This window comes from Pinus tabuliformis, chromosome 8 (genome assembly GCF_031772625.1).
Source record: "Pinus tabuliformis cultivar Carrire ecotype Pingquan chromosome 8, CPIR1, whole genome shotgun sequence".
Lineage (NCBI taxonomy): Eukaryota > Viridiplantae > Streptophyta > Pinopsida > Pinales > Pinaceae > Pinus > Pinus tabuliformis.
In genome coordinates this window covers 468,224,311-468,368,489 of record NC_142294.1, presented here as the reverse complement: position 1 = coordinate 468,368,489, position 144,179 = coordinate 468,224,311, and the positions used below count along the sequence as shown (strand labels likewise).

The window sequence follows — 144,179 nt, the reverse complement described above, 5'->3', positions numbered from 1 at the left end:
GGTTCCTAATCAAGCATCGACAGGGACCCTGAAAAGAAAAAAAAAAACAAAATATATATATATATATATATAGATGAAAAATAAAAATGAAAACAAAAATTCAAACAACGAAAAAAAAACAAAACAAAAAAAAACACAAAAAGTTTTAAAAAATAATAATAAGTAATAAAACATAATAAACAAACAAAAAATTGAAGCATGACAAAAAAAATCAAATATAAAAATATATATGGAGAAAAAGGACAAAAAAACAAAATTAGCTTATAAAAACTACAAATTTAAACAAACAATATATATATATATATATATATATATATAGATATATATATATATATATCATAACACACATAATTTAAGAAAAAAAAAGGTTAAAAATTAACCCAAAAAAAACATTAAAAATACCTTTTTTAAGTTTAATAACAATTAAAAATAAATAAATATATATATATATATATATATATATATATATTGACCCTCAGACTGCACAGCCCCGCCCCCACCTAGGTTCGATGCCCCACGTCCCTGGGTGGCCATGGCAGCCCAGGGCTACAGGTCCTTATACCTAGGTGGCAGGTCGATTCCCGGAATCGACCTAATTGCCTAGCATCACGCACAGCCAAGTCAATTCCGAGAATCCACCTAAGCCGCCTAGGCCTAATTTTTTTAATTTTTTCTTTTAATTATTATTTTTTCTAGTTTTTTTTCTTTTTTTTAGTCTTTTTCTTTTATATTTATGTGGTTTTTTTGAAATTTTTTTTTTTTTAATTGTTTTTTGAAAAAAAAAAATTTATATATATATATATATTAAATTTTTTGTTTTTACAAGTTAATTTTGGTTTTTTTTTACATTTTTATGTTTGATTTTTTGGTCTTTTTTATATTTGATTTTTTTGGGGTCATGTTTTTTAATTTATTTTTATGTTTTATTACCAACATGAAAATCACCAACATTTAAAAAAATGTATCCACGCTTAATACATTTGAAAATTTAAAGTGTAAAAAAATAAGCCCTCAAACAAAAAGGGTTGATGCTACTTTAGCAGTTTTCAAAATTAGCGTGTAAATCACTAACATTTAAAAAAAATGTTCATACTTGATACATAAAAAAAATTGTGTCAAAAATAAACTCTCTAAAAAAAATGGGTTGATGCTGCATCAACACTTTCCAAAATCAACATGAAAATCACTAACATTTAAAAAAAAAATGTTCATACTTGATACATAAGAGAATTTAAAGTTTCAAAAATATGCTCCAAAAAAAATGTGTATTCTGAATAAGCATTTTTCAAAATTGGGTGATTTTTTTGCTACATCAAAAAAATAGGTAATCGGTAAAGTTCTTGTTTGATTAGTAACTAGGTTTTCATCAAACAGCTACCAAATCATAAACAGTAATGAGACAAGAGACACGAGATGTAGGCAATCAGCGAGGGCCAAAACCTCTCCAACTTGATAGGAAAACCCAAAACAAATTATTCTTTTTATAAAGACTTCAATTGATGAATACCAAGACCTAGATCAAGACCCTTGACACAACAACCTCTCCAAGACCAAGTCACAATACCCTTATTCACAACTTCTTTTGGCCCAAGTCAAATCTAGTCAAATTGACTTTTAACCCTGCAAATTTCAGCTACTCTACTACTTCGGCCTTCCTCAAAAAATCTAGAACTTTCAATTACCTGAGGACTAAATTATGGACCTATATGATGTGTTTCTCCTTCACTTGGCTTGAGGGATTCTTTTTGTAATCTCAGCTAGCAATAATGACGGTGTGGTGACCCTTTACTTGACTTTTGTAAGGATTGATGTAACCATACTGCAGAAACCCTAGTTTATATCACATATGCGAGGAGACTGACCCAAAAACAATGCCAAAGATCTTTGTTCTTCCTCTCTTTCTTCTTGTTGGTTATGAAGTTGTTATCCTTGTGAATTTCATGCTCCTTCTCTTGTCTTGGATGCTTGACCAAATTGTTCTTCAAGTGATGTCGAGTTGCCCTATATATAGTGGTATTTCCATGAGATATAGGCTGACTTGTCCTTTTGGCTAGGACAACATGCCTTTCTAGAATCATCCTTATTCCTTTTTGTAGGTCGACTTCAAGGGGTGCTTGTGACAAGGTCTTGGAGGGTTGATGACTTGAACAAATTCTCTTTTTATAATGTATAACATTCCCAAATAGGCCTTAAATATTTGACATTAACTCAATAGACTTTATGACTTGATGACCAACCCTAAAATATCACAAAGGGAGCCTTAACTAAAAATAAAATTCCTTGAGCATGAAACCCATGACTCAAGCATTACAAAATAATTTTATTTTTCTTCTTTACATTAATCACATAAAATTATGATTACACATCATTATGAACACCAAACCTAGTTACATTTTTCAACACTCCCTCTTAACTTGAGAGGTATTCATAACTTATACAAGGTATTTGGACATTCTCAATTTGAAGAATTCTCATAAGAAAAGTCAGATTGGTAACCCATCTGTTTAGCATCATATCATCTAGCATTGTCACATAGAAAGGCCTTGACTAACAGCTCTATCTCTCCAGAAGACTAGAGCTCAGTGTTGGCCACGTCCATGATGTATAGACACCCTCATCATTGTCTCTTTTGTAACATAACCTGCCCAAGTTCTCAGAGTGTGTCCCACTAGGAATGTTCTTATCTTGGATTCCCAGTCCTCAAAGAATATATGTCCTCTACGACTACTCTTATCTTGGATTCCCCATCTCATCCTCAAAGAGTATCGGATTCCAGATGTTTACCCAATCCTCCATTATTTCTTCCCAAGTGAAGACAAGAATGATGTGTCTATATCTCCCTCTTAACTTAGGGAGGAATTATCCATTCAATTGAAGGAATGTACCGAAGCTCCCTCTTAACTAGGGACTTGCTTCTAGCAGTTCTTCAAGTGGATATTATGGGACAACCAGCTACTTGTAGATATCCTTCCTTTGATGTCATGAATTTCTTCTCTGTCATAGAGTCCACATCTTTTGGGACTTCTTTGTGGGCACACACCATCCATCACTTTCATCCATGATTTAGTCATGTCGTCATTCCTTTCATTGGAAAGTGATCCATTAGTCCATATCTGCTCTTCCTTCATGCTAGGTTGCCTTCTTAATGCCATGTTTCCTTAAGGATCTTTCATCTTGCTACATGGTCATCAATGGTGGAAGGCATACACAACTATTCCCTTGGAAGCCCTACATAATCCCATCTAGATATAAAAATAAGAAATGAACACTAGATCAAAATTACCTTTGTGATGGTATTTCATCATGACATCTTCTTGTTTGCATCAACGTCCTGCATACATGTTGACACATCTCCAAAAGATATATACTTTTAAGGGTCTCTTTCATCAAGGTCTTCATATCTTTCATGGAGATATCATAGTCAAGTCTTCCAGACCTTGGATGTTGATTGCCTTCTCCATAGTTTCATATTTCATGATCTCTCTTTCTTTCTCCACACATTTCTTTCAGGAACTTCCAGTCAATTAAGGGAATTTTGAGGTCTAAAATGGGCCTCCTAAGAAAAACGTACAACTAAAATAAACTTTATAAGGACCAATAGGGTTCAAGATGATGATGTCAACCATGGGGGATGATTCACCATTTTTGGAGTAAAAAAGTAAAAAGATTAAAAAATAATAAAATAATAAAACTATTTTTCAACTCGTATTTTCAACTTATCTCCCTAAGGTTTTACTCGAATTTCGAGGGGGGATACTTGTTGGATGAAAAATTTAATTCCTCGTCCAAGGAGTATCCATGTTGCATACTTTTGATGGACCCTGCTACACGAAAAATAAGAAATACATTAAAAAACGTTATTGCAATCACATTTTTTCATGTATTTCTCATTTTTCGTGGAGCAGGGTCCATCAAAAGTATGAAACATGGGTACTCCTTCGATGAGGAATCAAATTCTACATCCAACAAGTGTTTCCACTCGAAATTTGAGTAAACCCATTGGGAGATAAGTTGAAATGCGAGTTGAAAAAATAGTTTTTTTCTTTTTTCCTTCTAAAATTTGATGATGTAATCTAATCTTATTTTATTATTTCCACTATTATTTTATAATTTCCTTAGGAGGCCCATTTTAGATCTCAAAACTTCCCTAATGCAGAGTTATTCCAATTTTTTCAACCACCTCATATTTCATATGAGGACATATTATGTTGATTTCATCTATTCAATGTGTGAACCATGCCTTCTTGCATCCTTTCAAAGGAGGAGACCCTTTCTTTTGACCATGCTCTCGAGATAAATCATTTATCCATGTTACCTGCAACCATATGATGACTTTATTTTATCTAATACAAGCATACATACCTCGTTTTTGTAAGTTTTAACCCCGTACAGAAATTACCTGCATACGAATTCTAAAACACATAAAATAAACAATGCGAGAGCATAACACATAAAATACATATACATAGAGATTTTCCCCTGGATCCCAAAACCGAGACTACCAACTTGATTTTTCATTGTTTTTCTTTCAAGGTTATAATACATATTTATACATGCTGAAGCATCCAATACCATGGACCGAAAACCATCGTGTCCAAAAACATGTGCGAAAATCATGCACAAAACCATAGGTGGGTCCACCCAACCTAACACAGGTTCCAAAACCAAAATTTTCCGGGGCGGTTACCTACACCCCTCAAACCCCCTGTGACTCCCCTCACTACGCAATTGGCACAACGAAGGGGGGGCTCCGCCCCACTTCTAACCCTCCGGTTAACTACGTGGGCTAGTTGTGGAAAGAATATAACACAACCCAACATTCTCCCACTTGTTGTTTTCTTTCCACAGAGGGCCACAAGAGAGCTTAATCACTTATCCAGCCCTACAACGTCCATTGTTTCTCTACACCAAGAGAAATTCTCAGAGCTCACAGATTTTGTCAATGCATATGCAGTATTCTTCAAAATGTCCTCCTTTAACAACAACACCTTTTTGTCTTCTATCATATCCCTCACAAAGTGATACTAAACATCAATGTGCTTTGTCTTTGAATGATATGCAGGGTTCTTTGCCAAGAAAATTGCACTTTGGCTATCACAGTCTATCCTTATACCTCCCTGTACTAACCCCATACTTGAACACAATCTCTGCAACCAAACTGCTTCCTTGCTTGCATGAGTGGCTGCCATGTATTCTGCCTTTGTAGTTGATAGTGCCACTACAGATTGTTTCTTACTCATCCAACTAACTGCACCTCCAAATAGGTTAAACACTTACCCACTTGTAGATCTTCTCTTATCCAGATCTCTAGCCCAGTCTGCATCAAAAAAGCCACGAATATCCAACACTATGTCCAATCCTAGTCTTCCTTGGTAGCACAAACCATAATCACTAGTGCCATGCAAATACCTGAAAACCCGCTTCACTATTGTCCAGTGCTCCTTCCCTGGTTTTAACATAAACCTGCTCAATACTCCCACTGCATGTGCAATGTCTGGTCTAGTACAAACTATCGCATACATCAGGATACCAACTGCACTTGCATATGGAACATGGGACATGTCCTCTTCCTCTTCTTGTGTCTTGGGACATTGTTCAACAGATAATTTTACACCTACAGTAATAGGAACCTTCACCGATTTACTATCCTACATATTAAACCTCTGCAATATTGTCTCGACATACTTCCTCTGGTTTAACCAGAGCTTCCTCTTTGTTCGATCTCTTTTAATTTCCATGCCCAAAATATAGTTTGCAGCACCAAGATCTTTCATGTTGAATTTGGAGTACAAATGGATCTTCAAATCCTAGATAATTTCTTTGTCATTTCCAACCAGCAACATATCACCCACATACAAGACAAGATAAATAACACGGTCACCAATTAATTTAAAATACACACAGTGATCTGCTTTGCTTCTAGTGAAGCCAAGTCCCCGTATAAATGTATCAAATTTCTAATACCACATCCTTGGTGACTGTTTTAACCCATAGAGAGACTTATTTAACTTGCAAACCAGTTCTTTCTTACCATTCACCGCAAAGCCTTCAGGTTTCTTCATTTAGATCTCCTCTTCTAGATCCCCATGAAGAAATGTTGTCTTCACATCCATCTGTTCTACCTCAAAATAAAAAGCAGTAGCAACAGATAAAATTAATCTAATAGAAGTTACCTTGGCAACAGGGGAAAAAATATCACCAAAATCAATTCTCGGCACCTGGTAATAACCTTTTTCTACCAACCGAGCTTTATATTTCTCCACCTTTCCTTCTGCATTTGTCTTCTTCTTGAACACCCATTTGTTGCCGATGGGTTTCCTTCCAACCGGCAACTCCACCAGATCCCAAGCCTCATTTTTTTGCAAAGATGCCATTTCATCAACCATGGCCTCTTTCCAGAGTTTTCCATCCTCTGAATTTACTAATTCCTTCACAGTTCTGGGATCATCATCAGTAATATATAAAACAAAATGTGAACAGAAAGCATATGGACTCTACCTTTCTGGCTACCTTCTTTATCGAACTGATCTTCCCACACTCGGAATTTGTGGCTCTTCATCTTATGATTCCTCCTCTACTGTAGAGTCTGATTCTTCCTCCTTTAGCTCAAACTCTATTTTCTCAAGTTCCTTTGGTTGGACTTCATGTTTAATAACATCTTTCACCTCTCTGAACACCACATCTCGGCTGTACACAACCTTCCTTGTTACTGGGTTCCAAAGCTTATAACCCTTTAAACCATCCTTATACCCAATAAAGATGCACTTTTCATATTTACTATCCAACTTGGTTCATTTCTCCTTTGGAACATGTACATATGCATCACATCCAAATACCCTCAGATCTGAAAGAGAGGGTTTCTTACCAGTCCATACCTCTTGTGGAGTCTTATCATCCAACGCTGATGAAGGTGATCTGTTGACCAGGTAACATGTTGCTTCCACCGCCTCTGCCCAAAATTCTTGTCCTAACCCGACACCACTGAGCATGCTTCTTGCCCTTTCCATCAACGTCTTGTTCATTCTTTTTGCAACTGCATTTTGCTGAGGTGTATATGGAGTAGTCTTCTGCCATGCTATACCACACTTCTTACAGAATTCTTCAAATTCCTTACTGTAAAACTCTCCACCATTATCTGTTCTCAACACCTTCATCTTCTTCTCTGTCTAGTTTTCTACCAAAGCCTTAAATTCTTTAAACCTGTCAAAGACTTCATATTTCTTCTTAAGTAAATATATTCATGTATTTCTTGAGAAGTCATCTATAAATGATACATAGTACACAGACTTACCCAATGATGGAACCTTCACAGGTCCAAACACATCAATGTGCACAAGTTCTAATATATGTTTCACCCTCTTACCACCAGAGGGGAAACTCACCCGATTCTACTTCCCATATACACAATTTTCATAGAAATCAAAATCCAAAGAGCTATTACTCATACCTTCTACCATACCTTTACCATGAAGTATTCAAAGGCTCTTCTCTCCAATATGTCCAAGCCTTTGATGCCACAGCATGGTCTTCTCTCCAGAGACCACTAGATTTTTTGCTCCACTTTCAAGAACCACAGAACTGTTGCACGCATCAACAACAGTGCTACCTTGCAGCTTGTACAGAGTTCCAATCCGAACTCCCCGCATCAATACCAATGCTCCCTGAACCATCTTGCAAATATCCTTCTCGAAAGACTGTTTTTACACCTACATCATCTAGCTTTCTTACAGAAATCAGATTTCTGGCCAATGCAGGAATATGTAGAACACCCGGAAGTGTTCTAACCCTTTCACCTTGCAACTTCAACTTTACTTTTCCACGACCAACGATTCTAGCCTTCCTATCATCCCCTAAGAAGACATCACCACCATCGTATTTCTCATACTTGCAGAACCACTCTCTATGGGGAGTGAAGTGAAAGGATGCACCTGAGTCAATCAACCATGCCTCATGATCTACATGTGTACTTGAAGAAGCCAAGTACACATCCCCACCTTCATTTGAGGTGGTTTTCACCTTTGCAAAAGGATCATCATCAGATCCATTTCCTTTGTCAGGAGCTTTAGATTTACAGTCCCTTTTGTAGTGCCCTTGTTTTCCACATTTCTAGCACACCACCTTTACAAGTTTTCCTGGAAATTTAGATCTCCCTCTAGATTTAGATCTCCCACTCGATGACTTATTTTTGTTTCTATTCTAGGACCGTCCTCGTACAGACAAGGCATCACCATTCCAGCTCTCCATATTTTTCCGTCTCATCTCCTTCGTCAACAAGGATGAGACTATTTCATCAAACTGCAAGGCAGTTGCATTGCTACCTATTACAATAACCAGACTATCTCACGAATCTGGTAGAGAACACAACAAACGGATGCACTTGTCTTCATATGAAATTTAATATCAACAGATGCTAACTGACATACCACAGTATTAAATGCGTTCAGATGCTTTGTCACTGAGTCTCCATCTTTCATCCTCAGGTTATACAGCTTTTTCCGCAGGAACAGTTTATTCACCAGAGACTTAGATTAGTACAAAACCCCTAACTTGTCCCACAAAGCCTTCATCGTAGCTTCCCCTAATACATTCAGCAATATTGAATCTGAGACACACAATCGTATTGTGCTCTTTGCCTTCCGATCCAACTTCTTCCATTCTTCATCGGAGACTCCCGTTGGTTTAGTACCCAGATCTACGGCGATCCACTGATCTCTATCCACCAACAGATCCTCCATCTTGAGTATCCACAACTCAAAACTTTGACCATTAGTTTTCTCGATCTCTATCTTTCCACTGCTCGCCATCTTATTTCACTACCAGAATCTATCTTGCAGATCTCCCACTGAACAGGGTCTACCACAGGCCCGAGCGAAACCCCTCAGCAACAAAGGCGTCCCCTTGAAGCCAAAACAGCTCCGATACCAAATGTAAGTTTTAACCCCATACATAAATTACCTACATACGAATTCTAAAATACATAAAATAAACAATGTGAGAGCATAACACATAAAACACATATACACAAAGATTTTCCCGTGGATCCCAAAAGTAGGACTACCAGCTTGATTTTTCACTATTTTCCTTTCAATGTTATAATACATATTTATACATGTTGAAGCATCCAATACCATGGACCGTAAACCATTGCGTCCAAAACCATGGACCGAAAACCATCGCATCCAAAATCATGTGCGAAAATCATGCACAAAACCATAGGTGGGTCTGCCCAACCTAACTTAGGTTCCAAAACCAAAATTTTCTGGGCCGCTTCCCCGAACCCCATAGAGTGGGGTTACCTACACCGCTCAAACCCCCTGTGACTCCCCCCGCTACGCAATCAGCACAACAAAGGGGGGGCTCTGCCCCCTTCTAACCCCCCGGTTAACTACATGGGCTAGTCATGGAAAGAATATAACACGACCCAACAATTTTCCTTTAGGTCATCTAGACTTCCTTCAGTAGCTTACTTGATTGAAATAACTTCAATTCCTTGACCTGCTTCACTTATTTCGACATCACATCACCATCCCATGAATTCCTACAAGTTGGAATTCTTGATGAAACTCTTGCTTCCTTTTACAAGTTGGAATTCTTGATGAAGCCCTTTCTTCCTTTTAAACGGTGAATCTCCCAATGAAGATTCCAACAGATGATCTTGAGTATCCTCATTCAACAAACGTTTCCTTTTAACTAACGTATGATGATCTTTGTACTAGATGAAATTTTCTTCTTCTCACATAAGTACCACCTATTCTTCTAATGAGGTTACCAAGAGATATATCCTCTCTTAGGTGACTGCCATAGACATTTATTTCAGCTATCTTTCATGCTTCTATATGATGATGTCACGAGATCTTTTTTTCAATGCTTCTATGATGTCATGATGTATCCTATCATGCTCCTTAGATAATCATGATGGCCATATCTTACAACAGAAAACTTGAAAGACATAAACTTGAAAAGATCTAGGTGAGGAAGACTATCTCAATCATAGTAGAGATTTTTTACTTCTTCTTGGATTTCTTCTTTTCACCTTCCTCCACTTCTTCGGTAATATGGGCCTCTTCTCTTCCCATTTTGTTATTTTCCTTCTTGAGATTAGGACAATATCTCTTGTAATTCCCATATTCTTGACATCCATAGCATTGAACTTTAGCCATATTCTTCTTCTTTTTCTGAGGACCAAATTTTCCAAATTTTCCGTTTCTTTTCATCATTATAGCATATGCTTGATTTTTCTCACTTGATCCTACATCATTTTTTGCCTTCATCCTAGTTTCTTCAATATTTCATGGTGACCATATATCCTTGAATGAAGTAGCTTCCTTCTTCCCATAAATGCTTGATGTAAATTTACTCCATTCCTTTGTTAGTGCATTTAGTACTACGATGGTCGTCTCTTTGTCATACATTATTTCTCCCAGATCTTGAAGTTGATTCCTTATTTCAGATATCCTCATGAAGTATCAGGCTATTCCTTATTCTTTTGATACCCTTAGCTTGTAGATTCATTTCCTTAATGAGATAACTTCTCCTGCAGTGCTTATGAAAAACAACTCTACTAGTTTGTCATATATTTCTTTTGAAGTATTGTGTTTGGATACATATGGAATGAGGGGATCTTTGATGGATTCTATGAGAATCCTTTGAGCCCTTACTTTCCCTTTCATAAACCTTGTTAGTGCTTGTGCATATTCTTTTGGAGGTTTGGTGATTAAGCCTTTCACATGTTCCATGACCTCATTTTCAATGAGATTAAAATTTTTCCTTTTCTTCCATGCAAGAAAGTTTGAAGCTTGCAAAAAGACATTTTGACATATTCAGAAGTAGACATAAATATACTTACTTGTGAAGATGCTTCTTCCACTTTTTTCTTCCTTGAGTTTGATGATGATATAGATAATAGAAAACTACTCCTTGATGAAGATAGTTTTCTTCAAGAGTGATCCTTGGCTCCACAGGGAGGGAGATCACCTTAGAACTTTTGATGATGATGAAATTATCCTTGTTTATGTTGATGAAAACGCCCTTGATATTTCTTCTCTTGGTTGAGTAGACTTCAAGTTACTTATATCTATTCAACTTGAGTAGAAGTAGGGTCTTTGAGGTCCTTTTTCTTTGATGATGACTTCAGCAAGGATCCCAAGACTTCTCCAGGTGTAGACATCCTCTTCAATCTAGGGTTTTGAAACTTCCTTGTAGATCTTGACTTTAATGTTCTTATAGATTTCCGCCCCTCTAATTCTTGAGTGTATCTTGATGAGTTTCCCTTCCTTGACTTGTCACCTTAGCTCTGATACCATGTTGAGAAATCTAGGGCATTAGGATTAGGTTATTTCTCTTATAATGATAATTGCTTATGAATGTTTTTTACTTCTTTAGGTTAGATTATTTTAGATTATTATAGTGTTCTTCTTCATCAAACAGATGCCAAATCATAAACAATAATGAGACAAGAGACAAGGGATGTAGGTGATCATCTAGGTCCAAAACCTCTCCAACTTGAGAGGAAAATAAAAAACGAATTCTTCTTCTTATAAAGACTTCAATTGATGAATACAAGGAACTAGATCAATAATATTGACACAACAACCTCTCCAAGACCAAGTCACAATACCCTGATTCACAAATTCTTATTTTAGCCCAAGTAAACTCTAGTCAAATTTACTTTTAACACTACAAATTTCGACTACTCTAGTACTTCGGCCTTCCTCCATAGATCTGCAACTTTCGGTTCCCTAGAACTTTTGCCAAATCACATGTGAGGGCTGAATTATCGACCTTTATGATGTGTTTCTCCTTCGCTTGGCTTGAGGGCTTCTCCTTGTAATCTTAGCTAGAAATAATGATGGTGTGGCGACCCTTTACTTGACTTCTATAATGGTTGAAAAAACCCTAGTTTTTGTCACACGTGTAAGGAGACTAACCCAAAAATAATGCCAAAGATATCCATTCTTCCTCTCTTTCTTCTCGTTGGTTATGAGGTTGCTCTCCTTATGATTTTCGCGCTTCTTCTCTTGTCTTGGATGCTTTACTAAATTGTTCTTCAAGTGATGTCGAGTTGCCCTATATATAGTGGTATGTTGATGAGATATAGGCTAACTTTTCCTTGTGCCTAGGTCGACATGCCTTTCTAGAATCATCCTTATTCCTATTTGTAGGCTGACTTCAAGGGGTGCTTATGACAAGGCCTTGGAGGGTTAATGGCTTGAAAAAATTCTCTTTTTACAATGTATAACATGCCCAAATAGGTTTTTAATCTTTGGCATTGACTCAATAGACTTTATGACTTGATGACCAACCCTAAAAGCTCATAATGGGAACCTTAACTAAAAATAACATACCTTGAGCATGAAACACATGACTCAAGCATTAAAAAATAATTTTCTTTTTCTTTTTTACATTAATTACATAAAATCATGATTACACATGTCATTATGAAGACCGAACCTAGTTACATTTTTCAACAAAATTTTAATTTAGACTATATAAATGAGTTCCTTTAATATTGCATCAATGTTGGAAGCACTATTTGTAACACAATAAGACTGAAATTTTAAAAATCATTAAAATATTGATTATTTTCTAGTTATTCCCACGCTCCAAGTGATCTTTATATATTTGAATGGAAAAGCGGAGTGCATAAAATTAGTTAAAATCTATTTCTAAAATATCTCAAAACTTGATTAACTATTAGCAATGAACCCATTGTGTAAAGTAGTTAAAGGAATGTGGAATGCATGTGCTTTAATTGAATTTGAGCTTCAAACTCTTAGAATTATTTTTCCATTTTTAACATGGCTTGGTATCCATTAGGAAATTCATATATATATATATATATAGAGCAAAAGAATATACATAAAAAAAACTCATATTCTAATAATGGATGAGCCTCCCCTTATGTATATTCTTTTGCTATATATATATATATAGCAAAAGAATATACATAAAATAAACTCATATTCTAATAATGGATGAGCCTCCCCTTATGTATATTCTTTTGCTATATATATATATATATATATATATATATATATATATATATATAGCAAAATAATATACATAAAATAAACTCATATTCTAATAATGGATGAGCCTCCCCTTACGATTAAGGAAAGGGTGTCAACAAACCATCTGGACTAGCCTTAAGCACAACCACCTATAGCCATGAATGAGCCTACACTTAATGAATGCTTTTGTTTCATTCCCTTTCCATTCTCATCACTTCACGTGAGGATGCCAAAATCCCAGTTTGATGGGGTGTTCATCAATATTTGAACTACAAACTCTATCAAGAATAATATTAACAATGCTGGGTTGACCAAATTTGTCATGTATACTTTCTAAAATACCAAATTGATAGAAAGATAATTTAAACTCAAACTACAAACTATGTAAAGACTAATATCATTAGAGTTGAACAACCAAATGCCTCGTATCATTGGCCATGCAAGCCATTTCCTTGACTAGCTATCATACAAGTCATTTGTCAAGACAAAATTTTTCCTGTTGAACCTTGAATTAAGAACTTTGGAACCTCAACCAAGCTCTCACCAGCCTACCTATTTCAAAAGTGTCCACCATGTACAACGTTCACTAAAGGATATCATGACACTTAAAGAAAGATTCCTATAAAGACATGAGTTTAATGGCTTCCCACACCTACTATATCCATTGATCCACACAAGAACATTTAATATTTACCAAAGCTTGAGTAGTTATAAGAATCAGGAATGCTACATCATTCCCAAGATATTTTTCCCAAGGCCTCAACAATGTCTTCTAGGTCTCTTTGCAACTCATGGCCAAAATCACTTATTTTTTCTTCCATTGTTTAAATCATTTATTCGATGCATATACCTTACTCATTCATGTAAAACTTCAACATACCCAAACCCTTCTAATTCCTCAAGGTGGAATGCATAACTTAGTTTAACATGTGGAAGCCTTTGGCACCAAGGCTTTGTTGAATAACAAAATGTTTCGTGGAGCCACTATTCTATTAAAAAAATAATTTTCATAATTTATATAAATATTCCAAGGGAAAGTTTCTCCAAGCACCTCAATTGAGTTCACACATCAAAAAAGGAAAAATTCTAATCTATCCTTTTTTTCTATATAAAACTTGAAGATTTAATTAAGACTTAATTATATAAAACTTGAAGATTTAATTAAGACTTAATTATATAAAACTTGAAGATCTAATTAAGACTTAATATTGCTTGTAATCCATGTGAAATCGTTGAAACTCGAGAGATTTTAGCTCAAATCCCCCGTTGCAACTCGGGTTACAGGGAGGAGGACACATCGTAGCACCCCAAAGGTTTACTGATAGTTACGTGTCATGCAAGCTACCAAGTTCCTGTAAATCAAAAAAACAAAATAAAACCTTACTTGTAATCAAAGTAAAGAAGTAATAAAGGAGTAATGGAATGTTCACAAGATATTTTGAAGGACACTACACATTTTGAAATTGTGTTCACACCTATCACTAAAAGTAGAGGTTCTAATCTATATTTCTTTCATTCCAAACAATAAATGATTTAATTGAGCCTTGAGTTTGCACCTCTCACAAAATGTCTTTAGGTTTTAATATTTCTTTCGGCTTAACAAAGGAGATGAATAAATCATTTCATGATGAGTTTTTTTTAGAAGTTGATAATGAATTCACACCTCTCACAAAATGTAAATGGAATAATCTTGTTCTAATAATGAATGATTTCATTGAAACTTAATATGGTTGTAATCGAATCAAATAAGAGGAAGTAAATAATCTATTTTTTGTTTGTTCTAATAATGAATGATTTCATTGAAACTTAATATGTTTGTAATCGAATCAAATAAGAGGAAGTAATTGATTCATTCAAGAAATATAGAACTTACACACGTTGAGAATAACAAATGTGTCTTCATAAAAATATATTTATATTTACTGTGTGAATTCCAAATGTCTTAGTTGAGATAAAATGCTTTGCAATTGATGTGTGATAAATTGGCATTTAAGTAGTCCTCATTATAACATTGTGGAAATCCCTTCTCCTCTAAAATGACTCGGTAAATTGGCATTCAACTAGTCCTCATTATAACATTATGGAAAGCCCTTCTACTCAATAATATGTTGGGCTTTGAAAGCAAAAAAGCGATACTAAGATCAAACCTTGGTTGTTCATATAATGCATTTGGGTTTATGAAAGAAAAATAGTGATATTGAGGATGTTATATTATCTTTATAAAAACTTGGTAATTTTTGGAAAAATTGAAGCACTTGTGTGTAAATCTATTTGTAGCCTTGTTGAATATGTCAAACCAGTCACAATATCCACTTGGTGCTCATTATTGTCAACTTTGAGAACAAGGTTCAAAAAATAGAAAACCTAGTCATCAAATATTACATGATAGTTGTCATTAGCAACATGAAACTTAAAAGTTCTCTGACAAATTTTATCATCTTTTTATCACAAGCTCATGCCTTGAAATTATTCTTAATTTTCAAAAAATATTAAATCCATTTTGAGAGATCTTAAGCTAAATAGTAATTATTTGTAAGAAAATATATATGTGTAATGTTTCATCAATGATATTCAATATAATAGAAATGTGAAATTATATAGTACAATATGGGAAATGGTTATGACCTTTCAATTATACCAAGTATATGTGAATTACGATAACAATATTATATTATTATTATTATCATAATAAGACCTAAGACAATCAACAAAAAGAACTAAGACGGGTTGGGAATATGACTTTCTAATGACTTTCATATCTATAGGTTCATATAGATTGTGCTATAAAATTGACGCATAGGGAGGATGTCATGTATTAGTCCAAAAACCCTTTTATATGAATGTGCATAGTCGACCATGGTCATGCCTCCCTATTTGTGAAAGACATCAGAGTTGTGAGTGAATGGTGGTGGAAAAATATGTGGAAGTTAGTGAGGACTGTGAAGGCAAATATCTTCCTTGTGTTGACCCTATCAAACAAGACATTAACATGGAATGTATTACAAAATGGAAAGGAATGGCCAAAGAAAATGAGTGTATTTTACATTCCTGGTAAAATGTCGCTTCCCAAAGGAGGTGTGGTCAACATCTAAGAATTTACTAGGTCAAGTGGCTATGCATTTAAAGATGCATATGAGGACAGCGAGGTAGAAGATTTCAAAGAATCCCTGAAAGTTGTTAGTTGAGCCATTTGAAATTCCTTTTCCCCTCAACAAGTTTTTGATCGCATTCAATTATATTATAAAGAGTGTTGGAATAAGGAATTACTAGGGGGGTAATCAATAATCAGTGAGATTTTTAACTATTACACATAATTCTTAATTTCCTTTCAATTTAGTAATTACTTATGTTAGAACTTATAGCATAATACATAAACAAAATTATAAATTATTCACATGAATACACACACCATCAATATGGACATCACACACATATGGACACGGGAATTTAACATGGAAACCCAAATGGGAAAACCACCAATCTGTTTTCTATTGTTGTTTGTGAGCACCTACTCATAGAAGGCCCCAACCCCGTTTAAAAATAGCAAGCCACAACTTGCCAAGAGGCACCAACCTCTTATAGGTGCAGGCCACAACTTGCTTCAGCGAACTATCCTACTTTTCATACAATTTTCAAAATGAGAAACAGAGGCTTACTACTATTACATAGAAATATAAAGAACCTAGTATGTTTTCACACATAGTGCCTTCCTCTCTGCTCTGTAGCCCCACTCTGCACTGCACACTTCATTTCTCCATTGGCTCTACGATTTGGCCCTTGATTAGTCTAAACAATTATCAACTCTAGCCACCATTCTCCTTATTGTCGCTCCCAGAGACAGCCTCAGATTGCTTACAAGACCAGTGCCTGGGCACATCTAGATTTTGTGTGTCTCATATGATTCTCAGGAAACTGGAGACATCACATATATTTTATATATATATATATATATATAATAAACAGCATGGGTTGGTTCATTCATCTAAAGGCGTAAGCCATGTATTTCTGGTACTTCTTCACATATACAACTCACATAAATATATGCATAAAATAGTGGAGGCCGAGTAGTTCAAGGACCTACAGTTTAATAAGCTTTGACAGAGCAATGAGAGAGGATAAGGAGAAGGAATAACTCATCCCATAGAGTTTGAAGCGTCAAGAATTCTACACTTATCACATAGAGCTTGAAGCATCAAGAATATATATACTTATCTGAGTTACAGGTAGACATAATGGATGAAAGAGAGATTGGGTGTGATGATTCATGGGGTGCAATTTTAAAGATATAATCTCAATAATCCATACTGGCACATGCATTAACAAGTCAATACAAATGAATATGTAAGAAAGTATGAAACCTATCTAGCAACTACGATTACATGAATTCGGAGAGGAAACATGAACATAATGGAATTTAACAGAGAGATAACATATTGTAGTACTCGAAGGAGGAATCACCACCATTTCCTTAATATTCTGAAAGATCCATATCATAAAGTCATACAGTCTGAAAATAACATGTAGTTCTTTCTTTAGGATTTTGAACCCTTGTGAAGTGTTGCTTCCCACTATTTTTCTATGGAGGGGAGCATTGAACAACAATTACAACAAAATATCTCAGTTAAGCCTCTGTTGTCAGATCGACTAACTGTCTCAGCCTGGGATGGCTCTGTGGCCCAAAAAACCACTACAAAAGATTAATTGCGCTATTAAATGACAACACATTATAGTACAACAAAACAAGCCAATAATCAGATAAAAATTCCAAAAATATCTCCATGCCCATCCCTGTGATCACCTTTGCTTCAGGTTGTTTCTTGCCCACGATCTAGCCTCTTGCGTCGCCCAGCCAATTCCCATTGCTTCTACCTTTACTAATCAGATTGTTCGTTCTTCAAAACTAGGAGCGGTCAGCTTATCAGTTTAATGCCACAGTACAGAATCATAGGATGCCTGGGCAGTAATTCATCTTCCCTCTATATGGATCACCATGTTGGGTCATCAAGTCCTTCCGAGCTTCCAATCTTCATTTATTGTTAGGTCCCTATACTACTAGTGTAACCCCTTATTGTTATTGGTACAACCCCCTTATTATATTGTTGTGCCCATGTAGTCCCCATATTGTTATTATTGTGCCCCATAGAAGCCCACTATTGTTATTATTGTTCCCTTACATTATTATTGTTATATCGGCTCTGGTTATATTATGACCCCTTAGACTCCTATATATAGAAAGGAGGCTTTGTCAATTGTATCATCCAAGAATTGTTCATTTATGTAATGTAAAGGAGGTTGCCCCCTCGAAGAGGCTTATTTCTAAGGTGTTCATCTATCTTTTCTATCTTTTTGTGAGCTGGTTTCCTAACATTTGGTATCAGAGCTTTGGATTCTAGGGTTTCGCTGCTCCAAATAGGTCATCGTGGCATTTTCGCTATAACTTTTTTTCTGTGAAGTTTCAGAAGAAAAAAAAACCCATTTGAGATAAAATCGTGCTGAACCTCGGGTCCAAATTTCAAAGCTTATTTCACTATATTTGCGGAGATATGATCTGAGGAAGTTAGGGTTTTTGCAAACTCCAAAATTTCAACTAAAACAAGTCATTGTGGGATTTTCGCTATAACTCTTTCGCTACAAAGTTTCAGAAGCTAAACAAAAACCCATTTGAGAAGAAATAGGTCTAAACTGCAGCTCAAAATTTTAGATCTTGTATCACTATATTTTCAGAGATATAATCTGAGGAAGTTAGGGTTTTTGCAGACCCCCGAATTACATTCCAAACAGGTCACCTTGGGAAAATCATCATAACCTTTGTTCTGAGAATCAGATTAAAATTTCGTAAGAAGTTTCAGAAAGAGTACTTCCTATAGTTTTCTGTATATCAGTTTTTGGTACTAAGGTCTAAACAGTGAGATGTGGCATGTCGTACAAGTTCGCTCTACTGAGTTAGTCTATAATCAGGCCACTGTGGGAGCTTTGGCATCACTTTTTCTTGGAGAATCAAATTCTAATCAGACTTGCGAGTTTAGAAAGAGAACTCAGAGATCTACCGTGGGAAGAAATTTCAGAACTTGGAGATTTGAAATTACAGAGTTACAGTCGTTTCAATTTCGAGCTCCTAAAATCAAGAAAAATCGAGATGAGGGAGTTTGATGGCAAGGATCCGGTAAATTGGATACTACATATGGAGAAATGTTTTGATATACATGGTGTACCACTGTTATAAAAGGTATGTATTGCATCTTCATATTTAGAACAAGATCAATTTTTATGGTATAAAGGGCTTTGTTCTCGTAAACCACTTGTTACGTGGTCAATTTTCACGGAGGAAATTATAGCACATTATGAGAATACAAAGAGCAACACCACAACAATTAGAAGAAAAAAAGAGGAAAAGGGCTTTGTTACAAAGTGGAAAGAAAAATTATGGCAACAAGGAAGTCTACCCCTCACAACTATAAAGATGGAATTGTTGTTCCTCCTAGCCTTCCACAACCTACAAGGGTTACACCACAAAAATTTGAAGAAAAAAGAGAAAAAGGGCTTTGTTACAATTGTGATAAAAATACATTAAAGGTGATAAGTGTGCTGAGAAGAAATTATTTTACATTGATTGTGGAGAGGAGGAAGAAAAGGATCAAGAAACATCAAAATAAAAGTATATAAAACAAGAACCCAAAAGCTATGAAATCAATCAATTTCAGAGTATCTCATCAAGTGGAAGAACTTACCTGCTGAAGATTCCAGATGGGAGGACAAGAATTTTATACAGAAGCATCAAAAACTACTCAAGCGTTGAGGACAACACTTTTTGAAGGAGAGGGGCATGTTAGGTCCCTATAGTACTAGTGTAACCCCTTATTGTTATTAGTACAACCCGCTTATTATATTGTTGTGCACATGTAGTCCCCATATTGTTATTATTGTGCCCCATAGAAGCCCACTATTGTTATTATTGTGCCCTTACATTATTATTGTTATGTCGGCTCTGATTATATTATGACCCCTTAGACTCCTATATATAGAAAGGAGGTCTTGTCAATTGTATCATCCAATAATTGTTCATTTATGCAATGTAAAGGAGGTTGCCCCCTCGAAGAGGCTTATTTCTAAGGCGTTCATCTATCTTTTCTATCTTTTTGTGAGCTGGCTTCCTAACATTTACTCTATCAGCGTCGACCCTGGTTTCATGTCACAAGGGGCCTTTTTGGGTCAACCCATGCCAATTTTGAATGTTGCACCTCCTTTTTTAAATGCCTCAACTGTCAACCCACCATGCCTTTAAATCTTTGTGTTACTTCATCATAGAGCTATCGCATCTCGGTTTTTCATTAAATGTCCTTACGAGACGGGAGTGCCTTCCCTTGACAATTGTGATCGTTGATATGCGGGATTGGGCCTACCTTGGATATTGCAATCGGCCATTACATAGTATTACCTATGTTTTCCATGTTTGTTGGTTGTGCTACTGTATATATGCTGAAAAATACCCTCATCGTCCCACTGAGCGGAAGCGAAATAGACATCTTAATGCTCGTTGGCCTGGGCCATTGATCTGGACCAATTCAATCTGGTTCGTTGATCTGGGCATGTTGGTATCCCAATCGCAATACGGGAGAGAGGGCCTTTTTACCAAATTTCATAGTGCTTCCCGATTTTCTGGATGTGAAACTTCCATAAGGCATGATACATAAAATATTGCATCCAAAACCAGGACATCACATATCGCCATCGGAAAGGGAAAAGGGGATTTAACAAGGATTTAAGGTGATTTGCGATGTTTCGGATGCAACAATTTATAGAATGTATCACATAAAATATTGCATCTGGAAGGGTTCTCGCACATCGCAATTGCGAGTTGGAAGGGACTTTGGTGGAGGAGGGACTTTGACATGTTCGATCCCCGATTGTGATATCACAATCGGGGGAAAGAATTATCGCAATCAGCGAGAAGAAGTGGTGATGGGATTTGGATATGGAAATCAGCGGGAAGCTTTGCGATATGCAATATCGCAATCACAAAAGTTAAAAAGGGAGAAGGGTGGATATGTGTCACAAAAGGGAAGGGGCCAATAGCGATTACGGTTTTGTGGGTCCCGACGCTTAAAATGGGTTTCTGAATGATTTCTGAATGTTTTAAAACATTTCAAAGGGGAATGGAAAACACGGTTAGACTTGAAAATGGGTCACTATTCTTCCTCCTCTCTATTCTTTTGCCCCCTTCATACAACTGGAAATCTATTTCAGAAGGTGACAACACTCCTTATGCACACACACACACACAGTGTCTTACAAAAATTCACACTCTCATACACAACATACAATAATGCTCCCCTTATATGCAATATGTCAGCGCATCAACTATTTCATTAAACATACAGTATGGCACATTGATCTTCAATTAAGAACATGCGTATGGGATCAGTTTACTCAAGAAACTAACATTAGTATGGTCCCATTGCAGATATGTAAGGCTCTTTAAGTCTAGTTGCAAACCATCAAATATTTAATTGCTTTGTTTTGCAGATATAATAGATTTGAGAGCGGGCTCTGGAGTTTTTTCCATGCCTAGAATTAATTCTCATACCTCCTACACAATTAAATAATTCAACCATTCAACACTCAAGATATACTTTTGTATGGGATACAGAGCTCTCGGTCTAACATCCATTAATAATATCAACTTGTGCATTCACATCGTGCACGTCAAGTGGTTGTTGACCCGTCCATTTCCTGCATAATCCAACTGCATATAGCTCTAGATATGGCATAGGTGCCAATTATAACACATAATCCACACTAGTTTCCAACTCATTCAAGTTTTGTTGACCACAAATGTGGCACAATTCCACAGATGAATATAGTACAAATAGTTGTCAACTCATTTCATGCTTTAACTCCTTAACATAGCTCCAAGTGCTTTGCTTTAGTTGCCACATATAACTCCACTAGCTCGAGCACTTTATGAAAACCATTGTACATAACCTTTAGTGGGTCCCTTTCATGCTTTAGCCCTATGGGTTTATTTTACCATTCACAATAGCCTTCGTACCCTCAGTCATCCCCTCTACACATAAACAAGTCTTTTCCTTTAATCTTGGCCCTTAGATTTATTTCCCGAGAGTGCATTTGAAACACCTTCGGGATTACGTCTCTTATGGGTCCGCACTATGCCTTCACCATTGGTCCTTGAGCATTGACTATATATGTCGTCATGTCCAAGAGCCTCATCATCTCAGAGCTTCCTCCTTTACACCTTTTATTTCCTTCTGGGGAGGCGCATCCGGGGTGACATATCCCCGACTCTTTCTTATTGGTTTTTAGCTATATTGTCAACTACCACCATTTCTCGTCACTTAGTCAGCTCGAAGATACATGCTATGTGCTCTTTCAAAACCTTATGAGGTCATCGTTTTGGGATGATGTGTCCCTGTGAGCCCTCCACTTAGTGCTTGGACCAATCACATACCAACAGGGGTGAGTTGTTGTGCCATGTTGTTGGGTGTGGAATCCATCCAAGGCATGTTTTGGTGCTTAAAGCCCAAGTTTTGACTAAGTCCATTGTAAAGACTCCAAAATTTGTGGGCACAGAGCGTGAAGTCATAATAGAGTCACAGGGTTGTCTGCCCTTGTTTTTGTAATATAATGTCAGTTTGAAAGATCTACCCATGGTCCACAGACCATGGGATTGTATAAATAGAGCGAGGCTCTAAGTGTAGAAAACAGCGAGAGAAGAAAAGGAAGCATGATGAATAAAAGGAATTGATTGAGTCGAAGTGTAAGTCATGTCTTTGGGTCGTAGAGTAGGAGAAGGCTCTACAGCTGAGTGCGCAGAGGCCTAGTAGTTCGCAACTGAGTGCGCAAGGTAGGTTGAGTCTGTAACCATTAGAAGCATTAATAAAGAGAAGTTTTACCATATTTTTGTGTATCTTTTCTTATTTTATGTATTATTGGGTATGAATAGCAAGTTTACTGTTTATTTACTGCGCGAACTCATATGAATGTGTTGAATGAGTAAATATAATATAAGACATTTGTTTATGCAAAAATAACTAACTGTTGTAAGAAGATAAGTAAGATCGCAGGCGTGACTTAGAGGAATAGTGCAAATCATTGCTCCAACAGCACGAAAGCCCCCCAGCCCCCGGTTAGAGCTGCGCGAAGGCGATTTTGTCAGGGCGCGAAGGCCAGGGAAGTACGCGAAGTAACTTGCGCAAAGAGACTCACAGTTGGACCAGGTCAACCCCTCAGACATCTCAAGGGTGCAGAAACCTAGTTCCAACACCCCCCCATACTACTTCGAGTGAGACCTCAGTCCGCGCTCCGAGGACTGTTGCCGAAAGGGCTAGTAGTACAAGGATTTTTTTGGATAATTAACTCTGAACCTTGGTCAGGGCCCAACAAGCCTACAAATGGTCTCGTTGCCGGGACCGAGATCTACATAGAGATGTCTGATGTCGTATCACTGGAATCCAACTAAGAAAGGAATTGAAGATTGGTTGGATAGGAAGATTCACAAGTTCGCGGCGCAGGAGAAAAACAATCCGTGAATATCAAAAGAAGAGTAGTCAGACTGCTACATGTACAAGAAATCCACAAAATTTTCTTTGCATCCTTCCCTACTGAGCTATACGAGTGGATCACAAAGATAGCAGATAGCCAAGGAAGGTGCAAACTCGACAGTCCTATTGTGTGGACTCCAGAATTGGTGCGCAAATTGGAAGCGTCGGAGGATAAGATCGCGCACGTTGTTGATCACTGGCTCGATCGAATTATAAGAGGATTCATCACTGAGTTCGCGGTAGATACTTCAGTCAACTATAGCGAGGCAGAGTGACGCTTCCTCAAAGGACCGCAAGGTAAGTACGTTAAGTCTTTGAACACTTGGATTAAAATGCTACTGTGTGAAAAGCGGGTTATGCAAATACACTGATGTTTGGGGCTACACAAAGTGGAAGGATTTACAGAAACAAAGGTAGTGCAGAACTAGAAACTAGCCCCTTGATTTCACCTCCGCGAGGAAATGAAGAAGATCTTGCGAAGGTCTCACTAAGAAGTGTGATCAATATGATAAGGCAGAGGATTCCACGCATACCACCCCCACCCACACCACTGCCAGTTTCACCGTCTTCACCCCCATATTCACCCATACCACCTCTACCACCACCGCGAGTTAATATGGCAAGCGCGATAAAATTTTTGGTATTCAAGGGAGTAGGAAATGAAGATCCGAACCAGTTTTGGTTCATGATAAAAGTTGTGTGGGGAGTACAGAGAGTTACAGGTAACAATATAAAGAAAGCAATGTTGGTCAGTGCTCTGCAGGATTCCGCGCTGAGCTGGTACATTAAGCATTCCAATGACAATCCGAATGCGGGGATCGCAGATATCCAAACTGCGCTGAACAAAGAATTTAGCAGGCTGAAGACAAAGGCGTAGTAGATCAGTGGGTTCAAGGAGATCATGATGCTACCAGGCGAGACTTCTTGGGAGTTAGATAAGAGAGTGAATTTTACAATTCACGAAGCTAATATGACTTTGACGGATGGACAACACCGCGAATGGTTTGTAGCATCGCTAACACCGCATTTAAGGAACACGTTTTCACAACAAAGGCTAACAAATCAGAACTATGCCTTGGAGATCGCGATGAGGCTGCATGAGACCCCAATACAAGGTCGTAACCTGGGAGTTCAGCAGATCCACGCGTAGTTGAAAAACTTGTGCCTTGAGATGTAGAGTCTGAAACAGGAGAGGACAGTTCGCCCAGAGGTGCGCGATGAGATATGGTGTGTTATATGAAAGGGTCGGGGACATGACAAGGACCAATGCCTGGTGTCCACAAAGTAACTTGCGAGAGGAGGAACAATGTCATTGAGACCAAAGGCACAAGCAAGACCTAGCGCGGCACATGCATTGTGGTGTGTGATTTGTCAAATAGGAGGAAAGCATGCTACAGACAGTTGCCATCTATTGCAGAAGTACACGCAGGATTCACAACATCCGTAATTTTTGTAGATCAGTGGGACATGATGAGCGCGCCTGTAGAAGTTATGAGTTGATGATGGATAGGACTCCAACCTACAGAGTTTAGGCCAAAACGCGACCCCACCAGAACGCAGAGATGCCACAAACCAGATTTCATGGGCACGGACGAGGCTGAGGTGGAGGAGGACCTGGAAGAGGTCACAGACAGCTGATATGTTACTATTACGAAGGGCCAGGACATTATGCCCGTGATTGTACGAATCCAACCTGTCTATCATGTCTGTATTGTACATTGTTTGATCACGAGACGGAGGACTGCCTCACACTAATAGCAAGGTTGCGTGACAAGGGAGCGCTCCAACCTCCCCCGACTCAGAACCTACAAATGATGAGTTCTGAGCCACATGAGGAAGACCCTGATGTGAACATTATGCTCTGAAGTGGAACTACAACGGGAGATGACAAATGCAAGCAACCTGAAGATAGTACTTGGGTTCGCAAGGCTCCGACAAAAGAACTAGAGTTTTATTTGGAGCGCACTAAGGAAACCTTCATGGAAGCTAGGAAGAGCTTTGCTGATGCCTCCAGTTTAGGAAGCAAAGATAGACTAGAGCTGGAAATGGACCCCTCAATGCTCATGATGTTCCTGGAAACATGCATGAAGCTGTTGCGTGACAACAAGGCTGTAAAGGGACTGCAAGAACTCATAAATAGATGTGCTGGGATCATGCCAGGAGAACCGCGCATAGTTAGGAAGGTTGGAAAGCATGTGACGAGGACGGGAAGAGAAATGAGACTAACCATGCAGATTAGGGAATATGAGATGTGCCAAGTAATTCTGGACCTAGGATCGGACACGAACGTTCTGCAAAAGTATACATGGGAGCGCATGGGAAGGCCTACGCTGCAATGCTCTCCTATTCAACTGTGAATGGCGAACCAGAAAAAGATCCTACCTATGGGAATATTGTAGGGAATCACCGTGGACATTCAAGGAGCAAGCGCACTGGCAGATTTTGAAGTGATAGAGATTGTTGATGACAGAAACCCCTACCCTGTGTTGTTAGGGATAGATTGGGCCACTGATATGAACGGGGTGATAAATCTGAAGAAATGCAAGATGATTTTTTAGAAAAGGTCTTTGCGCGTAGTAATACCTTTCGACCCTGCAGAAGGATCGCGCTACACGGAGTGAGTGCGCGACTATGAAAGTGACGATGACTTAGATTGCATCTAGAAGATCACCGCGCGGGAGAAAGACTGGGTAAATCCCACCACGGATGGATGAATCTCATGGGAGCGCGAAAGCTCTTGTACATCAAATTTTGATGAGGATATAGAGCGATGGCAAAACCAGTTACACGAGGTAACCACGCTAAACTATAACATGATGACGAGATCATTGTGCTGCATATCAACAGAGGTAAGGGATCTGCCAACATATGATGGGTTAAGCAAGGTAGATGCCTTCCTGAACAGATTCAAAAGGGAGGTTCCAAAAAAGCAACGCTTCGAGGCTCTGAAATGGGTACTGCACGCTACGCCCACGAGGTGGTGAGGCACGCACCAAGGAAGCTTTGAGGATCGGTGCGAATGCAAGAGAATGATGTGCATGCATTTTGGGAAGTCTCAGATGTGATTAATATACAAGATTTCTGGACGAAACGATCCGTGCGTGCACCTGTCCAGATGGATACTGGCATGTGTTACAAAACCTACGCGGATGCACATAGACTTCGCATTCAGAGCCACGATCAATAAACAGGTGCGGGCGAGGCAATGGCGCGAACGACCCCTCCGGTTGGAACAACAAAGTATGGGAAGAACGAGTGTGCAGAAGTTTATCCACGCAGCAGCCTTTAACGAAGTATGTGAAGTACTGAACAAGGTATATGATGCACAGTGGACTCATTGGGACCTGTGCATGCCAGTGGTTCTGTGGGCTTATAGGAAAATGTGCAAGAAACTGATAGAGAAGACGCCTCCAAGGCTAGAGTATGGAGCAAACGCTGTAATCCCCATAGAGTACGATATGCCTAGTCCGCACGTAGCAGCGTTGGTAGAGATGACGGCTCGCGAAGCTTTGGAAGGAGGGATAGCGCAGTTGAACAAAGAAGAACGCTTGGGAACTGAAGAAGAATTATGACAAGGTGATCTTAGGCTCCAAGAACTTATGAAAGAAAGGGTGTGATTAAGGGAGAAAAGTGCTCTAGTGGAAGCAGAAGTCAAGAAGAGGGAGCACGAAATACAGAAGGATTTTCTCGATAAGAAAACCAGGGTGATAAAAAAGGGTGTGCAAGATTACGTTGACAAATTTGGGGACTACTGCCAAGGGTTGATCAGCCTGATGCCTTGGAATGGACCGCATATTACTAAAGGGATCACCCATGGTGGCACACTGTAGATGATAAAGTGCGTGATGCAGCCAGTAACAATCGAAGGTGGATGTTTTCCAGGGAAAATGATGGATGACCAGTTGACTCCCTATACAGGTGGCACGGCCACCTAACTAATTGTGGGAAGTACAGTCTTAGCACTCCAGGTAGTTGAAAGGAGGCGCAAGACTATAAACTACTCTACCCAGGAGCTGTGCGATTTTGGAACTACGCGCAGGAGCACAATGTCACAAGGTCTGCGACCGTGCAAGGGGGGCTGCGCTGCCGCGCAGGCTAGCTAGAAAGTGACCATTGGAGTCACTATTCACGATGTGATGCTCAACTTGAGACCAAATGGAGTGGGCGGCAGGAAATTAAGACACACTTTATGGGCAAGATTTGGGAAAATCTGCTGCCAAGGGAGCATTAATGAATCGGATTTGGGGGCAGCGATCACATTCAAATTCAAAAGGCGCTATAAATTACAGAGGGCTACCCAGCAAACAACACTTGGTCATTTGCGAATTGAGCTATCGTATGCCCTACGTATTCTTAGCCGAGATCTGTTTGCCCTGTGTCGAGCATTGATTAAGCCCCTGATTGAGCGATTGAGAGATTTTTGGACGAGCAAGATGGAAGCGTCTGAAGAAGCTAGGAAAATTGCAGAGATGACAGTCGAAGAGGCCGCACAGGCCCTAATCGTAGAAGATGCCCCCGAAGGCATCGGGATTGTGGTAGAAATCCCTAAATCATCGCGCATGCCAAGGCCGAAGAAAGACAAACAGCCGATGATTCTAGTGCGTGTGTCCCTTCACAACCTGTTGTGCACCAAATTAACGATGGAAGAAAAAGGGAAAAAAGTTAATCTGGAAACCAACGAGGAGGAAGAAGAACTGGAAGACCTCATAATTGACGAAGATGAGGACGAGGGCATGGAGAAAGAAATTGAACCTGCGCACCCTCCAACCAAGCTGCCCGCGTATATTCCCCCATGGAAGGGGAAGGCAAAAGTGCCCAAGGACATCCCTCATCTAGAGGCCATGCAGCTCATGAATACCAAGCAGAACATCGCGGCGAGGGTTATAGAATTGGAGTCGTGAAAGTGGTTACGCGGAGTGGAAAAGGCAGGGTTATTAAACCTGCTCTGGGTGTCGCATTTCCACCGCACCCCTGTGATGATCTTCTTCATCAGGCAATTTCTCTGCCTACTGCATGGTGGGTGTTTATGGCTGGAGGAGCCCATCCCCATCACGGACCACTTAATCCATCACATTACCTGGATCTCGTGTAAAGGAGACGACCCCACAGACATCTCAGAGGGGAAGAGAAGCGATTTGGCCATCGCAGAGGCCATGAAGAAGAAATACAAGCTGGAAAAGAAGAAGAGCGGCTACGCGATCTCTATTATCAACAACAAAGTACTGAGGGTGGCGACTCAAATATTGGCCGGTAAGGTCATGCAGAAGTGCCACGCAGACGAGGTACCTGCGCCGGTGGTGGCACTTGCTGAGCAGTGCGTAGAGGGGTCTAGCTTAACTAGTCCGAGTTCTTTTGTAAGGAGTTCCTGGAAAATTGATGTGAGGCACAGGAACAAGGAAAAACGTTCCACTATGCATGGCTTCTGCTGTCCATAGTGCTGGTGGTGGGGGAATTGTCAGAGGACAGCCAATTCCCCATAATTTCAAGGGATCTATCGGAGGCCACGAAGTACGCTTTGCTTTGGGCCACTAAGGACGTGAACCGGATCCACGACTGTAAAATATTCTGGGTGTTCATGGAGATGAACATCAGAATGGGGATTAACCGCAAGTCGTGGTTATCACCCACTGTCTACAGCAGCCTGCAAACTTTTACGGAATTTAAAGCGGACTTCCACAATATATATCTCAGAGCCGCAAGGACCCGACCAAGAAATGGAGCGATCTACCCTTCATAGCCACCGATGATGTGATTTTTGATGTACTTGAGACATGGCTACCGGAGTGGCGTGCCCCAGACATCGCTGCGGTGGAGAAGTCTATTGCACAGAAGAAGAAAGAGGAGGCCAAACTGTGCATGGCGCAATTGGCAGAAAAGAGAAGGCAAGAAGTAGCGATAGCAAACGCACATGAGACACGGGACACTGTGCAGGCAGCAGCAGAACACAAAAAGGTCGTAGCAGCAGCATCACAGGAAGCAGCCGAGAAGGTGCGCGAGAGCCAGAAGTCGCCTTCGCATGGGCAGGAGAAATAGATGGAAAGAGAAGAAGAGGAGGGTAGCGCAGACCCACAAACAGCATCAACACAACTGAAGCGCCAGCGCCCGAGTGAGCGAACGAGGACGCGCAAGAAAGTCAAAGCATCGAAACTATCTACCGACCCAATCACCCTTACGAGGGGGATCTGCATGACATAGGCGAGACGGTGCGCGACATCACCACTGAGGCCCTCTACAAATTTGCAGAGGAGAATTAGATTGTGTTAAGGGCCCTCCGAGCACAGATTCAGGAGTTGTAGGTGCGCACCCTCAGGTTGGTACTCTTTTGACCAGCCTCGCAGTAGGGACAGCTACAGCCAAGAAAATACTACGCGCTCAGACTACCAACACAACATTGCTACCAGAGGGGGCACTGGTTACAACAAATGAGGTCGACAAGCCTACGGTTAGCGCACTAAAAGGCATCAACATCAACATGGTTGTGCTCCCGCGGGAGACACTCTATGTGCTGCAGGATGGGATTACTACAAAATTGCGGGCTAGGGAGAGCCGCGCGTTGCAGGTGCTGAGTGAGCAGAAGATCAACATGGAACAATTGAGCTTGCAACATGACGAGGTTTTATTGCAGAACAAGAAAATGGTATAGGTACTAGAATAATCCTACCAAATGGTCCCTGAGTTGGCCATCCCATCAGATGCACCAGCAGAGGCGGGCATCCACAGATTAGCAGCAGGGGTGCCCGAGGCACGAGAAGAAATGGACAAGGTTCAACTGGAGTTGAACCTTCAGAGATCAGAGCTATGGTTGAAGGTGCGTCCATACACAACTCAGAAGTTAGAGAAAAGTGCGCCAACGCTATTGCATCGAGGATGGAAGAGATCAGCAGTGTAGTAAGGGACTGCACCAGAATGTTGGAAGAGTCATTCGAGGTCCTCACCAATCTGTAGGGGGACGCCAACATCCAGTGCTTAGAGACATAGGCGCGTGAGCTCATGCAGCAGTATGACAGCATCAAAGGGACCACGCAGACGATGGCCCTCACTCAAAGGCTCGGGCAGATGCAGCAGGCCAAAGCGCTGAAAGAGCAAGTGAACGTAGCACGACACCGAGAGGTAGTTTTGAAGGCACGTGTTCAACCCTGGATTGATGAAGCCTTTGTCATTACAGCAGCAATTGGAGGCAAGCTCGCGCAAATGCAGGGGATGCAGGAATAGATGCGGGGAAGCAGTTCTGACATCGCGTCTCGAAGCAACGTGTACAGGAGATTCAGCAGGCAGCCACTCAGTGCGTTGCCGACCTTGCAGCCATTCGAGCAGAGTTGGAGGGTCTCTGTGCAAAGATCTCCACATCGAAAAACTGACTTGATGGCGAGTCACGATGTTTGTGTTGGGGGACTGTTGGGCGTGGAATCCCCCCAAGGCATGTTTTGGGGCTTAAAGCCCAAGTTTTGACTAAGTCCATTGTAAAGACTCCACGATTTGTGGGCGCGGAGCGCGAAGTCATAATAGAGACACGGGGTTGTCCACCCTTGTTTTTGTAATATAATTTCGGTTTGAAAGATCTACCTGTAGAGCCTCTAACTTGCACCTAATTATCCATCATTACCTACAGCTTTTCCTCACTTATCCCTCTCTTTTGCCCTATTTTCCTCATAAACCTACCCAAATCATTACATTTGATGTCTTTAAGCATGATTGGTTAAATTTGCTAATGTTTGACTGTTTGTCTAGATTTTTGACATATGCGCAGAGATTCCGCAGCTGTCTGGCAAATCCTCAGCCATTCAGCAATTCCGCAGCTATCTAGTCATTCCGCAGCCTTTTCATTGATCTCTATGTTCCACGTGTCATTTTGCAAAACGAATCACATGGGCACGTGGGAATGAAGGTGTTAAAGGTTCCTATGCTATTGGTTCAGTCAGCAATGCCACGCACACCTCCGGTCAACGTGGATCAAACTTCGGTCAACAAAGCCAGCTCAAACGGTGCTGCGTGAGCTGAAAGGTCACGTCACTCCAGATGGCGATTCCTCCACGCTACGCAGGTTATGGGAGAAAGGATCCAACCTTGGATTCAACCTCCATGACGACCGTACCCTCCAGATAAAACATGGACCTATTTACGTGTTGTTGTGCCTTTAATTAGCATGATTGTTAGTTAATTTCTCGTTTCATGTTTTACGCAGTAGTCAGTTGTTCATACGCCTATAAATCCAGCGTCTGCGTATGCTTAAGGATTAGTTTTTAGTTGCTGTGTTTATGTAATTGCTGCAATTTTAGTGTATACAGAAACTCTGTTTTAAAGCTGTTGTTTCAGCACTTTTTATTGTAATTTCTGCATATGAGTTAATAGAAGACTGTGCTGTTTTGACTTCAAGTAGCTGATCTTTCCTTGGGTTTTGTGGATGGAGGGCCCCCATTCATAACAGCCTTTGTACAGTAACTTTATCTTCATGTTCTTTCCATTTCCTTCTTTTGAATTCAGCAATTTTCCTTTTCTTTAAAACATGTACAGTTTTGATTTACTTTCACTGTCATTTCATTTCCAGCATTTACTTTAAATGATCAGGATTGTTTTCTGCAGGTGTTAGCCCGGGATTGTGTGTCTTTGTTGTATTTTCTTTATCTCTGATGGTATTTTCAGTTGTCATATTCATAGTTGTTGCCTTTACTCTGTTTTTCTAGCTTGATTTCTAGTTTAGTTTCTCAAGTTGTATGCTAACATATTGATAGTCTCCTTATCATAAATTGTTCATATTTAAGAGATCATAATACTAATAGATTACAGCTTTCTTTGAGTATTTTTTAACTTATATCACTAACTCTTTCTTCACTTGTTACACATTACAATGTATGTTGGAAGCAGAATGTTGGAGAAAGGCACAGTGGTGTTATAATTTGTCATCTTAGAGCTTGATTACTTTTTAGACTTATTTCTAACTACTTCTTAATCGTGTTTCACATAGTACTATATGTTGGAAGCAGAGTGTTAGGAAGAGATGAACATTATAACTGGTCTTTAAAGTGGTTTTTCTTATCTTTTTATTGCAGCAGCATGAGTAGTGACTAGTGCCATTAGAAAGTGGTTCTTTGCTTTCAGTTTCATTTCAAGTTATTTCTTTCAAGCTCTTTCTTTGCAAGTTTAGAAGGTAGTTAGAAACCACCAGCAACACACACTCACTCATTTAGAAATCACCTTACACACACTATCACTCATATGTTTCTAAAACCTCCATTCCATCTTAGGAAGATAAATTGACCACAAACAACACCCCCAAACGACAAAAAGATCTAAGAGGTTGCTTAAGTACATATAGTACACCTTCACTTCATCAGCTTACGAGCCCCGGGTTGACAATTTATGATAGAAATTTAGACAACACTAAATTGACTAAACATTTTGGCGCCGTTGCCGGGGAAGTGAAATTAAGTAGCCATATTCTTAGAAAAAAAAACATAAAATTTCAAGGAAAGAAGTTGATAACCTATCAAAGTATGCTCTCCTCTTGCACTTCAAAGTGATCTGGAGGATCAGAAAAGAGAAAGTTATTGATTTAGTAATTTCTTGAGTATGCTCTCTTCTTGCACCTAGAGTGACCTGGAAGATCAGAAAAAGAACTATTAACTTGACTTGAAGAAAAATAATAAAAAATGACATGCATAGAGCTAAAGATTCTAGGGGAAGGTTTTTAGCTAGAGCTCGAAGTTCAATTTTTACAAGTCCATCTGCTTCAAGGGATAGATAAGAGACACCTCCCTCATCTCCAACCGACACTCCTAGCCCTAGAATTCCTGGAATTCAAGAGCCAAGAATTGACTCTCCCACACCTTCTATTGAATTTGAACCAGGAAGAGACTCTTCTCTTTCTCCTACAGAAAGACCAATTGTAATTGAGGAAGTAGAATCACCTGAAGAAGAAGGAGAAATCTCTTCTCATTCACCCTTTGTAGAGGAACCAGAAGATTTTGAAATCTCTAGGGGAACCATCATGGCAGAGGAAGAAGGAGGTGGTAGAGGTAGAGGTAGAGGTAGAGGAGGAGGAGGAAACAACAACAATGGAGGAGGTAGAGGTCCCCTTGGAGGAGGAAATAGAGATGGGGATAACTCATTTGGGTTTCCCATTGTTAATGAGGATTCCCGAGCTACTATGAAAAACATATCGCCATCTGTCCTCCCAAATTTCCATGGGTTAAGGACTGAGGACCCTGAAACATTTTTATTTGAGTTTGAATTTGTGTGTCGAACTTATGACTATCTGGATGACTCTCAGAAACTCAAATTGTTCCCTTCAACATTGAAGGATCAAGCTTTGAAATGGTTCATGGGGTTACTCACTCAATCCATTAGGTCTTGGGATGAGATGAAACAAACATTTTTGGATAGGTATCTGGATTATTGTATGCCTACTAATCACAAAGACGAGGTATTTAAAATGATACAAAGAGAAGATGAGAGCTTAGAAGATTTACTTGAAAGATTTCAATATAACTTGAAAAGAGAAAAAATGAGTAACTTGGATGAAGAGACCTTAAAAGCCCTCCTATTAAAAGCCATTAGAGATGAATGGATAGATATCTTGAACATGATGGGGAAAGGGGATATATCTCAACTTTCACTCAATGATATAGCAGAACTATGTATCCATCTCTCAAGGGGCAAATCAAAAACTCAAAAAGGGCCTAGAGATCCTTCTCTCCTTAGAGCAAATAAATCTGCAACGGGATCAGTAAGTAGGGTTGAAATCGGCAATATGCTTGATGAATTCAAAACTGACATCTTAGGGAGTCTTAGTGAACAATTAGATACCCTTAAGATTCACAATAAACAAAAAGCAGAAGCTGAGGCTTTAGCCATCTTTTGCCCGAAATGTAGAAAGAAACATGCTTTAAGGGAATGTCCCTTGGATGCACACGTTGTAGAAACATGCGTAATTTGCTCAGAAACTCATGAGACCAAGGATTGTCCTTCAATTCCTGGCCTCAAAGTAGTCTTTCAAGAGGATCCAAATACACTTGAATCTCTCTGTTTTGTTACAAGGAGACCTTGGCAAGGGCAACAGAATCAAGGGTTTAACAACTCTATGAATTTTCAAACCCAACCAAATTGGAATCCTTGGCAACAACCTCAAAATCCTTTTCAAGCATGGATGCAAAGCATGCAAAATCCTTATGGGAGATTTGCTCAATTCTATCAATATCCTCCATCTTTTCAGAACCAGCAAGCTCCACAACTTCCAAATCAAGGTCAACAACTATCATTACCATACCCTCAACAACAACAACCTCCTCCACAAAATCAAAATTCTCAACTCTTGCTTCAATCCCAACAGAAGTCAAATCAACTTCCCTCTCAGCCATTACCAAATCCCAATAATAGGAACCCTCAAAATGCTTACATGATGGAAGGTCAACCATTCCCTACCTATATGGTTGTTCCTCTCAATGAAGTATAATCAGATCAGGTAGAATCCTAGATCAACCTTCTACAAGTGGTCAACATCCAAGCATTTCTGAGGAAGAATCTCTTAAAGTCAATAAAGGTTCTGAAGTATCACTTCAAAACCAAAATATCCAAAAAGAAAAAGAAAAAGAATCAACCCCCACAACTCCCATAGTGGAGCAACCAACATCTTTAGCTACACCGCCTTTTCCTGAAAGATTACAAATTGACAAAGGAGTGGAAAAGCAAACTTGGTTGCCTGACTATAGTTTTCTAGATGAATTGAAGAATGTTTGTATCAAGATTCCCTTGTTACAAGCCATTAAGGAAATTCCCATTCTAGCAAAGACAATAAAGGAGTTGAGTTTGAAGAAAACAGGAAAGAGAACCAGAGATACCAAAAAGATACATCTGGTTGGAAAAATTGCAGACATTGTGATGGGTAAGATTGCCATGCAAAAGTATGTGGATCCCGGTAGCCCTATTGTCAAAACTCATATTAATGGGGTTGAAATCCCAAATACTTTGATTGACTTAGGAGCCGCTATCAACATCATGAGTAGACAGACCATGGATCAGTTAAAGCTTCCTAACCTTCTCTTCACACCTACTTTACTGCAACTTGCAGATCGACCAATCATTAAACCTGATGGTGTATTAGAAGACATTCCAGTCTCCCTATATTCTTGGGAATATCCAGTTGATTTTATGATTTTAACTCCCAAGAACAATCTAGGAGGACATCCTCTTATCTTAGGAAGACCTTGGCTAGCAACAACTGATGCTTTTATCAGTTGTAGGTCTGGAGACATGTATATATCAGATGGTAATTCTACCAAGAAATTCAACTTGTATCCTCCAGCAAAGGCAATAACAGAAATAGGAGAAGATGACTGGGTCAATGATGAGGATACTATACAACCTGTTCTAACCATCTCTGAAATCAGTGAAGATAGTCAAATTCTAAATACATTGGAAAATTTTGAAATATCTTTAGAATATGACTCTACACAGTTTCAGTTAGATGCAGACATTGAATATCTCTCCTCTAGACAGATGTCTCTCTTCTCAATGGAAGAGTTTGGTAGTTCTACAATTGAAATCCTTCCAGGAAAAACATTGAACATTAACAAAAACTTGGAAAGACCACAACAAGAAGAATTAACCAAACTTTTGCAAAAACATTCCACTGCCTTTGCATGGGAATACACTGACATGAAAGGAATCGATCCTAAGACTTGTATTCATCACATCTATATTGAATAAAACAGCAGACCTATTAGGCAACCACAAAGAAGGATGAATCCAAACCTTAGGGAAATCGTGAAAGAAGAACTCCAGAAATTACTCAAGGTAAACTTCATTTACCCCATTTCAGATAGCCAATGGGTTTCTCCCTTGGTTATAGTGCCCAAAAAGAATGGTAAATGGAGAGTTTGCATTGATTATCGAGAATTGAACAAGGCAACCTTAAAGGATCATTTCCCTCTACCTTTTATTGATCAGGTACTAGACACTTTAGCAGGTAAAAAGTATTTCTCATTCTTGTATGGTTTTAGTGGATATAATCAAATTCAGGTAGCACCTGAAGATCAAGACAAAACCACATTTACTTGTCCTTGGGGAACTTTTGCCTACCGAGTACTCCCTTTTGGATTATGCAATGCACCTGCTACTTTTCAAAGGGTTGTATTAGGTATCTTTTCAGATCTAATCCATGATTGTGTAGAGGTCTATATGGATGATTTTACAGTTTACGGTAATACATTTGAAGAAGCTTTGGAAAATTTGGAAAAAGTACTGATAAGATGTAAGGAAACAAATCTTTCTTTAATTCATGAAAAGTGTTTTATGATGTTTACTGAAGGGATTGTTTTAGGACATCATGTTTCAGGAGATGGGATTAAGGTTGATAGATCCAAAGTAGAAGTCATCTCCAAGTTACCTGTTCCAAATTGCCAGAAAGATGTTAGAAGTTTTCTTGGGTTTACTGGATATTACAGAAGATTTATTGAAAACTTCACTAAGATAGCATCTCCTCTTTTCAAATTTCTTACCAAAGACTGTGAGTTCAAATGGGATCCTGAGTGTCAGTCTGCCTTTGAAACTTTAAAGACTAGAATATCTGAAGCACCCATCTTAAGGGGGCCAAATTGGAAACTCCCTTTCCACATTTCTACTGATGCTTCAGATACAGCTCTAGGAGTTGTTTTGGGACAAAAGGATTTGATCCCTTATGCCATTTATTACATCAGTAAAAATTTGACTCCCACTGAGTTAAATTATACTGTTACAGAAAAAGAGTTCTTAGTTGTGGTACATGCGATCAGTAAGTTTAGACACTACATAACCGGCTATGAAACTTTTGTCCATACTGATCACTCTGCCATAAGATATTTAATGAACAAACCTGTTACTAATGGCAGAGTTACAAGATGGCTTTTACTTTTACAAGAATTCAACATTACTGTGTTAGATAGACCTGGAAAACAAAACACAGTAGCTGATTTCTTGTCTAGAATCCAAAACACTAATGAAGATTCTCCAGTAGAAGATAAGTTTCTAGATGAATACTTGTTTACAGTAACTACCAAGACTCCTTGGTATGCAGATATTGCTAATTATCTAGTTACAGGGAAGCTACCTCTACACTTATTTCCTAATGATAAAAGGAAAATCATTCAGGAGAATTCACATTATTCTTGGATTTCTAATGAATTTTTCAAAACAGGGCCAGATTGTATAATCAGAAGATGTGTTCAGGAGGATGAAATGCCTGACATCCTTAAGGCATGTCATGATGAACCATGCGGCGGGCACTTTGCTGACAAGAGGACAGCCTATAAAATCCTTTCTCTAGGATATTATTGGCCTTCTCTCTTTAAAGATGCAAAGCAGTATGTTAGAAGGTGCGACAGCTGCCAAAGAGTTGGGAGACCAACTCCTTCAAATGAAATGCCACTACAGCCACAGGTATGCATCGAACCCTTTGAGAAATGGGCTCTAGATTTCGTTGGACCTATTAATCCACCATCAAAGCAAAAGAAGTATATATTGGTTTGTACTGACTATGTTACTAAGTGGGTAGAAGCAAAAGCTTTGCCTTCTGCCACTGAAAATTCAGTTGTTCAATTTGTTTTTGAGGATATTTTCACTCGTTTTGGTGTCCCAAGAGAAATTGTAACAGATCAAGGAAGCCAATTTACATCTAAATTGATGGAGAAGCTGATGGAGGAATATAAGATCAAGCACAGAACATCTACTCCATACCATCCGCAATCAAATGGCCAAGTGGAATCTACCAATAAAGTTCTTGAAGGCATTATCACCAAGACTGTTCATCTTCATAGAAGAGATTGGGCGGAAAGGCTTCCTGAAGCCTTATGGGCCTATAGAACTACATGGAGGAACACAACAAGACATTCTCCCTATGAACTTGTTTATGGGAAGGAAGTCCTGCTCCCCATTGAGTTCCAAATCAAGACCTTCAAGATGGCAGTCCAATTGGGGATGAGCCTCTCGGAAGCCCAAAAACACAGAATGGACCAGCTAAATGAGCTAGATGAAATAAGACAAGATGCAATTCTAAGGACCGATCTAGTTCAGCACCAAAGAACTAAATGGCATGATCGACACATCAAAGAAAGAAAGTTTCAGAAAGGAGATTGGGCTCTATTGTTTGATTCAAAGTTTAAAGACTTCAAAGGAAAATTTCAAACTCATTGGCTTGGGCCATATGAGATTGATGAAGTCTTTAGCAATGGAGCAGTTCGAGTGAAAACTATTGATGAATTTCATACTCCTCTCATTGTGAATGGCCATCGCTTGAAGATCTACCAGAAGCCACTCTCAAAAGGGGAATTTGTCAAGTTGTTTAAAGAGGATTCTGCAATCAGGTTGGTGGAGAAGGATTCTTCTCCTCCATCAGCCTAATCTTTGGTTTTTGAAAAAAAAAAAAAAAAAAATGTATAGGCCTGAAAACCAGTCTCTGATTGGCAGTCCTATACAGAAAATCTGAGGTGAAAATCAGGGTTACCTGACACCTCACATTTTTCAAAAAAAAATAAAAATCTCTCTTTTCTCTTTATTCCTTCTCATTTCGCCATTTCATCCACTTCATTCACCATCTCATTCATCCAATCACTCTCACTCCATCTCATTTCTTTCCATCCATTCATCCATTACATTCCATCTCACCAATAAAGTCATTGTCAGATTTATTTCACACAGCTAAAGTTGTTTTGTGCAGACAGAAGGGTATCACTGCAGTTTCCGCAGCTGAGGAGCAATTTTGCAGCCAACATCCCAATTCCGCAGCCAATACACTTTCTGCATCTGCATAAAAAAACATAGTCTGTTTTAAGAAGGAATCTGCAGTCCAAAAATCATCAACAAAAATTGAAAAAAGGTCATGTAGCAGCAATAAACAATGAAAGGTTAGTGTCAGATGAGCAAAAGGAATCAAAGCGCGGATGCATAAGGTATGATCTAATTTCTAAACCTACGGTTATAACATTTTGCATGGTTTACGGATTGTGTTTTCAGCCATTTAATGTAATGATTGCCAATCCTTTCCATTACTCGACCAGAAATCCGCGTATCTCTCAGCCTTAACAGTCCCTATTCATCACGATTTTTAAAACTCAAACACGGCTGCTCTTCCATTTAAACTCGTGTACCTGAGTGACATAGACAATTGTACTACGGCTCTCTGCGTTATGATTCCGCAGCCAAATGTACACTCATGACCGATGTCTAAGGGACTTAACCGTTTCTTCCAATTATTCATAACCCTCCTACGCATGTATAATCTCATTCACGTTGTTGATTCACTTCCGCATTTCCCTTGTTTTCCACTGCTCTGCCTTATTCACTACTCTGCCACCGTAACCATACTTTGTTTCATTTTTTTTCCCCTTTGCTAAACTTTGACCACTGTTGTGAGTATATTACGGCTGTTATGTTGTGCTGAAGCCACTGTTGAAGCCGTATAACCCTTTCTCCAAAGTATTAAAACAGAGTCGTAAGACGAGCCAGAGAGCTGATGGGTAAACTTTTGAGGGCAGAGCCAGAGGGCTTCAAATTTCTGGAAGGATATCCCCAAGTCAAAGACGCTTTGCAGAAGGCAAATTGGCTCCAGTGCATCCAAAAGTTAAAGGGTTACCATAGAGAGATCACAAAGGCTTTTGCACGTTCTTTCATAGACAAAGACAACCAAGTGGAGATAGGAGATCTGAAATTTACAGTCACCGAAAGCAGTTTAGCACAGGCCACTTCACTACCACAAACTGGGGAGAGATGGTTTAAAAACCGATCAGTACAAGACCAGCAATGGAAACAAATTCTGAAGGATCCAGGTATGGACACTAGAATTTTTACAAAAGGAATCCATGTTAGTCTTATCAAAGAAGAATGGACAACTTTGCTTCTGTTAGTACAAAAATTCTTTACATGTGAAGGAAGGTTCGGAGTTTTGTATGTCTACCATGCCAAAATTATGATGCATTTCTTAGGAGAGCATGACATTAACCTTCCATATTTTCTACTCTCAAGCCTTAGAAAAATGTGCTCAATAGTCCAAAGAAATCCAAGAAACATTGAGCCACATTTGTATCATCATGGGCTTGTCAAGATACTAGTTGAAGAACAGTTGAAAGCAAAAAGAGATACATGGGAAAGATTTCTTGTAAGGAATCACTTCCAAGAGATAGGGGAAGCCTCTGGTAGTTCACCTCAAGTGCCTAAAAAAGTAGAAGGAGAAGAAAAGAGGAAATTACCCCAGAAATTGTTGTCCAATTAGAAACTGTTGTCCCTGAGACTGTTGTCCAAGAAGAAATTGCTGCACATCATTCTGAAGAAGAAAATGACCCTGAGCCTGCTGTAGATATTGACCAAACAACCCAAGAAATCATTACAGAAACCCTGCAAGAAATTGTCCAAGAAGCTGCTCAAAAGAAAAAGGAGAGTAGGAAGAGACAAAAGAAAGATAAAGGAAAAGCTATAGCTCAAGAAACCTACCTTACTCCTGAAAATTCCAGTGAAGAGGACACTCAGCCATTAGCACATAGATTGGTCCAACTTCATGAGGTTGCCCTTTCCAAGAAGATGCAAAAGCAAAAGCAACAAAAGGAAAAACAGAGCATCACCACCGTGAGGAGGAGCAGCAGGCTACAAGGCAAAGTGGGGGCCACAAAGGATAAGGAGTCACTCATTATTGACTTGAGCACACCTGAAAAGGTTGCTACAAGACTTGACTTTGAGAAAAGCCCTCCACATGTTGAGCATGTTGAGACTAGTCCTCCACGTGAGGAAAGTGCTTTTGAGCATGAATCTGAATTTGAGCATGAGCCTAGTCCAAAGAGGTCACCAGAGATTGACCCAGATCAGCAAAAAGTTTATAACTACTTGGAGACGTTAGAACAAGCTGCTGCTGGTCCAAGCACTGTTCTACCTCTTGAGCAGCAAGTTCACTCACTCAAACAGGAAATTTTTGAGCTTGAAGTTTTAAATCGCCACATCATACAAGAAAATGAAAAATTGAAGGAGCAAGCTAAGGTGGACAAGATGGTCCACGACAATACCATGCTTCATCTGGGCCTTTGGCAAAGGGGAAAAAGAAAGCTAAAGAAGAAATGCAGGAAGCTAAGCAGAGCTTTGGTCAATATAAAATTCAGATGCTTGGTGAGGACACCAAGAGTCAATGTGGCTACACAGAGGAAGAGGAGAAGACTAGATGTCTTAGCAGAGGCATCTCAGCAGGTGGATTAAACAATGTTTTCGTTGCATGAGGACATGCAACACCCTCGTAGTGGGGGTATGTAGAGCCTCTAACTTGCACCTAATTATCCATCATTACCTACAGCTTTTCCTCACTTATCCCTCTCTTTTGCCCTATTTTCCTCATAAACCTACCCAGATCATTACATTTGATGTCTTTAAGCATGATTGGTTAACTTTGCTAATGTTTGACTGTTTGTCTAGATTTTTGACATATGCACAGAGATTCCGCAGTTGTCTGGCAATTCCGCAGCCATTCAGCAATTCCGCAGCTATCTAGTCATTCCGCAGCCTTTTCATTGATCTCTATGTTCCACGTGTCATTTTGCAAAACGAATCACATGGGCACGTGGGAATGAAGGTGTTAAAGGTTCCTATGCTATTGGTTCAGTCAGCAATGCCACGCACACCTCCAGTCAACGTGGATCAAACTTCGGTCAACAAAGCCAGCTCAAATGGTGCTGCGTGAGCTGAAAGGTCACGTAACTCCAGATGGCGATTCCTCCACGCTACGCAGGTTATGGGAGACAGGATCCAACCTTGGATTCAACCTCCATGACGACCGTACCCTCCAGATAAAACACGGACATGTTTACGTGTTGTTGTGCCTTTAATTAGCATGACTGTTAGTTAATTTCTCGTTCCATGTTTTACGCAGTAGGCAGTTGTTCATACGCCTATAAATCCAGCGTCTGCGTACGCTTAAGGATTAGTTTTTAGTTGCTGTGTTTATGTAATTGCTGCAATTTTAGTGTATACAGAAACTCTGTTTTAAAGCTGTTGTTTCAGCACTTTTTACTGTAATTTCTGCATATGAGTTAATAGAAGACTGTGTTGTTTTGACTTCAAGTAGCTGATCTTTCCTTGGGTTTTGTGGATGGAGGGCCCCCATTCATAACAGCCTTTGTACAGTAACTTTATCTTCATGTTCTTGCCATTTCCTTCTTTTGAATTCAGCAATTTTCCTTTTCTTTAAAACATGTACAGTTTTGATTTACTTTCACTGTCATTTCATTTCCAGCATTTACTTTAACTGATCAGGATTGTTTTCTGCAGGTGTTAGCCCGGGATTGTGTATCTTTGTTGTATTTGCTTTATCTTTGATGGTATTTTCAGTTGTCATATTCATAGTTGTTGCCTTTACTCTATTTTCTAGCTTGATTTCTAGTTTAGTTTCTCAAGCTGTATGCTAACATATTGATGGTCTCCTTATCATAAATTGTTCATCTTTAAAAGATCAGAATACTAATAGATTACAGCTTGATTTGAGTAGTTTTTGACTTATATCACTAACTCTTTCTTCACTTGTTACACATTACAATGTATGTTGGAAGCAAAATGTTGGAGAAAGGCACAGTGGTGTTATAATTTGTCATCTTAGAGCTTGATTACTTTTTAGACTTATTTCTAACTACTTCTTAATCGTGTTTCACATAGTACTATATGTTGGAAGCAGAGTGTTAGGAAGAGATGAACATTATAACTGGTCTTTAAAGTGGTTTTTCTTATCTTTTTATTGCAGCAGCATGAGTAGTGACTAGTGCCATTAGAAAGTGGTTCTTTGCTTTCAGTTTCATTTCAAGTTATTTCTTTCAAGCTCTTTCTTTGCAAGTTTAGAAGGTAGTTAGAAACCACCAGCAACACACACTCACTCATTTAGAAATCACCTTACACACACTATCACTCATCTGTTTATAAAACCTCCATTCCATCTTAGGAAGATAAATTGACCACAAACAACACCCCCAAACGACAAAAAGATCTAAGAGGTTGCTTAAGTACATATAGTACACCTTCACTTCATCAGCTTACGAGCCCCGGGTTGACAATTTATGATAGCAATTTAGACAACACTAAATTGACTAAACATTTTGGCGCCGTTGCCGGGGAAGTGAAATTAAGTAGCCATATTCTTAGAAAAAAAAACATAAAATTTCAAGGAAAGAAGTTGATAACCTATCAAAGTATGCTCTCCTCTTGCACTTCAAAGTGATCTGGAGGATCAGAAAATAGAAAGTTATTGATTTAGTAGTTTCTTGAGTATGCTCTCTTCTTGCACCTAGAGTGACCTGGAAGATCAGAAAAAAGAACTATTAACTTGACTTGAAGAAAAATAATAAAAAATGACATGCATAGAGCTAGAGATTCTAGGGGAAGGTTTTTAGCTAGAGTTCGAAGTTCAATTTTTACAAGTCCATCTGCTTCAAGGGATAGACAAGGGACACCTCCCTCATCTCCAACCGACACTCCTAGCCCTAGAATTCCTGGAATTCAAGAGCCAAGAATTGACTCTCCCACACCTTCTATTGAATTTGAACCAGGAAGAGACTCTTCTCTTTCTCCTACAGAAAGACCAATTGTAATTGAGGAAGTAGAATCACCTGAAGAAGAAGGAGAAATCTCTTCTCATTCACCCTTTGTAGAGGAACCAGAAGATTTTGAAATCTCTAGGGGAACCATCATGGCAGAGGAAGAAGGAGGTGGTAGAGGTAGAGGTAGAGGTAGAGGAGGAGGAGGAAACAACAACAATGGAGGGGGTAGAGGTCCCCTTGGAGGAGGAAATAGAGATGGGGATAACTCATTTGGGTTTCCCATTGTTAATGAGGATTCCGAGCTACTATGAAAAACATATCGCCATCTGTCCTCCCAAATTTCCATGGGTTAAGGACTGAGGACCCTGAAACATTTTTATTTGAGTTTGAAGTTGTGTGTCGAACTTATGACTATCTGGATGACTCTCAGAAACTCAAATTGTTCCCTTCAACATTGAAGGATCAAGCTTTGAAATGGTCCATGGGGTTACTCACTCAATCCATTAGGTCTTGGGATGAGATGAAACAAACATTTTTGGATAGGTATCTGGATTATTGTATGGCTACTAATCACAAAGACGAGATATTTAAAATGATACAAAGAGAAGATGAGAGCTTAGAAGATTTACTTGAAAGATTTCAATATAACCTGAAAAGAGAAAAAATGAGTAACTTAGATGAAGAGAACTTAAAAGCCCTCCCATTAAAAGCCATTAGAGATGAATGGATAGATATCTTGAACATGATGGGGAAAGGGGATATATCTCAACTTTCACTCAATGATATAGCAGAACTATGTATCCATCTCTCAAGGGGAAAATCAAAAACTCAAAAAGGGCCTAGAGATCCTTCTCTCCTTAGAGCAAATAAATCTTCAACGGGATCAGTAAGTAGGGCTGGAGTCGGCAATATGCTTGATGAATTCAAAACTGACATCTTAGGGAGTCTTAGTGAACAATTAGATACCCTTAAGATTCACATTAAACAAAAAGCAGAAGTTGAGGCTTTAGCCATCTTTTGCCCGAAATGTAGAAAGAAACATGCTTTAAGGGAATGTCCCTTGGATGCACACGTTGTAGAAACATGCGTAATTTGCTAAAAACTCATGAGACCAAGGATTGTCCTTCAATTCCTGGCCTCAAAGCAGTCTTTCAAGAGGATCCAAATACACTTGAATCTCTCTGTTTTGTTACAAGGAGACCTTGGCAAGGGCAACAGAATCAAGGGTTTAACAACTCTATGAATTTTCAAACCCAACCAAATTGGAATCCTTGGTAACAACCTCAAAATCCTTTTCAAGCATGGATGCAAAGCATGCGAAATCCTTATGGGATATTTGCTCAATTCTATCAATATCCTCCATCTTTTTAGAACCAGCAAGCTCCACAACTTCCAAATCAAGGTCAACAACTATCATTGCCATACCCTCAACAACAACAACCTCCTCCACCAAATCAAAATTCTCAACTCTTGCTTCAATCCCAACAGAAGTCAAATCAACTTCCCTCTCAGCCATTACCAAATCCCAATAATAGGAACCCTCAAAATGCTTACATGATGGAAGGTCAACCATTCCCTACCTATATGGTTGTTCCTCTCAATGAAGTACAACTCAGATCAGGTAGAATCCTAGATCAACCTTCTACAAGTGGTCAACAGCCAAGCATTTCTGAGGAAGAATCTCTTAAATTCAATAAAGGTTCTGAAGTATCACTTCAAAACCAAAATATCCAAAAAGAAAAAGAAAAAGAATCAACCCCCACAACTCCCATAGTGGAGCAACCAACATCTTTAGCTACACCTCCTTTTCCTGAAAGATTACAAATTGACAAAGGAGTGGAAAAGCAAATTTGGTTGCCTAACTATAGTTTTCTAGATGAATTGAAGAATGTCTGTATCAAGATTCCCTTGTTACAAGCCATTAAGGAAATTCCCATTCTAGCAAAGACAATAAAGGAGTTGAGTTTGAAGAAAACAGGAAAGAGAACCAGAGATACCAAAAAGATACATCTGGTTGGAAAAATTGCAGACATTGTGATGGGTAAGATTGCCATGCAAAAGTATGTGGATCCCGGTAGCCCTATTGGGAAAACTCATATTAATGGGGTTGAAATCCCAAATACTTTGATTGACTTAGGAGCCGCTATCAACATCATGAGTAGACAGACCATGGATCAGTTAAAGCTTCCTAACCTTCTCTTTACACCTACTTTACTGCAACTTGCAGATCAATCAATCATTAAACCTGATGGTGTATTGGAAGACATTCCAGTCTCCCTAGACTCTTGGGAATATCCAGATGATTTTATGATTTTAACTCCCAAGAACAATCTAGGAGGACATCCTCTTATCTTAGGAAGACCTTGGCTAGCAACAGCTGATGCTTTTATCAGTTGTAGGTCTGGAGACATTTATATATCAGATGGTAATTCTACCAAGAAATTCAACTTGTATCCTCCAGCAAAGGCAATAACAGAAATAGGAGAAGATGAGTGGGTTGATGATGAGGATACTATACAACCTGTTCTAACCATCTCTGAGATCAGTGAAGACAGTCAAATTCTAAATACATTGGAAAATTTTGAAATATCTTTAGAATATGACTCTACACAGTTTCAGTTAGATGCAGACATTGAATATCTCTCCTCTAGACAGATGTCTCTCTTCTCAATGGAAGAGTTTGGTAGTTCTACAATTGAAATCCTTCCAGGAAAAATATTGAACATTAACAGAAACTTGGAAAGACCACAACAAGAAGAATTAACCAAACTTTTGCAAAAACATTCCACTGCATTTGCATGGGAATACACTGACATGAAAGGAATCGATCCTAAGACTTGTATTCATCACATCTATATTGAAGAAAATAGCAGACCTATTAGGCAACCACAAAGAAGGATGATCCAAACCTTAGGGAAATCGTGAAAGAAGAACTCCATAAATTACTCAAGGTAAACTTCATTTACCCCATTTCAGATAGCCAATGGGTTTCTCCCTTGGTTATAGTGCCCAAAAAGAATGGTAAATGGAGAGTTTGCATTGATTATCGAGAATTGAACAAGGCAACCTTAAAGGATCATTTCCCTCTACCTTTTATTGATCAGGTACTAGACACTTTAGCAGGTAAAAAGTATTTCTCATTCTTGGATGGTTTTAGTGGATATAATCAAATTCAGGTAGCACCTGAAGATCAAGACAAAACCACATTTACTTGTCCTTCGGGAACTTTTGCCTACCGAGTACTCCCTTTTGGATTATGCAATGCACCTGCTACTTCATTCACCATCTCATTCATCCAATCACTCTCACTCCATCTCATTTCTTTCCATCCATTCATCCATTACATTCCATCTCACCAATAAAGTCATTGTCAGATTTATTTCACACAGCTAAAGTTGTTTTGTGCAGACAGAAGGGTATCACTGCAGTTTCCGCAGCTGAGGAGCAATTCTGCAGCCAACATCCCAATTCCGCAGCCGATACACTTTCTGCATCTGCATAAAAAAACACAGGCAATGCATCTGCACAAAAAAACACAGGCAATGCACCTGCAATGCACCTGCTACTTTTCAATGAGATTGATGAAGTCTTTAGCAATGGAGCAGTTCGAGTGAAAACTATTGATGAATTTCATACTCCTCTCATTGTGAATGGCCATCGCTTGAAGATCTACCAGAAGCCACTCTCAAAAGGGGAATTTGTCAAGTTGTTTAAAGAGGATTCTGCAATCAGGTTGGTGGAGAAGGATTCTTCTCCTCCATCAGCCTAATCTTTGGTTTTTGAAAAAAAAAAAAAAAAAAATTGTATAGGCCTGAAAACCAGTCTCTGATTGGCAGTCCTATGCAGAAAATCTGAGGTGAAAATCAGGGTTACCTGACACCTCACATTTTTCAAAAAAAAAAAAAATCTCTCTTTTCTCTTTATTCCATCTCATTTCGCCATTTCATCCACTTCATTCACCATCTCATTCATCCAATCACTCTCACTCCATCTCATTTCTTTCCATCCATTCATCCATTACATTCCATCTCACCAATAAAGTCATTGTCAGATTTATTTCACACAGCTAAATTTGTTTTGTGCAGACAGAAGGGTATCACTGCAGTTTCCACAGCTGAGGAGCAATTCCGCAGCCAACATCCCAATTCCGCAGCCGATACACTTTCTGCATCTGCATAAAAAAACACAGTCTGTTTTAAGAAGGAATCTGCAGTCCAAAAATCATCAGCAAAAATTGAAAAAAGGTCATGTAGCAGCAATAAACAATGAAAGGTTAGTGTCAGATGAGCAAAAGGAATCAAAGCGCGGATGCATAAGGTATGATATAATTTCTAAACCTACTGTTATAACATTTTGCATGGTTTACGGATTGTGTTTTCAGCCATTTAATGTAATGATTGCCAATCCTTTCCATTACTCGACCAGAAATCTGCGTATCTCTCAGCCTTAACAGTCCCTATTCATCACGATTTTTAAAAATCAAACACGGCTGCTCTTCCATTTAAACTCTTGTACCTGAGTGACGTAGACAATTGTACTACGGCTCTCTGCGTTATGATTCCGCAGCCAAATGTACACTCATGACCGATGTCTAAGGGACTTAACCGTTTCTTCCCATTATTCATAACCCTCCTACGCATGTATAATCTCATTCACGCTGTTGATTCACTTCCGCATTTCCCTTGTTTTCCACTGCTCTGCCTTATTCACTACTCTGCCACCGTAACCATACTCTGTTTCATTTTTTTTCCCCTTTGCTAAACTTTGACCACTGTTGTGAGTATATTACGGCTGTTATGTTGTGTTGAAGCCACTGTTGAAGCCGTATAACCCTTTCTCCAAAGTATTAAAACAGAGCCGTAAGACAAGCCAGAGAGCTGATGGGTAAACTTTTGAGGGCAGAGCCAGAGGGCTCCAAATTTCTGGAAGGATATCCCCAAGTCAAAGACGCTTTGCAAAAGGCAAATTGGCTCTAGTGCATCCAAAAGTTCAACGGTTACCATAGAGAGATCACAAAGGCTTTTGCATGTTCTCTCAGAGACAAAGACAACCAAGTGGAGATAGGAGATCTGAAATTTACAGTCACCGAAAGCAGTTTAGCACAGGCCACTTCACTACCACAAACTGGGGAGAGATGGTTTAAAAACCGATCAGTACAAGACCATCAATGGAAGCAAATTCTGAAGGATCCAGGTATGGACACTAGCATTTTTACAAAAGGAATCCCTGTTAGTCTTATCAAAGAAGAATGGACAACTTTGCTTCTGTTAGTACAAAAATTCTTTACATGTGAAGGAAGGTTCGGAGTTTTGTATGTCTACCATGCCAAAATTATGATGCATTTCTTAGGAGAGCATGACATTAACCTTCCATATTTTCTACTCTCAAGCCTTAGAAAAATGTGCTCAATAGTCCAAAGAAATCCAAGAAACATTGAGCCACATTTGTATCATCATGGGCTTGTCAAGATACTAGTTGAAGAACAGTTGAAAGCAAAAAGAGATACATGGGAAAGATTTCTTGTAAGGAATCACTTCCAAGAGATAGGGGAAGCCTCTGGTAGTTCACCTCAAGTGCCTAAAAAAGTAGAAGGAAAAGAAAAGAGGAAATTACCCCAGAAATTGTTGTCCAATTAGAAACTGCTGTCCCTGAAACTATTGTCCAAGAAGAAATTGTTGCACATCATTCTGAAGAAGAAAATGACCCTGAGCCTACTGTAGATATTGACCAAACAGCCCAAGAAATCATTACAGAAACCCTGCAAGAAATTGTCCAAGAAGCTGCTCAAAAGAAAAAGGAGAGTAGGAAGAGACAAAAGAAAGATAAAGGAAAAGCTATAGCTCAAGAAACCTACCTTACTCCTGAAAATTCCAGTGAAGAGGACACTCAGCCATTAGCACATAGATTGGCCCAACTTCATGAGGTTGCCCTTTCCAAGAAGATGCAAAAGCAAATGCAACAAAAGGAAAAACAGAGCATCACCACCGTGAGGAGGAGCAGCAGGCTACAAGGCAAAGTGGGGGCCACAAAGGATAAGGAGTCACTCATTATTGACTTGAGCACACCTGAAAAGGTTGCTACAAGACTTGACTTTGAGAAAATCCCTCCACATGTTGAGCATGTTGAGACTAGTCCTCCACGTGAGGAAAGTCCTTTTGAGCATGAATCCGAATTTGAGCATGAGACTAGTCCAAAGAGGTCACCAGAGATTGACCCAGATCAGCAAAAAGTTTATAACTACCTGGAGACGTTAGAACAAGCTGCTGTTGGTCCAAGCACTGTTCTACCTCTTGAGCAGCAAGTTCACTCACTCAAACAGGAAATTTTTGAGCTTGAAGTTTTAAATCGCCACATCATACAAGAAAATGAAAAATTGAAGGAGCAAGCTAAGGTTGACAAGATGGTCCACGACAATACCATGTTTCATCTGGGCCTTTGGCAAAGGGAAAATAGAAAGCTAAAGAAGAAATGCAGGAAGCTAAGCAGAGCTTTGGTCAATATAAAATTCAGATGCTTGGTGAGGAAACCAAGAGTCAATGTGGCTACACAGAGGAAGAGGAGAAGACTAGATGTCTTAGCAGAGGCATCTCAGCAGGTGGATTAAACAATGTTTTCGTTGCATGAGGACATGCAACACCCTCGTAGTGGGGGTATGTAGAGCCTCTAACTTGCACCTAATTATCCATCATTACCTACAGCTTTTCCTCACTTATCCCTCTCTTTTGCCCTATTTTCCTCATAAACCTACCCAGATCATTACATTTGATGTCTTTAAGCATGATTGGTTAACTTTGCTAATGTTTGACTGTTTGTCTAGATTTTTGACATATGCACAGAGATTCCGCAGCTGTCTGGAAATTCCGCAGCCATTCAGCAATTCCGCAGCTATCTAGTCATTCTGCAGCCTTTTCATTGATCTCTATGTTCCACGTGTCATTTTGCAAAACGAATCACATGGGAACGTGGGAATGAAGGTGTTAAAGGTTCCTATGCTATTGGTTCAGTCAGCAATGCCACGCACACCTCCGGTCAACGTGGATCAAACTTCGGTCAACAAAGCCAGCTCAAACGGTGCTGCGTGAGCTGAAAGGTCACATCACTCCAGATGGCGATTCCTCCACGCTACGCAGGTTATGGGAGACAGGATCCAACCTTGGATTCAACCTCCATGACGACCGTACCCTCCAAATAAAACACGGACCTGTTTACGTGTTGTTGTGCCTTTAATTAGCATGACTGTTAGTTAATTTCTCATTTCATGTTTTACGCAGTAGGCAGTTGTTCATACGCCTATAAATCCAGCGTCTGCGTACGCTTAAGGATTAGTTTTTAGTTGCTGTGTTTATGTAATTGCTGCAATTTTAGTGTATACAGAAACTCTGTTTTAAAGTTGCTGTTTCAGCACTTTTTACTATAATTTCTGCATATGAGTTAATAGAAGACTGTGCTGTTTTGACTTCAAGTAGCTAATCTTTCCTTGGGTTTTGTGGATGGAAGGCCCCCATTCATAACAGCCTTTGTACAGTAACTTTATCTTCATGTTCTTGCCATTTCCTTCTTTTGAATTCACTAATTTTCCTTTTTTTTAAAACATGTACAGTTTTGATTTACTTTCACTGTCATTTCATTTCCAGCATTTACTTTAACTGATCAGGATTGTTTTCTGCAGGTGTTAGCCCGGGATTGTGTGTCTTTGTTGTATTTGCTTTATCTCTGATGGTATTTTCAGTTGTCATATTCATAGTTGCTGCCTTTACTCTGTTTTTCTAGCTTGATTTCTAGTTTAGTTTCTCAAGTTGTATGCTAACATATTGATGGTCTCCTTATCATAAATTGTTCATCTTTAAGAGATCAGAATACTAATAGATTACAGCTTGCTTTGAGTAGTTTTTGACTTATATCACTAACTCTTTCTTCACTCGTTACACATTACAATGTATGTTGGAAGCAGAATGTTGGAGAAAGGAACAGTGGTGTTATAATTTGTCATCTTAGAGCTTGATTACTTTTTAGACTTATTTCTAACTACTTCTTAATCGTGTTTCACATAGTACTATATGTTGGAAGCAGAGTGTTAGGAAGAGATGAACATTATAACTGGTCTTTAAAGTGGTTTTTCTTATCTTTTTATTGCAGCAGCATGAGTAGTGACTAGTGCCATTAGAAAGTGGTTCTTTGCTTTCAGTTTCATTTCAAGTTATTTCTTTCAAGCTCTTTCTTTGCAAGTTTAGAAGGTAGTTAGAAACCACCAGCAACACACACTCACTCATTTAGAAATCACCTTACACACACTATCACTCATCTGTTTATAAAACCTCCATTCCATCTTAGGAAGATAAATTGACCACAAACAACACCCCCAAACGACAAAAAGATCTAAGAGGTTGCTTAAGTACATATAGTACACCTTCACTTCATCAACTTACGAGCCCCGGGTTGACAATTTATGATAGCAATTTAGACAACACTAAATTGACTAAACACTACCCATGGTCCATGGACCATGGGATTGTATAAATAGAGCGAGGCTCTAATTGTAGAAAATATCTAGAGAAGAAAAGGAATCATGATGAATAAAAGGAATTGATTGAGTCGAAGTGTAAGTCGTGTCTTTGGGTCATAGAGTAGGAGAAGGACCCCTGCAGCTGAGTGCGCAGGGCAAGTCAATTATGTAATCGTTGGAAGCATTAATAAAGAGAAGTTTTACCATATTTATGTGTATCTTTTCCTGTTTTATGTATTATTGGGTATGAATAGCAAGTTTACTATTTATTTACTGTGTGAATTCATATGAATGTGTTGAATGAGTAAATATAATATAAGACATATGTTTATGCGAAGATAACTAACTGTTGTAAGAAGATAAGTAAGATCGTGGGCGTGACTAAGAGGAATAGTGCAGATCACCGCTCTAGTAGCGTGAAAGTCCCCCAGCGCCCGGTTAGGGTTGCACGAAGGCGAGTTTATCAGGGTGTGAAGTAACCTACACGAAGAGACTCACCGTTGGACCAGGTCAACCCCTCGGACATCTCAAGGATGCGGAAACCTGGTTCCAGCACCCCCCCATACTACTTCGGGTGAGGCCTCAATTCGCAGACTGTTGTCGAAAGGGCCAGTAATACAGGGATTTTTTTTGGCTAATTAACTCCGAACCAAGGTTAGGCCCCAACAAGCCAACACATGCCTTCAGCCAATGTGTCCCCATGTTGAATCATCTTATAGCTTGTGCACCTTTTAAATCTTCAAAGGAAGCCCTTTAAGGGTGATGTCACGCTCACGTCACCGTCACTAGGTGGTTCCATCTAAGTGGTGACACATGTCACTTATATTTGACCCACTTGACCACTTGAAAACTTCGAAAAAGAATGCCACATGTAACCCCTCTACTGAAGTCAATATGATGTCATCATAAGCCAGTGAAATGTTGCCACACTTCACCATTTGATTTATCGATGTTGTCCTAGGTACGAAGGCAAAAGGGGTTCCTGGGCCTTTTTTTTAAACAAATTTCTTCGTTAAAAATTATAACATAAAACCATCGGGTTCAAGTCCCTTCATTGCTCATTGTGTTACGTTTCCTAGCACTACATCATCCCAGGGATTCACTTATGAGCGCTCCTTTAGTTCCTCCAGGGAAGGTCTCTCAAGATGAGTTGTCTCATGGGGACCTCTCGCTTTTAAACTCCACCAATGAACATAATTGTCGCCCATTGACTTCTCCCAAGATTATGTCATCCCAGGCGCTTCCTTTTTGCACAACTTTGAACCATCTAAGGTTACAAGTTATATGGGCTCCACCGTTGGCCAATGAACTCTGATTTTGGTGCTATGTTTCCTACCCACATCTGCCCAGGCTTATGTCATCCCAAAGCATTGGACTTGCATGCTTTTACAAACCTCCAGGGAAGACCTCCCTAGGTGACATGTCCAACAACTCCAATCGAACCGCCGAACAAGGCACCAGACTTAGCGCCAACTAACTCCACCATTTACTTTAGCTATGAAACTTGGACTTTTTTACTTTCAAACTTTCATCTACAACAAATTTTGATCTTGGAGACCTTTTTCGGACTTCAGCATATAGTTCGAAAGTTATTTCCAAGCAATGTATGACTATGTTACTTCCAGGAGCATCTAAGTTGATCCCCTAAGGCATAAATGCATTCAAAACCTGGGACTCCCTAACCACCATATATATAAGATTTTATAGCTTCTTCACTTTTCTATTATTATGATGATTCTCTACAAAAGACTGCAGCAACATAAGACTCCCCTTGTCCTTGACACACCATGAATTTGTCATTTTTTCCCATTTGATAGAAATGCCAACATTATGCAACAAAAAGAGTACAAAGCAATAAAAAGGAGAAAATTCTACACCATATTTGAATCTTGAAGATTGATGAATATTTTCCCTATGATTTCTTTAACAGAACTTCCCAAGACAATGTTGGTGAATGTGGAGTCTAGGGATGCCCATACTTTTCTTCATCTTATTTCAGCTCATTTTCTTTGGATGTTGAGAAAGAGAAAATAATTGAGTTGATTTATTAACATTATTTTCTTTTTTAATAATAACCATAGAAAATAGTATGTGTTGGACACCTAATCCTAAAGGGTTAGTGTGGAATTCGAATGGACAAAAGCAGTCCAAGAGACCTTGGGATCTGAATCCCAAGAGTCACGTATTGTACTATAAATGTGTATCTTATGTTAATAAAAAATGCACTCACTGATTTATCTTTCACATTTGTCTTGCTGTCCATGTGAGTTTAACATGGTATCGGAGCCACTTGTTTTTCTGTGGCCTGTTATATGCCTGACATAGCGCTGCCACTGCTGAGTCTATCGCTCTTCTGTCCTGAGCACTGTGCTGCTCTGTCCTGCGCCACTCTGTCCTGTCTGTCCTGGGCTGCTCTGTCTCTGCCTGGCGCAGAAAGAATCAATGCCTAGCCTGACATGCCTGGCCATGCCTGAACGTTTCATTCTCTGCGCATCATGACTGTGTGAACGTTTCACTCTCTGTGCATCCTGACTGTGTGAACGTTTCACTCTCTGCGCATCTTGACTGTGTGAACGTTTCATTCTCTGCGCATCTTGACTGTGAAGAAAGCGTAATGTGTCCCTTTTGAAACCGTGAGTCTGCGGAGGAATTTTGTTTCTGTCGTAGGCGCATACAGTCATTAGAATTACTTCCATCTACAGTCTTCTCTCTTTTCGCTTTGATTACACAATAGCTCACCCATCCGAACGCTCCTTGAGGACGCTTTGCCTGGACTTCATATTCGGTCATGGCAGCCATGTCTGCGGTCTCTAAAATACCCACCACCGTTTTCTCAAATTTCAATTGAGTGTTGTTGCAAGACCTGTGGAAGACCGAGATTGAGAGGGGCTGCAATGGAAAAGGATTCGCATTGCAAGAGGACTGTATAAGAACTGTGGTTACGCTGGCTATCCTCACTCAAAGACCTGCGGTGCCTTCTTTCAAACAAGCCCACACGAGTTTGTTGAAGTAGCTGGTGTTGTGTCTGCTCCTCCTCCACCATGTTTTTCAACTCACTGCTCTCTTCATCAATACTATCACTGCAACTCTGAGTAGCAGCAGCAGGCATTGAAGCAGACCACATTACATTGCCCCAAAACCAGAACTTCTCCATACTCTCCACCACGGCGGTGGCCATTATTGTCGTTGCCCTGAGAAGAAGAAGAACGTGTGACACGGGAAAGCTGAGCTGATCGTGTATTGGAAATTTTCGCGCGGGGCCTTGTAGTGTTTATTGTAAGGATTTCATGACGGACATTTGTACAATGTGATTCCTCCGTACATTGAAACCCATGGGAGGCACTCTTATACTTTTCTTTACAGTAGGGCAATCTTTAAAGTATTATTGTGCTATCATGCTGAAACTTGATAGAAGCTGCAGAGTTACACGAGTTGTATGATTAGTCAGCTTTATAGAAGGAACGGCACCTTTTGGTTCTTGCTTCGAGATTTTGAAGCCCGGATTCCAGATGTACACAATAGCGCATGAAAGTAAATACGCAACTGCAACGTGTCCATGGTAAATTAAGCTCATATACATATACGAGTTATGTTTATAATAAGGGCCATCCCATAACCAACGCAATTCATCTCGCAAGCCGCTTTCAGCATTCTTTTTCATCGTTGGGTCACCTGGCAAGTCGCATTCAGCTTCCTCTTTCCTCGACATAACATCTGGCAAATCGCATTCAACATGCTCCTTTCTCATCATGATGATAATAACGGAAAGGGAGGTTTCTTTTCTATATGTGGAGTTACAATCAGATGCGTAGCGCCTTAATAACGGAAATATAAGGATATGGTTAGTGTTGGAGTCTTTATAAGAATGTGGAATCTGCACGAGTTGTCAAAATTGCAAAGATAGGCTTACTTTTTATTAATACGACGACACGGTTATATTTGGGAGTCGCTGGAGCTCAAAGAATACCGTCCCTGTATTTTATATTTATATGGATTTAGCTTCAAAAGAAAAAATGTGAACCAGGGTACAAAATATCAAAGTTATAATAGCAAGAGAAGACGGAGCATCACGTTTGGGCTTCGTTTTCAAACATTCAAACCAAACTGCATTGTATTTTGTAAGTGGTCCATGAGCAGCAGCAGCAAGATCCATCACCTGAGCTTTTTGTCGTCTGTCTTCTTTCTTCCTTGACATGTCAATGGTGCATAGGACAGTTCCATCCATATGGCCCTATAAATTGCTTCTTGCGACAGTTCATACAACTTTTTGTATTTTTTACCTATAGAAATCAAGAAAGGTCATCTCGTTGAACAAAACTTCATCAACTACCTCGAACTGTGGACTAGTTTAGCATTCAGATTTCTCTTTTCAACTTTGTATTCGGTCTACTCGGTACAGTGTTTTGTTTGTTTTGCTGGGACTGTTGTGTACTCAATTATATTTACTCGTGCCCCTGTGGTGAGCTTCTTGTGCATGGTATTTCCTTTGAAACATGTCTAGAAGATAAGCTTGTGTGAATACTTGTGTGATAAGCTTGTGTTATAAATTCCGGAAGATTGCCTTGCATCCAATAACAGAAATTAAAGGTGTAATTGATTGACAAACACCGCAGAAATTGCAGAAGTATCCATCCAAAGCGAAAGCATTCATTTTATTGAAATACTGATCAGGGAGTTGCTTATGTTGTGGATATTGTTTATTTTTACACAGCCAGTGGAGAGTGTTGTGGGAATTTCTGAAGGAAGTCCTTGGGAAGGTTCTGGTGCCCTTTTGCCTGTGTAATCAGATTGAAGAAATTGTTTCCTCTGATCATCTTCTTTATTTCAAGCGCTGCATAAGAATTTGGTGGGTTGTATGAAGGCAGTAATTGTTCTGGCAATTAAAAGTAGCCTTTTGTGGAGGAAAGTTTAGTCATTTGTATTGTCATAACATGTTGCATTCTATATGCTGGTCATGAGCTCGATGCTGATCATGAGTGAACTGCTGATATTGAAGTTTTGATAACCATCATTTCTGAAGGAGTACTTGAAGGTTCCAAGCAAGTTTGCAGTTGTTGCTGCCCTAATTGTGGCATTGTACTTGAAACTCATTATAGTGCATTGTTTCCTTGATTCCACTGCTTCATAAAGATTTTGGTGAGCTGATTGTAATCTTTTATACTGCACACTGATCATTTGCTGACATTTATAAAGGATATTGTTGTGTACTGTGAGTAGATATTATTTTTCTGCATTAAGACAGATGGCCAGAATCAGTGAAGTATTAGAGTTCATAAAAACTCTTATACAATCTACTGTTGGTGACACATTACAAATCAGCAAAAGATCTCTCTCAGAAATTCAGACATGCTTATATAATGCACAGGAAAAGATTGATTTTTTACAGATTGAATCACAGCTACAGCAAGAAGAGCTACATCAAAATAGACATCATTCTGAACCTGTTTTTGTTCAGAACATTGAGACTGCAACCCATCAGCAGCATGCTAATAATATTACAGTTCATTCAAATAAAGCAGCAGCTGAACATGCAGATGCAGAAACTCAGTCTGCACTTCCCAAGCCAATCATCAGACCTTGGGAATAGCTTGTCCACAACAAGCACAGAACTGGTCTTGGATATGACAAGGACTTGTCCTTTCATATTCCAGACTATGCCAAGCCCATTCAGTTTCAGAGTGCTGGATTCATTTATGATAGTTCACTTGCTCCTCGTGATAGTTCACCTCTAGCTGTTTCAGATTCTGCCCCTCTTCCACAGCAACAACAACAACAAAAACAACAAATCGTGAAATGCCAACACTGTGACCGAGTTGGCCATTTTAAAGATCATTGTTTTGATCTTCATCCATGTAAGCACTGTCATAAAACCACTCATTCTTCAAACAGATGCTTCAGAAACAAACGTCCTGCAAGAACAAAGATTCATCTTGGATGGATCGCTTCTTGGCAATGGGCATCAACAGCCAAGAAGATATTCCAAAGACATATCAGAACTTGTTCCAGAATATTGAACATTCTTGCAGTTGAGTTTTCTCCATCTTCTCACCTTGTACCTGACAGGGGGGGAAATGATGGTCATCTACAAGCTTCAAAGTCACATCAAGCGAGCCTGAGCCACAACCTGCCACACCAGTTTCAGAGTTGTAGCCAGAGACAAGATGCCTGAACATGCCTTCAGTTGGCAATCTGGGACTTCCTCTAGCAGAAGACTCCAGCTTCTTGCCAGTTTTGGAAGAGTTCCAGCAGAGTTGTTGGTCATCCTTAAACCATCACAGATTAAGAACACTTCCTCTAGCAGAAGACTCCAGCTTCTTGCCAGTTTTGGAAGAGTTCCAGGAATTGCATTAAGCATTCCAGAGTTGTTGGTCATCCTTAAACCATCACAGATTGAGAACACTTCCTCTAGCAGAAAACTTCAGTTTCTTGCCAGTTTTGGAAGAGTTCCGGGAACTGCACTAAGTGTTCCAGTGTTGGTGGTCATCCTTAAACCACCGCCCTTTTTTACCAACATTTCATAGAGCACATTCAGCCTAGTGCTGTCATGCATTTTTGCACATTTTGTATTACAGCTCTCTTCTTGGACTCATACATAACCCTTCGGATTAAGGGGGGGAATGTTGGACACCTAATCCTAAAGGGTTAGTGTGGAATTCGAATGGACAAAAGCAGTCCAAGAGACTTTGGGATCTGAATCCCAAGAGTCACGTATTGTACTATAAATGTGTATCTTATGTTAATAAAAAATGCACTCACTGATTTATCTTTCACATCTGTCTTGCTGTCCATGTGAGTTTAACAGTATGTGGTCTTCATGTATTTAACAACTCTAAATTCTTATTGGATTGGTTAAATGGTGTGATTTCCTTTCAAAACTTAGGTTTACCAATTATTATGGAAAAGGGGGCACAACCAAGCAAAACAAATTCAATACAATTTTTTTCTCTCATGTCTTTTAAGAATTGAACATTGTTGTTGATCAACTTCAAAATCAATTGTGCTTTTGAGGCTAATGTGATAAACATTCGAAATACAAAAGGATGGGCATAACACTATCACGTTGTGTTTCACTTCTCTCTATATTTTTTACCCTGTCATTGATGGTGTGGTTTTGTCCCCTAAAAGGAGGTTGTGCTTTTGGTATGGGAATTTCCCAATGGTAAAGTATGTAAGGGTTATATCCTAGCTACAATATTAGTACCAATTTTTTTTTCATTTAGCATGTTAGCGGAATTAGGTCCTTTTATGAGAATCAAATTTTGAGGTTAGTACAAATATATGCTCTATGCATACATGTTAAATACCATGTACCTTCCTCCTTTGAAACATAATACATTACACTTTTTTCCTTGGAAAAATAGAGACCTAAGTAAATACTGTACACTAGCATCCCTTATAAAATTAACTTAAAGGTAAGTAGGAGATGTGATCATCCCTCATTAATGACATCATCCTTATCTTACCTAACCAAAGATAGCATGACAGTAAAGGGTCACTTTGAGAGACAGCCACATATTTTTTACTGTTAAAGATGATTTTATAAGAGGAGCATTTGATTTGTTCGTCATGTTGCTTCTCGAGAGCATTTTTACCTCATTCCACCAAGTGACAATTGTATACTCTTGTCACGAGAGGTTAACAATGTTTGATTTGTCAACTAGAGATCATTTTGTCATGTCCATTGAGGGGATTGTTTTTTTATCCTCTTACAAGATTAGCAACCTTCAATTCGTCAATGAGGGATTATTTTCTTCTCTATCCATCATGATGAGCCTTTGATTTCTAGATCAAAGATGATCTTTTCCTATGTCCATTTAGACGAACCTTCAATTTATTTCTCTCGGATCACTTTGTCTTAGTTCATCTTGACAATTTTAGCCTCTTGTCAAGGAGGTTAGCATAATTTCACCAATGTTAATGTCCTCTGGCAGACTTGATGTCAATGCAAATTTTTCAAGATAAATACAAATAATCTTCTATTTTAACAAGGTCACCAAGCTAGAAGTGCCTAAACATGTTTTTATATAGGGAATCAAGGAGGTATCATTGGTGTTTGAACCACTCCTTGATGTTGTACCAAAATTTTACAAAATTGTGTTCCTCTTATCACACTGGTAACTAAATATTTTTCCAATTTTAATCCAAAATGGATCCAAAACACTCTCTAAGTCTTTAAAATCAAAAAACTATCGCATAAGGAAAAACCTTACAAAGGGCGGAAAACACTATCAGGAGCGAAAAAACATGAAGAAACAGTGGAAAACAGGCATATCGGAGGTCAAAGGAACGACGCAAAGGAGCCATCGAATCTGGCCGATCAACGGTCCAGATCTGATCGGCATATCGCAATCGGTGGTGGTAGGTGGAGGCTATCGGAGGCTACCATATGAAATATGCGATAGCGATCAGCGCGGGTCAACAAGGACCGTCGATCAAGTGCGCAAATCGACGGCCCAGGTTAACTCGCAATATCGCAATCGGCAGATTACAAAGGAGCGCTTACAAACGGCCTGGGGTCTATGAAATATGCGATTGCGGGGTTATAGATGATATTTAACATATTTTGAAATCCGGAAAACAGCTTTTTCTATGTATTTTCGCATTTTTGTTAAATAAATGAAATACGAAGGGAATGCGTCATTGCGATGAAACCAGACCTGAAAGGGTTTGTAAATGCCACTGCATAATTATTTGAAGTCCGCCATAAATCCCTTCGTCAGATTTTCAATGTTTTTGATGTAATTTTACAAATACAAAGGGAACCATGGCATAGGGGCATTTCGACTTGCGATAGCAATTACAGGCAGACCCGATAGGAGTCTATGGCGGAGTTAATGATTTTTGAAATCCGATAAATGGCAGTTTGGTGAATTTTTGCAACATTTCTGTGTATTTTCCTGTGTAAGTCAAGAACACTATTTTTGGGCTTTTCAACACAACGATGGTCCCTTCCATTGCAGAACAGGTGGCCACCTTCCCTGAAGACGTTAACAAATGACTGTTTAACGCTCAGAGGGGGATTTGAGCGGACAGAGGCCGGAAGCCAGAGAGACCGAGAAGAGGAAACGAACAGACAGTGTTGATTAGCTTTAAAGCCACAAAATGACGGAGACAGTATAGGCAATACTGAGACGGAGAGAAAACAGAGACAGAGAGTGAAAGAAAGAGTCTGTGACTCAAAGAGGCTTGAGGGATTCAAGCAAACTCCTATTGTTTTGTATCTGTGTGTTAAGACTCAATTTGAGCTCACATTTTGTAAAACTCTTCTCTTGAAAGACATAATAGAGAGGTCACCACTAAAGGCTGGACCAGGAGACGTAGAGCAAGAGTTTTGGGTGAACTCCATATTAAACTTGTTGTGTTATGTGTGTTTGTCTATTATGTGTTCTCTAACTGCTCAATTGTCTATATTATTCGTAATCTTATCAATCCATTGCACTAAGTAATATAGGAAAATCCATGCACATGAGTCTGTAATACCTTAAAATTAATCTAAGATCTTCATTTCAGATCAAGTGGTATCAGAGCTTTTGGTTTTTGGTTTGTTAAGGTTAGACAAGCTTGTGCTGGATTTTTTTTGAATGCTAACTAGGTCAAAGCTCAAACTGGGAAAAGGAGAACTTGTTGAGGCCAACCCAGAAATTGGAAGAGTCTATCCTAGGAGGAGAATGGCAGAAGAAACTCATATGGAATCAGAATCTCAGTTCATGGACAGTTTTATGGCCATGAGGGCCATGGTGGAAGAGATGTATCGGGAATTTAAGAAGGGTCGAGGTGAAAGCACCTCAACACCCAAACAAGACAAAGGAGCTGAGGAACCTTCTCTAGATGCCCCTCCAGAGGGAAAAGGGAAAGGGGAAAAGCCTCCTCCATCATCTCCTCCACCATCTCCTTCATCATCCTCATCTCCTAGCCCTGATAAGAAAAAGAAGAAGACTTATTTGATTAAATTAGATGTAAAATTTGATTTGCCAATTTATGATGGAGAATTAAATGCAAAAAAGCTAGATAACTGGATTAGACAAATTGATGTATATTGCAGGGTGCAGAGCATTAATTCAGAAAGGAGAAAGATTCAGCTGGCTAGCCTTCGCCTTGGAGGAACTGCCCTAGTGTGGTGGGAAGGCAAGACACAAGCTGATTTGAAGAAGCATGGTAAAATTATTTCTACCTGGAGTGAATTTGTTTCTGCCATTAAAAAACAATTCTATCCACTAGCTTATATGCAGCAAGCAATGATGAGTTGGCAAACTCTTCACCAATTAAAGGGGCAAAGTGTACAAAGTTATGCCCAAGAATTTAGAAAAAGAGCTTTAACTCTAGGCATTTCTCTAGACTCACCTGAAACTTTGTTGAAGTATATAGGTGGTTTGCATAGCTATTTGAGGCACACCATTCTCATGTTTAACTCCATTAGCCTAGATGATGTATCATTTCAGGCTACACATCTAGAGGCTAGAGGCAAGAATGTGAACCCAGAGATTGGGGGATCATCAATACACACTGCAAGCAAGAACAAGGAAAAGAAGAAGTAGAAATGGAAAGAGAGGGAGGCAAACGTTGTACAAAAAGACAAACCTTCATGTACTCATTGCAAGAAGGATGGACATGATGATGCACATTGTTGGTCTTTGCATCCAGAGTTGAAACCCAAGAAGTTCGATGGCAAGAAGAAAAACATTGTTGCTGCTATTCAGAAAGATTTGGGGTCAGAATTAGGTGATGAAACGATAGCCACAGCCACAGGTATAAAAGGTAAAAATTCTGAAGCATCTACTATTAATTATGCACAATCTATTGATAATGAAGAAAATGAAAGGAAAAGACATGAGCTTTTTCATATTAGAGTCATTTCCAAGCATCAAAAGGTTGATACTTTATTTGATAGTGGATCACAAGTAAACTTGATTTCTAAAGCAATTGTAAAGAAGTTGGGATTACTAACCACACCTCACAAGAAGCCATATCCATTAGGTTGGGTATGTGAGAAAAGCTACAAGTGACAGACAATGTAAACTTAGGTTTTCTATTGGGTCAACCTTTGTAGATGAGGTTGAGTTAGATATAATTCCCTTGGATATATGTGGTGTTGTTTTAGGAAGTCCTTACTTGTATTATAGAAAAGCCATTTTCTATAGAGCTAAAAATAAGTATCAACTCACTAAAGATGGAATAGCGCATATTGTAAGAGCTCATAAACTCAAAAATAATTACTCTCTCATAAACTCAGGGCAGATGAAAATAACTGTAAATTCATGCAAGCAATTTTTACTATTGGTTGTAAAGGAAAATCACCCTAATAAAACCAATATATTTGAGCGCTGTGATGCTAAACAGAAAGTTGATTTAGAAAAAGTTGTTCCAGAATATGATATCTGATTCCAAGAACCTAAAGGTCTGCCACCCAAAAGGGAAATAGTACATGATATTCATTTGCAGCAAGATGCTCCATTTCCTAACATCAGAATGTATAGGTTATCCGTTTTAGAGAATGCAGAGATCAAGAAGCAGGTACAGGAGCTACTCGAGAAAGGGTTCATAAGACCAAGCACATCACCATGCGGATCTCCAATCGTGTTGGTGAAAAAGAAAGATGGTTCGTGGAGGATGTGCATTGATTACAGAGCACTGAATAAAATAACGATCAAGAATCGTTAGCCTCTTCCTCGCATTGATGATCTATTAGATCAACTGAAGGAAGTACTTTACTTTTCCAAGTTGAACTTGCGTAGTGGTTATCATTAGGTCAGAGTAGCAGAACAAGATGCATGGAAGACTGCTTTCAAAACAAAGCAAAGGTTGTATGAATGGTTGGTTATGCCTTTTAGCTTAACTAATGCTCCTGCCACTTTCACGAGAGTTATGAATGATGTACTCAAACCTTTTATTGATGATTTTGTAATTGTATATTTAGATGACATTCTTGTTTTCAGTAAAACATGGGAAGAACATTTGTAGCATGTAAATCAGACTTTAGATGTTTTGAAAAGAGAAAATCTCTATGTGAAGTTATCAAAATGTGAATTTGGAAAAACATCTTTAAATTATTTGGGTCATATTGTAGGGGGTGGTGAATTGAAGATAAATCCCTCTAAGGTTGAAGTCATTGTGAACTGGCCTAAACCCAAATCTGCTACAGAAGTTAGGAGCTTCCTAGGAGCAGCATAATATTGGAGAAATTTATTGCTAACTTTTCCTTGATTGCAGCTCCTTACATGATTTAACAGGATTGAACAAGGTGTTTTAGTGGGGAGGCAAACAGCAGAAAGCCTTCGACACCTTAAAAAAAAAATTAGTACAGCACCAGTACTAGCACTGTCAGATCTTCAACATCCATTTGAGATTGAAACAGAGGCCAGTGACTATGCCATGGGAGCAGTTTTGATGCAACACGGTAAACCCATATGCTATCATTCTAAGACATTTAATTCTGCAGTAGTTAATTATCTCACATATGATAAAGAATTGTATGCATTAGTACAGAGTGTAAAAAAGTGGAAACATTACTTAATGGGCAAAGAGACAATCATCCATACAGACCATCAACCACTTCAATATTTGCACTCGCAAACTAAATTGCAGCAATCAAGACACTATAGGTGGATGGGTTTTCTACAGCGATTTCATCTTGTCATCAGATATAAGAAGGGCATACATAATAAGGTTGCAGATATGTTATCCAGACCAATCATAAATGCATATACTATACTTAAGCATAACTCAGTAATGCATGAAAGCTACATTGAACAATATGCTCAAGATATAGATTTTAAAGATGTATACGCAACTTTATGTCATGGCAAACAAGTAGAAGAATTGGATTATTATGTTAAGCACCAACTCTTGTATCATTTGGGAAAGTGTTTCCATGGACTTTGTTGGGGGATTGCCAAAATCTAGAAAAGGTCATGACTATTTATATGTTATTGTGGACACATTCAGCAAAATGTGTATTTTCATACCTTGTAACAAGCAGATTACAACTGAACAAACAGCGAAGTTGTTCTTTCAACATGTATGGGTTCATTTTGGGTTACCCACTTCCATTGTATCTGATCGAGATTCCCAATTTGTTGGGAAGTTTTGGTCAAGTCTGTGGGAATTGATGGACGCCAGACTGAAGAAGAGAACAACCTTTCATCCACAAACAGATGGTCAAACAGAGGTAGTCAACAGGAAAATGATCTAGTTGCTCAAAGGTTATTGCAGCAAGCATCCCAAGCTTTGGGATAAACATTTGTGTTATGTGCAACATGATTACAACCGTGCTAAGCACTCTTCTACACAGAGATCTCCTTTTGAGACTTGTTTTGGTTTTACACCAAAGTCTCCCTTGGATTTTGTCTTTGGAAAAGACATAGCAGTTGATGGACACAGTGATGTGGACAAAGCAACCAAGTTCATTAAACAAATTCAAGAAATTCACCAAGTAGTACAAAGACTGCTAGAAAGAAGCCAGGCCAAGTATAAGGCAAGGCATGACAAGCATCGAATTGAGCATAGCTTCCAAGTTGGTGATCAAGTCTAGTTGTATATCAGCAAGACAGAATGCAAAGTGAAGGTAAGAAGCTGAAACCAATAAGGTATGGGCCTTTCAAGATACTTGAGAAAATTGGTGAAAACGCTTTTTGCCTTGATTTTCCAGCTTACATGCATATCTATTCAGTAGTTAATGCAGAGAACTTGAGACTGTTTGAACCTTCATTGATTGAAGATCCTGAAGAGCAAAGTCAGTTGCCTTCTATTGATGATCTATTGCCTGAATATCTCAGTGAGTTGCAGGAAGATATAGTTCTGGACAGGAAGGTGAGAACTACGCGCAGAGGGGATGTTGAGTACCTCAGAATCGGACTCAAAGGTTCAAAACCAAGCAGTGCACGATGGATAGAAATTGGACAAGTGAGGAAGTTGTATCCTCACTTAATCGATGCTTAAAAACCAACATTAGGTGGTCCAAAAGCTTTTTCATCGAAAAGGCGTGATCCAAAACACCCTCTGAGTCTTTAAAATCAAAAAACTATCACATAAGGAAAAACTTTACAAAAGGCGGAAAACACTATCGGGAGCGAAAAACATGAAGAAACACTGGAAAACAGGCATATCGGAGGTCAAAGGAATGACGCACACGAGCCGTCGGATCTGGCTAATCAACAGTCCAGATCCAATCGGCATATCGCCATCGGCAGTGGCAGGTGGAGGCTATCGGAGGCTACCATATGAAATATGCGATAGCGATCAACGTGGGTCAACATGGACCATCGATCAAGCACGCAGATTGATGGCCCAAGTTAACTCGCAATATTGCAATCAGTAGATTACAAAGGAGTGCTTACAAACGGCCCGGGGTCTATGCAATATGCGATTGCGATCAATCGCATCGCAATATCGCACTAGAGTAATACAATGGAGCGGGGCCGATATAAATATGAGTTGCGATAGCCGGACCCAATGGGGTTATAGATGATATTTAACATATTTTGAGATCCGAAAAACGGCATTTTTCTATGTATTTTTGCGTTTTCGTTAAATAAACGAAATACGAAAGGAATGTGCAGATGCAATGAAACCAAACCCGAAAGGGTTTGTAAATGCCGCTGCATAATTATTTGAAGTCTGCCATAAAGCCCTTCGTCAGATTTTCAGTGTTTTTAATGTATTTTTACAAATACAAAGGGAACCACGGCAAAGGGGACTTGCGATAACAATTACAGGTGGACCCGATAGGAGTCTAGGGTGGAGTTAATGATTTTTGAAATCCGATAAACGGCAGTTTGGCAGATTTTTGCAGCATTTCTATGTATTTTCCTGTGGAAGCCGAGAACGCTATTTTTAGGCTTTTCAACGCAACGATAGTCTCTTCCATTACAGAATAGGTCGCCACCTTCCCTGAAGAAGCTAAAAAATGATTGTTTAATGCTCAGAGGGGGATTTGAGCGGACAGAGGCCGGGAGCTAGAGAGCCCGAGAAGTGGAAATGAACAGACAGCGTCGATTGGCTTTAAAGCCATAGAATTACAGAGACAGGACAGGCAGTATTGAGACAGAGAGAAAACAGAGACAGAGAGTGAAAGAAAGAGTCTGTGTACTCGGAGAGGCTTGAGGGATTCAAGCAAACTCTTGTTGTTTTGTATGTGTGTATTGAGACTCAATTTGAGCTCACATTTTGTAAAACTCAGCTCTTGAAAGACATAATAGAGAGGTCACCACTGAAAGCTGGACCAGGAGACATAGCCCAAGATTTTTGGGTGAAATCCATATTAAACTTGTTGTGTTATGTGTGTTTGTCTATTATGTTTCTCTAACTACTCAATTGTCTATATTATTTGCAATCTTATCAATCCGTTGCACTAAGTCATATAGGCAAATCCATGCACATGAGTCTGTAATACCTTAAAATTAATCTAAGATCTTCATTTTCAGATCAAATTGTGAGAGTAATAATGTTATGTGTTATAGGCTTAGGCACTCCAATGGTGTAACACTACAGTCTCATAGGAATTTGGTTGACCCTGGCCTTTGGTATGCTTTGGGTTAATCCCTCAACGTGACACTCAAACTTTATGAGAGTCTCAACTACGTTGAGATCTTGCATCTCTTCTCATGCCCCTACAGCTATCTATGCTCTAATCTGTGCATGTATTGGTTCTCCCAAATGTTAAAGATAAGAGGAACTCACTGGTCGAACAATTCCAACTTTTGCATGTAAATTTAATAGTTAGTCTTGGATACATGAAAAATAACAAAAAAATGTAAAACCTAAAAATAAAAAATAAAAACATTCAAAATCATTTTGTTTTACCTATGTCACCCCATTACTCGTCTTTAGGTAGCACGAGATCTAGGTCTCCGCGAAAGTCCATTTTGGCATATGGGTAGTCTTCGATCATAATGAGCTGCAATTTGTGGATGTATTGGTTCTCCCAAACGTTAAAGATAAGAGGAACTCACTGGTCGAACAGGTCCAACTTCTACATGTAAATTTAATAGTTAGTCTTGGATACATGAAAACTAACAAAAAAAATTGAAAAATAAAACAATCAAATTCATTTTGTTTTACCTATGTCACCCCATTACCCGTCTTCAAGTAGCACGAGCTCTAGGTCTCCATGAAATTCCATTTCATCATATGGGTAGTCTTCGATCATAATGAGCTGCATACGTAGCCATCGAAAGAAAACATATGTGAAACTCATGGAAGAAGGACGTACATGTCGAGACATGAGTTCTACCCATCACCTCATTCGTGGAGCTATGGGACCCGGAAGGTCAAGACAAATATGCTAAGGATGGAGTAATGGAATCCTCTCTAAGGTGAATGATATCAAGATGGAACCATATCCAAAGTGTTTCAATCTTCCATCCTTTGTTTCATTAAGTTGTTCCTTCATATTCGCTAACACACCCTCACTCCAATTGAACATTGTTGGTTCTATATATTCTAATGCATATTGCATTTGGGACCTGTTGGCCAAATGCAAAGTAGCATTTCCAGGCAATCTAACCATGATAAAAAGGATTGTCCTGAGAGGCAAACAGACCAAATCCTGAATCTTGATTTTCCCATATTTTGTTGGTTGGCAGTGTGCAACAATGTAGTCTTTGATAGCGTCACTGCCCCTTCTCGAACCAAACAATGAAACAAGAGCTCCCCTCCTTGATAAACCTGTCAAGAAATAAATATATTCCACCTGTATGCTGAGCATATGTGCTCCAAGCTTGAAGCATTGTACCTGAACGTCCCATGCTCTGACTAGGTACTCCAATAATTCTAGCTAAGTTCTCACGCCAAGAAGCCAAAAGAACTTGAGAAGTCCACAATTTTTCAAAGCTCGAATAGTTGTTGGGTCATTGGCGGCATCCATGTCATGGGTCTCATGTTCTCTTTCTCGCAAAATCAAAGCCATTTTTGTTCCAATGGATACCTGCGATGCAACAAGAAGAATCCTTAGAACAAATCCCATGCAAAAAATTTAGCAAAATTTGGGTGAAAAACACAAATCCCCTTTCTGAAATGCGCCCAGCGCACCCCACAAAAGGAGGATAGAGTGCTGCAACACACCCTCCCCTCTCTAGGAGGTGCATTGAAGCACTCTTTCCAGTGCAAATATTCCTAGCCCAACACACCTTTCAACATTGAGAGGGTGCGTTGGAGCTAGGGCGTAGTGTTAAAGCCTAAAAGCACTCAAAACTCAATAAATTTTGCGTGAAATCAAAAATGGAAACTGTGAAAAGAAAGAGAAAAGTAAGATCTCCTACATGGAACTGACAACACTCGAAATGTTCCACCAGATTGACCGCAATCAACTACTGAAATTCAGGGGCAAAAGCACTCAAAGCTCACTCACCAAGAGGTCAAATGAAAATGGTAAAAATGAAGTTACTTTTCACCTATTTATGGTCATTTTTATTATATTTTATTTTTTTGACCTAATTTTTTAATCCTTTGATCGTATTCTGAGCAGGTTAACAATTGTTTGAAGGATTTAATGACATTTTTGAGTTGAAATAGGTCATCTTGACATTGGAGCATACTTTATAGTTTTATTGTTTTTTGGGGCTCTATAAACTCACGGAAAAAAAACCCACTGGAGTCCTCTTTCAGCGCTTTTCAAACTCCCTAAACGTGAAAAGATTGTCGAGCACTTGTCTTTTCAAACTCGTTAAAGTAAATGAAAAGACTTCTACTCAGTATAAGTTTAACCCTTTTCTGGACTGAGATAGACTACTTACAAAAAAAAATACCTTAGTCAAACATGGCTAAGAGGTTCCCCTGAGTATAGTTTTCCACCTTTTCGGGCTCAAAAAAATAATTTTACGAAAAGAAGCCTTTGGAGTTTTCTTTTTTGCCTCTTTTTCAAACTCTCTAAACATGAAAAAGGAGTCGAGTTACACTTTTGCTGGACTCATCAAATCATCAAACAACGATGGACTCATTGAACATGACAGGATCGAACCACTCCTTCTCAGGGTTTGTAAATGATACTAAGAGGGATTCATCTAAAGGATGAACTTACAGATCAAGCATATGTTATCCTCCTCAAGATTGTCAAAAATAAAGAGGAATTGCCCAGAAATGGTCAAGGAAATTGGGGAAACAGGGTACTGCACCTACTAATGGCAGTGAATCGCTCTTGAACATGACATTCTTTCACTTCATCTTCATAACTATTGGGTTGGGAAATTTTCTTGCCTCTTTGGTTCATCACACCATATCAAAGCCTCTGCATTCAGTTTTGGGTCAAAGCTGCCTACTCCATAAACTATTTATTAATTTGTTCAAAAAAAGTCTCCTTCAGTTGATATCTATTACGATACTCTTAAGCCTTCATTCATGTCTATCGTTCCTGAACCAATTCCATGTCAACATCATTTTGTGTCAAATCTTAATCCCTGTTTTGTGTCGTTGATGGGGGATACATCAAAGCCCTCCTGCAATGGGTCACTTTCTGTCGACATTAGCTCATTATCCATGAAGTTGACTTACAAAACCCTTTTGCTACCTTGGGGCTTGCATACACCAATGGCAAGTTTCCTCGCTCTCGGCGAGAGGTTTTCATTATTGTGCTTTGACCGGAAAATTTTGTGTGGGTGTTCGACTTCAACTCATTCATTCACACCATACAGATTGTACTATGGTTCCTTGAGAGCCATTAACATCATCAGTGGTTTCTCTCACGTTTGTTAACGGCTAAAATCATTGGTCGGTAATCACATGGTGTATGTCGTGTTCGACCCCAACTCATTTATTCGCATGGTTAGACTCGTACCTCAAGCGATCGAGTGAACGAGATAGAAGACCCCACATCTAGTTCCATCCATCCGGGCTAAGATTTCAGGATTACTACAAGATTACAAAGTATGATGGCTATGATCATTCAGATAGTTATCCAACCATAGGTCCACACTTTGTCATCAGTGGACGAGACTTTTTTATCATTGTACATGTAATATTGACTTATATGCTAAGTATGGGTATGCCTCCCTCAATAATGATATTATGATGATAATATGTATTGTAACAGATGATGATCTCGAGTAGTTCTTGATACAAACTTGCCACAAGGTAAAGCACTTCAGTCATTAGCTGTCACTTCTGACTTTGTACTTTAGGGGGCAATCTATTATAGTCCATTTTGTCACATCTGGTCAATAGGCCTGAAAACCGAATCAATCAATATCCATGAACACTTTATCATCATCCCTTCACAAAGCCCTAAGCATGACCTCTCCAAAAAGTCGGAGTTTTTAAGACAAATTGCTCAAAAACATTGTTTTTAGCCCCAACACACCTTGCTTCCTTAGTCACTTGCGTTCAGTGCATGTTGCATGTTTATCCACCTACGTTAGTCAACACATGTTTCCCCTTCTATAAGTGTGCTAATTCTAAAAATTCGGGAAAAATAAAAAAAATAAAAAAATTATGAAGCTTCCTTTTTCATAATCTTCCAAAGTAGTTTTAACCATTTACCATGGATAGAGAGCTTGAATCCTATCTTGGAAACCTTATCTCTTATCCCTTGTCTTCATCTTCCCCTCTTAAGTGAATCTCAAACCTAGATTGGTAATTGGATAAGAATTCTTAAACTACCATACTCCTATAAATTTATTGCCTCCCATAAGGTCTGGATTGGCTTTTGGAGATTGATAACGCTCTTATGTTGTTGTTTTAAGCATAAAGGAGTCACCATATTCATGTATTAAGGTTAATGTTAAGGTGTGTTTTGTGACAAGGAAGGACAAATTAAGGTTAATGTCCGCTATTATTTATGGTTGTAAACTATCTCCTATATTTGTCAATACAAAAAGTATTTTTTTTTCCTATTATCAAAGTCAGCTATTATTTATGGCTGTAAATTATCTCCTATATTTGTCAATACAAAAAGTATTTTTTTTTCCTATTGTATCCTATATTTGTCAATACAAAAAGTATTTTGTTTTCCTATATTTATTGTGTTATGTTTGCACTCATGTATTTCAATGTCATGTTGATTAATTGAATAGAGACTTTAGATTATGCGACGTGGATGTTGTGAATCATTTGTTTGTTTTAGTAGTGAGTGTAGGTTCTAATTATAGCATTTGGAGTTACAATTGGAGCGTACAAGCGAGGAGGAAAGGAAAGGTTACTAAAGATTTCAGGGAGGCTTCTTTCCCATACTCTAATTTCTCTAAGTAAAACTTCATGCTTTTTGTCTTTTATTGTCTAGATCATACCACCAGATCTAGGGAATTCACCTTTGTCCGCAATCATGAAGATTCCACATAACAATATTTATCCTATCCTTGCATTGTTGTGTGTTGAATTTTAGACTTGTACATTCCAATGTGCAACCACATTGACAAAGTCATCTAAGTATTTTAGTTTTAATGCACTTGTACAGGGGAGTCAAATAGCATTTTAGCGCCAATGTATCAGATCATTTTTAGCGCCAATGCATCTATTGATGAGGAATCACCAAGCATGTTAGCATCAATGTATCCATCAAAAGGAATCACCAAGTACTTTAGCTCTCGTATGTCTCCTCATAGACACATCTTTGTTATGTACTTTCATATCTTTTTGATTCTTAAAGGTTGCCTCTGATAAATTGTCCAAGTGTCTCAATTTGACCAAGTAAATATATCTCCAATATCCCTCCTAATATGCACCTACATTTACCTGTCTCCAACATCCCTCCTAATATGCACCTACACAAAGTGAGATTGAGTCACCACTTGATAGCTTTAAGGAGATTCTACATGGCTTTACAAGACACTTGCATTACAACATTACAACAAAACATTAATGGGTTTGCAATGCCTCTATGGAACTTAAAAATACCATGTCACAACTTATTTATTTTCTATGAATCATCTCATATATCATGGAAAGAAAATGAGGTAATGAACATCAACATTTACACACACTTAATAGCATTTAATGTTTATTTAAAACAAATGTTGATGTTGCTTCCAATCATCTTTCTAATGTTATTTCATTGTGATCAATTTGGGAAAAAAATCATTTTCTTCTATTATATTCTCAATTTATCAATTAATCTAAATATAGAAACTAAAAAAACATATTTTACACAATAAACACCACAAACATGAACATAAAAAAGGTGAAGAACACAATAATAAACGCCACAAGCATGAACACTGAAGAAGTGGTGAACACAATATATTATTTTATAAAGAGAAAATATTCCACAAGCACTACTAGCTTGTTAGAATTACAATACACTTACCATACATCTATTATATTGCTTTTATTGTTTATTGAAAACAAATGTTGATGTTGCTTCCAATCATCTTTCTAATGTTATTCCATTGTGATCAATTTGGGAAAAAATCATTTTCTTCTATTATATTCTCAATTTATCAGTTAATCTAAATATAGAAACTAAAAATACATATTTTACACAATAAACACCACAAACATGAACACAAAAAAAGTAGTGAACACAATAATAAACACCACAAGCATGAACACTGAAAAAATCATGAACACAATATATTATTTTATAGAGAGAAAATATTCCGCAAGCAATGCTAGCTTGTTAGAATTACAATACACTTGCCATACATCTATTATATTGCTTTTACTTCTCCATATAGTCTCATGGAGCACCCAAAAAAAATCCTTTCTAAAAGGGAAAGGGTTTAAAAAAGGAACTTTCAAGTATGTGGGACATTTTAATAACCCTTCTTACATTGATTGCTCTCATGTTATAACGTTGAGCTTATTTACTAGGTCATAACATAACCTAATTTACTAGAATATGACCTCTGTACATAACACGTAAACATCTAAATATTGTTATAAAATGACCTCTATATATAACAACACAACACATAAATATATGTGAATATCGTTATAAAATGAACTCCATACATCACAACACATAAATATACACATAAATATATGTGAATATCGTTATAAAATGAACTCCATGCATCACAACACATAAATCTATGTGAATATTGTTATTCCCTTTGGGTACCCACATTACACCTAGAATATCATATATCTGTACTTCTCATTTTCAAATGGATATTAACATATATCATATAAAAGTTATAAAATGAACTCCATGCATCCCAACACATAAATATATGTGAATATTGTTATTCCCTTTGGGTACCCACATTACACCTAGAATATCATATATCTGTGCTTCTCATTTTCAAATGGATATTAACATATATCATATCTCTGTGGTTCTCATTCTCAAATGGGTATTAACATATCAAAACTTTACACCTATCATATATCTCTGTGCTTCTCATTCTCAAATGGATATTAACATATCAAAACATTGGCAAACGATGGGTTGTTTTGTTCTCCGTCCAAGATTCATTTTGACTACTAAAATAACTACTGACTCTCACGCTAGCCATTATTAGAAAAAAAAACGATATTGATGTAATGGGTTCTCAGTGTTGCTAGTGATCTTAATGCCATCACTGGTAATACCGTTGCTGTTGTAAAGCGAGCTCATCCTATAACATCCCTGAATACAAGACACAACATTAACATGGCATATAAAAGGGTTCTTTAATGAAATTGTAACTAGAAACCAACTTCAAGAAACAACATTAACCGCTGAATACAAGACACAACATTAACATGGCATATAAAAGAAAATAAAAGGGTTCTTTAATGAAATTGCATCAAGAAACCGACTTCAAGAAACAACACTAACATGGCATATAAAAGGGTTCTTCAATGAAATTGTAACCAGAAACCAACTTTAAGAAACACCATTAACATGGCATATAAAAGGGTTCTTAATGGAATTTTAACCAGAAACCAACCTCTGTTATCGTTGCACATCAGAGCGTAAATGAAAATAATCACTGTGGTGGAAACGGTGACAAGTTTCACCATATGACAATTACGCATCGTAAGCCATTCATCTCGTGATCATCAATATGAGGGGCAATGGATTAACCGCCTATATCAGTTGCGCAAAAAATGGCTTGCGAAATTCTTTATCTATGAGTCATATTATAGCGTACACTGCAAACTTCCTTAAAACCAAAGGGACGTATGAACAAAATTAAGAAATCCAATATAATGGGAAATAATCCGATAACATAATTGGATTAGAAAAGGTTGTTCTTTCGGTTATACTCAAGAACATAATAAAACAACATATATTATTATTATATTAATAATAATAAACCCTAAATCAATATTATACACAAACACATTCATTCAAAGAATTTCACTAAATTTATATCAACATATTTATTCACTAAATATATATCAACATATTCATTCAAAGAATATTATTAAATACCATCTTTAGACCACAAACTCATCCCCGATAAGTATTCTTGATGTCAAAAAATATCCATAACCATTACCAGATACATGCATACAATCTGTGGAGACTAGATGGCATATAACATCATAAGCATGCTCTATTTCATCCTTCTATTCAAAGAATATTTACCAGATACATGCACATAATCTTTGGAGACTAAATGGTATATCAAATCCCATCATAAGCATGCTCTATTTCATCCTTCTAGTGTATCAAATAGCAATACAGTGGAAGTGCTTTCTATAAAATTGAAGAACCACTAAATGTGAGTACAACGCAAACACCCCAATTGGCTCTCAGATCCAAATGATAAGCACTGGATCCAAAGGATATTGAGATGTGCCTATGAGAATTTGACCACTCTTTCATTAAACAGGAAGCAAGTGTTCCCCAGATCCAAATGGTCTCGAGAGTCGAGACGTCTGTGACAATTTGACCACTCTTTCTTAAATAGCAAGCTCATCTTCTGTTCAGTACAATGCAAACATCACGCTTGGACAGCTCTTTCATTAAACGACAGGCTCGTGTTCCCTGTATCCAAAGGATTTTGGGAGTCAAGACGCATCTGTGACCATTTGATCACTCTTTCAAAAAATAACAAGCTAGTGTTCTACTAAAAACCTCCAAACTCAAAAGGTTACACTTCACAATCAATGGGCAAATTTCTCATTTAAAATAATCTTATTATTCAAGTAAGAAAAATTGAGCCAGAATGAGGACAATATCACACCTATATATTGAAAATTTAAAACTTCAAAGGTAAGCCATTGCATTAACGCCAAACCGCTACTGCATTAATAGCTGACCAATTTCAACTGTGTTGTTTGAATATGTCACTCCCTTTTCTCAGGTAATTTTGCATCACGTCTTGAAAGCATGATGATAAGAACTCTTGCCTTGCATTTCTATTCACTAATTCTTGTATAAATTATTCCAAGTTATCATGGCATGTTGATTTGCACTAAGATGCATTAATTCGAAATGAACCATCTGATTGTCATCCAACCCTCAATTTTCCACAAACCGGATTAGAACATAAACGAACAGAAACTAAAGACAATCATTGTAACGATCTGAAGTTGAAACCATTTTTGAAACCATCTGGCATAAATATGATACATTAAGGAGTTCAACGCGATCAGAATTCCCTTTTGGTGGGTAACTAGTAGCAACTTGAAAGTGCTCAGAGATGAGTCTGCAATGCAATTTCAATATCGACATACTTTTTGTGTTTTGATGGCGTTTTGGTTAATTGCTTTCCATTTTTATTTGGAACTTCTACGGCTAAAAAGCAAGAACTTGAGTGCTCGTTTTTATTCAACACAATACAAAGGTTATAACTCAAAAGCACCCTCGTCTACCTCATTTATGCTTGCATTGCTTGGGCATCATTAAAAATAGATCGCCTCCAATGATAATTTAAGGCTGTTAGATGTCCAAATATTTTGTTGCATAAATCGGTTTCAAGTCTCTGCATTAGAAGCAGTTATATTTCGGACTTACAATATTAACTGACAAATACTCTTTCTACACAGACAAATTTTCGACTAAGATATTTTAGCTACAAGATATGAATCTAACTAACTATTTGTGTTCCAAAACGCGACATTGCACAAGGACAAAGATATTACAATGTTTATGAAAGCTCTGTTGCTATAACCAATGATCGAAACTCGCTTAGATGTTTTACGTACTGAGAATATAAAATAAGGCCTATAATTAATAGAGTAGAGAACATATGGAAATGCAATTTTACAAAGCGGAAGACACAATCATGTGCTAGAAAGATATTTTAGAACACTAATTAACTGTAAAACATGTTTCCGCCATTTGATAAACTTGCTTGGAAAGATGTCCAATTTTGACTGTGTAAATAGGAGGCAACTATATGCACAAATTAACCATATTATTCAGTTTTAACTGAACCGTCACAACTACAAAAACTCTACTGGAGTCACATGTGCCTCTCTGAAATATGAACATGGAAGCAAGCACCTGTTACTTCAATCTAAAATTGATTATACTTAGAGATTTCCTAACTCAGGGTGCATCTTCAGTACAACGCGTAGGCATTGCCCACCATGCATCAGATGGAATGCTTCATTTATTTGGTCTAGAGTCATATTATGTGTAATGTACTCGTCCACTTTAATTTCCTGTAATTTAAACACAAAATTCAATTATTCTGTCACGCCAGTACATTTGATATATTATAACAACAAAAACACCTATTCCACCATAAAAAATTGCTAAAGCAAACAAATATATAAAGAAAATATGGAAGCAGCTCGCAATCATCTCGATCTAACCTTTTTCATATACTTCTCTACAAGCCAAGGTACTTGAGAACGGCTCTTGAAACCACCAAAAGCTGTACCCTTCCACACACGTCCTGTAACAAGCTGAAATGGCCTAGTAGATATCTCTTGTCCAGAAGCTGCAACACCAACAATGACAGATGTCCCCCAACCCTGCAAAAACATTACTCTCATAAGAAAGCTGCAAATTGCGGGACATGAACCTCAGTTTGTCACGTATCCAAATGACCAAATATACCACAGCATAATCGGTACTCTCATCCTTTACTGACAAATGCATTGTTTCACTGTCCAAGCATTTATCTAAACCTTAAAATATACATAAAAAATTCACCTTATGACAGCACTCGAGGGCAGCTCGCATTAAACTGACATTTCCAACACACTCAAAGCTGTAATCAACACCCCCATCGGTCATATCAACGATCACCTTACAAAAAAAACAACATGCTTTAGAAACATAAATGCATTTAGCATTGCAAATCATAAGAGGCTGCGCAAACATGCCATCCCAAGGGACCACATCTAAAATATGTACAGACCTGTTGTATAGGCTTCTCAAAATCTTTGGGATTCACAAACTCAGTGACTCCAAAATTCTTTGCTGCGAAGAGGATTAAAAGTCTCAGATGTTCATGTACAACTTACAAAGAAACTTACACCATTGCAAAAGGCCTAAACAATTAATCGACAGATAGGTGATGCAAAGCCATTCTCACATTAATATTTTCAAGAGTCAAATAAGTTCCATCATTACCCATTGCAAATTTATTGGAATCAATGTCAATGCCAATTATACGTGAAGCACCAGCTGTTTTAGCACCCTCTGCAACCTGCAGCATTGAAAATCAATAACTAGAGGCAAAAATCAACCCTTTTACCCATATGCTAAGATCAACTCTTTTTGTCTTGTGGGTTACAACACACGTCTTACCGCAAGACCAACTGTACCAAGACCAAATATTGCAACAATCGATCCAGCTTCCACTTTTGCTGTGTTCCAGACAGCTCCCAGACCTGCATGATTTGAATTCAATAATTGGATTGAAAGTTAACAAGCAAATCAAAAAAAATATTTCCATGGCTGAGGACTTCATTGGCAGCTTTCCAATGTTAGTGCAAGATAAATAAATAGTTACATAATTTTAATCAAAAAGTCAGCGCCTCCATAGTAACAATTGATAACATCTACTGCTCGGGCAGTAGACTGAATTACAATAAAAAGAAATGTGCTGTTAAACACACTTTTTGGAGGCTTTCAAGCCACAGGGTAACTAACAGTTTAGTTTTCAGGGTTGATGGGAGAAAACATTTTGGAAGTTCTGCCTCTTTTTTCCTTTGCTTGAAAGAGGCAGCGAATGCAAGCTCTGTTAGTGTCTGCAAGACAAGATGTATATTCTCATATCATCTCTGAAACATCGATTATAAAACGATTTTCATGGAAAAGAGACATTTGATGACATCAAGGTTGACACTTGTGTGATGCCATTGTGACAATCTTGCTGACAGCTCTTCCAGTTTTCAGTTCAAGAAAAGGCATGACAACTGCAGCACATGGCAGAAAACTAAAGAATGGTTGTAGCACCTACCTAGGCACTATTCACCATATCAAAACCAAACAAAACCCTTCAAACCCAAAAGAAACTCCAGATGCTCCCCCACATTCCAAGGATGGTATCCAAGGTAAACCAGCAGGTGCAGTTTTGGTGCCTAACCTCACAGGGACATCGAGGTAAGATCCACAATATCAATAAATATCACATAGACAGCTAACCCAGGGACCTGACCCCAAGGCCACCTCCATGAAAATCACAGCACTCAACTATTTGAGCTAAACCATTAAGCTAATTGCATATGTTTTCTAATTAGAGAGAGTTGCACAATCAATCCCGGCACTGCATTCATGTTTGCAGCAGATAACATAATTAGAACAATAGGCTTCACGTGAGCAGAGTCAAGAACAGGCCAACCAAGTTACAACTGAAAGCACGCATATAGGTCTCGAATGCCCTATTTATAACCACAACATCAGATCAGCATATCAGAAAGTACCCAGCCATCTAATTAAACTGACATCAACATTTTAGTATGGAACTGATAGGCAAATAAAACTCGGCAATGGAGAATACACAATGGCCATAATAAATTAACTTTAATCCAATGAGTATGATCAGCCATATAAGCATCCGAAACAAATTTTCTATTCATACATTGGATAATAACAGCTGAGATATGAAAATTATAGCTGTAGATATAACCAACACTTCCAAAAAAGGAAATTACATTTCTTTCGTGACTCTACTCTTCTCAAGTACCCGAGAGGCCATTTACAACAAACTGACATGGCTGGAAATTTAATTACATAACAGAGGCAGAATTATGCCCTCTCCATTACAATATATGGCTATAGCCTATAACAGCATAAAATCCACATACCAATATATACCAGATAGCCAAGAATGTCTCATGTGCCCAAGCTAACTTCCAACATTTTAAATTCAGGGGTACAAGTTGTCAAGTACATAATTCACATATACAGGAGCAAAAACAGCAGCTTCAACACATCGTTAAAAAAATTACAGTACTTATCTGCCTGGAAACTGTTAATCAACTGGCTGCAGAAAAAGAATAATCCACCCAACCATATATTGGTGGCTTGAGAATACTGAAAGGGGGGAGGGGGTTGTGGTGAGGCGCCAATGGATCAACTTTTACACCTCTTTGCCCTTTCTTTACAATTCACTGAATCATGCATTCGTTAACCAGCCGCTCATCAATCAATTATCAGATCCATATACATAGATACATGAGCAGCGTATAAACATGACAGCAAACCATCAACACATGAACATCATCAACCATCGACAATGAACAGAAATACACATGAACACAGGATATAAGGTGGAAACCCCTCCGGGAGAAAAGCCACCATCTGTTTCATCTGCTCCATCTTCTTTATTATTCAAATCTTCTTTTTACATCAAATCACTGGCCACCACCAGTGTGCAAGCCCCAACTTGGGGTACACGCAAGCAACAACTAGCCTCAGGCCACTACCTGACGGAAACCACCACTTCCTCAAATTTGCAGGCCACCACCAGATGGAAGCCACCACTCCTTCAACTATGCAGACCTGTAAGCAATGCCACTACCCACTAGATGCCCCAATAGTGGTGGGGTAAGCCACCACTCCCAAAGTTTTTAGGCCACAACCCAAAGGAAGCCACTACTTGCCCACTAAATGCCCCAATCTTCAAACTCTTGTGGACCACCTATAATCCATTTTCAAACAAGGATCCACCTGAAACAACTTAAACACTGTGGGCCATGTTTCATCCTATTTTCACACTAGACACAAACACTCTATGCTCGTCAACTAAACCCTAGCAGTCGATCTCCATTACATCCTCTGCTCATCAACCTCAAACAACCCCATCAATATCACTCTGACTCACACACAACAATCAGCAGCATACTCTCACAATCAGTTTTACAGGGCTTATAGGCATACATCAAAATATGATCAACTCAGTAATACAGCAGTGACAATGCAAATAAAAGCCACTGCAAAAACACTGGTAGAAACCGTACACCAGCATACTCTTCTCATGACAGTCCCTGCAACCACAACTCTATTATCTCACAAATCCTCAACACTATGCTCTGTCAAAACTCTGCTACAGGCATCTTTAACTCTGATATCCACGCACGGCAATTCTCTGTTAACGCTTAGCCATCAATCTTCTGTCATGCATTCCAACACACATGCTCTGTTCCAGCCAACGATCTCCACACAACATCGCACTATCCAGGTGTCCATTCACTGATCTATGCACACTCCATCAGAACTTGATCACATGCAGCACTTCAAATGACCTCCTTTATACACATTGACATCACATCCTTACTCAGCAACGCCTGATCCACTTGCTCAAAAACAAATTTGCTGAGACAATGCACACAGGTATCTCAGCCCATCTCCCGATTGATTTACACCATTATTCTTGCTCTGTCACAGCTAACACACTGGCTCTGCAAATTGCACAAGATCTTACACACATGATCACACACTCAATCTGTCACACCATTGCTCTCCTTTTACAATGTATCCAACCTTTTATCAAACTGTAGCTTTGTCTATTTAAAGAGATTACATTGTTTTACCAGATCAACAACTGCAGCGGAGTAAACAATACATTCCACGACCATGGAGACGAGATCAACCAATCACTTAGACTTTAAAGTGTTTACACTTATGACTTGGTGACCCATTCACACCTCCTAGACCAAATCAGATGATGAACGTTATAGACCAGGTAAGCCCCTTCGATCGCATCATTTACCATGGGCAATTCCACCGGTTTAAGCCCGAGGTTTTACTTTTTGCACTCTACAGGCAGTGTCGCGGGTACAGAACAGGAAGCCTGCAGCAGGTGCCGCTGGCAGGACATGACATGGCTATAGCAGTCGAGCAATGCCGATGGGTGTGAGTGCTAAGACCTGTTGATGTGAGCAACACCAGAAGATCTTCTACAATTGCTTGGTGTCTTAGCATGTGGAAGACATTATTTGCCTCTTCTAGTGATTAATGTCTTCTTTCCTAAGTTTAACTTGGGAAATTTAAGTCAATTAATTATTGTAGACTATTGGGTCAATTAATTATTGTGGACTATTGTGGGCCGATGGATCAACTTTTACACCTTTTGTCCTTTCTTTACAATTAACTGAATCATGCGTTAACTAACCAGCCGCTCAGCAATCAATTATCAGATCTATATACATAATTACATGAGCAGCATATAAACATGAGAGGAAACCATCAACACATTAACATCATCAACCATGACCAATGAACAGCAATACTCCCACAATCACTTTTACAGGGCTTATAGAAATACATCAACATATGATCAACTCAGTAATACAGCAGTGACAATGCAAATAAAACACCATAGAAGCCCCTGCAAAAACACTGGTAGCAACCATAAAGCAGCATACTCTTCTCGTGACAGTCCCTGCAACCACAACTCTGTTAGCTCACAAATCCTCGGCAATACGCCCTGTCAAAACTCTGCTACATGCATCTTTAATTCTGATCTCCACACAGCAATTCTCTGCTAATGCTCAGCCATCAATCTTCTGTCATATGCATTCCAGCACACATGCTTTGTTCCAGCCAACAATCTCTGCACAGCATCACACTCTACAGGTGTGCATTCACTGATCTATGCACAATCCTTCAGAGCTTGATCACACGCAGCACTTCAATTGACCTCCTCTATACAAATTGCCATCACATCCTTACTCAGCAAGGCTTGATCCACTTGCTGTACAACAAATTTGCTGAGACAATGTGCACAGGTATCTTAGCCAATCTCCAGATCAATTTACACCATTATTCTTGCTCTGTCGCAACTAGCACACTGGGTCTGCAAATTGCACAACATCTCACGCACACGATCACACACTCAATCTGTCACACCATCCCTCTCCTTTTACAATCTATCCAACCTTCTATCAAACTGTAGCTTTGCATATTTAAAGAAATTAAACTGTTTTACCAGATCAACAACCATAGGCAAGCAATCAATACATTCCATCACCATGGAGACCAAATCAACCAATCACTTAGCCTTTAACGTGTTTACACTTATTATTTGGTGACCCATTCACACCTCCTAGACCAAACCAGATAATGATGTTATAGACCAGGTCAACCCCTTCAATCGCACTGGTTTAAGCCCGAGGTTTTACTTTTCGCACTCTATAGGTAGCATCGTGCGCACAAAACAGGAAGCCTGCAGCAAGTGCCGTTGGCAGGACGTTACAAGGCTACAGCAGTCAAGCAGTGCCTGTGGGTGAGAGTTCTAAGACCTGTTGATGTGAGTAGCACCGAAAGGTCTTCTACAATTGCTTGGTGTTTCAGCATTTGGAAGACATTATTTGCCTCTTCTGGTGATTTATGTATTTCTTCCTAAGTACAATAATTAAAATCGGCTAATTAAAATCGGCTATTTATGTATTTTCTAAGGATAAATAATTTAATTATTTAAGTGACTTAGAAATAATCTCAACCATTGCTCTTGAAGATGTTTCTAGAAAGAAGATTCAAGATGTTTCTAAAGGGGGGATTGGCATTAGAGATTTGAACCCAATGAAGATTATAAATGGAGGCTAGTGATGGAGGTGACGACACAACAAAGAGCACAAGTGTGTGAGCAAGTCATCACAAGATAGAGCGATTTTCTGTGCACTGCGAGTGGCTCAATGACCAGTGCACAGAGAAGGAAGAAGTGCGAGTTGGTGGAGATTGTTGGGCTGAGTTGTCAGAGGGAGATTGCATTTGTCTAGAAGAGGCTGAGTCACTAGAGTGTTGGGGTTTTCTAGTGCGCATTAGTGGCAGGGATCAGATCGAGTTGCTAGAGGGCACAGATCTGATTGTTGGAGGCTGATTTCTTTAGAGCAATTTCATCTGGAGGCAGATTTCCTTGACGTCAATTTACCTAAGTCGAATTCATTCCAAGGGATTCGAGTTGTAGGTTCCGGATTGTATTTTTCCTTGTATCTCTGTGGGTCGAAAAACCCAAATTTTCCAGATAATGAAATGACAGAATTATTTGTGGGTTAATTAATTTTGCAATGTGTAATTGATCTCTCTGGTTTATTTTTGTTGCGAGGCAATAAATAGGCGAGGCAAAAGAACGAAGAGTTTTAATCGGATCGGGAAAAAATTGGTGAATTCAATAATTACAAATAAACAAAAAAAAAAAAAAAAAAAAAAAAAAACATTTTCCATTGATATTCAATAAATCCATGTCCAAACAATGCATAATATCAATAGATGTCCAAAATATCATGAAGGAATAAGTATCTCATATATGTTACGACTCCAAGCATGATTGAAAGTATTGATTCCTGACACCTAACCAGTGACTACATAGAACCAGAAGCACCCGCTTCTAAAAGTTTATAAAATACTGCATACTAATCAGTAAAAAAGCAGTAACTAAAATCTCTTGATTGCTGCTGAAATGATACGATAATGGTTTGCTACCGAAATCTCTGACAAAGCACACATTAAAGCTAACGCTGGAGCACACTACGCCTCTATTACGCAGAGTAAACTGAAACTAAAACCATGCCTCTATTACCTTCTCAACATATGAGTTGTCGAGCCTGAGCAGTGAGTTATAGGTCAGCGATTAATTTTTAACCTAACTAAACCACGCGACAAGCAATGTGGCAACCCTAAAAGTTAAACCTATGCTCGTCGAGTCGAGGGTTGAAAATCGCCTCAATTGCCTAAATCGCAATTAATCGGTGAGTTGCGAGTCAAAGTCGCATTAGCCTAAGTCAAACTCATTCAACGCGAGTTTGACTCGCCCAAAGTTGAATCAGATCGTTTGAGGGAAGAGAAGAGTTTGACTCACGATTAATCAGAGTTTGACTCGTGATTAATCGTGAGAAAATAAATCTGGTTGGTACTAGAAATTTAACATGGTATCAGAGATCTAGAAGACTCTGAAAGAGAGATCTCCAGGGTTTGCAGCAGAGAGTTTTCCTTTTTGCAGTAGCAGAATTATTTCTAAACATTTTGCAGCTAGGTTTTGTGGTCGTGGTTGATCTGCAAAGATGGCATCATTAAACAATTTGAGATATGAAGAGGGGTTGAATGGGGTATCAAATTTTAGCCCCTAGAAAGAGGGGATTACCTGGATTCTGAAAATGAATGATCTCTGGCATTTAGCAAGAAGAGATGTGCAGGTTCCTTCAAATCTGGTACAAGCAGTAAAACATAGAAGCAAGGATATGAAAGCGAGCTGCATGATTCTGGATAGTGTGAGGACTCATATAATTCCTCATATATGAGGGAAAGATATTAGTAGACAAATGTGGATAGCTCTCACTAGTCTTTATCAAAGTACAAACGAGAACAAAAAAATGGTGTTGTGAGAAAAGTTAAACAGTATTAAATTGGGCAAATTTGAGACCATGAATTCCTATCTCACAAGGGTCCAACAGACTCGTGATGAGCTTGCAATTGTGTGGGAAACTATGCATGATTCAGAGCTCGTCAAAGTTGCACTGAACGGGTGTGTGAAGCAGTGGTCAACTTTTGTGGATAGGATTCTTGCTCATCAACAACTTCCTAATTGGAGTCGGCTATGGGACAATTTCACCCAAAAGGAGATCTCAAACAATTCATTAATCAGAGGACAACAAAAGGGAAGTGGAGAAGAACAAAGTTGCTCTTGTTGCACAAGCGAAAAAGGGCAAAGCGAAGGCCAGGCAGAACCAAAGCGGGCAAGCATCTCCACTAAGAAAGAAGAAAAAGGACATGAGCAAAGTTAAATGCTTTACTTGTCATAATTTCGGGCATTTTTCCAATCATTGTCCTAACAAAAAGAAGGGCAAGGGTAAGACTACTACGACATCTACTGCACAAATAGAGGAGATGATGAATAAGTACAATAAAAACTTCACTCTAATATCTTGCCTTTGTGGAACCATCACAAGAGGTGTCTAGTTTGTGGGCAATGGGGCATCTCATCATATGACAAGATCACGGGACTCCTTCATTGGCATGACAAGGGAGCTTGTTACCACACAATCTAGCAGGGCCCTAAGAAAGGGAAAACCTAACGGACAACTACTAGACCAAGTGACAACAATGGGACGATGACCCATTGTCACCTTAGTTAAAGTCCCTTGCGCTTTACAGACTTTTACCAATGGGAGGAGTCCTGGTAAGAGGTGAATCACTAGGAATGAATATACTAATGATTAGGTGTGAAGTGATTAAACAAATCCCATTCAAGGAGACACAACAATGGCTCAATGCTTCAAAGAGGCTAAAGCACACTCCAAGAAAGGCCTTGAGATAAGAGTTCATGACTTAGGGTTTTGAGATGTGTAATGATAATCGGTATTCCTAAGATCAAGACTCTAGGTGATAAGGTAGGATCCCTCAAGGAAAATTTTTGTGATGCGTTGACAATTCTAAGAGGCTTTTCACTCCCTTTAAGAGATCTAGGAAAGACTTCTCAAAGAAGTCTCGTTTTCAAGAAGAAACGAGCTAGGTTTTTCCTTCTAGGGCACACCTAGGGCTCAAGATTTTATGGATGAATAACTGTGAGAAACCTACCAAACTTGGAGGTCCTCTAGGCAAGACCTTAAGGAAGAGTCTTGTCCTCATGACATCCAAAAATTCACTCTAGAAGGATTTCGTTTGATGCCCTAGCCTAGCCGTCCAAGAGAAGAGGGGCCAAAATTTAGAAGACATTCAATCACCAAATTCCTTGGACTAGTGCCTAGTCCTTTGGGCTATAAAGTCCTAGATGATTTTAAAATGGCCAACATCGTCCTTACGGAGGCTAAAGGTTGATGCCTTAGCTACCAACCTTCAACATTTACCCACTCAAAATTTATGGAGTTTTATGGATGAAAGACAAAACTTCAACCACTACCACTAGGAACATTCATCATTTGCCATACAATGAATAACATATGCAATTGCAAGCCAAATAGCTTTCCAAAGTGATATTCAACAAATTAGTGCACATGAGCATTAGCCTAGTTACAACAATTCCATACATTAAACATTTTTCCAAGAAAATACTCAACAAGAGGCACTTTACAAAATCATGAGATAGCTCCATGGAAATTATTAAGGAATTTAGACTTCTGTGATCCATAACTTGTTTAGATAATCTTCGGCAAAATCACATAATCAATCGTTTGTCGACGCGTTTCGAACCAACCAGTGTGGTTCATCGTCAGGACAAGTTGAAGAACCAATCCGGCTTAGCTTGATTAAATAGAGGTGCAGAGACTCCAACGGTTATAATGTCAACGGCTAATTTTGACCAATAACCCTAGTCAAATCAATAATTAGTATTCCTAGAAAAAGGTAAGTAAATGAATTTCGCTTGTTTATTTAGAAATAAATATATCTAATATTAACTATTAAGAAAATTCATAGAGTAATAACCATATTTTAGTTATAAAGGTCATTAGTAAATTATATCTTGTATAAAGTACATATTTATTAGATAATTTATATTAGTAATTATCCCCATATTGTTTAAATACAACTAAAAGGTGATAAACCATTATTATTTTTAGGTAATGTGTAATAATTATTAATGGTTCATTGGTAAGTTAGATCTTTAAATTATATTATTTTTATCTATTATTTTAATATAATGGTCTTCAAAATAATAAGTAATGAATGTTTAATAGTAATCTATATCTACTTAATAATTCATAATTCCAAACAAATTGTTAAGTCATTACTATTCCTAGGAATTAGTTCCATTAGGTACATAGAATAACTAATATTATTGGCAATAATTATCCTTTAAACCTTATGGTTAAATAATCAATATTAATTTAATATTTTAAGTTTAACTAAGTCATTATAAAATTACTTATAAGGTAAAGTCTAGGGTTGATAAAGTTCATGTTTATTGAAAATGGTATCCCTGATATTATTGGTATATCTTAATTTAACCTTAATGGTTAAATATTTTATATTCATTAATAATCCATATTAATTTATTTATTCCATTAAAAATAAATTAAGGTTAATTATGTCAAAATATATTAAAAAGGGGTTTTTTAGACAAAAGTTAAAGGTAAACACGATTCTAAGAATATAATAGAAATAAAAATGAAATCAAATCTAATTATAATATGCCTAATAGAATCATGCACCCGGAAGCCCGAAACTAATTTATAACTTAATAAAGACTTAAACACTCCACAATAGTACAAATCTGCCAAAAGAAAAATAAAAGGAGGGGGAAGACAGAAACCTAAAGACCTACCACAAAGGGGAATGAGGAAGCTAGGAAGACAAGGCTGGGACCCAGCAACGGCTAATCTTCCAGCCATCATCCCTATTAAGATTATTCGGCCTTTTCTCAATTTCCAGGGCCTCTCTAAATTTGCGATGGTGAAACTGCGCAATTCTATTAGATATATTTATTTCTAAATAAACAAGCGAAATTCCTTTACTTACCTTTTTCTAGGAATACTAATTATTAATTTGACTAGGGTCATTGGTCAAAATTAGCCGTTGACATTATAACCGTTGGAGTCTCTGCACCTCTATTTAATCAAGCTAAGCCGGATTGGTTCTTCAACTTGTCCTGACGATGAACCACACTGGTTGGTTCGAAACGCGTCGACAAACGATTGATTATGTGATTTTGCCGAAGATTATCTAAACAAGCTCCATGGAAAATCGAAAATTTCAACTCTAAATGTCAAAATGCATCGAAGGAACCTCCAATAGCTTCCAAAGAAAAAGTGCTAGTTCTTTTACAAAAGAAGAATCCAAGTGATGATGATAATCTCTCACAAATGAGTGAGTTCTATTTATATGAACATCACTAAGTCAAATTAACCTAATTAGCCCCCAAAACATTAAAATAATGGGCAAGAAACTAGCCTTGGTCACAAGCCGTCGAGTAGCTTTCACAAATTATAAATTAGCCATCTAAATACTAGACGAATTAATGATGTCACGTTGATGGTGAAGTCTTCTTTGTCCCAAAATGTGAGAGAGGGTTCTATAAATATTGAACAAGGGGATGGCCCCTTGGTCTCCGTGCAAGTCATCATGTGGGGCCCCAAATTGGGTTTGGGGCACAATAACTAGTCTCATGGGTCCCCTGATGATAGAAAATCTCGTGTTGCTCCAATTATGAGGGCTCTAACAATGGTGCTTACCCTCCCATGTCTCAAGTGTGAGACAAACCCCCTCTGGGCCTTGGATCATTTGCCATAGTATGCTAAGCCAGTTGAGGCACAATGGTCCAAGTTCATCATCTCGTGAATAATGTGGGGTAATGAACAGACTGCTAAAGGTGCCCATGGCATGAAATGATGCTCCAACAAATGATGGAGTCCCCCCAGGTTCTCAACGCTTCCCTTGGGAGTGTCAATATGATTCTCTGGTGGGCTTGGGCCCCAATTAAGCTACCTGGCCCATGATGAAACCACTTGTCAATTAAATATAAGATCTAATGCACTTCCTAACCATTAGATACAATAATTCATTAGTGCATCTAAGTGAAGCAAGCTTGTTAATCAAAGGCACATTAGGACTTCATAGTGGGCTTCCCTTCCAAATTTAGGGCTTTAAGCTCATAATAGTGTTACCTCCCTAGGTAGGAGTAGTTAATAAACAACCCTATTAGGTGTTCGGAGCCCCTATGGGGAAAGACAGGTCCCAAATAGATCCTTTAATTGATAGAAGCAATGTTGCACGAAGCGGGGACAAAACGGGTACGTTTTTGGGAAGCGGGGACGCAGAAGCGTCATTTTCCAAAAATCTAGGAAGCAAAGCATCTGCTATATATATATATATATATATATATAATATTTTTTTAGCATTTGTATTCAAAATAAACATCCCAAATACCAAATTAGTTGTAGAAGACATGAAAACATGCATATTTTTGCATAAATCAAGATAGATATGGCATCCATGATTCCATTGTAGTTACTAGTATGTACATCAATGATTAATTATTCGAGCATCAACCATCTATATTCTAGCAATTACAAACATACATCAAATTTTTAAGCATATTATAAAACATAAAACATTTAAGCATATTATAAAACATAAAACATAGAGCATATTATGATTTATCTAGCAAGTGAGCAACTGTCAACATTTTTCATGTCCAAAATTCAAATAATAATGTTTACAAAATAGGTCACTTAGTCACCGCCAAGACAAAAAGGTTCAAATTCACAAGCCTACAAGTCTAATGATTAATCTACGACAAAAGTAGTAAACTGTGAATATATCTACTAATCTCTCCTCCTTCGACCATGAAGAGAACGTGGCGGCGGGCCTCCATGTGGTGGCAATGAAGAAGATGGTGCCGGTGGAAGTTGTGGCACTGAAACTGATGAAGACGAACCCCCTGTTGTTGGTGTTGAACCATGGAACCTAGGAACCAAGGGACCAGATGGGGGTGGCATCTCAACTCGATCATCATCATCCTAGAATCGCTAATTGCATGCATGCTCCCAAATGGACCAGTGCTAAGCATATAGTTGCTCAATTATCTCCGTATGAAACGCGTTTCCGAAAAAACCGAAACGTGGATCGGGCCGAAAGGTTCCGAAATGGTAGAAACTGCATTTTTCAACTCGATCCGAGTTTCAGTTTTCGAAAACGCGTTTAGGAGGGTAGATCCCCCACGGATCCGTATGGATCGCGGATAGGGCTTTTGATCCGTGGGGTGGGGGGGGGGAGACGCTTCCTGCAACACCGGATAGAAGTCAAGTGAATAATGGTGAGATGGATAGGGGCATGGGGGTCTCAAAGCCAAATGCCAAGGGTTTAAGGATTGTAATGATGAGGGATGTCTCCATACTTGGGTGTATAGATGTATGAGGGAGCAATTGTGGATACATGAGTTACCCTGGCCTTTGTTTTTCCACCCTTCTTCATTAGCCTTTTTCCTTTTCTTGATTTTTCCTTTCTGTTACTGCTCGGGGCTCTAGTAGATAAGAGCATGTTGTATGTGTATAAGCAGTTATTAACACCTTAAGGTGGTGCAGTTCATCTCCCGCCAGGGGTTGGAACGTGCATGGGTTCATTAAAGATGTGGGAGCACTCATGGGCCCTAGGAACCAGGGCGATGGCCATAATGATAAGGGGTAGAGCTCATGCCTAGCTTTTTCCCACATGCTATTTTAATGTCCTAGCCATCATCTTTTGCATTTTATAAAATTCTTTTCTTTTCTTTCTTGCTTGTGACCATGATATGTTTTAAAGGTTCTTTTAGCTGCAACAACCTCCGGGGGCACATCTCCAAACTTAACCCAAATATGTTGACAAGGGGAGGGGGTGTACTAGTGCCTTGTGGACCCAGTGGTCATGTGGACCCAGAGAAGGAAAATGATGAAATAAGGCTTGTAATGTGCGGAGGGGAGTGAAAAGTAAGGAATGGGAAAAAGGGATCACATTACCAAGATCGAGGTTTCCTACGTAGTGCTCTTCCTAATAGCCATAGGCCAATAGGGGTGATCCCACGAGATTAGGATTGAGGATTAACCCCCCATTTAAAATGAGGGAACAAAACTATGGTCAAAACCCTTCCTTCTTCCAAGTCACCCAATAATCCATGCCCAATATGTCCAAGGAAAAGCAAGCATAGGCACTGAAAAGTAAGGAATGGGAAAAAGGGATCACACTACCAAGATCGAGGTTTCCTACCTAGTGCTCTTCCTAATAGCCATAGGCCAATAGGGGTGATCCCACGAGATTAGGATTGAGGATTAACCCCCCATTTAAAATGAGGGAACAAAACTATGGTCAAAACCCTTCCTTCTTCCAAGTCACCCAATAATCCATGCCCAATATGTCCAAGGAAAAGCAAGCATAGGCACTGAAAAGTAAGGAATGGGAAAAAGGGATCACACTACCAAGATCGAGGTTTCCTACGTAGTGCTCTTCCTAATAGCCATAGGCCAATAGGGGTGATCCCACGAGATTAGGATTGAGAATTAACCCCCCATTTAAAATGAGGGAACAAAACTATGGTCAAAACCCTTCCTTCTTCCAAGTCACCCAATAATCCATGCCCAATATGTCCAAGGAAAAGCAAGCATAGGCACCTAATTGCACGATGAAAAACATACCATTAGGACCGAATTGCCCACCTTTAAATATATGCTCTCAACAGATGATCGAGGGGATATATGACTGATGCAGAGAGCAGAGATCAAATGGCATAATGAATCGGCACATCGGTGGTTGTCAAGGGTTGCTAGCTGTCGGCTACAAAGATGTCTAGAAGAAAAATTATCCAATGAGGTCGCCCACTTTTGGTGGGTAATAGGGCCCAAAGATGTAAATGTGGAGCTTGGTGACAAGGCAAATTATGCAGTCGAGGGCACTGGGAGTATCGAGCTCCAAATGGACTCAACTGGCAGCATGGAGGTGAACGAAGTGTTATATGTACCGGGTTTGGAGAAGAATCTCCTTTCAGTTCTAGCCATGGAAGACAGAGGACTAGAGGCCAACTTTACGAAAGGTGAAGTGGTTATTGGGCCGAATGGGACCAATTTCAACAAGAGGCAGGTGATCGATAAGATGAAAAGAGATCTCTATATGTTTAGAAGACAGCTAGTGAAGGCTCTCATCCATAAGAGTGACATTCAGAGCGAGATTTGGAATAGGAGGATGGGACACCTACACTACAGAGCTCTTCCAATGGTGCAGATGGTTACTGGTTTTCCAGAGATCTTGGTGGAGGGGAATGGAGTATGTAAAGGGTGTGCGCTTGGCAAGTAGGCCAAAAATGTGTATCCTCATAGTGAGACCAGGTCTAAGGGTGTGTTAGACTTGTCACATTCTGAGATATGTGGTCCTATGTCTATGACGTCAATCACAGGGTCCTTATATTTTGTGGCATTCATAGATGATTATTCCAAGAGGACTTCGATCTACTTCCTGAAGTCCAAGGATGAGATCTTCAAACAGTTTCAGGAGTTCATGGCTCTAGTGGAGAATCGAACAGGAAGGAAAATGAAGGTGTTGAGTTCAAATAATGGGGGCGAGTACAACTCCAACGAGTTCCTGGACTTTTGTAGGCAAGTAATTATCAAGAAGGAGCTCACACTACCCTACAACCTTCAACGTAATGGGTTGTAGAGGAAAAATAGGGCCATCATGGAGGCAACGAGAGCAATGATCAATGATCAGGAGTTGTCTATGTTTCTGTGGGCAAAGGCCTGCAATACAATTGTGTGTGTGCAGAATAGGAGTCCTCATAGAGTGTTGAAGGACGTGACTCCTGAGGAACTGTTTACATGAGTGAAGCTAGATGTGAGTCACTTGTGCATATTTGGTAGTGTTGAAATATGTAACTAGGTTCGGACTTCATAATGACATATGTAATCATGATTTTATGTATTTGATGTAATGAGAAAAATAAATGTATTATTGTTGATCTTGAGGCATGGGTTTCATGCTCAAGGAAATTTATTTTTATATAGGTCAAGCTCCCATTGAGAGCTCCTAGGTCATTGTCATGTATGAAAGACCCATTTGGGGCATGTTACATATTGTAAAGAAAAATATTTGAGTCAATGTTAGAGTCAAAAGACCCTCCAAGACCTCATCACAAGTGCTTCAACTAATCAGCGTTCACAAAGGAGCAGTCAACCTATTAAGATGACATGTTGGCCTAGGATGATGACAAGTCGGCCTAATAACATGGAGAAAAGCCTATATAAAGGAGGTCTCGACCTCACTTAAGAAAGGATCATTAGACATTATCAAGTTCGATCTAAACAAGAGGAAATGATCTAAAAGGGCCAGCGAAGGAAATAGTAATTTCCAGAAAGAAGATTTTGATGTTGAAGGTTTGTTTTAGGGTCAAAACTCTCACACGTGCGAAGAAGTTTGGGTATCATTTGTTGCAAAAGAAGCCGAGTTAGCACAGTGATCTCAGAAGGCTAAAATCAAGTGAAACTCAAGCCACTTTGCAAGCCGAGTTGCAAAAGAAGTAGCCTTTATCCAAGCGAAGAAGAAATAAGGGAAAAATCATTGTCTTTCTCCCACAAGTGTTGCATCTAGGGTTTCTAAGGTGACCGAAAATTGAAGAGAAGTTGAAATCAGTTTGACCAATGTTAACTTATAAGGAAGAAGAACTGTTCAAGGAAGAATTGTGACTTGGTCTTGGAGAGGTTCTTGGTCAAGGGTCTAGATCTTGGAGTTCCAATTTAAGATTTTATAAGAAGAATTCTTCGGTGGGTTTTCCTCTCAATATTGGAGAGGCTTCGGCCCTGGTTTATTGCTTATATCTTGTGTCCTTTGTCTCATTATTCTATGTGTTTTGGTAGTTGTTTGATGAAGTGAACACAATATTAATCAAGCTAAAGAAGAACCTAATTAAGAAAAGTAAAAAGTCTTCACAAGCAGTTATCATTTCAAGAGAAATCACTTACACTTGTTGCCCCTAGATTTTTCAACAAGTAGTTCAGTTCATGTCCATGTGCATACAAAGAAGAGGGCTAAGTTGGAGCCCTTATCTGAGAGGAGTGTGTTTGTTGGCTATAATGAAGTCTTGAAGATCTACCCAATCTACATTCCAAGACAAAGAAAGGTGATCTTGAGTTGGGATGTCAGATTTGAGGAGGATAGGACCCTCAAGAGATCTCATGAGGGAGAGAAAGCAGTGGTAGAGGAGGAGCAAGAGGCTCCTAAAGCTAAGCAGGGACTAGCAACACAAGAAAGGACATTGTCAACAAATTTGAAAGATGAGTTAGATATTCCTTCAAGTTCCACTAGAAGGAGGCCAAGATAGGCCGAACATACATTGAGGGATGTTGAGGTGCATGTGCAGCCTCCTAGCAACACTATCGAGTAGTGTTTGCAAGTCCGAGCCATCCACTTTCGAGGAGGCTATAAGCAAGCAGGTCTAAAGGGATGCCAAGATAGATGAAAATAGCTCCATCATGAGCAATGATGTTTGGGATATAGTGTCGAGACTGGACGGGAAGTTTGTGGTCACTTCTCGATGGATCCACAAGATCAAACATGCACCAAATGGTAGTATCAAGAAGTATAAAGCAAGTTTTGTGGAGGGAGTGCTATCCCAGAAGGAATGAGTGGATTACAAGGAGACATTCGCACCCATCACCAGATATGCATCTATAAGAGCAATTATGTCCATTGCTTCAGAATCACCAAATATGCATCTATTAGAGCAATTATGTCCATTGCTTCAGAATCACAAGATATGCATCCATTAGAGCAATTATGTCCATTGCTTCAGAGATAGGGTGGAGGATACATCAAATGGATGTGAAGATTGCTTTCAAAAGAGCAGTTGAGGAGGTGTATATTGAGCAGCCTCAGGGTTATAAGGTGCATGGGAGAGATTCCCATGTATTCAGGTTTAAGAAGGCCCTTAATGGGCTGAAGCAGGCTCCACACGCATGGTATGTCAGGATCAATGGATATCTTCTTGGTTTGGGCTTCACCATGAGTGAGGTGGGTCCTAACTTGTACTTTGTACTCGTTTAGGGTAAACCGCTCATCTTGGTATTGTATGTGGACAATCTCTTTTTGACAAGATCAAAAAAGCTCATAGGGATCTTGCTTCAGAATTCGACATGAAAGACATTGGCTTGATGCATTACTTTTTGGGATTGGAGGTGCAACAGCAACCAGGAGAGATTTTCCTTGGACAAGGCAAGTATGCAATGGAGACCTTGAGGAGATTCACGATGGAGGATTACACACCTATGATCACTAAACTTAAAGAACCTGAGTGTTTCTGAAGGTGAACTAGTGGATCCCACACTATATAGATAGTTGATAGGTTCCTTGATATATCTAGTCAACAATACACCAAATATATGTTTCGTTCTGAATACATTCAACCAGTTCATGGTGGAGCTGAGACATGTTCATTGGGTGGTAGCGAAGCATTTGCTAAGATACCTGTGTGAGACAATAAACTTTGGCCTAAGATATGTAAAAGTTGCAGGAGTGGACCTGCAAGGGTACACAGATTCCGATTGGGTTGGGAGTTTGGTGGCCAAAAAGTCCACATTTGGATGTTGTTTCGATTTGGGATCAGAAATGATCTCATAGTTCAACAAGAAGCAATAGTCAGTGGCACCCAATTCAGCAAAGACAGAGTACATGACAACGAGTATGGCGAGTTGTGGGGCAGTTTGGATTCACTAGATGGTTGCAAGATTATTTGATCTGCAAATGGGGCCAACGGTGATACACTGTGATAATCATAGTTGCATTAAAATTTCCACGAATCTTATGTTTCATGATCGGTCCAAGCATATCGAGATAAAATATCACTTCATCAAAGACAGGGTCCAGAGGGGTGTTGTGAGATTACAGTGCATTTCTACATAGGAGCAGGAGGCAAATGTTCTCAAGAAGTCTCTAGTGGAGGGAAAGTTTGTGAAGTACTAAGACAAGTTGGGGGTGGTGGAGAATCCCTTCCTTGCTAGGAGGAAGTGTTGATGTGAGTAGCATCATAAAGTCTTCTACAATTGCTTGGTGTCTTAACATGTGGAAGACATTATTTGTCTCTTCTAGTGATTTATGTCTTCTTTCGTAAGTTTAACTTAGGAAAAGTACAATAATTGAAGTCAATTAATTATTGTGGACTACGCGATTATTTTCCAAGGATAAATTATTTAATTATCTAAGCGACAGAAATAATCTCAATTGTTAATCTTCAAGATATTTCTAGAAGGACAATTCAAGATGTTTCTAGAGGGGAGATTGCAGTTAGGGATTCAGACTCAATAAAGATTACAAATGGAGGCTAGTGATCGAGGTGAAGACACAACGAAGAGCACAAGTGTGTGAGCGAATCATCACGAGAGAGCGAATTTCTCTACAATGCGAGTGGCTCAGTGACCAGTGTGCAAAGAAGGAAGAAGTGCAAGTGGGTTTGAGTGAATTCAGAAGCATTGAGTTAGAGAGATTGCAAGGTTGAGTTGTCGAAAGGAGATTGTGTTTGATTGGAAGAGATTGAGTTGTTGGAGAGTTGGGGTTTTCTAGTGTGCATTAGTCGCAAGGTGCAGAACGAGTTGCTGGAGGGCGCAGATCTGATTGCTAGAGGCCGATTTCTTCAAAGCGATTTCATCTAAGAATCAGATTTCCTTGAGGTTGATTTCATTTACCTGGGCCAAATTCATTTTGAGGGAGCCAAGTTGCAGGTTCCATATTGTATTTTTCCTTGTATCTTTGTGGATCAAAAAACCAAGACTTTCCAAATAATGAAATGACGAAAAACTATTTGTGGGTTCATTAATTTTTCCATGTGTGATTGATCTTTCTGGTTAATTATCGTTGCATATTTTTAATTCTAGAAGTTAAGGATACCAGTGATTTTATTTTTCAATGATTCAGTTTTATTTGGGTAAATAAATAATAAATTGTGGATAAATTAAATTAATGTGAGAAAATAGGTCTAGCTAGTATTATAAATTTAACAAGACAGTGGCACACTCTGCTCACATGGAAAACTCAAACTTTTCTGCCCATATTTGCTTCTATTGGTGCAAGCCACTTCCTCAGACACGTCTAGAACCTTTACATATCTTTGTCAATCATTAGAGCATCAAGCAAGCACTCCTTCAGCTAGTTAACATCGATGCCAACACAACTAGCTCCATGGTTGACATCAATGCCAACACCATTGTCTCCCTATTACACCAATTCTCTCTGCAACAAAAGCAACGAAAATTATTTGTGGGTTCATTAATTTTTCCATGTGTGATTGATCTTTCTGGTTAATTTTCGTTGCATATTTTTTATTCTAGAAGTTAAGGATACCAGTGATTTTATTTTTCAATGATTCAGTTTTATTTTGGTAAATAAATAATAAATTGTGGATAAATTAAATTAATGTGAGAAAATAGGTCTAGCTAGTATTATAAATTTAACAAGACAGTGGCACACTTTGCTCACATGGAAACTCAAACTTTTCTGCCCATATTTGCTTCTATTGGTGCAAGCCACTTCCTCAGACACGTCTAGAACCTTTACATATCTTTGTCAATCATTAGAGCATCAAGCAAGCCCTCCTTCAGCTAGTTAACATCGATGCCAACACAACTAGCTCCATGGTTGACATCAATGCCAACACCATTGTCTCCCTATTACACCAATTCTCTCTGCAACAAAGGCAACCCCCAAGCTAAGGCTATGAATACCCGAGAACCACACCTTTCTATTGTAAGCTCTAATTTCACTTTTCATGGCCCAATTCCCAAGCTAGCAATCACCTACAACTATTCCCAATCCACAACCCTCTTCCCCATCAGGATGCATAACCCAAACAATGGGATCCCCTTCTCGGCTTAGCAATCCCTCAAGGTATCCCACTTCTTTCTAAGGCTCCATCATAAGCTGGAAAGGAATCTTCTAATGGGATTTCAAGAAATTATTAGCTACAACTATTTTTTCTTAATTACATCCAATATAATTCCATACAAGCCACAATTCCCTATAAATTCATGGTTGTACTTTTCAAAGTTCAAAATCAGTGTACGCGCAACAGTTTGTTTCAAGTAGTTTCCTAGGCAAAGGGCATTTTGCAAGGCAAATTCCCAAATTTTTGTGATTTCTAATCTCTCAAGTAATCGAAAAGAGGTCCTCTTTGAACTCCCTCTTCCCCCTCAAACCTTCAAATTTGTGCCACAACAATTACAATAACAACAATAACCATTCTCTTGCATAAAGGTGAGTTTTCAATTGCATAAAGGTGAGTTTTCAATTGCATGGCAATAAAAGACCACTAAGCCCCCCAAAGCTAATTAAACATAAATAGCTAATAATCAAGGACATAATCAAGTTTTATATGACTTTGGATTAGCTCCATTACTAAGGTCCCTTAGCCAACTAAGTCCCCTTGCTCTTCCCCTCTTGTGGAATCATAGGCCCCCTTCCTTTTGTCCTCTTTTGTGGCAGGTGATGTACTTCCCCCCTTCTTTTTGTCCTCTTTTGTGGTGAGTGGTGTACATTTATTAATATTATGTTCGGTTACAAATTACATCATTTAGCTTGTATTCATTGTGGAATCATTAGCCCCCCCCCCACCTTTTTGTGCATTTATTAATATTATGTTCGGTTACAAATTACATCATTTAGCTTGGATTCATTGTGGAATCATTAGCGCCCCCCCCCCCCCCCACCTTTTTGTGCTCTTTTATGGCAGGTGATTAATATTTGATGTTCAGTTACAAATTACAACATTCGGCTTCTAGCCATTTATCATGTATATACACAACTGTACCAGGGATATTTTGCCCGTTATTTCGTGCAACCCCCACCCTCATATATGAGGGGGGATCAAAACTAGAGTACTGCACTACAATGGCCTATTTGGTTACAAATTTGAACATATATGTGATTCTCTGCTCCTGACATACAGCTTTCAAGAGATAAGATACCTATACCTATACCCCAAAATAATGTCCAGGGTTAAGTAAAGTATGCACTTGCAATATCCCAAAAAATTAATTTTCCATTACCTTCTATGGCACTTTTTCTCTTGTTTGATTTTTGCTCACGTATATGATACTATCCAAAGCTTCTAAGGCAGAATTCAATGTTGTATAGTACCCAAAACAACGTAGGGAGATAATTAAGGTAAAGGTATACACTTGCAGTCTCCCACAATGTCAAGTATTCTTTACCTTCTATGGCACTCTTTCTCTTGCTTGATTTTGGAATGACATACATTATATTAATAATTATACAACTTAGCTTCTAAGGCAGAATTCTTTTTCTTCTAATTTTTAATCTTGCAAACCTTTCTATCACAGGTACCATATTCGAATATGAATTTGAATTCAACATGAAACAGGAACAAAAAATTAAAGGGAAGATTCGTGTACCAAAAAGTTGTGTATGCATCCCACTAATACTGAAATAAATACAAATTTGTCATAATTAATTTTCCTGCACCTTCTATCTATGACACTTTCTCTTGCTTGGTGTTGGCGTTACATACATGATACTATACAACTTAGCTTTTAAGGCAGAATTCATTTTCTTCTAATTTTTAATCTTCTGCAAACCATTTTGTCATAGTTCCTGTATACGAATGTGAATTTGAACTTGATACGAAACAAAGAAAATTGATGGGAAAATTCCAAGTACAAAAAAATACATATATAAATCCTACCAATACTGAAACAAAAACAAAATCTTCAAAAATTTTAACAATTAAAAACTGTAGAAGGGTTGATGACATATGCTAAATGCACTAAACTGTTATATGCATACAAGTAACCACTTAAGCGAGCAGAAGAGTTAATATCTTGAGTGAGTAAGCAGCGCGAGTGACAAGTTAGCAAAAAAATGGCATGATGTTTGGGCTCTATTTTAAATTTCAGGCGATTATATATTTATCTGAATTGCTGCCAAATTTTAGGACACCCAAAAAAAAACCAAATTGCAAATATCATATTGGGTTTGGTCAACATATTATTGACAAATCGAATCGAACATCTTCTTTTTAACATAATATGGCCATATTGAATTGGAGTTGAATTTTCCTACTGAAATAGCCAATACATCCGTACTCATTAACTATGCATTTTATATATTCCTTAGATTGACAAGCTAGTTTTGAGATCCCTGATTTTACAGCTGTCTTGTTCCAGAACCTGTACAGTAACACAGTACACCATACATTGCCTTATTATGCATGCAGTTCAACAAGCTGCTGGGAGGTTCACCACTTTAGATGGTTTAATATGGCCGATTCATTTTTATAAGTCTTAACAAATGTGTGAATGAGTAGACAGACTCAACTTCCACAGCTGTGTTCAGAATCACTGGTATCAAGAACTGAGTTCACTTCACTTACAACTCTTCTGTTTCCTTCATTCCTATTCTTTTAAACCAAAGGATGTACAACTTGTTTTTATTTTGCTGAATATTGGATGTCTATCCTTCTGTTGCGAATAACTTACTGAAATTTTTTAATTTAAATTTTCATATTTTATTTTTTTTAGTAAACCAGTTCACCAGAAGGTTGTAGTCCAGTTCCAGTTCACTCCCAATCTGACCCTCGGCCAGTTTCAGTCCTGGTTTTTCAAACTTTAATCTGGATATTATAATATATGGCACTGGAAAGCACCAATTTCTAAAATCAGTATCTCAAGATGAGAATTATGCGCCTAGTCTGTGGAGATCTTGGATATTTGCAAACTGTTCTAATTATATATTTTCCTTCGCAAAGCATCACGTTTACAGGTCTTGATTATATCACTTTGCAAATTAACTTCCTATCAGCCACAGTTAACAAAAGTATGAAGCCTAGCTGCAAATAACTTTATTATAACTGCTAAACTACAGCCAAACCTTAACTTCAATTCCCCCCTTGTACGGCACAATAGAAACACTCTCATCGAGTCTATAATTTGATGGTGAAAATTTGGCTCATATGTACGCACAACTTGTTAAAAGAATGCAGCCAAATATTAAGAGGAATAGAAACTTACCCGTAGGAACACCACAGCCTAGTAGGCATATCTTGTCCAATGGAGCTTGTTCATTCACCTTGGCAACACTGACATCATGTACCACAGTGTATTGACTAAATGTCGAAGTTCCCATGAAATGATAGATTGGTTTCCCTTTTATCGAAAACCGGCTCTTCATGTCACTTAGCATAAGACCAACTCCAGTAGCAGATCGAACCTTGCCACAAAGATTTGTTTTTCCAGACTTACAGAACTTGCATTCTCTGCATTCTGCCTGGTAACAGGGTATTACATGATCCCCAGGTTGAACCTCAGTAACACCCTCACCAACACTTTCAACTATCCTGCGAAGTGGATGTGTCTTAGGCATTTTACTCTTGATAATAAGAATAAAGGAAAGAGAAGCCTTAATATAGATTTTAAAATATAAAACTTGCTTACCCAGCAGCTTCGTGTCCAAGAATGCATGGAAAAAGACCCTCTGGATCCTGTAATCAAAACAGAAAACTTTATGGAGATGCTTGTGCAAGTTCCAATTAACTTAAAAAATCAGTCCTTGATTTTGTTAAGACTTGTAGAACAAATTTAAATACTTACGTTTTAAAATTAACAATGAAGGCCCAAAATCACCTATGGTGTGCTAAAATCATAGCTAAAAGGCAAATTTGATTCTTGATGTTTTAAGATTAAGAATGAAATCCATTATTACCTATGGTGCACTAAATCATGGTTATAAGGTATGTGAACTATTGGAGCTATCAAGGACCAAAATGATACAAGAAGCTATGATTAGGAATCAATACAAAACCAGTGTTTTGGAAAGAAATCCAACTCAACTCGCCTGATTTGACTGTCAGCCACACCGACTTGGCCTATTGCTCAGTTCGGAAGGCTGGTTGGTTCCAAGCCAGCCCTACTCAGCCAAGTAGGCATTGGACACCACTATGACACACTCAAGATGCAAAATTCAAGTCTTTTTTATTAAAAAACAAAAAATCCTAATTCCAAAACCCTACCAATGCTATACCAACCCGGCCCTACTTAGCCAAGTAGGCATTGGACACTATCATGGCACAACTCAAGATGCAAAACTCAAGTTTTTTTATAAAAAAACAAAAAACCTAACTCCTAAACCTACCAAAATGCTATAAAGAGACCCCCTTGCCTCACACCTCTCATGGACCAAAAGCAGCCCAAAAAAAATTCAGGGGCTCCAGCCCTCAACACACTCAGGGCATATACTAACAAAGCGTGGAAATAACCATGCAAAGAATATAATACATTCCCCTAACATAAAGGCCATATAGAGCCTCATTGATTATGTAATTTACAGTGTCATTTGATATATTCACCCTTAGATGGTATAAACATGAATAGACTCGCATAATCACTGTTTTTAGATGTCTATGGTCAGAATTTTCACAATGTGCATTCAGATTTTCCAGTATTCATCATTGTTTGTCGACGTTCCGAAACCTATTGAGGGTCCAACATCAGGACTTGCATATCGTGTCTCTCATGATTTGGAATCATAGTTTATAATCTTTATAATATATTTTTTAATTAAATTTTAAATATTTTATGTATTTTTAGTAAACCACGACATTGATATCAGATCAGTGCAAGTCAATCCAAGCGCAAGTTTTAGAACATTGTACAAAAAATTGTGGGAAAATACAATAACAAATGCATTTATAAATTCTTATGGAGAGTTAATATTTATACCAATTGTTTGATTCCAGACTTCTATACATGATCAACCTACAGGAAAATACAAGAACAGATGCATTTATAAATTCTTATGCAGAGTTAAGACTTATAACAATTGTTTGATTCCAGATTTCTATACATGATCAACTTCTATTTACAAGCTTCAGTTCCTCAACCTCTGGAAAAATATTATTTTCAGAAGATTTAAACCCACAGAAACTTTGGATGCACAGTGGTTACTATATATCCAAGAATTTGAAAACTGCCATGTAGCTGTGCTCTAACCTGACTATGGTATGCCAAAAGACTCTTTGGAGTGAGCAATTGCTGAATTTTATGGTAACAAGAATTTTTGTGCATTTAGAAATAATTTATAAAACATAATTGGATATCCTTTGAAAGGGTTGTTTCTAGTGTTGCTTCTTGCCCACAAATATAATGCTAATGTAATAGATTAAATTTCCACTTAGCTTTAACTTAAAAGTTAACAAGAATGTTTGTGTGCGCATTTAGAATAATTTATGATTTGATATCCTCTGAAAGAGTTGTTCCTGGTGCTGTTGCTCGTACACAAAAAATATTCCAATTGCAATAAATTAAATTTTCTACAGGTTTGAGACTCCAACTCTATGCACCTGAAATCCAAACTTTACAAATGTGAGTCTAAACATTTAAGAGGTTCAAGAAGGTAACTTGCCTTTCCGCTCCAAGTATAAGCATCTGTGTGGCATAGAGCCACATACAATATCTTTATGCGGACCTCCCCAGCCTGAGGTGGTGCAACTTGGACATCTTCAATTGCTAGGGGCTTATTTGGTTCCCAAGCAACAGCAGCTTCACAGTGCAACATAAAAAATGAACGATAGAAGGAAAACAAAGTAATTACAGGAACAAATATCAAATATCAAATCATACCGACAAATCCAAAATGCATAAAAAACGGTGACAGGTGTGATGACAAGAATCAAATAAGATCTGACAATAAAGAAAATGCCATTAAGATTTAGAAAAGAAACTGTGTAAAAATTAAGCAAATGATTCAAATGGATAACTAAAACAGATTTCAGGAAAAATAATAAACTGCCAGAAGCTTGAGGATTTAGATATCTGATTGTATTATATCAAGTTCCATGAAATTTTCATAGATAAATCCAGCTAAAAAATCCTTTAAAGATGGCCACAAATAAAATTCACATGCAGGTTTGAACCTTGAACAATAAGCTTCCTTCAGTGCTATTAGTGATTTCCAAAGGGATGTTGATAATAGTCGAATCAATCTTGGATGGAGAGGAGGAAGACGGAGCTAGAGCAGGAATCATGCAGGTTTAGAGTTATGCAGAATATTACCCCAGAAGTTGAGCAGATGGATGACTCAGTAGGCCCAACTGAGGGTCACTCTATCCTTTCCAATTGGGTTGACCTGGTTTCGAAACATGATTTGAGTAGCATTCTAGGGAAGGAAAGGGGGGACACCTTGGATAACCTCATGGTGCAAGTCAGAAACTACAGTTTGCAATAGCAAGGACCAGTATGAAAGCAGATGGGACAGCACTGACAAAAGTATTGTATATTCTTTAAAATCTTGATATAGAGAAGTGGGTGATATCTTGTCAATGTAGTTGTGCCTCTCGCCCCCAACCCTTCCTTTTGAAAATGTTAGCATGTTTGGAAGGTTTTGGTTTAGCATTAGTACATTTATTTAACCCTAGGTTCATTCCATGAAGTGGGAACCCATCAACTTAGGGTTAATAATTTCTCTTTGGTGTGATGATAAGATTTACAAGTGTTTTGCCATGGTTTTCCGAAGGTTTAATTATGATGATGGTGGTGGAGTGCCCTAGGAGATTGGATGGCATATTACTTCTGGTTTGCACATTTGAATGTATGACTTTATTCTCCTTGAGGGTGCCTAGCATATGTGTCCTTCACATGGTTCCAGTGTGGTTTCTGATGTATTTAATATGATCGGAGCCCTTATAAAGTGAGTGTCCTAGGAGAAATTGGTGTTTTGCACACATGTACCACTTTCTCATGTCATGTTTAACATCCTCAATGGAGCGCTAGCCTTGTACACATATGCTAAGGATGATTTGGGGGAAGTTTCACATTGTTTTGACCAAATGGAGGCCTAGTATTGGAGTCCCCTAGCTAAATTGACTCATTTGACACTTGGAAAAGGGTTATTTTGGGGTAAACCATGATTCTCCTTTAAGCACCCTATTTCCTAGGAGGCTAGGCATGCATGCACTATAAAATTATTTTATGGCTTGAAAAAGTGGGCACACTTCTCTAGAGTGTGCATCCTTCTATAGGGTGTGATGATTTGGCATATGAAGGAATATTACATGATTTATTGATGACAAGTGTAACTACCCTTGCACACTTCCCTAAGGCACCCTCCTATAGTGCTCATAGTTTTGTCAAAACAAGACATGGTTTTGGAAACCAGCTCATGGTTTGACTATGATTATTCGTGGCTCCAACAAACCTAGCATACTTCACTAGGGCACACTCTTCTTTGGGATTACTTTATTATTTGTTGAAGTTACAAAAACCTTAGCTCATATCTCTAGAGTTTAGGGTGCACTCCTTATGTTTGTTATTTTGCTTGGTCAAAGAGATTAGCATGGCACAAATTCTTATCCACAATAGAACCAAAATATTTCACTCAAGCAAGTAAGGATCCTCCCTAGATAAAAGAAATGGAAGAAGAGATGTATCAATTGGAAAGAATGGAACATGGGAGCTAGTGCATTGTCCAAAGGATAAGAATGTCATAGGTACCAAGTGGGTGTATAAGAATAAAATGAATGAAGATGGCACTAATCTGAGTCTCACACTTTAGTTTATAATTTCTCAAAGGTCTCTTCCTTCACAGATGGCCTCACAGGTCATAAGTCACAAGAAAGTGTTGGAAGGTCAAATTTGCATGAAGAAAGTCAAGTCTGAGTATTAAAAGGTCAAATCTGCAAGAAGAAAGTCAGATTTGAGTGTTGGAAGATCAAATCTACAAGAAGGAAGTCAAATTCGTGATCTAAAGAAGCACATCTAGCAAACCGAGAAGTTGTAGTCGTGGTTGTAGAAGGACCGGTTGCCAAGGAAAACAACAATCCAAGGACCTTGAACTAAAGGCACTAGCTCAAGGTATGCATTTGATGTTTTTTGGGCAGATTGTAGATTTGATGGAATAGATCTCAAGCTCTAAGTTTGGTATGCCATGTATACTAGTTGTATCAGAGATCTAAGGGGCCATGATACCTAGTATGAGATCCCTAATGATTCTTTTATTGATGGACTAATAAAGGTCGATATTTGGGCCATATCAATCTATGTACTTAATTGATTTCATTGTTGTTACATTTTTGTTGTGCAATGTGTTGTTAATGTTTTGTATATTCAGAGTATCTATGCTCTAGTTTAGACATAGACCAAATCTAGGGTACAAGGAAAATTCAGCATGGTATCAGAGCTACTTTGAAGAGCACATGGATCAAAGTGTGCATAGGGTAGCAAAGTGAGCTAGTGAAGGTTATGTAGGCTTAGAGGGAGTCTAGCTTCAAAGGGAGATTGCAAAGGAATTTCAGTCGCTCAGTGAAAGCTTGAATCTTCAAGTTAAAGAGAGAGGAGTTTTCAACCCATGCAAGGAAAATCACAAACCACGCGAGCGCCGAGAACACTCATGGTGGTTCAAGGAAAAGTCATGTTGCATGCGAGGACAGTCATGCACCGTGCAAGATAACGCTTGGCCAAGTACAAAAGAAGATGTGGCATGTGTGAGGACAGTCATGGGTACACAAGGAAAGTCATGGAGCTGGAGATTTCAAAGTGTGAAGGAAATACCTTCCTCACTAAGAGGGAGTGTTGGAATTTGGATAACTCGAAAGGTATTTCCGAGAGAAGGAAACCCACCAAAAGTGAGTTGGTTGGGCAAGTTACCCAAGTGGTTGGGGTTTTGACCCAAAGTTGTGGGTTTGGACCCAAATCAATTAATTGTTTATTATAATTTATGGTTAAAGGGTTGAGTGGGAAAAACCTTAAAGGACCAAGGGTTCCCCAAATAACCTAAAGGAAAACTATAAATATGAGGCTAAACAAAAGGCCTATACACACAAGTGGAGAAGAAAGAACCTAGCTACAAATCTGCCTTAGAGGAGTTGCAATAGCAAGGAGGCTGAGTTTCTCCATTTGGCCAACTAAAGGAGCTGCTACCAAAAGGGAGGAGGCTGAGTAGCAGGATCTAGCCACTGTACTTGAAGGTCAGATCTACAAGAAGAAAGTCAGATTTTAGTGTTGGAAGGTCAAATCTCCAAGAAGAAAATCATATTTGAGTGTTGGAAGGGAATATTAGCGAGAAGAAAGTCAGATCTAAGTGCTAGAAGGTCAGATCTACAAGAAGAAAGACGGATATGTGATCTGAAGAAGCAGATCTAGCAACTCGAGAAGTTGTAGCGTGGTTGCAGAAGGACTAGTTGCTAAGGCTAGCAACAATCCAAGGACCTTGAGTTGAAGGCACTAGCTTAGGTATGCATTTGAAAAAAAAATTGGGCAAATTGTAGATCTGATGAAATAGATCTCAAGCCCTAAGTTTTGTATATACATATACTAGTTGTATCAAAGATCTAAAGGGCCATGATCCCTAGTACAAGAGCCCTGATGATTCTTTTATTAATGGACTAATAAAGGCCAAGATTTGGGCCATATAAGTATGTGTACTTAATTGATTTCGTTGTTGTTAAATTCTCATTGTGCAAAGTGTTGTGTTGACCACTACATGTCATGACCCATAGCAGTACACCCCCTTTCGCAAAAGGGAGAGCATCTGATCGATGTGTCTATGTCGTCCAGCTATCATCATCAACCTAACTTCCAAGGTGTTATGTAAACCCAGTGTGCATGTGTATAATGTAAGTAATCTTAGCAAAGTCATGTCATGTATGTAACGACCTGGGTAACCTACCTTTCTAGTGACAATCTCCATTCTAGGAGGTTTTTCATCTCACTGATTCATTTTCGGATGATCGACAGAGTTTTTCCCTCCAGTCTTACCCCAAAGCTGAAATGGATTTTGTCGCTAGGATCTTAAGCAAGTCTCAGTGTTCTAGATCGAGTCTATGTAAAAGCAATTTGGGAATAATCCTAGCTATTTGGTTAGATTATTTTATTACAAATTGTTTGGTCTATTGGATTATACTTGTGTCGAAGAAATGGGTAGTCTGTGAGGGTCTGTTACAAATGGGTTTTCCCCCTTGCGATGTAAAAAATATGTAAATCATGATGTAAAATGTCTAGTGCATAGTCCCTCATAATTAGAAAGCCATGGCTAAACATTTGAGGGTTGGAAAAATAATTTATCCCCTCATAAGTTAATTAATTAAATTTTCTCGCCCAAAATTAATTAAAATCCTAAGCCAGAAATTTAATTAATTTTAAGTCCTATGTAAATTTAAATTCTTCAAAGGCAAAAATTCGTCGATACTAAAAAAAAAAAATTTAAGAAATCCCAAGACTAAGGTAAATTAATTATTTTGATAAATTTTAAATCTTTGATCCCTAGGGATTAAGTCAAAGTCAATTTTTTTTGGAGAAATTAACTCAAAAATTCTATTTTTGAGTTAATTAAAATGCATTTAAATGAGAAATTCGATTTTTCTGAAAAATAAATTATTTCGACTGATGAGATTAAAGGAAATTTTGATCTTCATCAACAGTCGAGATTACTTTGATAAGGATCACTCGAACTAGCCGTTGGAAAATTTATCTTTAAATAGGAGGTCATTGTCAGTCGATCTATCTGATCTATCCAATCTTTAAGCAAGAAGCTCTTGTGTAATCTTTTTCTAGATAATAAAGAAAGACTTTGGGTTAAATTTTGTTGGTGTTACTCTTCTTGGAAATGTTGTAAGCTAAGTCACCGGTTTCGGCGAATTTAATCCTAGGGATTCAAAATCCACTGAACCTCAAGCAAAATCGAATTTGTTCGAATGTGTTCGCGGAATAAAATGTCGAACACGAACCCGAACGCTGAACCCGAACTTGATCGCCGAAAAAAAAATAATATATATATATATAAACAAAAATCGCCTTGAAATTCGTTTTAATTAGATTTTATTCGGTTTAAAATTTTGAATTTTATGCAGGCCCAGTTAAGTAACTTAGGGTTTCGTTGGCCATCATTTAAAAATTAAAAAATAAAAATAAAATAAAAAATCACCCAATTTATGTATGTCACGGGCAGCAATGTGCTTTTTGTGTTCATTCACAAATCACATACACAACAGTGAGCACAGCAAGTTGCAGCATACCGGCTGACGACAACACTGCCACTACAGAATACAGTCTACGCAGCATCGTGCACGTTATGCCTACATCGTCTCCAGACTCCAATCTCCTGCGGCGTCCCGTCTCCCAACTCTGGTCTCCACTGTCCAGTCACCGACGTCGACTCCACTATCCAAACTCTCGCCCAACCGGTCGATCATCGCTCTAGACTCACACTGCGTGCAACGTGACTGCATAGTCACTCTCTTGCTCGGTTGAAGGTTCTCAGCGTCACAAGCTCAGCAAGCCGCACTGTCCAGACTCCAAGTAAGTCAAAAATTAAAATGCACATTTTTTTATCACTTAAAACTTAATAAGTTAATATACACAATTTAGTAGTTTTTTTTAATATAGTGTCTAGACTCTCAGGCTTCAGCCTGAGTGATCTAGATTGTTTAAATTTATTTTATAAATTATAGTTTCATTCTGCAAATTAAAAACAAACAAACAAATATTTTAGGGTTCAAGCCTTCATCTCAGTCTTCAACAATCAAAACCTTCAAATTTCAATGGCACCCCCAAAATCTTCAAGCCTTCACCTCAGTCTTCAACAATCAAAACCTTCAAATTTCAATGGCACCCCCAAAATCAACTATTGTAGCATGGAATTTTGTCAAAAAAGAGGGGGAAAATCTTTTGTCAGCTATGTGGACATCAATTCACTGGCTCTTTAACTAGAGCAGTGGATCACCTTCTCAGTATTAGCAATGGAAGTGGAGGTGGTGTTGAAGGCTGCACTAAGATCTCTGATGAACAAAAAACCGTAGTGGAGAAAGACTATTTTGCTTCAAAGATGGAAAAGGAGAAAAGGGAAAATAAGAGGCAGTGAATTGAGAGGGAGATTGCCATGTCTTCCTCCAACACCATTAATTCAATCTCAACCATTGGTGGATCAAGTTCTACTCAAGTAAAAACAGGTGGAACCAAAACATTAAATCAATTCTGGAAACCTGTGGAGAGACAAGAAGTTGATGATGTTGTTGCAGAATTCTTTTATGCATGTGCAATTCCTTTTAATGTGGTGAGTCGTCCATATTTTAAAAATGTAATTAGACAAGAAGTCGATGATGTTGTTGCAGAATTCTTTTATGCATGTGCAATTCCCTTTAATGTGGCGAGGAGTCCATATTTTAAAAATGTAATTAAAAAGGCCATTGATTTTGGGAAGGGCTATGTTCCTCCCAGATCTGAAGCTTTAAGGACCACTTTGCTAAAGAAAACAAGAGACAGAGTGACAAAAAAGTTGGTTCAGATTAAAGAGTCTTGGAAGCATACAGAATGCACGATTTTGAGTGATGGTTGGTCAAATTTGTGTCATCGCCCATTGATCAATGTGCTTGTTTATAGTCCTCAAGGGGTACTTTTCTTGAAGGCAGTTAATGCAATGAATTGAGTTAAGACATCAAAATTTATTTTTGGAATTTTGGATGAAACAATTCAAGAGGTTGGGGAGAAAAATGTGGTCCATATTATTACAGATAATGCATCAAATTGTGTTGGTGCAGGGAAGATGATTATGGAAAAGTATAATCACATTTCTTGGACCCCTTGTGCAACTCACTGCTTAGATTTAATGTTGCATGATTTAGCCAAATTTCCTTGGGTCAATGAGACAATCCGAAGAAACAAAACAATTGCAAACTTCATCATCAACCATCGTCTCACTTTGAGCATATATAAGAAGAATGCATCAAAAGAGTTGTTGAGGCCTTGTGATACAAGGTTTACCACTTTTTATATTACTCTTAAAAGAGTTGTTGAGGAAAAAGCAAGCCTAAGAGTTGTTTTCTGCAATATTGAGTGGGAGAGATCTCCCCTTTCAAAAGAAACTAAGGGGAAAAATGTTGAACAAATAGTGCTCAATAATGGCTTTTGGGAAAATGCAAACAAGGTTTTAAAAATATGTGGCCCAATTGTTAATGCGCTCCACATGGTTGATGGTGACAAACCTTGTATGGGTTTTGTTTATGAAAGCATTGATCGTTGCAAAGAGGCCATTGCAAGTGCTTTTAATAATGTGGAAGTTGATTACCAGGAGATATGGGATTTAATTGATCAAAGATGGAAGATGATGCATAGTCCATTACATGCAGCAGCATGCTATTTGGACCCTAGATTGTTTGGGTTATCAAGACATAGAGATGAAGAAGTCATGAATGGACTTATCTAGGCTATTGAGAAGCTAAATCCAGATCCAGTAATTGCAGGTTTGGTCACATGTCAGTTAAGGGCATACAAGTTAGAAGAAGGGTTATTTGGAACACAATCAGCAAAGTATGATAGGAGCATAAGTGATCCAACGGTATGGTGGGAATTTTATGGTTCAAGGGCACCAGAATTGTAAAATTTTGCAATTCATATCTTAAGTCAGGGATCAAGTGCATCAGCATGTGAAAGGAATTGGAGTTCCTTTGACCACATTCATTCCAAGAAAATAAATAGATTGTTATCTGGAAGATTAGAAGATCTTGTTTATGTTCATAATAACTTGCAGTTGGCTTTGAAAATGTGGCTAAAGAGTCATCCAATTCCTCTACTCCATGGATCGATCCTATTCCAAATAGATCAAGGGATCAAGTTGATTTTTACATTGATCATGACATTGACAGGGAAATGAGTGATGAATCTGATGTTGAAGCATCTAGCGGATTCACAGCTCCTACTACTCTTGATGATATACAACTTTTTGATATAACAAGTGGGCCACAGGAACATCGAGAATAAAACTTGTGTTCCTATTTTAGACTTCTAGTTTACTTTTTGCATCAACAATTTTCTAAACTACCAAGCTACTTTAAATTTTCGAGTTTATATATTTTGAATACTCATTTATCGAATTTTTTTCAATATATGAAATCTGACATGGCCCATAGTTTTGTTGAATTTGATATGGGTGCCAATGTCTATGATGAATTTCTCACCTTGTTTACTATGTATTGAAGTTGGTTCTTTATTGACACTCGCTTTCATGGTTTATAAAATTATGTAGAAATGATTTAAATGTTTGAGCAATAATCCTATGTGTTTGCAATGTGCATTATGGACTTTGAAATTTGACTTTAAATTGATTTATATATATATATATATATATATATATATATATATATTTTCAAATTTCTATATGTCAAACTTTATCAACAAAATTTTAGGTGCCGAACTTTATTCGAATTTCAAGGTCGCCGAACTCAAACACGAACACAAACGTGGTGACTTTTTTTTTCCACCGGAAAAATCGTAATCTTTCATTATATGGTGAAAAATTACATATAGTATATGCTGATGAGCATATGCGATTTGTGCCAGTATACAAACGTGGTGACTTAGTATGTAAGATGTTTTATTTCATGCATATTTTTTTCTAAAGCCATCAATGATAGCTTTTGAAGAGTGATTTGAGTACAGGTATCTTGCTCAATTGCTAGGATTTGAATAATAATTTAAATTTTGAACATAATAACAGGGATCTCTATTTGTCTAAGTTCTATTATTACTTTCTCGCTCTATTTTTAATGGCTAGATCGAGTTTTGCAGCGAAATCTTCAATTAGATCATCAAGCGTTAGGGGAAGTTTTCAGTTGGACAAGCCAACTCCGATCTATGTTTTCTGAAGAGCCCAACTAAATAAACTCTGGAGATATAATAAGAATTTTTTTTTGTGATGCATGAGGGTTTCGAGCTGGCACTTCCTTTTAAAATTTAACAAACAAAAAATGTGCAGCACAATGATAGATCTAGCTTATTAGAGCCTTCGGTTTGTAATTATTGTAATTATCTAACTGGGTTTTTGGGGTTTTTAATTTCATCATTATATATATCGTTTGGGTATTTTCTTTTTGTCGTACAGTTGTAGATCTAAAGGAGAATTTTTATTTGAAGCTAGATCTAGGCCCTGGAGGGTAAGATCTAGCCTCAATATCATATTGCAAGAGCATTATTCAAATTTTACTTCTTTTTTAACAGTTTGAGGATTTTAAAATTTTAGATCTAGGGATTTCATGAGTTTTTCTTGAAAGCAAATTTGAAGCAAAAGTACAGTGGTTTAACATAAATTTCTGGAAATTGTTTAAGGGTTTCCTGGGCCACCATATTTTTCAATCTGTTGCCTTATTGAGACCTCTTCTCTACTGTGTTTTTACTTTCCTCTCAATGCAAATTTCGAAATTTTCGTTGCCGAAACCCTCTTGTCACTGCAAATCCCTCCTCTATTCCATCGTTACCCTTCAAACCCGGTTTTCTTCGAACTCGTTTTTCCGTTGCCTGCAGCTGCTCCTTGTCGACCACCTTTGTCTGCGGCTTCTCTCATTAAATCCACAGCTTCTTCCATTTCTCCCGCCTGCCATACACTCGCTCACTGCCTTTCAAATCTTCTTCACTTGCGTTCCCGCATCCGTCACTGTCTCCTTTCCCTCGATTCTCCATCTCCCTTTGTTGCTCGCCCTCCAACGGCTCCATATCTCCTTCCTCTAAAGCCATCGCTCCTCCCTTCCTGCAAACATGCATCCATCATAGCTCCCTCGACCTGCATTTCTCCCCATCGTCGCTCGAACTCCTCTCCATCCTTTGTCGTCGTCGACCGGCAAAGCAAACATTTGATTTCCTCTGTTCTTTTTTTTAACTTTATCCTTTGTCTTAAATTTAGTTTAGGGTTTCATTTCTAATAATTCGATTTTTTCTTTTAGATTTGCTTTCATTTTTTTTTTACTTTTTTTAAATATTAACTCAAAAAAAATTGATTTTAACTTTTTTTACTCTGATTTTCTTTTTTATTTTGAATTTCATTTTGTTTTACTTTTCCTTTTTTATTTTGAATTCTTTTTGTGACATTTGGATTTTGCTTGAGATATAATAAAAACTAAAAAAAAAAAAATCATTTTTATGTGACTTTTTTATGTGACTTTGAAATCAAAAGAATTTGCACTTTCACATTTAAAAAATTTAATTTTTTTATGTGGCCTATGGCCCATTAAAATTTTGATTTATTAACCCTTTTGTCACATTGAAAATTTAATTTCTTCATTTACTACATTAAATTTGCTTCATAAGCTTAGCACATTAAAAATTGCCTAAGGAATAATTAAATTGTTAATCTAAAGTTCCTTCTTGGTGTCCTTTTTGTGTTAAAGGTAAAATTTAAAGGAAAATTGTGTGGTATTGATATTTTCATTTCTCTATAGTCAAACACGCTTAATAATCTTTTAAATCGCCTCTAAAGATTGACTATAGAAGAACGATAATTTTTCTGAGTCATTAAAGAAAAATCATTTAAATTCTAGGATTTTGAATTGCTTAGCATTTGAATTTCATGGTTCTTCATGGTATTTGGATCTTTAGGAATTTAATTGCTATATTATTTTGTATGTTAAGATCGTTGTTTCTTTTGAATAGCTTGATTGTGCTTCTTCAAGTAGGTTCGTGGTTAATTGAACATCTAAGGCACTGGTCTAAAAATCATTTCTATCTTGTGGTTGTGTCTTATTCATCTCAATTAATCAGAACTCGTCTCATTTTCATTAAGTTATTCAGACTTAAGTCTCTTAGAGCGTGTGTTCCACAAGTTTCCTTCATTCATTTACCCCTACGGACTACCCCTCTTGACTCGTCTAGGAGAGAGTCTAAACGGAGTGAGTAAGGATTAGAGTGACAGCCCTTACTTTGAGCGTTGTCGTGGTGCTTAAACACTTTGTGCGACAACATTTTTTGGCGTCATTGCTGGGGACATTTTATTCTCGGCGCTTCAACGACATTTTATCTTCATTCATCTTTCCTCTTCCATTTTCACCAACAATGCCAACATTTTTTGGCGCTTTCTGTCCTTGATCCTCACGACATTTTTCTAATCATCTTATTTTTTCCGCCATTCATTAGCGAGTCAAGCGGTATAACATTTCCTGGCACCATTTGATCTCTTCATCTTTTCATCGCCTTATCTTTCGTCATCTCATTAATCCTTTCATTTTCTCTTTTAGCACCTGGACAATTCGGTTGGTTTCCTATTTGGGTGGCGACTCCACTTATTCATCCATTATCTCCCATACAAGAAACCTTCCCTAATATCCATCTGCTTCTTCTTGACTAACCTTTCAATTTTTTCTTTTTGAATCTTAAAAGCTAGATTCATGCTCCAGTGGCGACTCCACTTTTTTCATTTCTTACAAGAATTTTTGCTAAAAGCTCACTTCTTGGGGATCTCTTCCTTTTCTTAAGCAAGGGTCTCTCTCTAACATCCATTTGGTCCCTCCTTATCCCTTTAAGCAAGTCATCATGGATGATTTGTTTGCCCCGTGTCATTTTACTAACATTCTTCATGATATGCCGGAAGAGGCCATTCATATATTGCCTTTGTTCTCAAGTGGTGATTCAGCCACTACTAGAAAGCATCTCTCTAAGGTTACTCATATAATAATCAGATATTGTCTTTCTTCACAATATAAACATGAAAATGTCAAGATGCATCTATTTGCCTTTTCTTTAGCAGGTGATGCTTTGTGAATTGGTTTCATAATTGTCCCGAGGATTCTTTCGCTTCTTTACAAGACATCATCGATGCTTTTAAAGATAGATATGGAGATCAAGGTGGCTCACATTGTGCTCCTAGTACTATGCAAAAGGATGAAAGTGATCTTGTAAAGAATCCCAACTGTCAACGAAAGATTTCACGACAATTCTCCATATCAAAATGTGCCATATTGTAGGTATTGTGAATCTTCTCGTGATGAATCCACTTGTATTGTTGCAAGACGAATCCATGATAGTGGAAAAGCAGGAACAAGTTGTCAAATCAGTGTCAACAATGAAAGGGAAAATGATAAGCATCTTATAAAAGAACTAAAGCAGTTGGTTAAAGACATGCAGTTCAGTCAAACTCAACTGGTAAAAAATATGGAGCTTAATCAAGAAAAAATGATAGTTGATTACACCAAGGATATGAGAACTTTGTACACCCAGTTGGAAAAACGTGATGAGGAGATGGAAATCATGAAAATTAAACACTCCAATCACAAAGCCACCGTAGTAGAAAAGTGTGCTCAGAATATGGACGCTATGAGGACTGACATGCAGAGTCATCATGAGAAAGAAATGAGTATTATTCAAGTAAATCATAATACAATGATGAAGTACATGGAAGCTACATGGAAGCTGCTCAGATTTCTCTTTAGAACAGATTGTTAGCCATGGAGGAAAGCCATGCCAAGGAAATCAATGCTATGAAGGTTGAACACTCTAACTAGATTGATGCCATCAGAATCGAAAAGACCACACTTTAGGATAAGCTGCAAATGATGAAAAACGCACAAGTTCTGAGATTTCAAGTCAGACCAAAGCACAAAGAGTTTGTCACGACTCACAGATCTCCTGGTCCACCAAAGCATTTCCCATCTCATCACAAGGAGGTTACCTTTCCCATTAAGGACAAGTCGACTTTGGTTAAGGAAGACCGAGCTTATGTATCACCATTAACAAAGTATATTCAGAATAAGATTGGGCATACTTCAGATTTTTCAAATCTTTCGTCCAAACATCTTCAATATCAAGACAGGAAATCTATGGTGATCTCATTGTTGGCATCACAGCCTACCCAAAAAAGAGCAAAAAACAAAAAAGCAGAAGGAAGCAATTTGATGCATCTGATGGCCGAGAGCAGCTCGATTTTCGGATAAGACAAAGTCCTACAATATGCAGGATCGGGCATGGCACATCCGAAAAACAACCCACAGATTTGCCAGAAAGCAGGCAAATGCTCAGTATGCACTATATTGAACACATTTGATGCCATGGGGCATCCTTTGTATTGTATTTCTAACCCTACACTTTGTCATTTCAGCATTTCATTTATGTTTTAGGATTAGATTTACTTTTCATGTTAATAAAATTATTGATGAGCTTTTATTTCATGTGCTTAATGTTATATGATGATATTTGGATGGACGCTACTTATGTAATTGTGTGTGTTGCTTGGATGCAGATTCTGGATTCTCACATTTCTTCAATGCAACGTGTCCCCAAGTAGAGTCAGATGTTGACCACTACGTGTCAACGACCCATAGTTGTACACCCCTTTTTTCACAAAAGGGATAGCGCCTGATCGATGTGTCTGTGTCATCCAGCTATCATCATCAACCTGACTTCCAAGATGTTATGTAAACACATTATGCATGTGTATAATGTAAATAATCTCAGCAGACCCATGTCATGTATGTAATGACCTAGGTAAACCTGCCTTTCTAGTGACGATCTCCATTCTAGGAGGTTTTTCGTCTCACCGATTCATTTTCGGATGATCAGCAGAGTTTTTCCCTCCAGTCTTACCCCAAAGCTGGAATGAAATTTGTCGCTAGGACCTTAGGCAAGTCCTGGTGTTCTAGATCGAGTCTATGTAAAAGTAATTTGGGAATAATCCTAACTATTTGGTTAGATTATTTTATTACAAATTGCTTGATCTATTGGATTATACTTGTGTTGCAGAAATGGGTAGTTTGTGAGAGTCTGTTACAAATGGGTTTTTTGAGGTTTGTTTCTTGAAATTTGGATTTTGCTTGAGATACAATAAAAACTAATAATAATAAAAAATCATTTTTATGTGACATTGAAATCAAAAGATTTTGCGCTTTCACATTTAAAAAAATTAATTTTTTATGTGGCCTATGGCCCATTAAAAATTTGATTTATTAACCCTTTTGATTTTTTTACTTTTGTCACATTAAAAATTTAATTTCTTCATTTACCACATTGAATTTGCTTCATAAGCTTAGCACATTAAAAATTGCTTAAGGAATAATTGAATTGTTAATCTAAAGTACCTTCTTGGTGTCTTTTTTGTGTTAAAGGTAAAATTTAAAAGGAAAATTGTGTGGTATTGATATTTTCATTTCTCTATAGTCAAACACGCTTAATAATCTTTTAAATCGCCTCTGAAGATTGATTATAAGAGAACGATAAATTTTTCTGGGTCATTAAAGAAAAATCATTTAAATTCTAGGATTGTGAATTGCTTAGCATTTGAATTTCATGGTTCTTCATGGTATTTAGATCTTTCGGAATTTAATTGTTATACTATTTTGCATGTTAAGATCGTTGTTTCTTCTAAATAGCTTATTGTGTTTCTTCAAGTAGGCCTGTGGTTAATTGAACATCTAAGGCACTAGTCTAAAAATCATTTCTATCTTGTGGTTGTGTCTTATTCATCTCAGTTAATCAGAACTCGTCTCATTTTCATTAAGCTATTCGTCCTTAAGTCTCCTAGAGCCTGTGTTCCACAGGTTTCCTTCATTCATTTACCCCTAGGGACTACCCCCTTGACTTGTCTAGGAGAGAGTCTAAAAGGAGCGAGTAAGGATTAGAGTGGTAGCCCTTACTTTGAGCGTTGTCGAGGTGCCTGGACACTTTGTGCGACAACATGTTAATGTTGTGTATCTTCAATGTGTCTATGCTCTAGTTTAGACATAGACCAAATATGAGCTACAAGAAAAATTCAACACACTTTCTCCTCCTCTAGCCCTCTCCCCCTTGCTACCTCCTCTAATGCCTCATCCTCTAACTAATTAGTGACTAATTCCATGACAAGCCTCTTGGTCTCAACCCTCCATGCAGCAATGATGTCAGTTCCATCAAATGAGAAGGCACCCATGTCAAGTGTTCTCTGAAGTTGCCTCAACCACAATCAAAAATTATAGTAGAAGCAAAACATGTTATTAAGGCACTAGGGATCCATCCTATATGAGGGTCATAAATTATAAAGTAATAATTATAATATAATTAGAAAGTAGTGGGGCATAAAATAATAAATTATAATTTAAATGAATTCAAATTTTAATTTAAAATTCTTGGTGTATATTTTTTCATAAACACTCTAGTTGCACTCACATCCAAAGGAGCTACATGTTTGGCTAAACACCCGAATGGCAAGCTTTTGGAGAATGGGTACTCTTGCACCATAGCTTGTCCACTAAGCATCTATAACAAATAAGAGAAACATATGAAAAAACATTGAAATTTGAAACTTGAAACATGAAAAATGAGATCAAGTATGAAGAGAATGAAATTTGAAACAAAAGCTTATCTAGCATTTTGTTCTTCTTATCCTAGATAGCCATGTCAAAGCCACAAGTTCCACTTGCCATCTTATATATTTCCATTTCTTTAAAAATCTTTGCGCGTTCTTGTGGAGATGGCACCATCCTCTGAACAAAAGTGAGGAATCCATCCATCGCCTCAACATTGAATCTAAAACCACGAGTGTAAAGAATGTGAGGTTGAGATAGATCCTTGCAACATGAATGTGGCAATGGAGTGTATTGTTCCATTGCTCGCCAATCACTCTCCATATCAACAGTTGTTTCTCAAACTCATCATCTCCCTTATCCTCATAATAGGTATGGATGGCTTCTTTGGCCCTATGCATGGCCTCATACAAGTAGCCCATTGCAGGCTTGTCTCCTTCAAACAACCAAAAAACATTTACCAAGGGTCCAATAACGGCACACACCTCCTCCACTTCCACCCAAAAACTCTCATGATAAGAAACTAGCCTACATATGCCCCCTCTTCAATTTATGACTATAACATAAAACACACCACTCCTATAAAAGGAACATTCTCTTCTCATCCCACATAGAAGTCAAGAGAGACTGAAGAGATATGAAGCTAGTGGCAAACCGTGTAATGGCAGGATGCACCAAGTCCTTCTTATCGATGAACCTTGTCATCAAGCTAAGCACAAATACATGATTATATATGAATTTTATTATGCTCTTGAATGATTCAACAATATGCTTGATATAAGGAATTTTCTCTATATCATGTTACATCAAATCAAAACAATGTGTAGCTCAAAGTGTCCAAAATAAGGTAGGATGCCTCTCCATCAGTAACTTGCCACCAACGTCATAAATTGCAGCATTGTCTGCTATTACTTGGACAACATTTTGCGGACCTACCTCCTGAATGAACAAGTCCAACAACTCACATAATAATTGTGCATCTTTAATGTGTAGATGCATCAACAGATTTAATGAACATTGTCTCCTTGGGAAAATAACAAGTTAAGATGGGTTCTACCCTTCTGATTAGTCCAGCCATCTTACATCACAAATCATCCAGTGTGTTCTCATGATGCCTTAAACCCCTCCAATCTAATAATGCAATCAACGTTCACATTTTAAAGAACAGGCCCTCTCAACTCATCATAAGAAGAGCTTTTGTACCCTAGGCCACCAATAGCAATAGCATCAAAAATAGGTTGGTAGAATGGATTGTTCTTGGCAATGTTGAAAGGAAACCACCTACCCTCCAGCTTGTCAGCTTCTTCCTTCTCCTTTCTTTTAAGAACCACTTTAATCGAAGTTTGTATACCAATAGTGGTTTTAGGAACAAAAAAGATGAGGACGACGAGGGGCCAACCACTATGGAAGGTAATGTTGAAGAACCACTCCCCTTGCAACTTGAATTTTGATAGCTTCCCTATTCTCTTTGGCTACATCCTTATATTCCAATGCTTTGGTGGCCATATGAATGATTTCAGGACTTGCTTACGGGCAAAATTCTACATCATGCCCCGGATTTGTGCATGGTGGAGGTCCAACAAGGAGATTCCCCCTGCCATATGCTTCCCACACAACTTGCAATTCAAAGCTTGTCTGTTGAACCTCCCCTTAAGTTCACCATATTCCCACATAGGGTTCAAATTTCTCAACATTGTAGTCTTTAATTAATGATTAAACCTAGGGCACAAAAAAATTGAAAATAGAATAAATAAAATCAACATTTTCATAATCAAAATGAAAAAAACTTGTATAAAAAAATACAAAGCAAAATGATACATAAAAGGCATATTTCCTACAGTCCAATAGAAATTTAAGGAAAAAGAGAAATAAACATAGAAAACCTATCGAAATTATGTAAAAACCAATTAAAAATAAAATAAAAATAAGAGGTGAACATAACTACAAATACCTACCAACTGCGAGAAACTGGGAAACCCTCCCACTCCGCAATAAATTGATGATGGCAAACAAACCACATTCTCTCCCTAACAAGATGAAGGAAAACTAACGAGTAAAAGAAACACCGCGAAAAATCTAAAAATAACCAACAAAAAAATTAGTGGAAATTGGGGGTTGCACCTACAATCGTATATATGGTGGATGGAAATCAATCCCCACTCCAAAAAACATGGTGATGCTAAAAGAAAATTGTGTCTTCCTCCTCCTAGGCTCAAGCAAAACTAGTTGTATCTTCCTCCTCCTAGGCTCAAACACAACCAATCTCCTCTTTTGCTCTCCAAACCCTCCTTTCTGCTTGCAAGATGAGTTGTCTTTCTATTTGCAAAATGAATTACAAAAACAAATATTATATCTTAAAGCATCTTTCCCTTAAATCCCAAAAATAATCTCTTGAATCCATCCACCATTTGTTTACCATTAAACTACAAAGGCATTGTTTTGCCAAAGCTATTTATTCACAAGACCTTTGAGCTTCGTTCCTATAACTTTAGTAATATTGATTGCTAGGGACACCCCCCTTGAGTTTGAGAAGAAGAACCAAAAGTAAAACGATAGGTTGCTTGGGTGATAGTGGTGACCATCGTGGTAATTCCCCTTGTGTTGTACCTTGTGGATTACGGCCTCTATCATTAAGTGCAAGTTGGGGAGGTAACATTTTGGCATCATTACAAGGGATAAGGTCCATTTTCCTAGAAAATTTGAGACTATGTTTCATGACATGCAGCACGTGTTATTTTTTAATATCTCTTTCTCACATGGTGAGTCCAAGAAGGGACGAAGCCCTTGTTTCTTGCAGATTTTTGAAGGCTCTTTGTGTGTAGAGGTGAGCATATGCAACACCTTCATGGCACTTTACAGCTTCACCATGGCAACTCCACATTTTGGTATGGTATGATGTATCAATACATTTCCCAAATTTAGTCTCTTATATTTGAACATCTAGACTAAAAGGGATGGAACAAGAGAATGGTTTGCATGGAAAAAGCTATGATAGTGCGCATGAGCAATTTTTTAAAAAACTTTTGAGCCCGTGGATTTCTCATGCATTTCAAGACATCCATGTGAGCTTCAATATGAGATTTGAGTTTTGAAGAAATCCTGGATGGCTTCAAGCCATCTTGCATCCTTCATAGAGTTTGTTATAGATTTCAACCTTGTTCATGAAGAAGTCTTCATGGAATCGTTAACATATTCATTAAATGAGAAAGTGCATGGGAATGATATTGCAATTTCAACTCTAAAGAGATAAAGTCATTTACATATTTGATTAAGCAATTTCAGAAATATTGGATCTATGGTTATGAGGAAATTAAAGATGCACATGTTCTTGTTGATATTCAGCCACAAATAGAAGAAAAGCTTGTTAATTGGGTAACATAGATGAGAACACTTCAAGTGATCTTGTTAAAATAGAAAGGAGAAGCAATGCCTATGTTTCCTTGTGTGATTATATCAAAGCAAAATATGATAAGCCTTCTCCATCAAAGCTTGAAGATGAGTTACATGAGGATGACCATCCCTCTTATTCTTCCTCCCATGAGCCAAGTTTGCATAACATTTCAGATTTATAAGAACGTTTCGATGAAGATGATGAGACCATTCAAGCATCCATTTACCCTCCACATGAAGAAAAAGGTTTGGTAAGCTATAGCCTTTCTCTCTCAAGAATCTAAGTTTGATGATTTATTTATGGGTGATTTGGGAGGTATAATCTAGTAGACAAATCCTTGAATGATGATAAATTGGGAAATGTATTTACCTCTCCATTTGATGAAGAGAAGGGCAACTTAAGGCATGAAGTTATAGTCACTACACTTTTCAAGTTTTCCGATTTTTTATCATAGTAGGTATTATAGACAGTACTTTTCAGATTTTTAATCCTAGCAAGCATATGGATTGTTTGAAAAATTATGGAGACCCTATCTATGATACTTGTAATGATGTGTCCAATGAAGAAATTGCAGATTTTGAACTTTTCAGGCAACCTAACATAGTGGAATTGCATTCAGAAAAATTTGCATGATCTTTTCCAGCCATATGCTCCTATTCATAATGCAGATTTTGGGTGTCATGTAGAGCATATTTATGCAAATTTATTTACCGTGTACTCACTTCTAGAGAAGATTTGTTTCAGCATTTTTAGCCATGTCACATGAGGTTTAATGCAAATTTTTCTGAACATATATGGAGCAGATTTTTGGTGCTAAATTTCCCAAAAAAAAAAAAGTCAATTCTTCCTTGTGTATTGGTGAAATTGTGCATGGTTTTTCAGTTAATTATCATGATAGGTTTGTGTGAAATTATATCATACATGAGGGTTTGAATTGCAGAAATTTCCAGCCAACTTTTTCTTCAAGTTCATTTTATCTTTTGCATGTAATTTAAGCTGGAAAATGTGTTTTTGATGTTGGAAATTGTATCGAGAAATAAACATTTCTGAGTTGAGTTGTATTGCATAAAATTTCAACCATCAAAAAGAGGGTTTCAAGCCCTGGATTTGCAACTAAAATTTTTTTCTAAGGCTGGAACGTTGTTTCATATTTTCCATATACATTTTATTTGAACGATAGCCATGTTCTTTTGAGCAAGTTTGTAGAGCCCCCTGAGCCGTTGTTACTTCAGAGTGCTGATGAAGTTATAGGGGATGATGAGGGATTGTTTTCTGATATTTTCAACCATAATGATGTTTACATTAGTCCCACCCAAGCTTGGATAAAGAAGTCTTATGATGGTCTATACCCTTCTTCGCATGATTTTGGTGTCCTTAGCCATCTTCATGAACACATTTCAGATTTCGCCCCCCATCTCATGGAGACTTTAAAATTTATCTACCTGGCCCAAGGATTGTGATTTCACTCAATGAGGTTATTGGTGATGTAGTTATAAATATCTTGAAGATATTGATACTTTGGTTGTGTTGGTGATTGCTTTCCTTTCGTGCTAGTAGACTTGTTTATGGAGCCCCTATGATCATTGGATAGTTGATGGGACATGTTAATATGTGACTCTGTGGGAAGAAACACACTAGCACAATTCGACTAAGACAACATTGTATTGGCATTTTCATTTGAATGCCTTCATCACGGCAATGAGTGCTTGGCATACACCCCCCTCTTTTGGTGTCCTTAGCCGTCTTCATGAGCACATTTCAGAATTCACCCCCCATCTCATGGAGATTTCAAAATTTATCTACTTGGCCTAGGTTATGAGGTTATGTGATGTAGTTATGGATATCTTGATGATGTTGATACTTTGGTTGTGTTGCTGATTGATTTCCTTTCATTCTAGTAAAATCGGTTATGGAGCCCCTATGATCATTGGATAGTTGATGGTACATGTTAATATGTGACTCTATAGGAAGAACATGCTAGCACATTTGGACTAAGACAACATTGTATTGGCATTTTCATTTGAATGCCTTCATCACGGCATAGAGCGCTTGGCATACACCCCCCATCTTTTGCATATGGTTTGTTACTTTGATGGGTGGGTATGAGCACGGCTAGAGACCCATTTCTCTAGCACCCTAGCTCTTATGGATGTTTTCAAACATAGATTGCTTATGAAATGGATCATGGCCCTATGTGGAGTGACCTCTTCCTTTAACTAACATATATAAGCACTTCATACATCCTTGATGAGGTTGTGCCCCTTTCATGATGAGTTCAATGGTAATGGTTGGCTTGGGTCCTATGAAACCGGATTCATCCAAAACAGGCCACGTGTCTGAATCCCACGAATCCGACACGATTCGATGGGAATTCGAATCCTAAAATGGAACACCACGTGTCCTAACAGGACACCATCGAATCCCGGTCGTGTCCCATTAGGACACTTCGTGTCCCGATTTTGGGATTCAAATCCCAAAAAAGTGAGGGTTTATGAGGGAGGGTTTATGAGGTTTGTGAGGGTTTATGAGGTTTGCGAGGGTTTATGAGTGAGGGTTTATGAGGTTTATGAGGTTTGTGAGGATTTATGAGGTTTGTGAGGGTTTATGAGTGAGGGTTTATGAGGTTTGTGAGGGTTTATGAGAGAGGGTTTATGAGGTTTGTGAGGGTTTACGAGGGTTTATGAAGGTTTATGAGGTTTGGGAGGGTTTATGAGGGTTTATGAGGTTTGTGAGGGTTTATGCAAATATTTGAATATTGTATGTACTATGCATGCTATCATGTTACTAACTTACTTTGTAAATAGTAAAACTAACATCTAGATGAAGATCTATGTTTGAAATCAATGAATTTGTATCATTAATGAAAATTTGTGTAAGAAATATCTAATTTCTAATATATATATATAACGAATCCTACATGTCCTGTTCCAGGGGGTCAACATGTCCGAAAACGACACTCGAATCCACGTATCCTACGAATCCCGAGTCCCCGTGTCAAGTGACTTAGCTTGGATCTAACACTTTGCATGTTCTTGAGAGTATATTAGTGTAGCATTCCCTGCCTTGGTGATTTATGGCCCATATGTCGAGGCATAATCCTATTTTATTTGTTGATAAGGGTCTGCCCCCCTTCTTCATGGACTTAGTTGACCTTCCAATTTGTTCTTCATGTACTTGACACCTTGTTTCATGGATCCACTTGCATGGCACTTGACTTAAGGAAGGTGTCCACCATTTGAGGCCTCCTTGCACACTCTTCCATGCCTATTTGATGGGACATTTCACTTAGAGATCCCATGCTTGCTATATCTAGGGTTTTGACTTGAATCAAACCCTTGAGGAGGAGGAGGACATCCACCTTTCTTGTAGCCTTATAACATAAAAAATTGTATTGTGGTTGAGGACATCCACCTTGGAGATGACACATGTCTCTTGAAGATGTTACTCATGGTTCCATGCCCTATTTTGAGAAGACATCCATCTTGAAAAAGGTTTATTGTACTCATATCAAAGGGCGTCCCACCTTGATGGGGCTTTCATCCACGCTTATTCATGATTGTAGGAAGACATCCATCTTTTGGAGAAGCCATTCATTGCTTGTTGATGGGATGTCTCAACCATGATGCCATGTGTGCCACTTTATGAGAGCTTTCCTTGATCATTGCACTTTTTTGCATGCCATTTATGAGGATATTTCACATTGGAGGAGATATAGGAGGTTTCAAACCCTAGATCAAGGGTTTCATAGCATATTTTGAGAATGTCCTAGCGTCATGAGCATTTATCTTTTGCTCTAGTGTCCAAAATTACACCAACGCAATAACATCAAATGCCAGGCTATGAGATTTCCAAATTGTAGTCATAATATAAATTCCAAGAAAAATTGATCAAGTTACATTGTTCTCAAAACTCCCACAAGGGACCATTTCGAGTATCGCATGCCATTTGGAGGTTGTTGTTTGCAATTTAAGGATCTATTGATTGATAACTTCTCTTGGAGGATTATATGGAAAACATTGGAGTATGCCATGTTTTATGCCCTCTTTGATGGAGCCATCGTATCTTTTATAGAGATTCTTGTTGGAGATTGCACACGTGGCTTGACCACCACTTCTTAACGTATTGTTGACTATGTTATGTGATGGATATTACTTCTTTATTCCTCCATTGCCTAGATCTAGGGTTTACATTAGATATTTTTATTTTTTGTAGATGAAAATGAAGCTTAATAGATATATCTTTCTTGGAGCATATGTGATGTGTAAGAGTTTCTTTCCTATGAAGGTGTAGGTATTGTTCTAATGTTTCCTATTGTTGCATACTATTGTAGAGTTGCTAGTAATTGCTATTGATTGTCCATCGGTGAAGGATACAATTATCATACTAGAAGGGTTTTGTGTGAAGAATTTCTCCCCACTTTGAACTTTTAGTTGTTTGTATATGGATTATTCTCTTGCATCTTCCATCTACATGAGTAGCTGCTAGGTTAATACTCCATGGTAAGATGCATGTCATTGCCAAAAAGAAAAAAAATTGTGGCACTTTAAAGCTCTCGTAGTATTCCCTTACAATCATTTTCAACAATGTTAAGTTCTTCTTGTCACATCCATATTATAGCCCTTATAATCTTAACCCTTTGTTGAGCTTGTCATCTTGGAATAACCTCCTAACTCCATTTGCCTTTGTTCAATTGGGAATACTCTTTTGAATCACTCAATCGTTCTTTTACCATTCTACAAAAACATTGGTTTGATATAGATCTTTCTTTACAAAACCATTGAGCTTAATTGCCAACGCTTTAGTAATCCTAATTGCTATGTATACCCCCTTGAGTTGGAGGGGAGCCAACCAAAAGTGAGAGGATACGTTGTTTAGGTGACAATAGAGACTGTCCTGGTAGTTCACCCTCTGATTGCACCTTGTGGACTAGGGATTTTATCATTAAGTGCAAGTTGGGGAGGTAACAGTTCTCATAACAATTGGAACATGATATTTTTTTTATATGTGCTTGTGCTCGGCACTCTTAAACGTTGGACTGTCATTGCCTCTAGTTTTAACCTGTAAGGTGATGGATTATATTGTAGGAAGGACCTACATCCGTTTTGTTAAAGCCTTTATTTTTAATGGAAAACATGACTGTTTAACTTGTGTTTGTGGTGGCTACCCTAGTAACTTTTGTTTTAAATGGCCTGTATGCAACCAGCATATATATGCATTTCCAACGATTAGCTCAATCAGTCAAACCATCCACCCAAGGCAGGGCTAGCAACAAGTCACGGGTTCAAATCTGACAAAGCCCCTCAAGGTTACCAGCTACTATCATAGCTGCCAGTTGAACCACCCTCCATTGAGAAAAACTAACATGGATCCATCTTAAACCTGAAGTTTAAAAACTTAGGTCCTCAAATTCTGAATGCATAAAAGATTCAAAGATTCATTATTAAAATGGGTATATAATGCGGTAATTATTAAAATGGATATACGTCAATTCTTATATAATGCAGTAATTTATAGTGAACTTCTTTTAAGATTAAGGACGTGAATAACTTTCTTAGTTTGAGTTTATAAACGTGACACAAGTGATAACTTCCACCTAGGCAGGAGGGTTTACGAAGCTTCTCCCAATGTAAATATCGGTGGTTCATCCCATGATAAAAGGGGAGAATTTCCCAAAATATCCATTGAGATCCTAAGCCGGTCACGTTAAATTTAACTATATTAAATGCATGCATATAAGAACATTTTGATTTTTCACAGTAGCTAGCTTTATTAATTTGAAGAAAATTGGCATAAGCTACAGAGAGGGTTGTAATAAAAGCAAATTTCAGCTCCACAAACCAAATGACGTGAAATGCATACATATTACAAACTGTCAACAGCGGCCGGCTCTGATTTTATGAGAATATTAGAACGTCAGTTAGCAGAAATAAATTTCGACAAAAATGCATGGAAGCTTTGGACAAGCGGCTACTTCTATTTTCAGAGAACAGTAACCGATTCCTAAAATATACTTGACTTCAACAAAATGCAGCAGAATAAATAAATTTCTCATAAATATAGAAACGCCCGGCACTACATTTGACGAAACCAAGCTCGATCCACAGAGATATTATGGAAAACAATTCCAAAGTAAAAGATAACAGAATATAGGATTATCGCAGAGATATGGGGATCCAGTCCAATAGTGGTAACTTTAAACTAAAATGCGCTGCAAACTTAGACACTAGGGTTTGTGCTTACCTTTGCATGTGATAACCTGACCCTGTGTCGACATCGCCGAGGGTTATATACACAGAAACAGAGATCAAATGAATGGATACAGCTGACCCGCGTATATCCCGTAAGCAAAATGTTAGAACGAAGAGGGCATTTAAAGAATGATCGGTGGGTAGATAATGGCCACGTGTACAATTTAATTAGGGGAATTATCTCAACGTGTAAAAGGCAGGCTTCGAATTCCACTTCTTAAAGTGGTCTTTGTTAGGTCGGGGTAAATTTGAGAGAAGTTTGGTTTGAGGGTTTGACCATATGGTAGAGAGGTAAAGGTAAGTGCTGTAAATTTTTAGTTTGGTTTTAAATTTTTAATTAGTATAATCTAGATTTAATATAAATTGAGAGATTTAATTTGATTATGTGTAAAAAAATTATGAGTTAATATTATTTAAATATTTTGCATAGTTATTTGTTTTTTTTATTTTTAGATTTTTTTAAATTTATTTTGGTTGATATGAGTAAAATTTCAACTTTGATGATGGACGGACATTCTTACACACCATGAATTGTAGAAGCTCAAAAAGATTTTCTATGTCGTTTGCATTAGTGTTTTAGGGTTGTAAGATGTTCTCTAGATTTTGTCACATCTTTGAGTATTTATAGAATGTCGTAACTCTCAAGTAGTTTTCATTTTAAATTGTTTTAGGGTTGTAAGATGTTCTCTAGATTTTGTCACATTTTTGAGTATTTATAGAATGCGGTAACTCTCAATTAGTTTTCATTTTGGATTTTTCCTAAAATTTAATAGAGACTAAACCCACAAAAACCAATTAATTTTCATCGGATTTGAATCTACATTTCACTTAAATCATTTTAAACAATTACCAATTCATTTTAATTTAAAAATAAATAAATATTTGAAAAAAAAAAAGTGAAAATGAAAATATCAACATTGCATTATTCATATATTTATTTGAATAATGATTTTATAAAGGATGACCATTACTTCAATGATACCTTATGGTGAGAGGTCTTGAAGATGACCTCCTACTTTGAGAGTGACTTCATGATTGGTAGACTTCATAAAGGGTAGAAGGTCTTTATAATGACTTCTACTTTAATGATTATTCCACTATATGTGAGAAACATAGACATTTTGAAAATAAAAGAAGTAAATCTTCATTATTAGAGGTTAAAATTTTTTAAAGTGTAATAAGTGTGTTAGGTGAAGTCCAAGAGAGGGTGGGTTTGGGATAGAGGCAAAGGCTAAGCTCTTGCCACGACTAGGGTTTCCCCAGTTGTCACTGCATCATTCTTATTCGAGAAGCCATATACTACATATCCTTACTACCTCGTCTCTACGATGATCTAGTTTTTTTGTAGTTCCATCACTGTTAATGTGAAGTCTTCTTAAATTAGGGGTCTTCTATTGTCCCTTTGCACTTTCTTCATTGTGAAGGGTGTCTTTCCCTATGTGTGACTCATCCCCCTTGAAGGTCGTTTTTTGTTATACAAGGGGCCTCTTTGCTTACAAGCAATATGTCTCTTTTGAACGTTGGTTTCATAATGGGTGTTCCTCCCTCCTCTAATGTAGATTGCCTCTCTAGATCTACTTTTGAAGGCATGCTCGTCTCTAAAAATTGCAGGTATGCCAAAAAGGCAGACGTCGTACCCCAAGTGAATTTATCGTCCACTCTAGCAAATAAAAGCATTAATGTTTTGAAGGAGAAAGGATTAATAAGCAAGTCTATTGGGCTTTGGCCCAATCCAAACTTTGTTTCTAAATAGACTACTAAGAGTTGGGGGGTTTTAGATCATATCGCCATGTTTTATTGTGGCCAAGGTTTTATATTTTTATTTTTTATAACAAAGAAGCTAGGGACTATATCTTTAGATCTAGCCCTTACTTCATGGGTTCCAAGAGATTATTCCTAATTCACTTGACCCTTGACTTCAATATGGACATGGAAATTTTTTATGTCTATGTTTGGGTTAGACTTCCTCTCCTCCCCATTTTCTTATGGGTGATGATACTTTCAATGCAATTGGAAATCAATTAGGCCAATATATAACTCGTGCATAACCTAAAGGTGATATTCCCTCTTGTGCTAAGAACTTGTGTGGAAATTGATTTTGATAAATGATTGTCCAAAGAAATTATGCTCAAAATTGAGGGTTGAAGTCACCTTCAATCTCTTGATTATGAGCAAGCTCCATTCAAATGTAACATTTGTTATGAGTATTAGTGCTTTGCAAAAAGTTGTGTTACATCAAAGATCCTTCATCTTCTAAGTTGGTCCCAACTTCTCATAACATCGATGAGCATGATTTCAAACAAGTCTTTAGAAAGAAAAATAATGAGGGTCAAGGGGGTCTCAGTCTACTAATAGGCCTCCACTTTCCTCCAAGCCTGAATCTTGTCAACCTCCTCTTTCAAATAACATAATTGGAGCTCTACATTCACTTCAAGATATAGATGAAGTTCAATATCCCAATTATGAAGTAGAAGAGGTTTAGGATCTCAATTGTGACAGATCATCATTTGTTCCAGTGCAATTAGAGAACATAGGTCCTCCAAAAGTAGATGTGATTCTTGTAAAGGTTACTTTGAAATCTTCACAAGTTAAGGCTCAAGTTATAAAAAAGAAGATTCATTTGTGAAAATGGATAAAGAGGAGGAAGGTGATAATGCCCCCTCCTTTCCTTCCTCTACAAGAGTGTTAAAGAAAAAATTGCACTCCTTCTTGTTGAATTTTCTACAAGGAATGCATAGTAGAAATTGATTTTTTGATTTGATAATTACTTCATAATGGTCTTCAACCAAATTATCTTATATCACTTATATCATTGAGCAATTATGCATGAAAAATACCAACAATAGTGTAGCAAAAATAGTAAGATCATAAAGAGACAACCAAGCACAATAGAGACAACAAACCTTTCCCCAGGAAAGCCAAACTTGGGACAAAACCCAATAACTTTTCTTCCAGGAGAAATGTGTTCTTCGACAATATTTACAATTCCAAGAATATTCTAGAAATTTGTGCCAAAATCCAAGTATAAACACTTATCAATCTCTGTAAAAATTCCAAGTTAGTTAACACTAGTTAAGCCTTCAAAATAGTCAATTTTGGTCAACATTTTGTCCTGGTCAACCTATCCCCTTGTTAGGTCCCTATACTACTAGTGTAACCCCTTATTGTTATTAGTACAGCCCCCTTATTATATTGTTGTGCCCATGTAGTCCCCATATTGTTATTATTGTGCCCCATAGAAGCCCACTATTGTTATTATTGTGCCCTTACATTATTATTGTTATGTCGGCTCTGATTATATTATGACCCCTTAGACTCCTATATATAGAAAGGAGGTCTTGTCATTTGTATCATCCAAGAATTGTTAATTTGTGTAATGTAAAGGAGGTTGCCCCCTCGAAGAGGCTGAATTCTAAGGCATTTATCTTTCTTTTCTATCTTTTTGTGAGCTGGTTTCATAACATTTGGTATCAAAGCTGCGGATTCTAGGGTTTCGTTGCTCCAAACAGGTCATCGTAGAATTTTCGCTATAACCTTTTTGCTATGAAGTTTCGGAAGCTAAAAAAAAACCATTTGAGACGAAATCGGTCTAATTCTCACATCCAAATTTGAGATCTTGTCTCACTATATTTTCGGAGATATGATCTGAGGAAGTTAGGGTTTTTGTAAGCTCCATAATTTCATCTCAAACAGGTCATCGTGGAATTTTCGCTATAATATTTGTTCTATGAAGGTTCAGACTCTGAAATTAATACCCATTTGAATCGAAATCGTGGTGAAGCTTGGGTTCGAATTTCAGATCTTTTCTCTCTATATTTTCGAAGATATAATCTGAGACATTTAGGGTTTTTGCGAGCTCCCGAATTACATCCTAAACAGGTGACCTTGGGAAAATCGTCATAACTTTCTCTCTGAGCATCAAATTGAAATTTCGTAAGTAGTTTCAGAAAGAGGACAGACTGTAGTTTTCTGTGTATCAGTTTCAGGTCCTAAGGTTGAAACAGTGACATGTGGCACTTCGTACAAGTTCGCTCTACTGAACCAGTCTATAATTAGGTCATCGCGGGAGATTGGGAATAAATCTTTCTTCAGGAATCCAATTGCGATCAAACTTGTGGAGTTAGAAAAAGGACTCAGAGGGCTATTACAGGCCAAAATTTCATAACTTAAAGATCCAAAATTACAGAGTTACAGTCATTTCAAGATCGAGCTCCTAAAATCAACAAAAAGAGAGATGAGGAAGTTTGATGGCAAGGATTCGGTAAATTTGATACTACAAATGGAGAAATATATTGATCTACATGGTGTACCACTATTACAAAAGGTATGTATTGCATCTAATTATTTAGAACTAGATCAATTTTTATGGTATAAAGGGATTTGTTCTCGTAAACCACTTGTTACGTGGTCAATTTGCATGGAGGAAATGATAGCACATTATGAGAATACAAAGAGAAACACCTTCTTTGGTGAATTGATAAATCTTAAACAAAAGTGTTCAATGGCAAAGCACGTTGAGGACTTTCAAAAATTGAATATAAGGGAAAATGATATTCCAGAGAAGCAGAGGATTAATGTCTCCATAAGGACTTTCAAGGATAACATTCAACATGAGGTTCGCCTTTGGGAACCTGATTCACTGGAGAAGGCATTCAGGTTGGCAAGAAAAGTGGAAAGCAAAATTATGGCAACAAGGAATTCTACCCCTCACAACTATAAAGATGGAAGTGTTGTTTCTCCTAGCCTTCCACAACCTACAAGGGTGACACCACAACAATTGGAAGAAAAAAGAGCAAAATGACTTTGTTACAATTGTGATAACAAATACATTAAAGGTCATAAGTGTGCTGAGAAGAAATTATTTTACATTGATTGTGAAGAGGAGGAAGAAAAGGTTCAAGAAAAATCAAAACAAGAGGATATACACCAGGAACCAACCCCAGAGAAAGAAGAAATGAATCTGACCATATCTTGTAAAGCATTAGCAAGAATTACCACTCCTCAAACTCTCAAGATAGAAGGACATATCAAGAAGAAAAGGGTTCAAGAAGTGAAAGATCACATCGAGAAAGAAGAAATCAATCTGACCATATCTTGCAATGTATTGGCCAGAATTACCACTCCTCAAACTATCAATATAGAAGGACATATCAAGAAGAAAAATGTTCAAGAAGTGAAAGATCACATCGAGCATCAAGAAATGAATTTGACCATATCTTGTAATGCATTGGAAGAAATTACCACTCCTCAAACTCTCAAGATAGAAGGACATATCAAGAAGAAAAAGATCCAAGAAGTGAAATATCACATCGAGCATCAACAACAAGTTCTCCAACTTTTAAAGGATAACGCCACTTTGGTGTAGAATCGGATGAAACAACAGGCAAATCAACATCGCAGTGAAAGAAGTTTTGATGTAGGCGATTGGGGGTATTTTTACGACTACATCTCAAGCAAGCTATTTATGAGAAGGAAATGTTGGCAATACTTCATGCACTTAAGAAATGACAACCTTACCTAATGGGGAGACACTTCAAGGTAAAAATGGATCATGATAGTCTTAAATACTTTTTAGAACAAAGATTATCTTTAGAAGAACAGAAAAAATGGGTCACAAATATGTTGGGTTATGACTTTGAAATCATCTACAAAAAGGGAAGAAAAATGTTGTTGCATTTGCACTCTCAAGAAAGGATGAGGATGTAGAAGCATTGTTTTGTGCTATTTCTATTATCCAACCAGATTGGATAAATGAAGCAAGGGATGAATGGAAGAATGATGAAGAAGTGTGGCTACTCATTCAAAAGTTGCAGAAGATCCCAATTCAAACAATATTGCTAGAACTTGACGAGGAAGGAAAAATCATATTAGAACTTGGAGCAGTCACAGAAACAAGAACCTGACAGCTATGAAATCAATCAATTTCAGAGTATCTCATCAAGTGGAAGAACTTACCTGCTGAAGATTCCACATGGGAGGACAAGAATTTTATATAGAAGCATCAAGAACTACTCAAGCGTTGAGGACAACACTTTTTGAAGGAGAGGGGCATGTTAGGTCCCTATACTACTAGTGTAACCCCTTATTGTTATTAGTACAACCCCCTTATTATATTGTTATGCCCGTGTAGTCCCCATATTGTTATTATTGTGCCCCATAGAAGCCCACTATTGTTATTTTTGTGCCCTTACATTATTATTGTTATGTCGGCTCTGATTATATTATGAGCCCTTAGACTCCTATATATAGAAAGGAGGCCTTGTCATTTGTATCATCCAAGAATTGTTCATTTGTGTAATATAAATGAGGTTGCCCCCTCAAAGAGGCTGAATTCTGAGGCGTTTGTATTTCTTTTCTATCTTTTTCTGAGTTGGTTTCATAACACCCCTACAGTCAAATTTGGACATGTGGTTGACCGTTGTGGTCAACTTGGACCTACAATTGACTTCCTGCAGTCAAAAATTCTCTCTCTATGGTTAAACTCAACCTTCTTCTACGGTCAAACTTGGTCTTTTCCTACAATTAAACTTGGATAGATTCTCAGTCAAACAGAGCAAGTCAAAACTCAATCAAATGGCAGCTTATATGACTTGGTCAAACTTCATATCTTCTTCTTAATTTCGCATCTGTGAAATAAAAGAGAAAATGTGCTAATCAAAATTGGTAAAAAAATGGAAGTCAACTTGTTTATTTATAATTGTTAAATGGGTGACTTTGACCAAGGGTCACAGCGTTTCATGGTGGGACTGACTTTACCATTTGGGGCCTACATGAACCCCAAAAATACAAATTTTAATTTTTCATTTTCATATTTTTCCTTAGATGACTTGGGGGGCCTTTTGGCATGCAGGAATACCTCCAAATGCTACACAAAAATCAACACTCCCTCTTACCGAAGGAGGTATTCTCCTTGGTTGCAACAAATTTCTCCTTTAGTTGAAATTCTTCTCCGTAAGAAATTTTTATGAGCTATCCATGTTGATGCATGTTTATAAATAACTCCATCCTATAGTGGGAAATGTAACTCCTCATATGTACATGAGTGTCTAGGGTTTTTGGCCAAAGTCCTTTATGGATCCATAAGCAAATGTATCAATCTCCTATGGCCAAAGTCCTTTATGACCTAGGCAAGTCCTTTTGGCCTCTCATGAGAGTTTTTTCCTTTGGACCATTCACCTTTCTTGCCAAAGTCCTTTATGACCTAGTCAAGTCCTTCTGGCTTCTCCGGAGAGAATTTGCCTTTGGACCATTCACTTTTCTAGTCAATGTCCTTGTGACCTACCCAAGTCCTTCTAGCTTAAAAGGTGAATTACATCTATCTCCTCTGGTCAAAATCCTTTATGACCTAGTCAAGTCTGTTTGGCTTCTTAGATGAATATTTGTCCAATCCTATAATTTCCCTAGGTCATTGACCTCTGATCAAAGTCCTTTATGAACCAGCCAAGTCCTTATGGATTCTTAGGCGAGTGTATCCTATAATTTCCCCTATAATTGCCTTGGGTCATTCACCTTTCTGGTCAAAGTGCTTTATGACCTAGCCAATCCCTTCTAGCTTCAAAGGTGAATGTATCCATCTCCCTTGGTCAAAGTCCTTTATGACCTACCCAAATTCCTTTATGGTTTCAAGAGATGGTCTGCCCAGCCCTACAAATACCTCATCTTTTCCTTACAATGAGAGAGACATTCGGCATCATACTAAGCTTGTCTTTGAAGTATATCCACAATCTACTCATATGTGGACATGTACTGGAGCTCTATTTCTCTTCTTTATATAATGTCTCAGATGAAGTGACCTAGCCATCTCCTTTTGGCTTTTGAAGTCGCACTACTTCATGACTTGTGATACTAGTTGTGATATACTTTGCCTCTACCTAAATATGTATGTTCATGCAACCTCATTTCATCTCCGGAGGCATATCTCAAACCATGTTCAACCATATAACAAAAGTAGCACATGCTTTGTTGCCATCCATTGTGCATGCCCCAAATCAAGCATAAATTAGTTCAGGGTCCTCACTTTAAAGTGAACATCTAGCCTGGTGTTCACCAAGTACATCACAAATCCAATCGATTTCTTGTACATTGTGGGATTCATCAAATCTGAATCTCCAATCTCAAAAATTAGTGTATCTGCCAAAATCCTTCATTTCAATCTCCAATGCCAACTCCCTTTGATTCTGTAAAGGATGACCATTACTTCAATGATGCCTTATGGTGAGAGGTCTTGAAGATGACCTCCTACTTTGATATCGCAGCCTGGATGGATGAAACTAGATCTGGGGTCTTCAAAACTCATTCAATCTTTGCCCGAAGTACAAGTCGGTCCATGTGAAAAGATGTTCTGATGTCGAACATGGAAATACGTCGCCTGATTACCAGCCAATGATGTAAATTGTTAACAGGCGTGAGAGGAATCACCGATGATGATGATGACCCTCAAGGTACTACAGTACAATTCATGTGGTGTGAATACATGAGTCGATGTCGAACACCACGCAAAATCTTTCGGTCGAAGGCCATTGATGTAAACCTGTCGCCAAAAGTGAGAAACTTGCCATTGGGGCATGCAAGCTTCAAAGAATTGAAAGGGTTGTTCCTAGGTTGACTTCTTGGCTAATGAGCTGATGTCGATAAGAAGCGACCCGTCGTAGGAGGGCATTAATGAATCCCACATCTATGACACGGAATGGAGCAAATGATTTTGTGGAGGTGAAAACGATCTAATGATACAAGGTTCATGGTGGCGGTCATGAAAGAATGAAGCGTGAAGGTATTGCAACGGATGAGACACAAGCTGGGTAGGTGAATTCTCTAAGCGACTTCTCTTGAACATATCGGCGACACTGAAATGGATTGGTAGCATTAACCCCAAAAGTGGATGGTGCGGTGGACCAATGGTGATATGACCAGTGAAAGGAATAACCCAACCCGACTCAATCATGGTGATGGAGTGAAAGTGTCACGTTCAAGAGTGACTTGCTACCAATAAAGTTTCTTCAAGTTTTCTTCCCAATTTTCCCCAGTCATTTCTGACCAGTACCTCTTTATTTTTGTCAAGCTTGAGGAGGATAACATATGCTTGTTCTATAATTTTCCCTTCGGGCAAACCCGTCGCTATGTTTTAACGAGCCTAGCGACAGTGAGACTCGCTCTTGTCTGAATGGACAAGTTTGTCACTATTGTTTTAACGAGTTTAACAACAATGATAACTTGGTTCTTTTCAATTTTAGAGAGTCTAAAAAGAGACAGAAAGGAAACTCCAATATTCCTTTTTTGTAATATAATCCCCTAAGTCCGAAAAAGTATAAAACAATGTGAAAGGGATGACTTTTCGATAGTTTTAACGAGCCAAACAAGACAAACACTCGATATTTTTGTGTAATAATCCCTTAGGTCTAAAAAGATTAAAATCTAGAGGAGGGATGGCACTTCCAATCACTTTAACGAGCTGGAGAGGCCAATTGCTCGGCAATATTTTCATATTTTACGAGTTAGATGAAAAGAGCTTAAAGGAGACTCGTTTTTTGAGGAACGAGTGATGTTTTCGGATAGCAGCTGGTTCCAGGTAATGTTTGGAACTTTTCAATCACGGCAGTGTAAAGAAGGTGGCTAATAGGATCACTCGTCGCAGTTGTTCCTCAAAAGGGGTAAACAATCAAATGGAGGCGTATGATCGGCTAAAAAAGAGTGGAGGTGATGGTAAGAACACGACCAAGGCTCAAAAGCTGATAATAATGCGATCGCAATGGTTATTTACCGAAGGTGGGTTCATTTTTTAATGAGCTTAAACTCTGGTGGAACATATGCTCATTGCTAGGTTTATTTTTTAACGAGCTTGAACTTTGCGTAAAACTGCTCGTGATGATGGTCATTGATATTCGACTCACCATTAACACTATGTTCTTTTGATGGTCATACTACCTGTCCAATTGCTCCATCAAACTGATTAGAAATGAGAATACATGCTTGAAAAATGAGTTACAAAGCTAATACCCTACTTAAATTACGTGAAAAGTAACTTAAAAGTAGTTTTTACCTCTCATTTTACCATTTCATTTGGAGTTGTGATCGTTGGAGCTTTGGAGGTATTTTCCCCTTTGATTTTCATCAGCTGATTCCGGGAGATTCTGTGGATGATTTTCAGCGCCGTCTGGACCAGGTAGGAGCTAAACCTGAGCTCTTCAATTGCATTCTTTCCTTTTTGAATTATGAGCATGTTTTCTTGCTTTTTTGAGCCTTTGGGGTTTGAACATTTCGTTCTGCCCCCATTGCACCTAGTATACATCGAAAGGTGCAATGCATCCTAGGCTGGCCAATGGCCAGTCAGTATGCATCCCACACAGTACACAGCTAGGGTACGATGGGCGCAAGGAGGAAAACTTTTGCACTGATTTTTCATGGAAATTTTGCCTGTTTTTTGCCAAATCAGGATCCTAATTCTTCTCTTGTTTGTTTTTCAGAGATTCATCGGAGCAAAAATGGTTGTTACATGGCGTGAACGTGAGCATGAAGAAGAGGACATGGTTGCCTTACATGATCCGGGTACGGTAACTGCATTGTGGAACTGTGGCTTGCTCAAGTTCTTCTGCATATCTAGCATGAGGCAACAAATCAACTTGTTGCAATACTTCCTCGATGCATGGGATCCTACCAACCAAGTGTTCCAGATAAGAGGCAAATCCATCCCCATGATTGTTGAGGACATCTACTTTTTGACCGGTTTATCGAGGCGTGGTGCCCCTCTCACTATCAGGTTTTACCCATGGGGGCGAATCCGTGAGGGATTATATTCGCCGATACTGTAGGGAAGGATCTTAGCCGAGCAGGGATGGCAAGATCAGTATCTGAGATGTCACTGACCGGTCCTTGAGGACTATTTTATTCACCTTTACTAGATTGGCTGGTAGCGCGGCCCTTCACTTGGCCAACAGGCCCTATATGCAGTATGCCTTGGAATGTCTCGAACCCAAGGTATTCCACTGGTGTGATGCAATACTTCCAGTGATCAAAGAACAACTTACCAAGGTGAAAAACGGAAGATCCAAGAACTTTGGCTATGGTTCTATTATGACCACATTCGCCTTGGAGAAGATCCCATTGATGCAGCCGCAGTACATCTCACTTGGCCTACCACCACCGACTGAGCCATGGATGCAGAGATGGGTTCACCTTATGGCCAGACATGCTGGTCAATTGCAGGTTTCATTCTATGATGTTTTCTTTGAGTGGTTCAACCGTCAACAGATGGTTTATGCCGAGTATCCATATGCTGGGATGGATTTCCGGGGTGACCCAGATTTGGTGTTGCCGGTCGGCGAGCAGTGGGGTGTCATAGGTAAAAATCTCTGACCATATCTCTGCTTATTGCTTTTATAATGTTCTTGTGCTTTTCAAATGTTTATCAAGACTAATCAAAACTCATGTGCTCATGCAGATATCGGGCCAGTGCGACCAACAGTGCGCCCGAGAGCAGCAGCTGCCGTTCCAGCAGGAGAGGATGTAGGGAGGGCCATCCTTCGCGATCTGGATGTAGCAGAGACCCTTGCAGTGTTGTAGGATCAAATCGAGGGTCTCACCCTCGGTATTCCGGACGTGAGGACCGATGAGCTACCTCTGAGATTACAGTGCCATACCACTAGCGTGCCGAGCCAATGGACTAGGCTCTTGCGCATGATTGCACAGGCGGTGACTAGTTATCACCAGCACCATTAGATTAGGGTGCCCCCTTGCATTTTGAGTTTTTGGGTCATATGACCGATTTTGTCCTGGACACAGAACACTATGTACAAACTATAAACAATTATATATTTTTTTGATTTTCGAAGCTTTATTTTGGTTAAGTTATATGATCCTGATGCAGATATTAATGAAATTCTTTTCTTTTACAAATGTCGCAAATGTCTATCTAACACATAATTTGCTAATGGATCAGTTAATGTGTTTAAGTTTATGGAAATATGTTGATATTCAATAGAATCAAACTGCCTTTCCAAAATCTTGACCCTTAGGAACATATGATAGATAGCTGGATTCTGAACGGAATAGATGCCGGTAAGCTGTAGAATGACGAGTTGTGAGTCTAGCCTGACGACAAGTCGGCGTATGCCATGCGCGATGGCATTAGAGAGGAGCTCTATCAACGCGCTGTATTCAGCGATGTTGTTCGTTGATCGACCAATACACACCCCTCTGAAACTCACTAACTCGCTGCTTGGATCAAATATGGCCCAAGCTACAGAAGATAGGTTCCGCATACTACGACTTGCTCCATCGGCGTACCCAACAAATGACTCCAATAGGTTCGACGTCTGCAACAAAAATATGAAAGTGGATTACCTAACTAAAACGATCACTCTTAACGAAAACAAAAATGTAACAAAACCATATGAAGAGGTTACCATGCTGAGTCAAGCATAGTAACGCTTAAGGTACAACCCGTTTCGGGGTTGCGACAGTGGAATCTCGTCGTAATCTACCAGCTTGTAGACTCCTTTTGCTAATACACACTTAACAATATAGGCACCCATCCACAAAGACTGGAACTTACCTGCTCCCAATTTATCGGATTCCTGATCGTAAAGCAAGACCAGGTCACCTTCTGAGAAAGGGGGGGTTTGACATTCTTGTCAAATTGTGCTTTGACTCGTTTCTTATGTGCTTCGTTAGCCAAGGCGGCGTCACAACGGGTTGCATCCAGTTGGATTAACTCTAAGAAATGAGCTTCTTCCTCTGAAGTTCTGGGGAGGAGGTCAACTGCGAGCTTGAGAGACAAAATTTCACACTAAACTGGTAAGATTGCTTCCAGGCCATACACCAGCTGAAAGGGCGTAAACCCGGTCGCATTTCTCACCGATGTCTGGTATGCCCAGAAGGCTGAGTACAAGATTAGGTGCCAACTCCGTTTATGGACTCCAATCATCCTTTGCAGCATGTGTTTCAGGACTTTGTTGATCGCCTCAACTTGCCCTTTAGCTTGCGGATAATATGGAGTAGAGCTGTCGTGGGACAGTCCTAATTTGGCAGCCAATTCAACCATCATGTGATTGCAGAAATGTGATCCATGATCTGTGACTATAGCTTGTGGAATGCCGAATCTGGAGACTACATGATTAAAAAAGAAAAGAGCAGCCGTCTCGCCGCTGTTGTTTAGTGTGTTAGCGCTTGAAATTTCACCTAGGCTGAGATAGACAAATCTCATGGCTACATCAAACCATTACACCTCGTAGCTAGCCCTACGAGGAAGGAGAAGGCTCTCTCCGTTCAGACTCAAGGTATTTTCTCAATGGGGTGAGCAGACCAATTAGGATCAAAGATATTAGGCTAGTAAACTGATGAGGAGGGTTGATTTAAAGTTTTTGGGATTTTTGGTGGCAATTGGAGGGAGTGCAATTCAGGGTGTGGGGATTGAGCTAAGTTTTTGCAGGTGGGTCTTTGGGGCAAGGAAGGAGTTTGTGCTGATGCCTTAAGCTGAGATGGATGATCAAGGAAGAAAGAGAGGGACCTAACGAGGGCAAACAATGACTTTGAATCCTCTTTAGACAATGGAAAACATAAGTATTAAACAAAATTGAAAGCTGAGCATGGCATGCATGAATTCAAACTTTATCACTTCTTTTGTTTAATTAGCAGCAATAGAATAAGAGATGGAACACATAAACACACTTACAATGACAAGTAGGAAACACACCATCAACACAAGAATCCACAATGATGTCTACAAAACCCTGGCCTTCCTTTTCCTCAAATTGCAGAGATACAAGTAAGATATACAATAGAGCTTCTCCCTCAAGAGTCCAACCATGAAAATGAGAAAGAGAAGGCATAATATAGATCATCTAACTCCTTTCCCCACCTCTAGGGGTCGAGCTCAGCTTCCTAGGAGCAGTTTGAACTAATTCTAAACTGAGCACTAGATAATAGGCAGTCAAAACAACTTGCCTCTAAAACTTAGGTAACCCATCCATGCATTTAATATTCACTATTTACATCAAGGAAACTTCTAGAAGGGTTAAAGGAGAGTAAATATATCCATGTGCCATGAAAATTATCCAAAAATCCATCATTTACAAGCATTAAGAGTCAACCATAGTAAAAACTGAGTTTTGCAGGCCGAAATAGTCAAACTGGCAAAATTTCCCTGAGTGGTCGCGCCCCTGCCTTGGAGTGGTCGCGCGCATTGACAGCTATGTTTGAGGGCCTTCCTGGTGTCCAAATCAGGTGCAAGATAGCTCATTGGAAAGGTCTGTGAGTCTACTTCCCAACCCAACTGG

The 144,179-nt window shown here is 38.4% G+C and overlaps 1 protein-coding gene across 1 annotated transcript; it reads right to left on the bottom strand.

Moving 5' to 3' along the window:
- Positions 1 to 77,715: 77,715 nt before the first annotated feature.
- LOC149236085 (alcohol dehydrogenase class-3) lies at positions 77,716 to 130,058 on the bottom strand. The gene is made up of 10 exons (XM_089372310.1): positions 129,902 to 130,058; positions 104,652 to 104,788; positions 102,686 to 102,732; positions 102,263 to 102,588; positions 79,164 to 79,246; positions 78,987 to 79,062; positions 78,772 to 78,833; positions 78,564 to 78,659; positions 78,221 to 78,382; positions 77,716 to 78,067 (listed from the first exon to the last, which is right to left on the bottom strand). The coding sequence occupies exons 1-10, from the start codon at positions 129,933 to 129,935 to the stop codon at positions 77,936 to 77,938; spliced, it is 1,155 nt and encodes a 384-aa protein (XP_089228436.1). The 5' UTR covers positions 129,936 to 130,058; the 3' UTR covers positions 77,716 to 77,935.
- Positions 130,059 to 144,179: the final 14,121 nt, after the last annotated feature.

Coding starts and splice junctions, on each gene's coding strand:
- LOC149236085 (XM_089372310.1), bottom strand. CDS start 129,935: ATGTCGACACAGGGTCAGGTTATCACATGCAAAG. Junction 102,733..104,651: donor CTTATACTTGGAGCGGAAAG/GCAAGTTACCTT, acceptor TTTTGATTACAG/GATCCAGAGGGTCTTTTTCC. Junction 102,589..102,685: donor CTTGGACACGAAGCTGCTGG/GTAAGCAAGTTT, acceptor TCCACTTCGCAG/GATAGTTGAAAGTGTTGGTG.